The sequence below is a fragment of the Barbatula barbatula genome (genome assembly GCF_947034865.1).
Source record: "Barbatula barbatula genome assembly, chromosome: 20".
NCBI lineage: Eukaryota > Metazoa > Chordata > Actinopteri > Cypriniformes > Nemacheilidae > Barbatula > Barbatula barbatula.
Window position 1 is genome coordinate 8118817 of NC_136783.1, and position 122035 is coordinate 8240851.

Sequence of the window (122035 nt, forward strand, 5' to 3'; positions counted from 1 at the left end):
CGTGAAATGCAGAATGCAGAACTTCAATCACACACCAAATATTTACATGAATGTTTGGTTTCAAATGACCCCTTTAAGCTTCATCCATGAGCCAAGAAAAATAATATTTTGAGATCTGCAGAGGAGCAATTCTTTGGATCATCAGGGCATCGTGAAGGAACACTCAACCGATAAAATGTTTACCTTTGATGCAATGTAGGCCGCTTTGGATAAACGCATCTGCCAACTGCACAAAATTATGCATAAATGTAAAAAGTCCAAGAATACTGTAACAGTTGTGTCAAGAGGGTTTTCAAAGAAAGGTGGTGGGTTAGTAGCATCTTGCACCCGTGTGGGTGCGGAAGGGGGGTTTGTATGTAGGGTTAGTGTGCATGCTGGTGGCATTGTGTGAGTGTGTCACACTGGTTGGTTGAGTCATCGTGGAGACCACAGCTATGGAGATGAGTATACAAGCTGAACATTGCATTGTTTTTACACCGTTACTGTACACATACAGCCTGCCCACTGACGCCCACTGTTCACGCTCACACACATCTGCCCACAAGCCCTCTGTCCATACCTCTCACCCTCACTCGCTTTAATTCTCTTGTTGAATGACCTGTCCTGCAGGTTTGGTGTAGATCAGTACTACACAGAATAAACCATTACCCTTGCATTAAACAAGAATACTTACATTTTTATATTTTCCCATGAAAAACCCACTGGCACAAACCAAAAGATCTTACATCAAATTGTTTTTATAATTTGGTCACTTGATATGTCTTTTTCCCCAAAGTTTAATGTAAGTGTATTTTATTTATCTGTTTATCATCTAAATATATGCATTTCACCTTTCAAATGAACATGAGCTCGTTGAAACATTATACGTTCGCTTTAGTTTGTATAAATCTTTGTAAACGTATACAGTAATAAAGCTCTAAGCCTAAACCAACAGTTCTCCTCCACAGGTCAGTCAGTTCAGAGGGTCACTCGATTATCTCTCCCACCCCATCAGACGTTTATTTGACCGTCATTAGTGGACCTCTCGACCTCTTGCCCCCTGCAGGTCATTCAGCTGCAGAAGTGTGAAGTGTCTTCTCCCACGGTGCAGGACTCCACATACCAGCACTACTGAAAATATACCCTCCCATAAGAAAACTGTTCCAGGTTCAGATCCAAAATCCATTATCAAATCATTTTGAAAATATTATTTACACAGATCCGGAGCCATCAGCAGTAATTGACTTCACAGACAACTATAGTTTAAATATTTCATATTTAGACTAGAATAGTGGAACAACAAAACAATTGATAGCTACCAAAATCCGTTTGAATTTAAAGGGCTGACATGGCTCACCCTTACAGAAGAGTCTTTCCTTACAAAAAAATCAAACATAAAAATGGAAGGAAATTTACTATTAGCGACTTGTTAATAAAGGTGATTGAAACATTGAATATACATTTAACAGGACACACTTCAGAGCTTCAGTCTGATGAGACCAGGTGAGACTTCAATAAAATAAATCAAGGGTTTGCTGTGAATGATCTCACCTCGGACACCCCTGAAGGACGGCCGTATCTGTCACCTCTCACATGTTATTAAATTAGAAGACGGGCTCAGATGGTGTATGTTTCAACACAGCCACACACGGACTGTGGCATTTGACACTTCTAACCATTAAATTTCGCCTTAAGTTATAAGGGATAAAATATTGCTCCTGGATTCCTGCTGTCAGGCTGTGTTACCTGAGAGTCTGAATGAGGATAGTTCACCCAAAAATGGATTGCACATAGTCAGAAACAAATGTACAGTACAATGCAATGTAAGTCGCTTTGGATAAAAGCGTTTACCAAATGCATAAACATAATATGTAAATGTTATTATTTTGTACATGAAATGACAGAAAGCTAATAGTCCAAGTGCTTGTATAACATGAGAAGCAGCATGTGTAGGTCCTTTATCTTTCTCCACAGGGATTTTCATCACTGAAGAGAAGCTTCTACTCATTACAGTGTTCACACCTCGACAAACGCGTCTTGTCGCTCTTAGCACCAGCCTGGGCTCAGATGAAGTGTATTGGTGAGAGATTAAGGTGGCGGTGGGCGTGTGCGGAGGGGTGTTAGATCTATCAGTCTGTCTGAGGGGGAAGAAGCTGACTCAGTATGGATCCAGACCCCCGGGGTTCTGACACCTCCACTGCAGGTCATGAGAGAGTCTCTGGGCTGCAGGAGAGATTTATGGAAATCTGCACGAAGACCTTGGTTACTGTGAGAATTGTAATTATATTACTTTAAAATTAAATAGATTTAACATAGAGACACTGAAAAAGTTGGAATGCAGGCAACATCTGCTACACTATTTATTATTTTTTTTATACGATTTTAATTTCAATTTCATACAACAATACCGCACTACTCATTTCTGAATATTCTATGCAATATTATGCAAAACCATCATATAGTTACAAGTGAAACAATAACACAGACAGAGGTGAGGGCGAGAGGTGACAGGTTCAGTGAGATGTGCGGGAATGTTTGTCCTCACTGAAGTCGGGAATAAACTGGCCACCTGAGAACAGACACAGCTGAGAGACGCTGAGTTTATGAGCCGTTTCTGCTGTATATGATGATCAAACCAGAGCCATTGACCCGAACACTCCACATGAGCTCTCTCACATGAGGAAGAGACACTGAACGAGGCTGCGGGAACTGGTTCTGTTTGGATTTACATCTGATTTACATGACTGCTGGTGATAACGGAGGGAGGAAGATTCTGCCCGTCGTGAGACATCTCATAGTTACCCACTGACCCAGAGTCATTTAATGCAAAACTTTTGCATTACACTGCATTACAACTTTTGCTAAACTTTTATTTTATTTCGTTTTGTGGCAACTGGAAGAATATTGAGACTACTGAACATTCTTTTATTAAGGGTTGAGAATTCCTTATAAGTCAGTTGTGGGAATCAACAAGATAGTTTCAATAAGTAATGAGGGAATTTAATGAACTATATGTTCAATGTTAAAGAATAATAACACGACAGCATCTCTCCACACATTTGTAGTCTATTAAACACAGAGTTACATAAAATGTTTTAGCAAAACTTGCTACATTTCTTATTTTTTTCTCATATTTTATTTTGCTTAGGGCAGCAGGCGAGCCAGGACCGGCAGGGTGGTCCCTCAAACACATACTGTAGATGACGCCAAAGGATATGCATATCCAGTAGGAATACACGTCATGCTTCAGGCCTTCTCTTTAATTCTGGACCAGCTTCATTGTGTTAAGCTGCAGAAACGTGTTTCAATTCACATACAAATTATATATCCTGGTTTCTGCTTGTGTCATCATTCCAGGGAAGCAGCATTTGCACGAGAAACAGGAAGGACCGGAAGGCGGAGGATCAGATCCAAACCCAGCCTTTTCTAGTCAGAGTACTGTACGCATGGATACACACACACTAACATGAAAGCAGATGTGGGCTGATCCCACCCAGCGAGCGCGTGGTTATACTCAGACTGAACCAGACATGATGACAGTGTAATAGGTTTAACAGACAAAGTGTCCCGGTATTGTTCACGTTTTGTCTGTTCATCAGATTTGTTAATTCCCAAAATGTGTCTTCAAAACATTCCAGACTGAAGTCTCCTAAAGTGTCTCTCCAAACCTAATCGTGTAAATTTCCAAACTGTATTTGTTAAATTTCCACCATTGGCTCCGTGTGGCTCTGCCACACACCACATTCCATACATTCCTTCCATGAATATTCTTCTGCTTTACCAGAATCACATTTTTTCAGGGGGAGGAGAACATTCTATTAGTCTACATTTCCAGAATTAACAATAACCGGCGTGTGCAACAGGAGGCGGTTAGAGCAGTGCGTTCCATAGTTTTAATCTTGGGAGGGTTACCAAGCAGCTAGAGAGGATTGTTCTGTAACCGTCACATACCTGTATTGTGAAGAGGAATTTCAGAAATGTTCCTGTAGCTTCCTCAGGCTTTGTTTTACATACGCATCTCTGCATGCACAAGACGACCTGCCATTTGAAGAATGCAAAGTTCAACGCGTCGATACAAAAATGGAAAAGTAGCTGATTTTAGATCTGTTAACTGGCTCTGAAAATAACAGTAAACAGGAATCATCAATCGTTGGCACAAACTGAGAAGAAGCTTTGTTACTTTCAGTTATCTGACTGCTGAAAAGTAATAAAATTGACAAAAAATATGTTGATTTACATTAAAGGTCCAGTGTATGAAAAGTAATGGCATCTAGCGGTGATGTTGCGAATTGCAATCAATGGCTCACTCCACCCCTCCCTCCTCCCTTTCAAAGCACGACGGAGGCCGACACGGGGCTAAGAAGTTGTCACTTTTTCACTTATTTGCCAAAGAAGATAACATATTTACGAAACACACTCTGTGCAGGTCGTCCATTCAGGGCTACTGTAGAAACAACACAGACAATTGCATGCAAATGGACCCGCGGTGTTTGATAGAAATAGCTCATTCTAAGGTAATAAAAACATAACGCTTCATTATGTACGGCTTTTAAAAACCTCTGAACACGGTTATGCATATCATATTGCATTTCTCTCAATAGATGCAAATTGTCCATAGATGTGCAGTTTTGGACCATTAGATGCAAAGCCAATTGCTTCATACTTAAAATAAAATGTTATTTTAAATGCCATTTCTATTCTCTGTATATATGCTTCGGGATTACAATTTGTATTCTTATTCTAGAAATGATAATATGACACTTTCCTGTGCAAAGGATTTTTGCAAAGGCCTCTTCAGATGAGTAGAGTTTCTGAGTTTTATTTGAAGTTTAAATGATAAAAGCTTGTCCAACTCCAGAGTAATTTATCAAAATGATGACTTGCGCGCTGCCAACAATAAAAGGTCAAACGAGTAATCCCTCTTTCTTCTCTCGTCGAAAGAGACCTCGCTAAAGGTTAGTCCACAAACATCAGTCTCTCTCTCACACACACACACACACACACGTGGGTTGAGAGTGTGGGAGGGGGAGCACATGTGTGCGAGATACTGTGATGTAGACGTGAAAGTGTGAGAACAGATCACTCCACCCTCACATGAGAAGAGAGATGTCAAGAAAACCATGCAGCTAAATCAAAGGCAGCACTTGAAGTTAAAGATCCAGTGTGTAATGTTTTGGAGGATCTATTGACAGAAATGCAATACAATATACATAAGTAATGGCACAAAATTACCAGTACATTTTCCTTTATTTTATGGACATTTCTGTTAATGCTAAAATGTAATTTAATGCAGTGCAAAAAGTAAAATACAGGTAAAACAACTGTAAAAATGTATACAGGAAATTCCTTTTTCTTCAGTGGTGTATAAAGACCTTACATAAGGAAGCATTAGGTTTTTATTACCTTAGAATGAACTATTTCTATCCACTTGCAGGGAATAAGTAGTTTCTACTGTAGCCCTAACGGACAAAAGGCTCTTTAGAGCATAAATACATTATCTCCTTCTGCAAAGAAGCAAAAATATGACGCCATGTTTGTCTTGTGTCAGCCACCGTAGTGCTTTGGAAGGGAGTGGTGAAGTGAGCCAATGGTTGCAATTCACAAACTCACCACTAGATGCCACTAAAGTTTAACACTGGATCTTTAACATCAACCCCATTCATGTTTCCAAAAAAGTTTTTGGTGTATTGTGCACAATCCATCAGTGCATTATATTCCAAACATATGCTTTTTTCTGCCTGAATCTATTTGTTTGAGACCAAATTAACAGCTACTGGCCCACCGTTCAATATGGTTGGAACACACCTTTTACAAAAGAGCCCAAAAGTGGGTGCTGTTGTTTTCAAGAAAGCAAATTCTCCACTCCTGCAATCCCGAATCTTTTCAGTTATGGAACATCCACTGTCAAAAATTGGCACAAACAGTCTACTTTTTTGCATTGACTGTCTTGTTTCACTCAGAATCATGTTATTAAAGTGGGCTTTATGAGTTATGTTTTTGGGGTAGTTGAAGTCTGTGAACTGAAGAAGCACCAATATTGTTTCAAATATTGTTCACTTGACAACAACATTTATATATGTATTTTAAGCATGTTTTACGCATTCAACTTTGAATCAATTTGAACAATGTTTCCTCCTGTTTGCTAAATAAAAAGCTGGAGGTCTAGAGTTTAAAAAACATGTGCAGTTCACACTGAAATCACATGGTGTTTATAGTGGTCTAAGGTCTCTGCTCTGACTGAAGCAGGTGACAGGTGTCCGAACAGCACAGCACCAGATGAAGCAACCCGTCTGCAATCCCCCTCATATTTACAAACAAACATCTCCTTACCAAACATCACCGGCATTTCTCCAAAATAATAGTCCCCCTGTACGCCCCCCACCCACCCGCCCACCGGCCGCTGCCAAACAAATTGTTTTTGAGTGGTCCACACGTGATCTGATGGGAGGGGGTCTCTGGACGAGTGTTGAAAACAGGAACAGCTTTCCAGCTCCAGTGCAACTCAAACAAAACAAGTTCAGCTCATCAAAACATGATCTAATTTTGCTCAAACTTTCTGAGAAATGATGTGGGGGAGCAGTGGTGCGAAGTGGTTGTTTTTTTAGAGCATGTTTTTGACCTTGTGTTTTTGGCTGCGAGGCTGTTTCTGAACACGAGCTGGAATAAGGTGTGCGTTGCATATGCAGGATAAAAGGAAAAGAGAAACGCTGAGTCACTCGCAGTATCAGGAGAAACAATGACTAAGCGATCGCTCTCTCTGTCTTCCAGCGTGGAAGTAAAAAGCTGGAACATTTAAGCCGGGCGCTCCTATAGCGAACAGGAAGGAAGTCAACGTGATGATATTTTAGTATCTATAAAACAATGTTTGTCCATATTGAATATTACAGTTATTGCATCACACACAGCATCACACAGAAAAGTCACATGAACTTAACATGTGCAATGTGGTTTCAAATCATTTGTGTGAATCCCATCTATATTTACTTGAAAACACTTGTTTTTGTAAATTATTTTTAATATATGCATCAATAATTATTTTGTCACACCATAAACTCCACCTGTAGATTCATTGCAACTTTTCGATTCAGTAAAAGTTTCCTTCAGATACAGCCACATGTGGACCAAAACCTAAAAAACACATCCACCATTAGACCACCAGACATTCTGAAAGTTGCTAGACATAAAACCCACATAATTTGTATTTGTTTGACTGATATAAAAATAGCAGACCAGTAGAAAGGCATGTTTTATCTGTTTGGGGGGAAGCCATACACATCAGTATGCAGACAATCTAGACAGAAGCCAGCCGTCTGGCCAGTCAAGCCCGCCGGTTTCCTGCAGAGGCTCCTGGACGAGACCCTGAAAGTGTCAGACCACTTTGATGACTCAAAGTCTATGTGGAGACCTGATGCAATGCCAGAGGAATTTACCTCAGCCAGCAGCTGGCCGCCTGCCCTGCACAAAAGACTAAACAATAGAGAGAACGGTGACAAAACTGGTCCTGCAGGGTCTCCTGCTGCTGTATAGTGGAATTGCACTGATAAATGGGATGAGAGATGCATGCAGGATTTAGGAATGAGGTTGTGCTGAATTTTACTGTAAAAGAAACACAACAACAGACATTTGAATGTAATGTCAGAAACTGGGTTGAAGATACAACTTGTGGTGCTAAAACAATATCTGTAAGAATAATTTCTTATTCCTATCATTTCTCAAGTAAAACAGTCAAAGTTATATGCACATTTAATACACTTTTTAGGTCAAGTCAAATTCCGGAGCAAATTTTTAGACCTGTGAATATTATGTGTGTTAAAACCCTTAAACGGATAGGTCACCTAAAAATAAAACTTCTCTCATCAGTTACTCACCCTGGGGTCATTTCAAAACTGTGACTTTGTTTCTTCTGCAGAACACAAAAGAAGATATTTTGAAGAATGTTAGTAACCAAACATCATTGACTCCCATTGATTTGGAGACCACAGAAACATTTATCTTCCTCTGCATCTCACAGAAGAAAAAGTTTTGAACTACATGAAGGTAAATAAATGATGACAGAATGTCTATTTTTAGTTGAACCGTCACTTGGTTTACATTACATTTCTCTATGCTGAGCCAAGTGAAGGGACTACTTTTTTAGGCAGATGAACATTTTGTGTGGTCCCAGTGATGACATACTTCCTACATGGATTTTGCTTTGCAATGGTCCTTTTCTGATATTCTTATACATATTGATAAAAGTTAATGTGTTTCCTGTCTAAACAGAGTTAAGACAACACTAGAAAGAAAATGATTGTGAGGTCATTTATCCATGTGCATGTTGTGTCTCATAGACTTCCTTTGTAAGTGCATCAAACATCGTGATTTTGTAAAAGAAAAGAGAGTTGCAGTAAATGCAATATACAAGTACTGCAAGGAGGATTGTGGAGGAAATTGCATGAATCAAACCCCTGCAGAGAGAGAGCTCAGTGTGTCAGGAAGAAAATGGCCAAAAATGTTTCACAGAAATAATGTCTTTGGTGTCGTGGAAAGGTGGACCACCGTTCTGGAATTCTCCTAAGCAGCAAACAGGACAGACCATAAGCGGAGCTCTTCGTCTAAGCCAATCAGACGGCAAAGCACACAGCCAATCATAGAGCTGCTTTAATCCACGAGGAGAAAACAGGACAGAAGGGATGTAAACACAGTTGTACAAAGTGTCCCGTTTGTGTACGCATGCAACATTTGATCGATATTGAGTGTGGGTGAGTGTGTGTTTGTGTCTTTTAAAGCGTGCAGTGAGAGAAATGTCCCTCTTAGCCAAGTTTGACAGTGTGTTGACCTATTTCCATCTCCAATGAGAGTTTGTTTACGTTTGCTTGGGCCACTTTGTGGAGCCATTAACTCATGTGTGAAAGGAATATTTAATTTTAGACGAGTCACAATGCAATGATTTATCAAACTGCGCTAAATGTAATGTGGATTTTTAAACAATGGTGTGCTCACCAAAATGTGAAAATTAAAACAAAGAGTTAGCCTATTACTCCTGAAATGTACCAATTCACAACATACAAACTACATTTAACAACAAGACTGTTCAAAAGAAAATGGTTTTCTTTGATATTTTGGTTTCACAAAGATTACTTGGGTAGCTCCAGCAATGCTTTTGTTGAATTGGTATTTATCTTTTATTGTCCAAAAGGAATTAAATGTAACCTGTGTGTTCAAATAGTCCCATGTGATGTTTACCATTAATGTTAGTTCCTATTACCTTTTCCATGAAACCCATTGTTAACAATGTCAGACATTCATTTTTATCATAAGACAATCATGTTTAGTGGTGGCTGTTCCGAGGAATTCTTTGACTGTAGTAGCGCCAGTTTTCAGGTGGGGCTGAATGGGTTTTCACTGGCCATCGCATCTGACAATGTTTTACCCCTAAACGCTGCATGTGTGACACGAGGAAGGCACACAGCAGACATAAACGAGTTTCCTTCATGCAGACAAGGTTATTGTTGTGTGGAAAAGAATGAAAGTTCCAGACAGGGTGGGCCTTTCCAGAGTTTGGAGCACATTGTCCGTTGGATACTGACAGGTTTTTCCTATCTGGCCTTACAGGGTAAAACAATTGTGATTTTTGTAGCTCAAGGTCACAATTGTTAACAGAAACTTAAAAAAAGCTATGATGATTGGTTAAAAATGTGGGTGCCTGTGGTTTAAACATATATATATGAGTTCCCTCTCTGTCGGTCTCTCGACGTTGTGTCGAGACGGACAGAATGGGGTTTGACTTTAGAACCTATCGTCTCCGATTATACTTTGAAAAGGCTTATGAACGTGGCGAATGGGACGGCACGCCAGACTGTCCCATAGCGAAACTGTGCAGGGGATGACATTTCGGTTGCAACATCGGGTGGCGACTTTCTGAGATCAGATGGTGAGGACTCACTGCAGATGTCAGCCATGCTTGCCCGGGCCGCCGTGAGCATCGGGTGGCAGTGCAGTGCCATCATGGAACCGAGGTTACATCCGTAACCGAGAAGTTAATGTTCATCCAAAACATGTGTTTACAGTAAACTTTACTTGAAAAACATATAAACATCAAACACTTCACATACTTAAAGTGTGGGTGTTTTTGCTGACAATAAACATGCACATGTGCTTGATAATACAGGGATGGACTGCTTGTATGCCATTTCAATTTTCTAAAGGCTGTGAGATGGCTTTCAGTGTCTGTCTGTACATCCTGATGCATTTACTTCACATGTGACCACAAAACTACTGTATCACTGCACATAGCAAGTGAGGTCAAGGTCTATCTAGCCCTCCTCTGACGTCCACATGCATCTCATGGGAGAAGAAAAAAAGCCTTCACGTAACCAACGGTCAATGACACTACCCTCTGCACAACAAATAGTGACATAAGTAGTACGGTAATGGCACAGGAGATGGATGGATCTGTGTTTGTGTTCAGGAGCGCATTTGCAAACACTTGTATTTATGAGTTTGTCTCTGAGCTCAGGGATAAAGTTCACAGAAAGAGGCAAGTCGTTTCTTCATAATCACATGACCGCTGACGTCCTATCCAATGAGAAGTAGGCCAGAGGACTGCAGTACAAGCGCTTCTGGACAGCACAAACGGTCTATTCAGTCAGTCCAACAGGCATGTTTACACACACATACGGACATTAGGTGGTACACATCAAAGAATTATGCAGAGGTTACAATCAAGCTTTTACACTATGGAAGAACAACGTTATTTCAAAGCATTATTAACATAATTATGGCGCACAAGTGTTCCTAGAATAGATATTATCTTTGTATGTCGGGTTAGGGTCTTTTTTGCAAAGACTTTATACCATTTGTAAAAGAAAAATAACTATTAAAATGTTCATTTAATATTTTCTTGAATAAAGCCTTTTACCATTTGGCTGTCACCGAATTTAATGAATCTTCATCCACAACCCACAATGAATTTAATGTTTTGCAATATAGACCCAAAGCCGGTCAAGTTTGTTCCTGGCAAATTGTTACAGACCAAAATAAATCTTAAAATTGTATTATAAGTTATTCAAGACTATTTACTTTTTTCTACATAATTTATACTAATCAATATATATATATATATATATATATATATATATATATATATATATATATATATTTAATATCATAAACTGGTCAAATGAATATTGTAGAGGCTTAGACCTTTCCAGTGATATTTTAATTGTGATTTTAATTTGAAATAAACTTTAGGTTAAAAATCATACATGTCTCGTCTTTTAATGTTCTTCTTACACAATCGTGTCCTGCAGTTTCTTTATGACTTCCTTTTGTTTTACTTGTATTTTATTTGTATAACTTTTTTCTGCGTTTTTGTCTGAAGCAATACCCGAAACTCAAAACTCCAAAATGGAAATACGGGAATGTTCACATGCCTTGAATTGTACTGGAATGGTAGCAATATGCATGACAAACTTGTTTAAAGGCCAATGTGAAATGTTTTTATTTAACATGTAAGACGTTCTGCCCGGCCTTGCTCTGAGGATGTCATCTCTGCATGTATGGTCAGCATGTACTATAAGAACAAGCTGCTGCTCGCAAAGCTCACGGTTTATCAATGGCGAACATCTGGACCATTTCTTTTCCAGATGCTTCTCACAACAAAAACTTCCAAGCCAATCATGAAACACTTAATGTTGGAACTTAATGTGCAGCCTTTAAAAGCGAACAGAGCTGGACCTTGTAAACCAGCAGAAAAGTACACATGTTAGGGAAAATGGAGGATGATGGCACAAGTTGAACAATGTTCTCATGGGAAACCTTGAGTCATGGCATTCACGTGCATGTTACCGTGTACCACCTACCTAAAGATTACTCCAGACCATGCTTCTTCAGGATCTGCTGCTAAAGATTTGGTGTCAGATACTGCAGGCATGTTCAGAGGTTTTGTATCAACACTTTCAGGAATAGACCTAAGGCTGACCTATAATTGCCATTACACATACAACTGTCAAAGGAGAAAGTTCAACATAAATCTGTGTACACGCACTTCACCGTTTAACAGAGAAGTGTTCTCCTTTACCATAAAGAGCTATTGTATATCACGTGCTTTAGTCTGAGTCATCAAGGCCTGTTACATAAAGCTCATGTCCGTACTGAACACAGATCTGCTGCACAGAAAGCGTGGTACAGTGGGAGGCTTTTATCACAGATCCTCGCATCATCGAGACTTTCACAGGAAACAGGATGATGAGGGTGCGCATGACTCTTACAGTCAGATTATGCACTCATTTTATCACACACAATACGGACAATATTCGTGCAGTCAATGGATTGCTTAGAAATATACAGCTGCAAGAAAAGAACATCCAGATGTGCTGAATGCCGATTGACATGACTAGTGACTATCCTGAGATGAGATCATTCAGGCAATTTCTATATAGAAAACATCTCTTACAACCTGCTCAAGGATTCAGTGCTCACATCAGCACCAAACTAGTACTTACCTCGACTAGCCTGGAGCCATATGGAAATTTACGCTGATATTTTTTCAGCAGGATAGCGTTCTCGCTTTGGGCTCTGGGTGAACCAGAGATTAAATCCTTTTACAAGCTCTGCTGTGTCATGCTGACATGAAGTGTGTGTACGGGGAATTGAACACACACGTAAACAAAGGTTTGAAGTGCTCCAGAATTTATTTCCAGGTAGTAATCTACATAAATTTGCAAGGGCTTTTGTCAGAGGTGGTACTGACCTCTGGTTATTATGAACCCTATATTCAGGTACACGTCATGTTTAGAATGTTCCAATCATAAATGTGATTAAAAACACCCCTGTTCTCTGTTATAACAAAAGCAACGTGATATTTGTAACACTTTGTTGCTGTGCTCATGACTACGTAAGCAGCACGATGAGATGTTGACACTGTTTTACGTCATCGGCAGTGCGTGTTTATTTAAGCAGAAAGTGCGCCATCTTGTGGTGACTCTGTAAAAATGTGACTTTTTATTTGACTGTAATAACGTTTATTAAGATGGCTTTCAGTTACAGTTTTTTGCAATTTCTATGACCCTTTTTTTAATTCTACTGACAAGTTTCCTAAACTCTTGACACAGTTATCCCAACATCTGGCTGTGTAGGCTCAACAAACACATTTCTTGTTGCTTTGACACAAAATCTATACATTTACCTCACATTTAAAATGCTTTGACTTCTTTAGAGCAGAAGGTCAACCATAACCAAAACAAGGTATTTTACTGCCAAATTTACAAATGCTTTCACGCTGTATGTTGGAACAGATAACATCACTCTCTAAGCATAACTTATAGGCTAAAGTCAACGTGAACAGCTGTTCATATCGTGAATTACAACACAAATCTATCACCTTTATTTTATTCCATTGCTATTGAGAAACAGCGAATTGAAGTTATGCAAATATATAAATCACAGCCGTAGTCCTATGTTTACGCCTTCTGTCGTAAACATGTAAAGTCAGGGACAGCGCATTACTGTAAGATAAACTTTCCGTGAGTACATATCCATCTATAAATTTTTATGTGTAAAGAAACATAATTTATGTTAGATAAACAGTGAATGTGATATTACAGCATAAAGAGAACGCATTGTTTCCAATCGTACAAATAGTTACACGTGTTGAAGGTAGGCCTATTTGACCCTGAAGAGACATTTTCAATTCAAATGCATTCGTACTGTAACAAGGCAACATTCAATAGAAATATACAAATATGAAACATTCTGGAAACTATGCATACAGCAAAAAAAGCACATAAACACTTACGTTACCTTCTGGAGGCCCCTGGAGGTCCCCGGACCCCAGTTTGAAAACCCCTGTCATAAACCAGACAGAGAGGTGGGTGATGGATACAGACAAATCTCATCTGTGGCATTTATTGTCCATTATCCAGCTAGGATATTGTAAGGGCAGACCTGACAAATAATAATGCAATTTCTTTAATTACATCTAATTTAAGTGTTTTCATGACTAAAATATTAATATAATATAAAAATAAGATTGACTAAAAGATCCTGTTGGTAGAGAACACGTGTAAGTGTTTTACAGTGCTAGTGTATTTATTGAATTGATGTTTAATTTACAATGTGTGATTTTGAGCATGAAACTCACAGTTTTGCCAATTGTATGTTTCAGGTGTGTTGCTGTGTAAAGAGTTTATGAATATGGTCAGGAGAATTGTGACAAATTGTCATTGCAATGGTAATAAACTGCAAAGTAGTGTTCGACATTGTAGTTTGAATAATACAAAATATCAGTTACAGTAAATCATAGTGGCAAAAGCTCTCAAAATATGAATTTGAGTTTTGCTTTATTGACAAAGCATTTGCTGCGTACAAAAATATTATGAAGCCAATAATGTTCATGAAAAATAAAAAGTAAGAAATCAAAACAGGCATAAAAATGTAAATACTTTACAAGTCTATATATATATATATATATCTGTATATGAGGTCAGTTCAGGGCGTGTGTGTGTGTGTGTGTGTGTGTGCGTTCATGTGTGCGTGTGCGAATTTAATAGTATAGATGTCTAGTCCTCAAATTACTTAAAACTCTAACCTACGCAAATAACGATATTAACATTCATGATATGATCATATGAAAGTGTGTTGATTTATTTATAACGTCACAGAAGGTTTATACCATCCTAGTGCAAACAATAATGGAACAATTGGGCTTTCATTTATCCTTTCATGTGGCAGAAACCACACCTACTTTTACACGTCAACATCCTGTTCCTCAGGATACGCTTCGCCTCTGGTACTTTGCAGTGGTGGACTCCATTTATATGTTGCTGTTTGTGTCTCAAGGCAAAACTAAAATGATGTTGTGTGTAGTATTTGTCTTACTAATTTCTGTGCCGGAAGGTAAGAGAACGTGCTTGTGAAATTCACATTGCTGTTTATTTATCTTTTAATTCAACTCAAAGTGCAGAGATAAAAATGTAATCAATATTTATAAATACATTTTTAAATAGCAATACAGCCTGCAATGGTTTTTATTAAACTTCAAAGTCTTGGTGATTATATGATTCATTCATTAACTCTGTTTGTATACTGTATGCGGAACTTACAAAACAATATCAGTAATCTTACAGTACTGTACTCAAGCGTGAGGTCAAACAACTACTAGTTAACACAAAAGACACAATGACTGAATTTAATTCTTAAATGCTTGATTTTGTTGGAAAATGTATTAATATATACAAAAGGTTTAAATGGATACTGAAGTAAGCACGGGCTATCTCGGTTTTACTAGCATCACAAAATGCACCTGTTGAAAAAATGATCAAAATGTGCTGTTGTGATTGGATATTGTTGGATACAATTATGGGATTATTTATGTGAGCTATGCTACACTGTGACATCAAGGTGCTACAAGATGTTTTTTTTAAGGTTTGCTATAGAAGAACACTTTTTTAAAGTCCAAAGAACAATTTTTTAGCTTAAGAGGAAACAGAGGCTGTTCGGGAGGTGGAACCATTCCGTTAAAATGGTTCTTTCCTCACATCAAAAAGGCAAATTTTTTTTCATTTTTGTATATATTTTTAGTTCTTCTAAGTAATTTCCGAATGGACAAATTAGAAATACTATTGAATAAAAAAATACTAATAAAAGAAACGTAAAGTTTCCTGAAAGAGAAACCTCTAAACCATAACATTTGTCTCTACAGGTTGTCTTCAATCCTCACCTACGGATGTAACGTCAACTACACTGAGCACTTTTAGACCAACTTCACATAACCTGAGCGATCTTACAGCTCGATCAAATACTGATACACTAACAACTACATCAACCGATGACAGTTCAGCCACCCGATCGACTACAGACCTTTCAACAGCTCATTCAATAGATGACATATCAACCACTCACACGGCAGGCTCTGAATCCACTTCTCAATCACAGACAACACACCTGGATTTCAACAGCAGCACTACTGAACAAACAACACAGATGGATGTTACAAAGAGAAATCAAACCACTTCACAATTGGACTGGATGTCACAAAAGTCTACTGTTCTGAAAACACATGAATCTACGAATGAAACAGTATTTCCAACAGGACAAAACAACACAACCTCCACCACAGGTACATGATTCAGCACATGTAATGATTTGATTATAATGATTATAAATATTTGCACTTTTTAACCTATAGATGTTTCTTTCTATGCGCTTTTATAGCTCTGGAGAATAAAGGGGGGCAAGATGTGGCCGGAAATCCCGGGCTCATTGCAGTGCTGTGTATTTTCTTCATTACGTTGGCTGTTCTTCTTGTAATTGTGATAGTGAAAGCGATTCGAGACAGGAGACCACAGTTTCAAAGGCTTGATGATTTCCCAATGGTGGGTCATATATGGTTTCAAGTCAAAAGCCTAATTCATATTAAATATTTCCTCCAAGCTATCATCAGGTCATGGGTATATGTCATATTTGTCTGAAATTTTAATTGTTATTTTTCCTTGAACAGGGCAAGATAAGTGAGGATGCCCCATTTGCACGCTACCCTCCAAAATAAAGAAGAGACACGCATTTTATTAGTGTGTAATTTTTAAACAGAAATGCAAAAATAAAATTCAAAAAGTTTTCAGATGATTTGCTTGGCTGCGCCCCAAAACTATAGACACTATATGCCTTGCTGCCCCAGAAGAGAATGTTATTCTGCACATCTCAAGGGATTTAATGGAGCTCTCGGTTGTGTATGAAATTGATTTCAGATGTTTTTCAAAATTGCTTAGAATGAATAATATACAAATGAGACAACTGTTAAAACACATTACGAGTACGGAGGTGTAAAATGAAAGTGGATTGTGCTGGTACAATGATCCAGATTTAGTCAAATTTGATGAGAAATGTTTGATTTCACTTTTTGGCCAATTAAAAGCACTTTTTATAAATAGTTATGTTGTGCAATACTCCAAGTATTTAGTTGACATATGGTCACTCTTTTTGCTCCTAAAATGCCACAACCAAGAAGTCAACAAGTCACTTTTGATCAGATCATTTGCTGAAATTTAAATAAAATGTACAAAATTGGCTCAATATCCTGCACTTTCAACATTCAATAGGAGCGTGACGTTTCCAGTTTAGCCTCTAGATGGCGATCAAATCGTTCATTAGACATTGAATGTTGAGCTTCTGTATAATATAAGCCAGCTCTTTTAAAGTGATTTGATAAATTGTAAATGGAAAAAGATTGTGTTGATAAATGCTTACAAATTATGCAATAAACTGAAACCATTGAAAGCATTATTATCTCACATACCTGACAACGTATAGATATCCATATTGCTGTAATCTATGCAAAAGATAATGTATGTGTGTCTGCTTTGAAGAAGCTGAAAAACAATGTTGCAAAACTTTCATTACAAATCTTCTGACTGACAGATTATATGGAAATGAAAGTATAAATAATTTAAGTGAATATTAATATAATATTCATTGTGAAAATGAATTCTTAAAGAGAATATGTTCCACAGAGTAAATTGCAGAGGATTCTTAAAGTGTTATTTAAAGTCATTTTTAGATGACATATCACATTACCCTTGAACTGTGTGAGACACCATGCACTCATTGTTTACATTAAGACATTCCCTAGCATGTGACTGCATAGGCGTCATTTGCTACGAGATCAGTGTGTGGTTCAGAGTTTGAAGTCTAAAAATCTTCCACCTCAAATCTGTGTTAACTCATCTACAGAACAGTCACACCTGCCCGACACTCCCCTTCTGCTGCACAGCAATTCACACGTAAGGCCCTTTTCATACTGGTGAGTTTATATGGACATTTTATTCCCAGATATGTACTTAGCATTATTACCAGGTATATGATTTTGTATCATTTTAAACTTGTTAATAAAAATGAACTGGTTTAGTAAAAGTTTAATTAAAAGTGCTTGACTACAAAGACAAAACGGGTTACTTGTAAAAGATTTTAGTACAAAGATATGAGTTATGTGACGTTTTATAAGACTGTTTTACTCTTTTTATAATCTTCACTTGTCCTACAGTCCTTGCATAACATTTTGAAATATCAGTTGATTGTTTATATTTGTTTTTAAGAAATTTAGGTAAAGTCATGTAGGAAAAACTCGTAGGGGCATGTTTCCCGGAGAGGGTTTAAGTTAGAGGTGTCCTGATTGAAAACAATGTACATACTGCATCTTTAGACATACTGTATCAGTGCCGTTATTTTGTCTAACGCTGCACACCAGTAATGTATTTTGTACACTGTAAAAAACAAATAAAGTAATGGCATAGTACATTTTATTTTACGGACATTTCCATTAATGCTTAAATGTAAAATACAGGTAAAACAACTGTAAACTATTTTTTAGGGTGTAAAATATGTTTTTAAATACGACTTAAATATCTTAATTTAACTAAGGCCTAGTCCTGGTTTAAACTAATCCCTGTCCGGGAAACCGCCCCCTAAAGTTTGTCAGTTAAGTGATCTCAGTCCCATAAACCTCTTATATCCAAACAATGAAATTCTATTGAAGGAAATATTTAAGGTGACCGATGTTTGCTAACATTTCATTCCAGAAGAAAAAAACAATGGCTGTTTTTATTATAGGCTTTTAGTGAATACTATACACTAAACTGCATAGTGCCTATAAATAGTAAGTAAAACAGGTTGGCCTTTTTTCACAATAAACATTTCAAAATTGTGACATTGGTTTAGTACAGCATGTGGGAAGTTTTGTATTTAGTATTTTGATTTTGGGAAATGTTTTAGGTCTTTCGGTATAGCAACAGGTGAATAGAATATAAACTTCATGTATGTTACATATTTAATCATTTACGGTTGTATATGCGTTATTATAAATGAAGTCACTATCTGGTGTTTATGTGATCAAATGAAGGTGATCACAATGAAATAAAAGTTGTTTTAGTTATTATTACCAAAATGTAATTCGCAGGAAAGTTTAACCTTCAGATTTTAGAGAATTAGTCAGAGGGTGGGGGGGGGTGTCTCCAGTAAATTCTTCATGCAGGAGTTATGACATCATAACAACACAGAACAATTTGACCTCATATTCCCTCATGTAATAAACAGGCACAAAGTGCAGAAAAAAATGAGTCATAAACATTGAGATACTGACAATTAGAAGTGTATTCTAATAATGAGATGGGTTAATACGAGTAGAAAGACATGCAGAAAACATTTGATTTTATTCTTAAACTCTGTTAGTGCCGGCCAATCACCCGAGCTGTAAATGTCATGTGACTAATCACACTGAATGCACAGGAGAATTACATTATGTAAATTCTCAAGCTTGACATTTCACAAGCCTAAAAATATGCAGGTAAAATATGTCTATATGTATAAACACATTATGGGTGATGAACGGAAGCTTTTACATTGAGAAAGATGCATTCTGCAGCCAGATGGTGTAGTTTCACAAGTTACTGTACTGTTAAGACATGCTAACCCGCCAAACCGTATTGGTGTATCGCTCACTGCAAAATCAAGATTGGTAGAGCAATATAAATCACTATGATTCGATTGAACTGATGCCCATCTGAAGGATTATTTTAAAGTGTTTTGAAGGATGAATATGTCATTCAAAGTGTTTAGTGTGTCAGCATGGTTGCTGATCGATGGTTTTAGTGTTGCTGGGTAAGGTGGTCCAAAGGTCACTATGAGCAGTGAAACTGGGCAAGCAGGTGTAATATTGTAATTGTGTTTAGGTTAAACGTCATTTGACAGAAATGGCGCTCAGATCGAATGGTTCAAACACTCAGAGATTGCCACATGAATCCACCCATGGTACACATGCAGTTGTTGATGAAAGAGTCTTGGCGTCACAGATATAAGACGTAAATCATCAGTCAAGCTTTACAGGTATTTTATTGCCTTTATGTTTGTTCACACGTGTTTCTCTCTATTAATTGCTCACAAAGGGTAAAACGTATCTCAGTGCGGCCTGAGTATCAGTTAGTTGTTATTATTAAGAAGCATTACAACACCTTTATACCTAACCTTTAACAATGCTTAATAACATTACAATGGCAAAAGTGTTTTAAACCTATGACAAATTGTTGATGTCATTCATATGCTTTGTGAACTCCTACATTTGGCTAAACTTAAAAGTTGGATTTTGATATATATTTAGCAGAAATGCACATTCATTGTATTCATTCTCTTTCTTACAGAATAACGGATCAAAATGTTTGCACCCCTTTATTTTGACAGAAGTAAGAATGCCTTCCCCCGATAATACCTATCACAGACTGGGAATATGATTTAGCTATAGCTGGTTCAACAGGGATTTGGTCATTTGGAGATTGATTCCTTGTTTTTCTCTGTGTTGGAGTGAAATCCTTCACTTTCTGCCGTGCAATGTCATGGCTGATGATTTGCCTGTGGCAAACACTTTCGTCAAAAAGACCAAGTTGCTGCCATCAAAAGCATCCCTGGGTTTGGAGGTATGCTGCAACCGAGCAAGACTATTATTAAAGAAATAGTTCAAGTAAAAATGCAAATTCTGTCCCCTCTAGTCGTTCCAAAACAAGTGTTTTGTAAAACACACTTTAAGACATACTGCACAAAATATTGGAGAGTGCTCTGTTCCTTAATGGAGACTGGGGCTGTCAAGCTCCATTTCAAACAATCACACTCAAACAAAGCAAAAATGAAAAACATGTATAATAGAAATAGTTTATAAGACTTGTGCACTGTTCCAATTCTTCTAAATTCATGTAATGGCTTTCTGTGAGGAACAGACACAACGTCCTTTAATTTAAATAAGACAGTCCCATTTTGCATTATGGATTAGAGCACTCTTGATATAACTCATTTGTATGTCCTGCCCCTTTAAATGTTAGTTGACATTCCATCAAAGTGATTTCTTGAAAATGATCCTTCACAGAGATTAAGCATTACGCATAAAGGATGTTTTTTTTCCAAATAGAAATTCTGAGCTCAGATGTGAGCTGTGACACAGCAGATATGTTTGTCATCAGCCATATTTCGGTGACCGCTTCACTTGAGGCAATTTGCCTGTTGAACGTCTCTCATGTGTTTGTGCTGAAAAGCCACCTGCCGTGTTTGAGATTCATCTCCCATTGCATTCAGCCCATTCAGACATCATGTTCAGTTCTCGAGTACCAAAACATCAAAATAAAACAAAACAGATATGATCTGTACTTTATCTGTGCTGTGAATCTGACGTGTCATTCTGACACATTCTTTATCACTTAGGTCATTCAGTAGTCTGCGTCACTCCACATCAAAGAATGACGTATTCCTGTTTTTATAGCACTTAAGACACAATAAGACAGTCTTGAGAGAATGAAGTTAGAGAACTATGGTTTAATGATTAAACGATTGTAGAATTGGGGGTTTTCCTTAGAATAAAGCACAGTGTAGATTGTAGACCAACCCAACATGACTGAGCTCACGGTTAAAAATCATTAATAAAACATTCAACTCATTCGTCAGGGTGTTTGTGTCACATTCCAATCCCTCCCCTTCTCTTGGAACTACTTTCGGGTCTTCACAGACTTTATGCACATAAAAGGCACCTTCCCACAAAAAATTTAATACTTGACCAAAACTTTTAATATCATCATAATACCTCAAGCCATTTTATAGCTATGATGGATTTTTTGTATTGTTTGCTCATCTGCAATACATCTCTGAATAATTTCCTGTAAGATGTCATACAGACATTTGGATGAAGTCTGTAAGATGTTTATGGTTTATAATGTACAAAACATGTAAAGACATTTTCTGGTAGCTGGGGTGCCAATTTTCACTGTCAAATGACATGGTTTTCTTGTAAATTTGCAGTCTAGTTCTGTAATTTGACAGTTTTGGAGCGTATTTCAAAATATGTGAAGAATCTGGTAATGAAACAAGTCCGTAAAATAAAGTTTTACAGTTTATGTAAAACTGTGTTTATTAGATGTTTTTATGCAACAGATGTTTCCAGATCTTTAGCAGACATCTTACAGATGTACCTGTGCTATCTGGGTGTATGACAGCTGTATAGCATTTTGGGACATTTCATCCTAAAGTGGACGTAAACTAGCAAACAATTTCTATATAAAGATTACATTTATCTTCCCCAGAAATATTCGTGAGCTTATCGTCGACAGCACTTCGTTTACATTATACATTAATGTTCACTTCTGAGAAATAGAAATAACAAAAATGCAATTTTGTGTATTTGTTTGCAAATGCAGTGTTTACCCAGAACCTCTCCAAGTCATGCACATTGCCCTCTACAAATTATACAGAGTGAGATATTTTAGTCAGTTTGACAACACATACTGTATACACTTACTCCCACAAACCTCATAATAATACTACAGTCGTAATTCTGTTTCCTATAAGTGTGGGTGAACTGTAAAAACAGTGAGCACATGCATACTGAATACACTAAATTAACACTTAAAGAGCACACTATTTATGGAGGTGTAAAAAAGAGGATCTGTTGCTGAATAATCACAGAGTTGAGAACCACATCTGAATAAAAGAAAGAAATGTAAGAGAAACAGGTTTTGTTTATTTTTTGGTAGGTTATGTAAAATATATTACAGTATAGTCCATTAACCATCATATATTGATGAATAGCACTTTAAACATCAGAACACCAGTGTTCATTATAAAAACATTTTTTTTTCTTTTTCATATTAGATCATTTAGTCCCATGATATCTCACCCCTAAAGGCATTATTTATTTTTAAAGCACTCCTTTAGCTTAAAGACATTTAACAGCTATTAACAGCAGAAAATAATATTGGCACTTTATGCAAAATATGGTTTGTAAACACCATAAGCTGCCAAGCTGTCAAGCCATGCGTGAAAATACGATATGTAATGTTGAATAGATGCAGCTGACAGTTTGAAAGCATCTTGCATTCTCAATTCCTTCTCAGCTGACAACACTATAATGTTAATTCAATTTAAATGGCAATGTATTATTATTATTAATAATAATATTTGATACAACACTGATAGGCTACTACACTTTATAAAACTGTGCTCATTATTTTTGTGTCTGGGAGCGTTAACACATTGAGAAAATGGAAGAAGCAGTAAAATACAAACACTTTCGGGTTATGTAACCTGTTTTTTTTTACTGCGTAAGCAATTCCAAATTACATCAGAATCAAGTCCACTTCCATGATATTTTCGTATATCTTGATGTGCGAACAATCGCTAAAAAAAATCTACTTCAAATACTGTATAGTCAACAAACAAAAAATTAACATATTGTTTGCGGTTGACACCAAAATAAAAATAATTATTAAATACTCATGTCAATCCAAGCATGCACGCTGTACCTTATGTGGAACACTAAACAGAAATATATTTATTTCTTTATTAATTTCTCAAAGTTTGGAACATAAAACATAGCAGGTGACATATTTCCTGCTGCAATTTAATAGATGAGGTCATTTGAGCATCTTATTAAAATGAAGCATCGCGACTTTTTTGTGAAATTTTCTTCTTTAGTGTCTTACGTAAAAAATAAGAGCATTCGAAATGCCAATCACGTGCGGTGCGTCATTTTATGTGTGTGGGGAGGATGTGGGGGTATGAATGATTCCTTCAATTAAGGATTTGATTCTGTGTGCATTAATATTTTATGCAGCCCTATTAGTGATTGAACTCCACTGTTTGGGCGTATTATCTTCATGATGTGATTCATACTGTCATGGTAGAGGCTGTAGCTTCGCTGCTGGCATTTAACGAATTGAAATCCTGCTGGTGGCCTCAAGGTGAGACACACATATCAAGCATGCTTAAAAAACAAGACCTGAAACAATCTCAGGTCTCCCACGCAAGGCATTACAGTAGTTTTGCAGATTTAAACAGGTGAAAGCGTATCCCTGCTATATTTCTTGTGTATCTGTTGTGTATTTTATGGCAGATGGGCAACAGTAGTTGGTCGTATTTGTATGCTGGGGGACAGGCTGCTTTGAGGACAACACAAGCCTTCAATATAAAAAAAACCTTTGACAAACATTTACTCAAGTGGAAATCAAGAGCCATTCATCACAATATGTCAATAATATCAGGGTCTTGTTTCAAGAGTTGTCCTGTAGTTCTGAGACTGACTCATAGCCCCAACAGATTCACAGCTTACATGAAGCAATTAGCACAACAACCCTACAGTTTTTCTAACGAAATCCTACGGTGTCCCTCTCTTCACATTAGTCACCGCTGTGGCTTCTTACGGTTTGTCAAAAGTGTGACAGATTCACAGAAAAAATTAAATACTGATTCAAGAAGCGGACAGCTCAGCCGGAGTGTCAGTGAAGAGACTATTGAATTGTTTGTACTCTTGGTGCTAAACTGGCTTATCGATGGGTTCTTGATCTTTTAAAGAGGACAGCCCTGCTGTCCCCCAAGAGAAACTCTTGTACGTTGTGTTGTTTACTTGTCAGAGGTGAGGTGAGCTGAATGATCATGTGATTTTCACACTTTTGTAATAGTATCACACCTCACAGGCTAACGGTGAACCAAACACAGATATGAATGTTTATTTTTTAATGGGTTTTTGGTCAATCGCCCGAAATAATGTCTGTGGTAAACAAAACCTCCAAATATTTATTCTATTACATAAAACACACCAATTATAAGTCTCATTGTGTCTTAAAAACGTCGGTAGTTGCTAAAAGCGAGTACTTCCTTTCAGCATAAAGGTCTGGCAATGCGAGACTATCTCTGAGGTCCTGGATAGGGATGTATTTCTGATTGGCTCGGGACGCGTTTGAATGAGCCAACTAGCGATTAGTTTGGAATTTCATGGCTGAACTTTATATTAAGTGTTCACTGATAACTCGTCACAATGTATTAAACATGTTATTTCACATCAGGGATTTGAACAAACCCCATGTATTACATTTCGGTGTGTGATTAATCCTAAACCATTTGTGCTACAGACTGATGTATGATACCTCGGATTGTGTGAGAGAAGTATGCTATTGCTGTTCAAAGGAAATGAACAAAGCAATTCAGTGATTTTTACCATATTGACAATAAAACTGGTGAGATAATCTTACAGGGATCATATATTGAAGTAGGGACCGAAGATAGATACAGGAATGAGAAAATTTTAAAGATTTGCAATGGGGACCATACAAACAACCAGTTTTCTGATTTCCATTTATTTTATGTTTGGTGTACAATACGTTCTCTATAGAGATGATCTTCTACATTGTAAAAAGTTTGTGATCAATAAACGGGAACTCAAAAACTGTAGCCTACTGTATTTTAACTTAAAATGTTGCCCTACATTATTATAATTTTATCATATTATATAAAGAAAATCAACCTAGACCTTAATTTTATAAGTTATACAAAATGCAACTAGATTCAATATTATATAACTAACATTCAATGGACTTGTAATGCCAGTTTAATTTAACTTTTTAAAAGTCTAGTTTTATATATTTATAATCTACATGAAAAAATATTTGAGCAAAAAATGTATTTTTGTTTCTGTGGCAGTCTCTTGCTGGATATTTAAAAGCATCAAGATGTGGTTCTGAAGTGATCAGCTATAGTGATGGAAAACGAGGTATGTTTATTTTTGTTCTCCAACTCTTAGTATTGACAGTGAAGTATATTTTGAGACCTATAGGCCACTTCGTAAAACATAAACAACGCAGGTTCAATGCTGGTCCAGAAGAATATCTTTAACACTGAACGGTGGATCAAAATTTAATTATAGTATAAGTATACATTAACTGTACAATTCTATCAAAATGTATTGCAAAGTGGTCTTATCCAGTTTCACAGAACAACTGTAAGACTTCGGTAAGAAGATTTCCTGAACATTGTAAACACAAGCTCTGTGGTGCTATTAAAACTGGGCTGTGGTTGTCTCACCAAACCTCAACCAATCCCATGAGTCTGGGGCGAGGCTCTCTGTTTGCCTGTCCAAAAAGAGATTGAATATGAATGAAGATATTTTTTTCGCACAAAAAAACATAAATATTATTGGTTTTGGTGAAATTGAATCAAGGCGCACAAATTACAAAGTACTACACCATAATTCTATATACCATCATAATTGTTCATTAAGAAGTGTTACTTTAATATTTAAATCCTGAATTGGTAAATAACTTTTTTATAGAACAGCTGTTACTCTGCACTTCAACGGTTTTTGCCTGGTTAACTCATAACTTGAATTCTTCATTCAGAGAAGAAGGTTGTCCCTTACCACCAACGCACCGGACCCTCGCCCCAGCTATGCCATTCGCCGCAGGTTCTCCGGGTCAGTCATGCTTCCACCTTTGGCCCGCAGACACTCATTGCTGGACGGCAGGAAGTTACAGAACCTTGAAGCTCTGTTTAAATCAGCCCTGGCCGGTGTTGAGACCCAGAAGGAGATAAAGTGAGTACTGCTGCACAGAACATTCCCTGACAAGTAGATGTAGTGCTTTGATAAAAATACACGGCATCAGAAGTGATGTGTTCAGATCTGATTCTTCACCAGACGTCTGTTGATTAAAGTACAGCCAGCATCACATCTTTCCAGTCTCAGAAATCAGAAACAGATTGCTTCTATCTCTTGTGGATGGGTTTGCACTGAATGTGCCGTTACAGACTCACTGAGTGAAATATGAGTCTGATGATTTGATGAATGTATGAACCAAAGAAGGTGAAAGTGTGTTTTTGTCATCTCAAGATGTAAGATTCTGAATCCAGTGAACCCTGGAAAGTAAATGATGGAAAGATCATGGAGATTTGAGCAGATGGGTGGGGAATTCCCCCCAGATGCTAAGCTTTCAATGCACTGTGTTTACTGAGCCGGTAAAAGGGCACAACGATTCAGAATGTTATCTTATGAATTACATTCTGTAATCTCATTTGCACTTAATGTATCCTCGTTACGAAATTAGGTTGTTAAAGTACTTCTGTGCTCAAAGGATAGTAAAATACAATAAAATCACAACAAACAGACACCAGCGCGCAGTTTTTAAAGAAGATTAAATAAGTACACAAGGCTTAATGTGTCGCGTACCAAACTTTACAAAAGGCAACAATATTTCTTCAGGTTTATTTATTTTCTTATAAAGTTTCTAGCTTCAGATTCTAACTGGCTGCCCAAAACCCATTTGCTTCAATTTTCATCCTCCTCGGTTTGAACTGTTTACGGTGGGGGTGTGAAGCACCTGGTGATGTAATGCAAACGTCGCTCGGCTGGATCTATATATCCGCCTCAGAGCGCACGTTCCCACTTCAGTCGGGTACGAGCTGCAGATATGTAACTGCGCTCGCTGCTTCTCCTTTTTGTTGTCGGTCAGACCTCAATATCTCTCAGACGGTGTTTGAAACCACCCTGTCTCTTTCTGCACCGGACAAACAGCTTTGATTCTGCGAACGCGCAGTTAACTTGAGCTCATCAGGCGAGTTTTCAGCACCGGTGACAGGTGGACAGCTCCACGGACCGGAAGGATTTATACGAGATGACAACAAAATCCATTTATATAAACTCTTGAATTTGGTCAGAAAGTCAGAGCTCAACTTTTGTGACGATGGAGTGCTCGGCGTTGAGCAGGGAAGGCGCTGGTTTGGCCAAACCGCCCATGCATTTGTGGAGGCAACCCCGAACTCACATCCGAATCAAGCAGCGGTACCACTCCGACACCGAGAAGTACCTGTGCTGTAATAAAACCGCGGAGACATGCCGCCCGGGTCTCAAAAAACCACGAATGTCCTGGCCGTCGTCTTTTCATAAACGGTAATTTGTTTCAATTCTCCCCTTTGTCACTACGAACTCAAGTACAACAAACTAACATAAGCATGTGAGTTACAAAAGCCAGTATAACCTTAACATTAGGATACATTAAGACATTTTATACCATGATTTATTTATTTAGCAATTTACTATTCGTGTTGTTGTTGATGTCCCCCAAGGAATTGAAACATGTTTTAGTCAAGACCCTTTTCTGATCTTAAAGCATTGCCACACACATACAGTAGAAACAGTGCATTGATTCACCAGTCACCCACACAGTGCTGTCTTAAAATGAAAGCTCAAGTTGTGCACAATGTGGCCATGAAATGTTGTATTATAAATAGCTTATGTTAAGGCAGCCTATGGCCCATGAGCACTGATTGTTTGGCATCCAGCTTTGAATAGAGCTGAATCACAGATAGTCAGATGTAGGTGTACTAAGGTGACTCATAACTCTTATTTGACTTTGACTTGTTTATTTATTTAAACTCTCTTACTCTCTTATCAAGTTTTAGAATCATCTTTTTTTCCATAGTATTACATTAACCTGAACACGTATGGGTTTGAGTATTGAAAATGGAAAACCGATTTCCCAACTGAAATAGCAACTTCTTTTACTCTTGGCCGATTTTTTAAAGAACTGGAAATCAAAAACATCACATGGCTATACATCACAGTGTTTTGATTTAATAAAAGGCAATACGCAGGAGAATTGAATTACAAGATCTTTTGACCTCTTATCTAGTGTCCTCTGGGATTTTTAAGTCAATTTACTTCCATGTGTTATCTTTAGGTTGAACAAGCAAAGACGGTGTCATTTTTCTTTTTCTGTAATTGCATCGACAATCAACATTTGGTTCTGCGCAAGTTTCTAAAGCTTTTTACAATAGTTCAGCCAAGCAGATCAATGACACATTGTGAAGACGAGCAGATATGTCACTGCACCCCCGGCGATGAATTCATGAAAAGCAGTTCAAATGCTATGAATATATTTACAGCTTTATAAAGCTTGGCCCTGCATTCGGGATTATGTGTTTTTTGTGAGTAGTTTGGCAAGGAAATGTAGAAAGTTTTGGCAGTGTGTTTTTTCTGGTGAACAGTGTTGTGTTGCCGGAATTGATCTGAAAGCATTCAGGGAAGATTCTACACATTTATAAAGTTTGCTTAGTTTACAAAAGCTCTGGAAGTTTTGAGATACCTTGGTTCTGGTCTGCTTTAGAAAACGAATACAACAGATGCAAGTGTATCATAATTTACTGAACACTTCGCTGAATGATTTAGCATGCAGTGGCATATGGCAACGATCGTGAAATGAGACCCGATTAATGTTCATAAAATCAAAATGTCAGTGATATAATCATATAATAAGTGATAGATCATTATAATCATGTTTGTCAAAAACTGTAAATTCTGTCTTAGTGTCAAACGGTTTTAAGAGGATTCATTATTAGTGTATTTTAGCTTTAAGAATATATTAAGATGTTAAATGAAGTGACCCAATTTTAAATAGCCCTGCGGGTTATTAGAGTCTCTTCCATCTGTTAAACCACTGACTGAGCTTCACCCTGCAGTGCAGATGTGTTATCTAAAGATTGCACAACCGTTCGTTCAGACATCTGAGGAAACAGAAGTCATTTACACATTTAAATTACATTGAGGTGGTGTCAGCTGATTAATGCTTTTGTTGTGTAATTATTTCTGAGGCACAGGTAGTCTAGCTGTGATGTGATTAAAAAATACGTGATGAATGCAAAACATTGTAAGGTGTAATAAGCATCAAGATGTGAAGGCTGTTTGAAAGGAATCAAACGTTATACATGTATTTGTCAAAGGCAATCCCAGAATGCACAGATAAAATGAATTTCATCCAATACCAAAGGGCAGTGTTGAGACAGGTCAGTTTAAATAGAATATTTTATCCTAAATTTGTGTGTTTGTGGGTAGATAGCTGATAACTGAAATCGTAATTCAGACTTTATGAATCTAATACCTTAAAATGAAAGATGAATATGTTGCACACAATTGAGGACAGACATTGAAACAATTGCTATTTAGTCAAAATGCGAACTATTTTTCTAATCATTATTCTGTTTCTTTTATGTTATTAAGAAAAATGTTTTTCTCCTGCGAGACTGTTGCTTCATTTCTCTTTCCAGACAGAAATGACTGATGCAGATTATATTTTAATGTCATTTAATCAAATGATATGAGGCATACAGAACTTAATCTCTTTTCACTTATATTGCCCTCAACCTCACTGAATTAATTTTAATAAAGCAATGTGTCCTCAAGCTCGGCCAAAATGAGGAAAAAATACTATATACCATCTAGCTTTTAAGCCCCTTCATTTTGTTGTCAAGATGGCAGGATGTGGTTTTACCCTCTGGGGACACGGTACAGAATGGGTCAGAGAAAAAGAGAATTATATCCCCTCATCCCAGACCGGGACGTACTTTAACAAGCCACCGCTGGAACACAAAATAACTCTCTAACCTTCTCGCAATCTTTACATTTTGACTTCAGAAATAACTATATAAATGTAGAGTAGACATGTGCGACATAGAAAGCCTTTCTGAACAGAGAATGCCGCTTTCGTCTGCCCAATTGAAAGAGGGCCGTTTTGTTCCTTAACCAGAGATTTTCAGTGAGGACACGTTGTTCTTTTGAGAGGTGATTGTATCATTGAGCATCTTTTCAAGGATAGTTATCTCAGAGAAATTGTTATGAAACTTAATATTGAAATCACTAGAATGTCATTTGGAAGCTCAAAAATGCTAAGGAATACACTTTATTATCACCTACATTGTCTGCTTAGCTTGCGGTGTAAGTGCAGAAATGTTTTTTTTTTCTGTCAGCGACTGAATATCTGTCATTATCTGTCTGACGGCAGTGGATTGGCAAGGCCCAGTAAGACCCGACTTAGCTGAGTTTCTTCTTTCGGTGGCTTTCTGTCAGAAACAAACGTGTTTTAGCTTATTATTTGCAAGTTGGTACAGATAAACGCCTAAATATTAGACACCATTTAACATGATATATTGATGCATTTTGTTATTCAACACTCACATCAATCCTGTGTTACTGTACAAAATGCGGAATTGAATCAGGATCATTACCTTGTGTCTCATATTGTTTGTTATTAGATCTGTATGAATGTTTTATGTAACCAGCTCTGCCTATCCACATTTCGGAGAGCTCAGTTTTGCACTTTTATTTTTGAGAATTTAGACGGATTCAAAGACGTCGACCATGCAATATGACCCTTACACGCTCAAGCACCTGAACACTCCTGCTGTCATATTCATCAGACTTGACTAAATAAATCACGTAGATCTAATTTGCAAGAGGTGAAGTGTTTTTTGAATGGCTATAAATGATTGCCTGGTCGGATAATTCCATTGGGGAATCACACACACACAAATCCAAATTGTGGCTATGAATTGTATTTAAATGTAATACAAATTGGTAACAAATGTTTCCAGAGACGCAAACACAGTTTTTGCCAGAACCCAAACTCAGCTTATGCCCTCTGATCTCGCTCTCTGCCAGCCACATGGTGCCAAATCTGTGGAATGAAACTCATTTCTCATTTCGGGGGGTTAGGTCGGGCAATTGTTGCCACAAGTCTGTCTCTACAGGCCGCGAGGAAGGTGATGACACAAGCACCGTCTGGTCACTGAGGCCATGCACCTGACCCCACAACACTGTGACATTATTACATAATTAATTCTTGTCCGGATTTCTTCCAATATGTCAGTAGCAATCTCTCCTAGTGTCCACCTGAACATTCCCTGTACCCTGTGAATTTCTTTAGAGCTTTGATTTATCACTGTGCACCAGATCTTTACAATGTCTGGAGCTCTACTGCCTACTCTTTCAGATGAGACGTTAAACCGAGTGTCTGACTCTCTGTGCTCATTAAAAATCCCAAATTCGCCCATTCGCCTCTATACATCATCATGGCCCCTAATCATCCCATATGTTCCAATTGGCTCCGTACTAAAGCGCCTCTCCACCAATAAGCTGGTGTGTGGTGGTCGTTCTGGCGCAATATGGCTGCCGTCGCATCATCCAGGTGGATGCTGCACATTAGTGGCTGTTGAGGAGATTCCCCTCCTTCCATGAAAAGCGCTTTGAGTAAATGTATTAATGTAAAGAATTAAAATGATAAGGAATTGCTCGACATGTGTCTCTATTTTAATGTCCCATAATTGCATGGTGGTGATCGAACTGCTATTTTGCAGCTCTCAGACTCTCCAAACAGGAGCACCTGCCGTGGCAGTACTTTTATAAGAGATCACGTAACGCTTCTGAATGCAGCTGTGTGCTGAAGTTGTCCTGCAGAAGATCATGTAGTGTAAGCACAGGGCTTGTTTTCATTAATAACAATTATCTATCAGACCTGGGTAAAAGGTGCAGAGCTAGTTCTAAGTACATTTTAAAGCAAACATAACAATGTTTAAAAAACTATCATGGCAGATGCTGGAGCTATATTTCCTAGAACTGGTGCTTGCTGAGACACATATTACAAATATTACTGTCCACATTTAAAAATCACCATTATTCACATCATTAAAGCGATAATTTAGACAAACATAAAGTCAATGGGGTTCGGTGTTGTTCGGTTATCAATATTCTTCAAAATATTTTATTTTGTGTTCTGCAGAAGATAGAAAGTCACACAGGTTTAAAATGACATGAGAGCTAGAAAATGGGAAACAAAATGTTTTTTTATGCATTTAAATTAAAATGGGACCTGAACTATAACAGCAGCATAATTCTCACAAAACCCATCAAACATCAAAAAAAAAATGTTGTTAATGTGAAAAAGAGAAATGAAACATATTATATGACATTAAAATCTAAATGTTCTCATTGTTTGTATGACAATTACATTTTTGCAACTTGAGAGTGATGTCTGAGACGGTATAAATCAAGTTTTAAAGGAACAGTTCACCCTAAAATGAAAATTTTCCCTCAGGTTGTTCCAAATCTGTATAAATGTCTTGTTCTGTTAAACACAAAAGAAGATATTTTGAAGAATGTAGGAAAGCAAACAGTTCTGGGGCACCATTGACTGCCATTGTCAATTGTCCTACTATTGTAGACCAAGAACTGTTTGGTTACAAGCATTCTTCCAAATATCTTTCTCTGTGTTCATCAGAACAAAGAAATGTATACACATTTGGAACAACTCGAGGGCGAGTAAAATTTTTTTTTTTAGCAAACTGTTCCTTTAAATATACCTTTCTCATAAACCGCAATGTAAATGATCAATTACTGAAACAGCCCTTCAACAGAGACCAGGATTTACCGAAACCTTCGTCGTTCTTAAGAATAAATCGCTCCCACCTAACTTAAGAATGACGTAGCGTTAAGAGGGTTTCGGGAAACCCAACCCAAGGCTTTGTGCTGATTAGCTCAGTGGCGTCTGAATAACAAACCGATCAATACAATGATCTGGGTCACCCATAAACACTACGTATCCTGAGCCATTATCAGATGATGCCATGGTGGTATTATCCTGTGGAGAACACTTTATAATAACTTTTTATTTAAGTGTATTTTATTTATTTAATAATGATCAATTTATCATTTATAAATTATAAAAACAAATACAAACCAGTTATTTAGGAGTCGTCTGTGATCAATAAATGATGGATTCATTATTTAAATACAATTATAATTCTTATGATGTAGTAAGATAGTTATCGTCACTCTTTTATCCAAAGCGACTTACATGTCCTATTGTTATCCTATATGTAGGTATCTGCAATCCCCTGGGATCGAACCCACAACCTTGCGTCGTTAACACAATGCTCTTACCACTGAGCTACAGCTACAGCTAGCCCTGGCATCCGTCAGCATGGCCGATTTCCAGCCGATCTCTCTGTGAGCCCTGCCTGTCTTGAATTTGGGCCTGACGACTCTAGGGTGGTCCTCAAACCGAGACATGGCTATGTACCAAAGGTGCTCTCTACCTCGTATAGGGCACAGGTAATGACGCTTTCTGCCCTCCCCTCCTCCGAGCAGGACCCGGAGTTAAACCTGCTCTCCCCATCAAAGCACTGAAGGTTTAAACCTACCCCTTCAGCTCTCGGAACAGCTCTTTGTTTGCTTCGATGACCGCACCAAGGGGTCCCCGGTCAGGAAGCAGAGACTTTCTAAATGGCTAGTTGAGGCTATCACGCAAGCATATTCTTCCTTGGGCCTTTGATGCCCCACGGGAGTTAGAGTTAGCCTCGTTCTGGGCTTGGTCTAGCGTTAAGTCTATATCAGCGATTTGTGCGGCGGCCTGTTGGGCTTCACGGTCCACATTTACCACATTCTATAACCTGGATGTCCCGGCCTTATGGGCATAAATAATCTTATTTGACAACTCCCAAATTACTGTTCTATATTAGTGTTTGTATTGTTTATATTTGTAAGATGATAAACTGATCATTAATAAATAATGAAAATACAATTATTTAACACTTTATAGACATGCTTATGAATCAAGAATAAAGCTGATGTATGTTAATGTAGGGACAATGCTTTATAAATGATGAATAAACTGTTTACTAATGCATAAATAATGATTAATAGTATGCAGTTATTTTAAACCAAATTGGTTTAAAAAATCTGAATTACATACGTTTTATAAATAAAAGAATAATTTGCTCATCTGCTAAGAAATACCATGTATTTTTGCTCACTGTGCGAGGATGTTAGCAGAGAGACATTGAGGTATTTTTTCTCCCAATTATAATATGTGCTCATGCGGCCTGTCTAATGAGTAGAAACTCATCATGTTTCAGTTCAAATTGCCATCTGCTGTGTATATCTCAGACACGCAGAAAGCCTGTTAACAGAGATTTTCAACAACATTCTTCTGGTTTATACAAACACACAGATGCATCTTTAAGCAGAGCTCAGGTGTGTGGGTAAAGCTGGTCATTATTTTCCAAAGTCAAGAACGGCTCGCAGATTTATGATTCATTGCAAACACTGTACAATACAAAATATAATTGAACTGATTTTGTAATGTTTTCCAAAAAGAAATAATTCACCCAAAAATGCTGTAATTACTTTTCTGTGTAATACAGAAGAATGTTTGACATAATTGGCATCAAATATAATGGTGATATAATTGTGCATGAGTAAACAAATTACCATCAAACCAAATTTGTATAACACAAGGTAAACTGTTATTCAATATAAATACAATTGTCCTTGAAATACTTTTGACATTGGGGTTTGGCTTTCATCTGGAAAAATGACATTATTTTTCGACATTGTTGTCGTCTCTCTCTCTAAAAACTATAATTGTGGTATATAGCACTAAAAGTTGTTCTTGAGTGCATAGGGGAACCACTTTTAGTGCTATATATTTTGGTGCCTCAGTGGTTCTTCAGCGGTTCTTTGGGATGACTGAGGTGTTATATAGAACCGCTGAAGAACCATACAGGGGCTAAACAGGTTCTTTCCATGGAAACGGTGCTACAGTATATAAAGTAGCACCTCAGTTACCCCATAGAACCTCTGAAGAACCACTGCAGCACCAAGATATGGTGCTATATAGCACTTAAAGTGGTTCCCCTGAGCCACATTTTCTTTATAGTGTTTTGAAAACTTGTTTGTCCAAATTCAGGGTTCTTTACTAATAAAAATGAACTAATAAAAATGAAAATCATGAAGTATGGAGATACAAGGTTTCAGAAGGACAGCAGTGACATGCAGTTTAGGAGTTTAGTCATAACTTGAAAAGCCACCATTGCAGAAATATTTTTATGTAATACTGTACATGCATTATTTTCTTACATCAGCGGAGGACAGTGTTTTTACAAACTCTTCTTGAATATGCTTCCATTAGTGAGTAAATTATAATGGGACAATCTTTTGATTTCATTACCATCACCCATCATTAAGGCTGATGTGATTTCGGTCTGTAACCTCCTGTGTCGGGTCAGAGGGGCTTTGCAATATGGCAGATGATGAATATAGGAAAAGTAATGTTCCTGTACATTGGTGTGGAGATAGCAAATGTGCTTCATCTTCTTTTATCTGGTTGCTAATTGAAATGATGTTAAAAGCGTTCAAGGCATTTGCTTGGTTAGGGTCAATATTTCATCTGTAACACGCTGGGACCAAATCCAGATTTATCAGAGGGGGATGGCACAAATGCAGCGTGGCTCACGGCAAAAGCAGATGGCTTGTCGGTACTAAACAAATGGGCCAGCCTCAGTTCTCTTATGACAGCATCAGCGTCCACCTGTTCTCCAAAGCACAAATTATCACTTTTTCCCCATCAGAAAAAACATTAAGAGTAGAGTGAGAAAATGGCTAAATAATTTTATATAACAGGTCTCTTTAGAATAGGTGAGGTGCGTGTTCATTGTTAGTCTGTTGGTCAGGGAAAACTGTTTCTATTGCGAAGGCTTTAAGATGAACGTTGTCAGGTGAAGTATGACCAGGACTCTTGTTTTTTTCTAGCAGGACTGGTTGCTTACAGTTTTCATGTCATAGAATAAACGATTACATTAACATTTACATGTAGTCACTAAGCAGACGCTTTTATTCAAAGCGACTTACAAAGAGTTCATGGAGCAGTAAGCGATATGTTATACAGGAGCAATTATACAATAGGTGCTAAGATGTATGATAAAGCAAACTTATACAAATAAAGTTATATACATTTTAAATGAATTATATCATATATCATATCCTTTTAAAATGCAAATAGTGGACAAGATGAAAATTATGAGGTACCATACGAACATTTAGACCGGGGTGGTGGTCCCTCTTTTTAAGAAGGGGGACCGGAGGGTGTGTTCCAACTATAGGGGGATCACACTTCTCAGCCTTCCCGGAAAAGTCTATGCCAGGGTACTGGAAAGGAGAATACGGCCGATAGTAGAACCTCGGATTCAGGAGGAACAGTGTGGTTTTCGTCCGGGCCGTGGAACGCTGGACCAGCTCTATACCCTCTACAGAGTGCTGGAGGGTTCATGGGAGTTTGCCCAACCAATCCACATGTCTTTTGTGGATTTGGAGAAGGCATTCGACTGTGTCCCTCGCGGCATCCTGTGGAGGGTGCTTCGGGAGTATGGGGTCTGTGGTCCTTTGCTAAGGGCTGTCAGGTCCCTGTACGACCGAAGCAGGAGCTTGGTTCGCATTGCCGGCAGTAAGTCGGGCTTGTTCCCAGTGCATGTCGGACTCCGGCAGGGCTGCCCTTTGCCCGTAATTTTTATGGACAGAATTTCTAGGCGCGGCCAGGGGCCGGAGGGTGTCAGGTTTGGGGACCACACGATCTCGTCTCTGCTATTTGCGGATGATGTTGTCGTGTTGGCCCCTTCAAACCAGGACCTTCAGCATGCACTGGGACGGTTTACAGCCGAGTGTGAAGCGGCTGGAATGAAAATCAGTACTTCCAAATCCGAGGCCATGGTCCTCTGTCGGAAAAGGGTGGCTTGCCCACTTCAGGTTGGTGGAGAGTTCCTGCCTCAAGTGGAGGAGTTTAAGTATCTTGGGGTCTTGTTCACGAGTGAGGGAAGGATGGAACGGGAGATTGACAGACGGATCGGTGCAGCTTCTGCAGTAATGCGGTCGATGTACTGGTCTGTCATGGTGAAGAAAGAGCTAAGCTGCAAGGCGGAGCTCTCAATTTACCGGTCAATCTACGTTCCTACTCTCACCTATGGCCATGAGCTTTGGGTCCCGGATACAGGCGGCCCGGATACAGGCGGCCGAAATGAGCTTCCTCCGCAGGGTGGCTGGGCGATCCCTTAGAGCAGGGATTCCCAAAGTGTGGTGCGCGCACCCCCAGGGGTACGCGAGCTGCCACCAGGGGGTGCGCGAGAGGAAAAATGTAATGGCGATCTGTTTTTTTAAGTGGGATTTTTCCATACAATAAAAAAACATGAACAGTAAACATTTCCTTTGTAATCGCTTTTATTTTAAATAAAAAACTATAATTTATTAGTTTTTGATAGAAACGTAGAAGAAGACCGCAGCTGTCTTCTTCTACGTTTCTACACTGCTCTTATTGTCGCACTTGAAAAGTTTCAGATTGATCCTCGTTTTTATTTAGCCTAGGCCTATTTTATCTATTTCGGAGCCTATTCTCTTTAATGTTGTGGATCGTTTGTAACTTCATTGCAATGTAATTCAAGGTACCGTCATTCTAATTTCCATAACAGTTGTGTTATGATGATGATGATGCTAGCTCCACGGTCATTTAATAGGCCTGGCCTATTGCTGCAATGTTTCTTTTACGCGGCTGAAAATAACCGTGTTTTCTGTTACTGAGCCTGTGTCTGTCACTCGTCCTCTTAAAAGTGGAAGCTTGTGCGTAGCTTTGTTGTATTATATTGAAATTTTGTTGATGTTATTGTCATGCGTGTTTTGTTTTTTTGCGCATGATTAAACATGAGTCTTTATATGGCGATAAAACAAATCTTTGTTGCGTTTTTTTTAAGTGGGGATTGGGGGTGCGCCAACCCTGTTGGGACATAGAAGGGGGTGCGCAGGAAAAAAAGTTTGGGAACCGCTGCCTTAGAGATAGGGTGAGAAGCTCGGTCACCCGGGAGGAGCTCGGAGTAGAGCCACTGCTCCTCCAAATCGAGAGGGTCAGTTGAGGTGGCTTGGGCATCTGTTCCGGATGCCTACCGGACGCCTTCCCCGGAAGGTATTCCAGGCCCGTCCGACCGGGAGGAGACCCCGGGGAAGACCTAGGACACGCTGGTGGGACTATGTCTCCCGGCTGGCCTGGGAACGCCTCGGTGTCCCCCCGGAAGAGCTAGAGGAAGTGTCTAGGGTGAGGGATGTCTGGGCATCTCTGCTTAGACTGCTGCCCCCGCGACCCGGCCCCGGATAAGCGGAAGAAAATGGATGGATGGCATACGAACATTTTAAGTAAACAATGACTTTGTGGTGTATTCAAGCACAACTTTTTTGGGGCCAACCCATGCAACGCCACAGTCAGCTTTCGTCACCAGTTCTTTGTCCCAGCCTGAATATATGACAAAACTTACTTCTGTTATTCAATTCTAGTCTGGATCACTGTGGAGAGTGTTTGGCTTTATTAAAGCACATGACCTTTCCTCTGTTTGGATCCATATCATGCACCTCTGCACATCACGCGGAGTCCTCCAGACTGAAAGACTCTGCTATGATCTGTGGGTTAAGCAAGGTTTAAACTATAATATACACCAAAACACGCAGTCTTGGAGGAGGCGGACACATGAAGGTTATGAAAGGAAGCTTTTGTTGGAATCAGGTTTAGATGTCAGATGAGCCCCAGGTGATGTGTCTCATTGTTTGTTAATATGCTCAGCGTATCCTTGAGACTATCTTCTTTTTAAGGCATAACATTCTCAATCTTTTAGGATTTGTTTGATGTCTTTAGACTGTTGTCCCTTGTGATATGTTATGGCGACATCCCAAATTGAGAAAACAAACTGTTAATAATATATATTTTTATATTATTTATATAATTATTATAAAATTATTTATTATACTAAACATTTTTGCTGTTACACCATAGGCCACATGCACGGTTTATGTCAACTACTCGCTTGCTTTTAGATTTAATGAGAACTGTTAAAGTTAACAGTATTTGGAGATCTTCAATAATATTGACTTTTGACTTGGCAAATCTAAAGTCCGTTTGTGACATTATTGACATCTCTTTCTTTTTAGAAACATCAGAGATTCATGTTAAAAGGTTAAGGTATTTCCACTTGATATCATGGCCGTCCAGGAGAAACATATGAGAGATTCTTATGAGAGCTTTCATGTGGGTGGGTGCTTTGGCTTTTTTTCAGACCAGAACCATCTGACAGTCTTTCTCAACCTCTGGTTTATATCCACAAACACACAGTGATACATGTAGGAACACGACTCTCAAACATGTGTCATCTAACAGGCAGGTCCAAAGTTGTCTGCTTCTCTTATCTGAAATGGTTAAATTCCTAAAGAGATTTCTTACAGAGACTGGAATGTACATACTGCTCCCCGTGGTAATAAAATAAAATATGAACTGGAAAAGACATAAACTTTGGACTACTTTTTATCATGTTATTTATGATATATTTTATTTTACTCTCACATCTTCACTTCTAAGTGATGATACTCATCATACTCACAGCACAAATCATTCTCAAAATTCTGAGCAGCCATTATGCATCTGACAAGTCAATGTTCTCCTTGCTGGTCTTCCTGCAAGGGCTATCAAACCACTCCAGGTGGTTCAGAATGCAGCAGCACGCCTCGTCTTCCAAAAGTCTAAGAGGGCTCATGTGACAACCCTCTCTCTCTCTCTCTTTCTCTATCTGTCCATCTATCATCCATCCATCTATCATCCATCTCTCTCTCTCTCTCTCTCTCTCTCTCTCTCACACTCTCTCACTCTCACACTCTCTCACTCTCTCACTCTCACACTCTCCGGCACCCTCTCTCTCTCTCTCTCTCTCTCACTCTCGCTCTCCCACTCTCACTCTCTGTCTCTCTCTCCCTATATCTCACCATGGAGAGAGCATTTAAGTGTTGATTCTGATGTTAAACCATGTTGGGGCTCTTGTTACAAACCACCGTTGACCAAAAATGTGGGTGATCTTCAATGGAGAATTTTACATGGAATTGTTGCTACAAATGCGTTTATTTCATTGTTAAATCCGAATGTGCAAGATAATTGTCCCTTTTGTGGTGAAAGAGAAACCATATTTCATTGTTTTATGCACTGTGAGAGATTAAGACCTTTATTTGATTTATTGGAGGTTTTATTTACAAATGCTAATGAAATGTTTACAAAGATTGTGTTTATTTTTGGTTTTAAATATTTTAAAGGAGAAACGAAGAAAGGACGGTTGTTAAACTTTATCCTAGGTCAAGCTAAAATGGCAGTTTATATTAGTAGGAAATATGAAATCGCTGGCAGTAGTAAAAATGTTGAATTGTTGTTTAAGGAGCTTATAAAAGCAAGGATAAAACATGATTTTATTTTTTACTCTCATATGAGAAAATTAGAGGTATTTGAAGAGGTCTGGAGTGTACAACGAATGTTGTGCTGGATTGAAAATGGCACTCTGTACTTTGTTGGAGAATTTGAGTAGGCCTTAATTTATGTGATTCTATGTGAATTAAGTGTTTTTAATTTGTTGGTTGGATGTTAATAAAGGTGTGTTAAAAATCAAAAAAAAAATCTATCTCTCTTTCTCTCTCTCTCTCTCTCACTCTCTCTCTGTCTCTCTGTCTCTCTCTCTCTCTCTCTCTCTCTCTCTCTCTCTCTCTCTCTCTCTCTCTCTCTCTCTCTCTCTCTCTTTCAATCTGACTCCAGATGGTTCAGCCTCGTCTTCCAACAGCTTGAAAAACGCTTTTCATCTCTCGCCACTGACTACCGGTTGAAGCCTGTATCAGATTCTAGTCACTTATGTTTGCCTACAGGATTATCACTGGATCTGCGCCGGCATACTTTTACACCCTCCTACACTCCTAGAACCTTGCATTCAGCGAAAATGTGGCATATTGTAGTGTCTTTTCATAAGAGTAGTAAATCGCTTTCTCGCTCATTCACATCTCCATCCTGGTGGAACATTTTTCCTAACTCGGTCCGGTCAACCATCTCTAACAACCTTCAAAAACCCATCTCTGCTGTGAATACTTGACAGACAAAACAAAAAACAAAAAAATAACTCTGAAACTAGTAACTTTGTATTAATACTTATTGTATTATTGCTCCTGTATGACATGTCCGTTATTGTTCTCTGAACTCTCTGTAAGTCGCGTTGAATAAAAGCGTCTGCTAAATGACTAGATGTAATGTAAACGTCTCTCTGAGGAAATAACATGCTCTGAATTTTGCGAGCCTGCATTACATCTTCATGAGAGGAAGCGAACACAGATGTTCATAATCTTAAAGGAGGTTTTACACATATCTTTAGGCGGTCATGACCCGAGTGGAAAATGTTTGACGTCAGAGACCAGGAAGAATGAGTGAACTCTTTTCAGTGCTTTGGGCAATAGAAATGTTTACATGACAGTACGATTGACTAACAAGTTCACAGCACCCCACATTTCAACACTATTTGCAGGATGATGACTGGAGAAGCACATTACTGATAACGGTGATATTTACGTTTACAATTACACATTTGGCAGACACTTTTATCCAAAGCGATTTATTTCTGACTATGTGCAATCCTCTGGGATCGAAACAGAGAAAATAGGAGAACGTATGTAGACTCGCAGGAAATCTAAAACATCCAGATACGAAAAGCAGACAGCTTTATTTCTGTCTGGTTTGAGTTCAAGCAATGCAGTCATGCATGTTCCAACAGGTAGGACTGGTTGTTTGAGTTAAATGACACATTTGGTGATATCAAAACTGATTGTTGGGGGCGGTTTGGATTTCGAAATTTCTTCCGATTTTTAACCAGGCACAGACGTTCTGAAGAAGTCTAAATCAAGTCAATCTTTCTCTGTGGGCAACAGAAGTGCCGCGATCGAGCATGCAGACGACAACATATGCATGTCAGTCTCATGCTGTGTGCTTTCATGTGCTGTTCTGATGCCGTTGGCAGACAGCCACCCACCCAACTAAGGCTATCCATAACACACACACACACACACACACACTGATTACTGTGGCGTGTGACCGCACACCACCCTCCAGGCTCAATGAGTTGTACATCCTTTCTTTTTCGCTTTCTTCTCCTTCCCGCCCATCCAACATTCATCCAACAAAACTAATATGGAAACTAAACAGGACCTCATACCCCTAAATAGCTTCTCCAGGGAGCCCAATAATGTGCTCCTTTTTTTACTACTCAAAGGAGAAAAGCAGTTTTTAGAACTTTCTGGTGAGTCTTATTTGATAAGTTAATGAATCTGTGGTAGACGATCTACAGTTGAGAATGGGAACTGTAAATGGAACCAAGACGTTTGGGACAGAGGCGACAGACTTTGTTTCAGACCCATGAGGTCTTCACCGAGCTCTTACCTGTTTTGGGAGACCGATACTCAATAGAGACGTTCTTTCACAATGTAACTTTCAACACTGGCAAAAGGTTGAAGATTTGTTTCCGCAACTTTTCGAAATGACTCACAAGGACTCTCGTAACCTCCGGAGGAGTTCGCTCTTTAACATCGGCTCGAATCTGAGACGCCACTCTTGTATCGGGTATGTGTGTTTTTTCAAACCGTTGTTTGTTTGCTACGAATTAATTGTGAAATGAGCTCCACGGGGTCTGATGTATGAGGCTTTTTGGATTGGATTGCTCAGTTCAGATCAGTTAAGATTGTTGGTCTGTTGGCTATATTGTTGTATGTTCGGATATTTGTTAGGACTGAGGTGGTCTAAGATCAACTTTGTTATTGGTTATGTTTACGGATTTAAAAAAACAGTGATATGAAACTATGTCTGTTGTTTCATGCAGTGCAAAACAAATGCACATTGATGTGGTCTAATGTAAACAAAAGCCACAGTTTTATAACATTCCCTCTCCCCTTAACCTAGACGGCATATGTTTGATACATAAAAAAAGCGCAGTGAGATATGAAAACATTACAAGCTATTGGAAGTCAATATCATGTGACTTTGGCCAGTTATTGCTGAAGCCCAGCAGACTGCTGCTCTATTATTAGGAATGCTGTGACGCTAAACTCCTCTGAGAAATCTCTTCCAGATGTACCGATCACAGTCTCGCACGTGAGCATGCCAGCATTTGAGGAAACTTCTCAGACAGTTACGATTACGTTGAAACATTTCATCAGCCCTTAAACATCACAGCTGTGTTTAATGAATGGACACAATAAGTATTGAGAATCAGAAAGAAGGCAAAACTAAGATACATCATTGTTGATATTGATATACATTCAGCCAATGCTCGAACTGAATCAGGTCCCCACCAAGAGATGTTTTATGGGGGGAAACAAAAAATGACATAGATCAATGATCATTAGAATAATATTTTAAACTAGTTTTAATAGAAACTTTTGCAAGACAATACCAAATATATTAAAAATGAGTTTGAAACGTTATGTTTTCGAGTGGATTAGCATAATTTTGTATTGCTTTATCAAAGAGGTGCCTAACAACATGACATGTCACCTATAAACAAACCTATAAATTATTGTAAATAATTATTATATATATTGACTTTATATTGTATGCACAGATTTCAGAATTGTCAATAAAAAAATTCTCAAATGTATCTTTTATTTATTTATTATCTTTTATTTTATCTGAGGGATCGCCTTTTACTTCTTATAGGGGGTCCCTAATGGCGTATGCGGATCAATATAGTGCATACATGCGCAATACATACATTTAACTGTTACCATTTCTGTTTACTTTGACATTTTCTTCTTTAATCTTTAAATGAAGTAAAACATATTTTCACAAAAAAACACCTAGCTGCAGTATTTGCTCATGCTTTAGGCTTTCTTTGAATGCAACAAAAGCGTGTGCACAGATTTAGAAAAACTGAAAGCAAAAACAAGTGCAAAATGTAATGGGAACACATAACTTCAACTATAACTGGTTTCTTATGACTAGTTGTCATATGATATTTCAACACGAGAAGTAAAAAGTATCAAGATCTATCACAATGTATAAAAATTAACACTGCTTCGTCAATTATGTTAAATGATAAGATACAACTATAAATATAGAAACATGCTTCACATTAAAACAAATTCCACATTGAAGGGTTCACTTATAGATGGCAACAATAAAAGTTAATTATTGGTCACATATTTGGTGCAGTATTTCATAATCTATTTTTAATGCTTCTGCTGTTCTTTCCACCTTTTACTCTCCTCGAGTACACTTGTGCTCCATCATTAAGAAACTAGTTTCATTCCATGGTTAAATGAATCTCATAGCAGTTACCTGTGTGTGGCTGCCCTCATCTGGATAAAGAGTGAACTGTTTGTTTTGGGTTTTTGTAATATGAAACTCCTTTGAGATATAATAATAACTTTATGCAAAGATGTTATATCACAATAGAGAATGGGTTGCATTAGTCCATAAATAATATGTAAATACTGTACCTTCTTCCTCTGGCTCTATTTTCTTGCAAAAGAGAAAATGGGACTCTAAGGAATGTATTGCATATGGAAAGAGACACTTTTGTGTGTGTGTGTGTGTGTGTGTGTGTGTGTGTGCGTGCGTGCGTGCATGTTTGTAATATACAATATGTACATTGTTTGGCTTAAATTGGAATAGTTTATTATCTATTGGAAATTCAAGTTTCTGCCTGTTTCATCACACAATAATTCTCTGATTATTAATCATGCGGACCTTAATATCAAGCTAAATATCATTGATTTGGTTCAAACCCTGTGTAGGCAGATGATGTGTCTGCAGGTATGTGTTTATTTATGTATATTAGACAGGGCAAAAGCCCATTAACTCATAGAAGTGAATGGGAAAACTGATCTTTTTCTGCATTAAAAGCACGTTCACATTTCTTAACACATTTCAATGGTTTACGATATACGTAGAGTACAAATGTATCATGTCCCTAGGTACTTTTGTCTATAGTTATACTTAAAAATTAATCGTTGACATAAGGAATTGTCAAATGTAGCCTGCATCAGGAGTCTTCAACATTTTTCGGGGGAACGACCCCTTAGATGAGAGATGCATGGAGCAGGGAGCCCCTTATACTAAATGTGAAAATAGAGCTATTTAAATAGACACAACCCTTATTGTCACAGCTATTAGCACTATTATGCATGTTATTGTTGCACATACATATTTTTCTGTGTATTATTTTTATAGTTAATACAGATAAAACAATAACAGCAGTAAAACATGTATGCGAGCTAGTAAAAAAATAACACTGTCGTGCATAATAAATAGTATGAAATATGGTAATAAGACCAAAGATTAATAAATAACCGGGTTTTCCAAGATTTTAAAGTGAATGAGCTGTGTTTTGATCATATGCATTTTCATATCAATATATCACATTAGCAATGTGTACACAGTTATTAAGCCTAAACTAATGCTTGACAAGCATTTGTTTTAGCAGTTCCGTTTGACAATAAGAATTTGTTCAAGTCTAACCATCTTTAACTGGAGCAATAATGTTTCTGTATTCCGCGTATAAATAATAAAGTATTGGCATTAGTTGATAAATTAAACCGCTATTGTGTCTATATGCAGAAAACTGCAGATCCACCATTCATTTGTATGTGTTTATAGTAGTTTTTTGCCCTGACCAATATGGCGGCGCAGTTGACATACGATCCAGCGGACAATGGCCCATCTAGGTATTTTATATGTCTATGGTTGACCCACCCACTGATACCCCTACAACACCACATACTGAGCAAATATTTATCGGTCCCTGATATGAGCAGATTCAGCCCTGAGGGAGCACAAATCAGACCAGGATGACCCTTAAATCACCACAGATTATTTGACTAGAGATTACATTTTTATGAAGTACAAAGACTATATAACACTTAAATATTTGAATCTCATTGAATATATAAAGCAAATTGTGTTTAAAGCACGCAAAATTTCAAGCTAAATACTTGATGCAAGTTTGTTCGGTTTGAGGTTGTGTCAGGCTTTAGTTTCTTAAAATATACTTTTCTAAATGAAGACAACACTGATTTGGTCACCTTAGTCATACTTAAATGTCTGAATACCATTGCCTTATGTAACACCACATCCTAGCACGTGGCATCTGCAAACAATGATGTTAGACCTGTTCTCAGAACTAACTGCACATTTCTGAGGCATTTTTGTATTTACTTTCAACAGCTGTCAGTGTGATTCATCGGCTGATTTAACGCAAACTTTAAAAGACTTGTATAATATTGATTTTGGACTTTATGGCAGATGTAAGACAATATTTGTTAGCAAGGTCTAGTAACACCATGTCTTGGTCAGTTTAAATACATGACCTTATATTACATTGAGATCTTTAGGCAGGCTTTTATAACATTTTGATTTCTCTTTTTGCTTAGACTATACTGGCCTTTAGTGTTGAATGTTTTACTGACTTTGCATTGTTGCATGAAAGGTCTCAAAAACATTTACATTTCTGAATAATAGTGCTATAGAATCGTTTGTGCATCAGTGATTTGTTGTGTTGCGAGCTGGGCTTGGTGGGCCGCTCCTGCCGATGAAGTGAAGGGCCACTTTTTACTCCCAGTGCGCCCCTGTAACAGACCTTTACGAAACAGAAAAACTGTATATTTGGGACTGAAAAATATAATAAAATATATTACATAATACATTTCTGTATATTGAAACAAAGTGCTTATATGTTTCAATATAAATTTGAATAAGCATAAATTCCTTATGAATTATTCAATATATTTTGAAGTAATATTTTCTAAATAATTGAATATAGTGACAGTTAATACATAAGAACATAGGAATGCAGATCAGACATGTTCAAAAGATTTGTCATCCTGAAAGTCTCCCAACTAAATTCTGTTAATGTATTACTTTCATGTATGATGCATTGACCCTCATATATTGTTAAATTTAACAGTAAAGTTGCTTAAATGGTTCATCAATTCATCATTTATTCACTATCATGTCACTTCAAACCTGTATGACTTCCTTTCTTCTGCAGAACACAAAATAAGACATAACCACAGAGACATGAACAGGTTTTGAATAACATGAGCGTGAATAAATGATGACATAATTTCTTTTTAGGTGAACTATCCCATAAACTTTTATAGAGACAAATTATAGTGATAAAATGTATATGTACTGTATAATGATCTATTCTTAGGGAACCCTGCAGTAAAGAGTTAATGCTGAAAACAGTCATTGGCTTGCTCCGCCCCCTCTATGGGCTGTGACATCACTGTTCAGCTGCCAGTCCCTCAAATGCACATAAACACATATGCACACAGACACGCACATACACCAGCACACACACATGTTGCAGTGAAGTCCTGTATATCGGTTCAGCTGTCATAGCTGCTGGAGGAACGAGGGAGTGAGAGAGAGAGAGAGAGAGAGAGAGAGAGAGAGACAGAGAGAGACAGAGAGAGAGAGAGAGACTTATTTGGTTACATTGAAAGAGTCTTGCTTTCACACATGCACTTTACAGCAGTTTTCCACTACAGCTTTACGGGTTCACTTCAGAAAAGTTAAAAGCTGAAGGATGACTGCTGTACGAATGCGAGACCTTCAGCTCAAAGCTATCTGGAAAACTTCAATCATGTCAGCATGACTCGATGTGTTCAATGCTCTTCTGTGACCGCAAGCCAGCGTTTGGAGGCATGTGTCTCAGAGAGGGCTGATTTCGGAGCACATGGAAAATATGAGTTTGCCAAGTGGCTGTGTCTTTCTTCCATCGACCGACCGCACTTTCAAAGTTCGGAATGGGAACCTCTGCGGCTCGCCATTTGCTGTCAACTGTCCCATTGACATCGTGCAGAAACGCAGGCGGTAATTGAATTGAGTTTTCTTATCCTTCCGTTGTGTCTTTTGTCAGTGAAACTGTCAAACTTTTTTGTACAGTTTAATGTACAGAGACAACTAAGATGTTCTTTGATTTACTAAAAAGTGTAAAACTGTGGCTTCGTGGAGCTGTCAAAACATGAACAAGCTTTGTTTGTTTGAGTGCTCTGACATGTCAACTTTTTGCTCAACCAATGGTGTGAGTTAAGAGCGCGGTTACCACTTTAAATAACAAATGAATGGGTGAGTGCTTTGGAAAACCTGTCAATATTTTTTGCAATTCTCTTTGGTGCCGTTACTGGAAAAGAAGTTACACACTTTGTCTGGATGGTGTGATTCACAGAAATTAAAGCTGCCAGCTGCCAACTTTTTTGGTTGAAAGTAAGCTAAACTTATACGTAAAATTTCACGGAATTTGATGTCAAAAGACACATAGATACGTAAACCTTATGCAGTTTTATGTTTCAAACAGAGATGGCGATATAGAGACAAAGTTACATTGTTTTGATAGATGTTAGATGTTGTCATTTGTGATTTTCTTTCTTCTGCAAAACACAAAAGAAGATTTAGAAAAATGTTGGCAACCAAAAACTCTTGGTCCACGTTGACTTCTATTGAATGAACCCAAACCCAATGCAAGTCAATCAAACCCACGGTTTTCTGTTATCAACAATTAATCTAAATATCTTCTGACAAGATGGCGTGTAAATAATCACAGAATTTTCATTTTGAAGGTAAACTATTCCTTTAAGTTATGGTAGGTTTACAATAGCTGGAAAGGATGTGGTGTGCCGCTACGTCTCTATATTGATACTGCCATCCACACAGGTCCAACCTAAAATTTTCAGTACCCTTGAAGACCATGTCGTATGCTCCATATGGCAATGATTAAGTACAGTTTACTTTTTGGGTATATATAAAACGTATTCTTTAATGAAAAGGTAAAGCCAACACTAATTTCAAAGCCATCACTGACTCACCAATGTCCCACAGTATTGTCATACAGATAATCATACAGACTTCCATGTACTGAGGAATCCGAGAAGTCTAGACATGAACTCACAAAATATCACCGATTGCTAACATCATTATGCTTTCGTTTTATTTCACACACATCAGCCATCACTGTCCTCTATCTCAGAGCAAATTTGCATCACATTCAGCGTGATGCAGCCTGTTAGTGAAGTGGAAGAGTTGTGTGTGCGCAGGAGGATTCTCTGTGACAACACAATATTTTATCTACCTTGTTTATTTTCTATACATTTTTCAACGATAATTTTCTTCATAAAAGAATGGGCTAGTTGCACAAGATGGCGCCGGTGAGCTTTTGCAACGCCAGAGTTGGCAGACTAATTTCCGGTCGTATAACACTATCGAGTTGTGTTGGCTTATGTAGAGAGGATCTTTCATATCACTGATATGTTACGTTCTCATTTTTTATCTAATAAGACCCATATTTGCCAGCTTATGTGTTATAGGCTACGACCGGAAATTAGTCCTCCGACTCTGACGTCGCAAAAGCTCACCAGCGCCATCTTATGAAACTAGCGAACCCTAACCACTGACCTCTCAGAACTCGAAAACTTACTACATCATTACAAACTTTTATTTTGAGAAATCATGTCATTACAATGACTGTACTTTACTAGATGAATAACAAACAATGTGAATCAAATAGTTGAACTTACTCTGTAAGTATTGTAAACATTTGTAACAATCATTCTGGGGCACTATTGTCTATAATGTTTTTTCTTCCTACTATGGAAGTCAATGGTGCCCCCTGTTTGTTACACACATTCTTCCAAATATCTTTCTGTGTGTTTAGCACAACAAGAACATTTATACAGGTTTGGAACAACTTCTAGGAGTAAATGGTGACAGAATGTTTATTTTTGGGTGAACTGTTCCTTTAAGTTGATTGCTGAAATTCAACCTTATATTTTTGTTACAGTGGACTCTGGATAATGTAATTCACATGGAATTCGACAATTCCGTCTGACTCAATCCATTCGATCAAAAATGAATCTACAATTCATTGAGATTGTGGCGTCTACAGAAGCAAATGCCTTTTAATTTAGGATAAGTTTGTATTTGCAGTAAATGTATCTGCTGCGGCCTATTGAGGGTATTTTTAGCATTATACTTAAAAACAGTTCAAACTAATCAGAACTAACATTATTTGCTTACTGTCATGTACTTCTCAGAACAATATTTATAACACAAGTATACAAATGCTGACAGAATCTAGGTATATAAGTATATATGATTAGTTATAGTTTTAAGTATATCTAGATCAAATTATTCTAAGTATACTTGACATGTAGTTGTGTTTACTACTCTAATTAAGTATCCTACTAAGAGAACACTTCAAAGTGTACTTTCATAAAGTAAAAATGTGCATGTACAACTATACTAAACTATCAATAAATATGTTCACCTGTAGTTACAGCACAAACAAAAAAACATAGCTGTAAACTATGTACTATAGTTGTGTACTCAAAATTGACTAGTGTGCAGTATATTTATTAGTGGGCTAATTTAGTCCTAAGTAGCTAAAAATAGTACACTTACAAGTATACTACTAGCATTGTGATATTACTATATACGGTACTTACTATATTAAGTACACTCAAAAATATACTTGAATTTTACTTAAGTATACATAATAAAATTCACTTGAAGTACACAAATGTTTGTAAGGGTATACAGAACATATGACAGTTAAACACACTTCAGACACTAGAGTACTTTTGATTCTTTGTGACACTCGGGTAGTTTAGTCCCTGGAAAAGAATAAAGAACCAAACAAAGGAGAAAAAAGTCATATGGGTTATGCACAAATGACTTTAACTTACTATGTGGATCTGCTAAGGCAAACCGGGAACTGCTTTTTTCCTGAACCTCAGTAATATGGTCCTCCTTAATTCATTATTGGCTAATTTAAGCAGGAAGTGGCAGCGGCCATGCTCGAATGATTCATTTATTGAAATGTTTTGATGTAGGGCACATCTGCACCTTTAATCAGAGTCCATCTCTCTAAAGCTGCTCTCTCCTTTAGCCTTCCCTCCCATCATGCATTGAGTCTTTATGACTGGCCACTGTGCACTTTAATTGCTTCTGCTCAGTAACTGATGTGTCCTGTCTGTCACGATCGAAGCAATGTTCCAAAAAAAGATGGATTGTTAATCGGCTCCAGCAGAGGCTCTTAAGTCTGAGCTCTGGACTACAGTTGCTGATCTGATAGAGTATCGCCCAAGTGCTTTGGGGGAGAAGAACTGTCCCCTATTACGGCAGACCTCTCATCGCGCCCTTCACACCATTAGAATATCGATCCCAGCATGCTTGTTCATGAGCACATAACATGAGCACCCGGTGGGATTGTTCGTGTCTTTTCTGAGTTCACCGCCATGAACTCACCGCCATGTTAGCCAATTCTGAGCACAATGATCTCAACCCTTGACTGTGAACCGGCATTACAAGAGAGCAAAACAAGACCAGAATGCAGGTTCAGAAGCATTGGGATAGGTCCTACTGTAGCACATCTGTTGTGTATTTCAACGTCATGTCAATAATAATGTGGTTTCATTTCAACATGTCTTGCTTTCAAAGGTCAATAGGGTTATTTCAGTCAAGAGTCAACAAAATGGTAAGAGTAGACATTTTTATTTGAATGGGCCACAGGATGTTGAGTTTTAACGTGAAACAGAGAAGAATGCACGACTTACGTTTCACTGTCATAATTCAGATTTGTTATTATTAGTCCGAAACAAGTTTTGCAATAAAAAAAATTCTTTAAATTCTAACTTAATTAAAACTTTTTAATTTAAATGCACCACTTCATTTGGAATTAAGAGGAAATTCTCGATTCAGTTTAAACTGCACACAGCCCTCAATCTAGTTAACTGTACATGTTTCTCAACCAGATTAACATTCAGAACCGATGACGACAATATAACGTCTGTTGAAACGCAAACATCTCCGGTTCAATGGATTAACTCGATAGTGTACGATGACCTGATAACTGAGACTCCTCGGGCATATTGCTTCATTTCACTTACACATACGGTATTTGTACAAGCAGTTTGTTTTATGACTCGAGTAAATAATGTGCGTAAAACATTTACCCTCACTACGCTCATCCATTGCTTCACTCAAATCATACATGAAATCAGATGGTAATGTTTTGTCATACCATCACTGTACCATACCACCACAGAATATTTTGTGGGAGTTTTAAAATGCAAAGGCAGTGACAGCGTTTATAAAAACTTGTTATTAAATAAATGCAAACATGAAGTAAAAAGTATATAAATATATTGAAAATTGTGCTACACTTAAAGTGACCTATATATATATATATATATATATATATATATAAACAAAATATAAAATACTTTCCCACTATTTTGCATTGTAATCATAATTAAACTAAACATATTATTTGTATGTCAAAGTACATTTTTATACACATTGATATACGGTATATATTGACAGTAGGCTATATAAATACTTATTTTTGTCTAAAGCAGCGAGTCTGCTCTTGTAATAGTCTGACGTGCTTTGGTATTTTTTAAATCTGTCACATTGCTTGACGTGCATGTTGGGACTTGTGCATTGGCAAAGAGCCCAAGCCCCAGAATGTGTGTGTGTGGAATACAGAGAGAGGAATAGAGATAGTTTACGAATGTTGGTCTCTGGATTTGTCCAACAAAATTTAAGGTTTTTAAATGAAACACATTTAAAAATAACATTACATCATCATGATTAAGACAATTTTAAAATAGTAAGGTTGGCCGTGGATGTGTCTTCAAGGTTTTTTATTGAAGGTCTGGAGAATGGCAGGCTACCCACGAGCAACACAGATATTTGACCAAAGGCACGCTTGGTGGTGAGTCCACTGTTGCCACATCATACATGTTTAGTCAATCTGCTCTTCAGAAGTTATGATGTGTACTTTGCTCTTCAACGCTCCATGCTTTAACTCCATGCTTATGTGCTACACAGAACCACGGGTTATGAGAGAAAGAATCTGTTTATTAACAATATTGTGTTCTGAAATTAACTGAACTTTATTACTTTAGGGTTACTTATTTGGTGGACAGCTTGCTTTCATTGTATGGAAATTATAATAATTCCCTTCAATTCTTTTTTGTGTGTGCCAGAGATGAGATAATCATTCAGGTTTGGAGTAAATACTTTTTGCGTGCACTCTCTTTTAGATGGGTTGTTGTCAAATGTTCTTTAGTTTTATTGGTCTTCTGTAGGGTTGTCTGTGTGAGTGCCAACCTATATGTAGTCAGTCATTTATGCCAAATGTCTGCCTGGTCTTGTCTTGCGTCTTGTTTTTTCCTGTGGTACATTCTTCTGGTCCCCTGTCTCTGAAAAGCCAAGGCCAAGCTACAGGAGCCTACACTAGGAAAAATATAACCTGTTTGTTTTACACTTTTTAATGATAACATCTGTGCAGGAAATGTGCAGAAGAAACCGGTTCACACCAAGAACAAAACAAAAAAAATATTGCCCCATTGCATGAAATAACCCATCTGACAATGCAGGTTCATCCGCTTTGATGTCAACATGACATTAAAATCCACCATGTTTACTTTTTGAACACACATTCCTGGAATTCTTGTGAATGTTTCATTGGTGCATGCTATTCCAAATAAAATAAATGTTTGTCTTTCTAGTTTTACTTCAAATGTAAGGATGTTGTCAATTAAATTTGATTGACATGAAAGAAAATATATTTTTAGCAATTCATATTGTTAACATTTGCTTTTACTGAAAATAACAGGGACGGATAATTAATAAAATATAAAAATACATATTTTTTTATCTAATTAAATTATTTAAGTAAACAATCCTAAAAGATAAATATTAATTTATAATAGAATAAATATTTTTATGTTTTCTGAAATAATTAATGGTGCACAAGTCACCACCATGATGCTATACATTTGTCTGTGATTGACAGGGTGTTGATATATGGTTGCTAAGGTGTTCTGAGTTATTTTACATATGCTTTAAAGATATTCTTGTCAACTTCTAGATTCAGATCTTATCGATTCAGGTCAAAAGAATCCATACTCAATTCTCAATGATATTCTGGTCTGTTATGACTTTGGTCCCTCTCTTATTGGTAGTCTAAGGGTTCCTCCACTACATGTGAATGTGGTGGAGAGAAACAACATTTTACCTGAGACTAAAAATAGCCCCTTAGCCAAGGCAGTGAACCTTCACCACAGATATAAATAAACCAGAACCAGTGCTGGCAACTTTCACTTCACAGCAAAACAGAGTCATTGAATTCCGTACAGTCATTCCAGAAGAGCCCTGTTAACTTCTCTATAGCATACATAATTTACAATATGTGGTTCATTCACTAAAATAATTTAAAGTTTTCAAATAAGAACTTTTTAATATTACAGTTCTCACAGTTTTCACTTAAATAACAAAATGTTTCCGTACAACAAAATAATGGGTGTTTATTTATTTTACATGTTATTTAGGCATTTAGCAGATGCTTTTTATGGAAGGTGAATCCTGCCAAATTTAAATAAATAAATTAAATGATGAAAATGAAAACCAGATTAACAATTTCATAATACACAACTGCACAATATGTACCGGAATGAAAAATGAAATGAAAAGAATTTATTTTCATTTTTCATTTTTACACAGACAACAGCTTTCAATCTGTGAATTGTGTCAGTATTATTGCGTGAGCATCAATAACAACCTTTGTAAAAATGGTTTTTGCAATTTCTTTTTTACATTTGCCTTGTATTTTCATATTGGCTGTCTTGCCTGGAGAATTTTGTGAAAATGAAATGTCAAATCACAAATTCCATTTGCTTTTTTCAATTTGACAGGGACAACGCATAGTCTGTGTAAAAATGAAAATAAATCTTTTCATTTTATTTTTCATTTTGGCACATATTGTGCACGCAGTTGTGTATAATGAAATTGTTAATCTGGATTTCTTTTTTTATCGTTTCATTTATTTATTTAAATTTGGCAGGATTCGCCTTCCATAGCTTTTATCCTTTGAATTTGTCAATATGTTTTGTCAGAGACCTAATGTCCCCTAACCTGTCTTTCTGTTGCAGTTTTGATGTGGAAAATGGGTTGTCAATCGGGCGAAGTCCTCTGGACCCTACCATCAGTCCGAGCTCCGGACTGGTCCTCCAGACAAACAGCCAGCGCCGCGAGTCTTTCCTCTATCGATCCGACTCAGATTTTGACATCTCGCCCAAGACGATGTCCAGAAACTCATCGACGGCCAGTGAGCTGTGAGCTATCATTACATACTAAAGAAAAAAACATTATGTTATAGTAATTCTGTGATTGCATTAGCCTTTTGCATTTGCATTTAATTTGAGCTGAGTGATTTATGGCTAAATTATTGATCTACCTGTTGCTCTTGAGAGTCTTTATGATTGAGAGTCTTAATACCAGTGTGTGTAATAATAATGTGATTATGATTGTTTGATTTTTCTCTTGCAGTCATGGGGAGGACATGATTGTAACGCCATTTGCTCAGGTCAGTTGGCTGTATGAAGATGTATGAAGAACAAAAATAAGTTTAAACATCTTAAAAGTGTTCAGGCCCAAAAAGTGCAAACTGTTAAAATTACATTATGAGATGACTATGAAATATTAGGACTATAAATATTTAGACCCATTATGGTGGAAGATTTAGTTACTGCATAAAGGTGGCTTTGTTTTTTCTGATTCTTTCATTCTTGTAGCATTTTTGAGGAAGCACCACGCTCCATAAAATAATGAAAATAAATATTTTAAGCATGTGTATGTGTGTACTATAGGTTCTTGCCAGTCTACGTACAGTGAGAGGGAATGTTGCCGTTTTGACTCATGGGCAGGATAGAGGAAACAAGTAAGTCCATAGCTGAACATTAGCAGACAGCCACTGAATAAATGGAAATATTTTAATCTTTATGGATATCATTTTCTGTATGTTAGGAGACAACCTAGCACTAACCCTCAGTCTGCCTGCAAGACAAACCTATCAGGTGAGGAAAAATGCATGTCGCTATCATAGATATCTATCAAATAAACCAAAAAACTTGGGTAAAAAAATCCCTTATTTTTGTTGGTCCAGTAGAAATACTGACGGATCACAAATCTGAATTACTGGCCTAACTACTAGAAAACATCATTGTTGTTGAGTGCTATTTTTCTGAGATCTATAGTTTTGTGGTGGCAGATGAGGCGTATCAGAAACTTGCAGTGGAGACTCTGGAGGAATTGGACTGGTGTCTGGACCAGCTGGAGACCCTGCAAACACGCCACTCAGTCAGCGAAATGGCGTCCAATAAGGTGAGAGGGTAACGGCGGTTAATTTTGCGAATGCATGACTAAATAACCCCAAATTCAGTCTAAATGAGAAGACTAGTTTCTTTACAGGGTTTTTATGGCTACCATAGTAAACGAGCAACACTGTTACGATGTCGTATATTGTGGTATTGTACTCTGAGGACTGATCATTGGTAGAGTTGTAACATTAGTTCTGCTTCTAGATCATGTACGATTTGCTATTATTAAACTGTAGTCTGTATGTAATAAACTGTAATGTAATTACTATAAGATGCTTCTGACTGTTATTTAATGTTCGTGTTTTATCGTTTGCAGTTTAAAAGAATGCTCAACAGAGAGCTTACGCAGCTGTCCGAGACAAGCCGCTCAGGAAACCAGGTGTCGGAGTTCATAGCAAACACGTTTTTACGTGAGTGATTTGATGATTTGTAATGACGATTTTGCAGAAATGTGAGGTCTGTAAAACAATATAAAAATACAGATGCATTAAAAATAAATTTAAATAAAATGACAATTCCCTTTAGTCTGAATAGTGCAGCTCACATTCATATCGCTCTACTGTATGTTTGTGTTTCAGAGAAACAGCAGGATGTGGAGATTGTGTCAGCAGCATGTAAAGAGGAGAAGAAACGCAGGCCGATGTCTCAAATAAGCGGGGTGAGGAAACTGAGCCCCAGTCTGAGTCTCCCCCCAACAAGCATCCCACGATTTGGTGTCACCACCCAGCACGAGAACCTCCTGGCCAAGGTTCCCCTCCACCATTATGAACACACTATTATAAAAATAAATCACAGCTGTTTGACTATTTCATGGTTTTACAACAGCTTATTTGATCAATCAAATTCATACTTTGGTCTATGTTATTTTTATTAGTAGGAGAGGTACTCAAATTTCTACCATATTTGTAATTCCAGGAGATTGAAAACATAGATCAATGGGGTATAGATATCTTTAAGATCGCAGAGTACTCTGGAAATCGGCCGTTGACAGTCGTGATGTACAACATTTTCCAGGTAATATTTTTAGATTCAAATTACACTGCTTTACTATTGGAATACTAAATTAGCCACCAATGATAAATGAGCCACAAATACGCTTTATTTCAATGCTTAAACAGTGCTTCAATATTTAAAGTTTCACTAGATTATGTTTTTACACTCTTTTACTCTCATTCTCAGGAGCGAGATTTGCTCAAGTGCTTCAAAATCCCACCAGACACCTTCTTAACCTTTCTTATTACTTTGGAAGACCACTATCGTGCAGATGTAGCTTACCATAACAATATCCACGCAGCAGATGTTGTGCAGTCCACACATGTTCTTCTCTCGACACCTGCTCTAGAGGTCTGCATGGATACTTCTGACACATCCATAGTGAGCATGGGAATGAACTTTTAGACAAACTTTTGTTAAAAGCGGGGTTTATCTTTGTTTGTTTTTCAGGATGTGTTCACAGATCTTGAGATCATGGCTGCTCTATTTGCTAGTGCAGTTCATGACGTAGACCATCCAGGACTGTCCAACCAGTTCCTCATTAACACAAGTATTGGCTTCTGGGATTTTTGTCTTCTCCCAAATACAAACTCATGAAAGTCAAACAAATTTCAACACCCGTCAGGACCACAGTGTGTTGTTTGCTTTCTTTTTAGACTCTGAACTGGCTCTGATGTATAATGATGCCTCTGTGTTGGAGAATCATCACCTGGCTGTAGGCTTCAAGCTTCTACAGCAAGAAAACTGTGACATCTTCTGTAACCTTAGCAAGAAACAACGCCAGTCTCTGCGGCAGATGGCTATAGACATGGTGAGTCGCAGCCTTAGACTTTTCATTGTTATTGAAACAAATATATGCATCTAACATGCATCTTATTTACTTTTCATCAATTCCTCAGGTATTAGCCACTGACATGTCCAAACACATGAATTACCTAGCTGACCTCAAGACAATGGTAGAAACAAAAAAAGTGACCAGTTTAGGAGTCTTGCTGCTAGACAACTACTCAGACCGAATTCAGGTACTGCACATCTCTCTACTGTTATTTATATGTTTATTAGAATGCACAGCGATTTGAATATTGCCATCACAGAAGAAACTGTTATGATTTTGGCTGCATAATGTTGCAAGCCTGTTCTCCGAAAAACTATGCATGGTTTGTGCAAGCAGCTTATTATGACTTACAACACATTCTCACTCCCAACTCGTCACATATTGACGTCAGCGCATCACTTTTTAACACGCAGGGTCCTATGTAGACTGATCAGTCTCAAAAATAATATATTTATAAAACACAATTCATAAATTCACAGGACAATTCACATTCACAAAATCTGATTTGTAAATTCAAAACACAATTCATAAATTCACAAACATTTTCCCCAAATGCTCACACAAATATATCTTGCAGAAAAAAATTCAGAATGTTTTCACAAATATGTATATCATGTTCTTGAATTACTTTCCAATTAACATTTGTGAATGTTGTAACATGTATTTATGGATTGGTGAATCTGCATTTGTAAATTGTCACACGTGTGTGGATTGCTTTGAATTTCTGTGTGGTATTTTTGAGACTGTCCTGCCACACTGAGATTCAAGCGTATCTTTTTTATAAGGATGACCTTTTCAGGCAATCGCGTTGAGCTTTTGATCCACCAATCAAAACGCTCCTTACTGAACAGATTCAAGAAGTTCAACGCTGCGCTTGTACTGTGCATTGTTCAGTGGGTCATTTATGTTAAGACCGGTTAATGGACAAATGCCAAAGCTATGACGTCCTAAAGTTACCCTCGCGATCAGCCAGCGAGGGATGCCACAGATTAGTTTAAACAAACAACAAATAATCTGTGTCCAGAGGGTGTCTCTCTAATGTAGCACACGGTCTTGAAGTCGCTGGAGAACAATGCTTCAGCAACTCCTAAGGAGTTAAGAAAATATGTTAAACATATCAGATGAGTGTGCAAATGCACAAATTAAAAATTACTCGATCATTCATAATCAAACTTGTTATTTTGGTTGTTTTAACGTATTGGTTATTTATCGCATCATTCATCCTCTGATTACTAACAAACACCAGTTTTAATATAAGACAGCTAGCGTTGACTAGTTACAAGCAGTCACAATGTTGTTAAAAAAACAGATATTCCAAGGGTACCAACGCGAAACGATCGATTTGTACTCGGAACAGTTGCAAAAGCGATCACCTTCCGCCTGAAACTTCAGATCCGGTGAATAAACGTTCAAAAATTGCCGCCAGAAGAAGAATTACGTCAGCTTCGATACCATTGGCTCTGTCGTGTCTCGTGAAAGATCACGTCATTTCGTTGGCTTTGAACGTGAAACGGTATTGTACGTGAGCCGACTGCATACATTCACGGACGTGAGCCAACTGCATACATTCACGGACACGGCATCTTCATATAAAGTATCATACGGCTTCGGTGCGAAAAGGTCTGCGAAAAGAGTGGTTTGAAATACTCTTACACTGCTTTTGGTCAGTTTGTGCAATAAATACCTGTGACAGTACTTTTATTTGCGTGTTGTGTTTTATATGGCTGGGAAATGGTTAGGTTTAGAGTCAGGGTGGGGTTAGGTGCTACAAAATATTAAAACCATATATTATTATGAAATTATGAACTCTAGCTGTCGCCTTGTGTTGCATGTGACATCATAAAATTACATTTGACCGCTGCAACCAATCAAAATCTGTATTCATTTTTACAAAATGTGTGAACTTTATAGATAGTCCCTTACTCACCGTTTTAACAGTATTACATTTGCAAAACATGCTTTACATTGATGTATTATTCAGAAACTTTGAATAAACACAATTGTGTGTTCCCTGGGACTTCTTTTTGCGCTGCTACCACAAGGCTGAGCTACGGAAACTAGCATGAATAGCATGCACATTAAACCCAACAAAAAACTACGGTGAACATTTGTATGACCTATCTTGCGCTAAATAGATAGAGGCGCTAATTTTAAAAACCTTCTATGGGTCGCATGTAAGAAACCTATATGGTTGTATGTGTGGAGGATTTTACGTAAACATAACTTTTAACATGACTTGATACTTACTTCAATATTGGTTAGCAGTGATCAGATATAAAATCGTTTTTCTAATCCTTTGTCTAAAGGTCCTCCAGAACATGGTGCACTGCGCTGACCTCAGCAACCCCACCAAACCCCTGGAGCTCTACCGACAGTGGACAGATCGAATCATGGTGGAGCTTTTCAGTCAGGGTGACTGCGAACGTGACAAGGGCATTGAAATCAGCCCCATGTGTGACAAGCACACAGCCTCTGTAGAAAAAACTCAGGTGTGCTGTGATTAAAAAAGTGTTAGTATGCGTCCTTAAAGATTGCTGTTTTAACTGTTGTCTCTGTAAATCCGAAGGTGGGATTCATCGACTACATTGTCCATCCTCTGTGGGAGACGTGGGCCGATCTGGTCCATCCCGATGCTCAGGACATTCTAGATACGTTAGAAGACAATCGTGAATGGTACCAGAGCATGATTCCACGCAGCCCTTCGCCCACCCCCGATGAGCAGGACTTGCGGGCCATAGTGGGCGTTGGGGGATCGGGAGAAAAGTTCCAGTTTGACCTGACTCTTGAGGAAGAGGATGGAGAGCTGGAGGGTGATGAAGAGAACATGAACACAGAACGAGGACATAGATTAAGGACTATGAACGCCAAGCATTCAGCAGTGTCCCAGAGCCTCACAGTTGGAGTCACTCCCATTTTAGATGGTGGCGAAAGAGAACTGGACCAAGAAATGACCAGTGTGTCTGTCCTGCAGTTGGAAACTTAACATGGAAGATCTGCTTTAGTTGTGTTGCTCAGTCACACTCATGAAGTGTGAGGTTTCGTGGTGAACCGTCCACTACCAGTTTTCTCATATTAACTCCGACTTGTCCTTTTGAAATAACTGGACATAAGGTTTATCCAACCGAATAAGCCCATGTTTTAAAAAACACAGATTTTGCAAAGGATTGAGGAGGAACATGTATGAATGTTTATGTGGTCTCATTTGAGAGTCATGTGGAGAAACATGGTGTCTTCCCTTGTCCATGCCAGCTGCAGAGGAAAGCTGATGAACTCATTATGTGAACTTTTTATCACTACACTTTAGGGTATTTATTATCTTCAAGCTTTTTCATTTTGGATAACTTAATGATTTAGCTTTTTTATGCTTTTGCCACTGAGAATTGAACAGAGATGGAAACTGAGAAATAACCGTTTCCAATATGGAACTGGAACGGCCGTTACAAAACTATTTAATGCATTAGTGATAAGATTGTGACGCTAACAACCTCAGGATAAGAATGATTTAATGTAGCAAAACTCCAAAGGGCAGTCACTAAACTCTCTGTTTATAATCTTGTTTGAGACTAAATCAAAACACAAAAATTGTCTTGTCAAACACTGTCCAATTTAAGACCGTCGTATGGAGAATCCCTTTACATTTCTTTGTACTGAAATACCTCTTGACACGTTAGCACTATGTAGACATGTACTATGTACTGATTATTTAAATATAAACAGGGTTGATTTAGCTTTAATGCTGAATTATGAATGAACACATTGCTTTTGTTTGCAAATCTAAACTCCCCCACACTTGCACTTACGAATGAATCAGTATTTGATGCTGATTCTCACTGACATACACAGGTCTGATAATGTAAATTGAAGATAACCTCTTCTGGCTGCCTCCACCATGTGCAATGAAAAGCTGAAGTGAATCTGATGCTTCATTACAATCCATACAGAGGTGGATTTTTACATGAACCCAGGACAGCACAGACAACCATTATTCTGAGCTAGACAACGGGACTCAACTCATAGATGTGTTAGATTCTGCACTAATGTTGCCATCATTCTCTAATATTTCACAAAATATTTCAAAAATTATGTTTTATAGATTTGGATATATGCAGTCAGAGGCAGCACAGAAATGCAATGAAAAGACAAAGAAGCCTTAAAGGTGAAGTGTGTATACTTTTTAATGTTTCTATTATCCTGGTTTGTGTGCAGAGACTATAAATACAGATTGTAATAAAAATAGGGATGTAACAATATTAGCGATATTGTGTTATCACAATATCAAAATGATCTCAATACTATCTTGGTCACATGACAGTATGAAACCATAGGTCTTCCAGGCCTAACATAGAGAATGTTAGAAAAAATTATAGATGTTACCTTTGACAAGGTCCATCTGGTGCAGTTATTTTATTTTATAATATAAAAGGGATTTTTAGGTCATTTGACCCATCTCATACTATAACGCATACATTGAAGTAAAAGTTATGATTAGAGGATAATGAAAAGAGGATGCTTATGGCACGTTTCCAAGTCATCATTTGTCATGTTAAATATATACCGTACCGTGGATGTATACCAAGGCATTACCGTACAGTGAGATTTTGATATTGTTACATGTCTATTAATAAGCCTTATAACCACAGAGACTCTAGTGTTTCAGAAGTGCTGTGCTTGTTTGGGATGAGACTAAATGTGCCAGATTCGATCACAGACACTCAAATGTCACGTGAGCCTTAAATGTAATGTGCCAGTGATGACAGGCTGGTGACATCACAAGAATATTTACAGTTCCCTTAAATTGAAAGAGTCATTAGGAAAAAAAGAACTACAATTTAAAGAGATATTTACAATGAATATGTTACTTAGACAGAATACATTCCCTTTTAAATAGAAATAAATGGATAAATATTTGAAAGTGGGTATGAGGCATGTCTACCTCTCTATTTGACAAATGGCAGACAGGGAAAGTTCTTGGGAAACATTTACACGCTTCACCTTTAATTATTTTATGTTAAGAATATAAAAAATGATCCATAAAGTACTTCAATACATTCCCTTACAAAAAGCAGAAGTCATCCGCACTGAGAAGTCAGAGTTTACTTTTGCTTCAGCTTTGATACTTAATGCTTAAATTGCCACGTAACTCATGTAGTCTTGTCCGCATTCATCTCATGAGAATTCAGCCTTAAAAACATCCCTTTAGTTCCAGTGCTCTTACAATGGAGACTGTGAAACATTTCTAGTGTCTAAAACTAAATCTGTTGTAAAATAATAACGGAACTGTATCATTTTGTTTGTAATAATGTGCTAAATTCTCTGTATGTTAATATTACTGACAATGTCAAAAGTGTTTGTTCGGTTTGTTTACAGGTTAAGGCCACATATGCTTCAGCTAAACATGTTTTATTCGTTCTTTACTGTTAGAGCCAAAACATACTCAATTATCAATTCAGGTTGTTCTGAACTGCCAATAAATAAAGATATTGTTGTGTTGTTTGGATCTGTGTTGATCTAAATGTGAAGTAGGAAAATAGGTGTCAAGAACTGGTCAAAATAAACTGCTGTTGCAGGTGCAACAAACACGCGCGCTTATTCAAATCTAGATTTGTCAATGTATGTCAACTTTTATTAAATTGACAAAGTACAACGTATATTATTTAACTCAGAAATAAATCAATAATAGGTCTGCATAAATATCGAAAATAATTCAAAAGCATCTCATGGAAAGAAATGAAGCTGAATAAGCTTGTACATAAAATGCCAAAAGTACAAATTCTAGACAATTTGTGACTATACTTAAGAAGCTAAAATAACGTTCCAGGATGTGACAAATGCAGTCAAAACCTGAAATATCAATTTGAAATATAAGTAGATTGTATGAATTACCAACATATTGAACATCAGCTTATTGTTTTTTCCTTTGTTTTCTATTTAAAATGAGGGAAATATATACTGTACCTAATATACAAAACGACAAAATAAACTTTTTTAGGGTATCTGTAAATTAAAATGCACAAACCACAAGCAATAATAACCCAAAATGGAGAAGGGCTAGCTTTTATAGAAAATAAAATAATTATATTTCATGACATATTTGAACGGGGACATACTTGACTATGGAAAAAAGGTTTGAGAGACATCACATTGTTATTTAAAAAATAAAGGTACTTAAAAGGTTCTTCACAGCCATGCCATAGAGAACCATTTTTAGTTATCCTACACAAAGAACTATTTAGTCAAGGTTTCTTTAAAGAACCACCTCCTCTTACCTTAAAGGTTCTTTATGAAACCCTTTAGACAAAAAACTATTCTTCTATGGCATCCTGGAGCACCTTCATTTTTAAGAGTGTATGGGGACATAATTCCCTTAGTCCAACAGTGTCATTCCGTAGCTTTTTTTATGTCCTTTAATGAGGAAAAGCAAGTGACCCTAAACTTCAGTTGTGTAAATAACCTTAGCTCAAAGCTATACACCACTCGTGGTTTTTCGCGCCACCCAGTGTTCAAATTCGTGTATACTTGACAAATGTTTCAATCGTTTTGGTTTGGCTTGTTATTGCTCGGATTGCGTATTATTTTAGTCAGTAGTTATTTTCATCTGCAACTAGTTCCGGCTTCACAGAAACTATTGAGTTTATAATTGTACCGTCAAAACGTTTATATGTAAATATCAGAAGCTGTGGTAAAGGGACGAGCGTTGGTTACATATCAGTGTGTTGAAAAGGCCACTGACCTGCATTCTCCATGTAAACAAATGTTTGTGCCAGCTGGTCATTCTTTACAACCGTTTTAATTGATTAATTATGGAGAGACTGAAGACCCGACTGCTCAATAATGAATGATGTCGGTTTTAAAGCTTCTTGAATATTTTACGTCCTGCGGGAGGGATCGCGACCGTATTCGTTCTCCAAGGCGTCAATCAAAGTGCCTCTGGTCCCGCCCCGTCTTTGCGTCACACGTCTTTCAAGTGACGTCAAGTTTGTCTGCAGGTGTTGAAAGAGGCGCAGTATTGGCGTAAGTGACGCTTAAAACGGATTTTACGGTAAGACCGCAGTAAAATGCGTTTGAAATTATTTGCGATGAATACATCGGAATACATGCTAGCTGTGCGTGTGTTTACTGTAAAAGAGCTAAAGATTAAAAGCTGACGGCAGAAGGAATAACCTTCATTTGACATGGACATCGCGCATATTTCTGTTTTTACTCGCAATGAAAGGCACATCTGCCATATTACATTTAACACATTGACACTGCATCGCACGTATTTTCTTTTTATTTGTATGCGTTTATATACATCAGTAAGAATAATGAAATCGCGATCGTTTTCTTTTGCATCATCTCAGAAGATGGTGAATCAGGTGAAAATATCTTCCGCAGCAGTGTTGCGTGTACATGTGCTGTTTCCTATTATGTAAGGATGCCTTGATCTCTTGCTGGTTTATGCATTTTCTCTAAATGATGCTGTGCACTATATTGTATAATATATTTGCATATATTGATGAAATTCGTTGAATTATGTCTCGTTAAACCCTTCAAGCGTAATCCCAATTATGGCTTTATGTCCTATGAGATTTTCCCTATTTCTTTTAACAAAATTGCTGATATTAATCGTGTCCTTGTTTCGAACCATCTTTCTGGACAGCCACAAAAACATGGCTCTGTATGCTCTCTTTTGCTTCTCGTTTTATTTCTGTGGGAAATCAACATGCTATCTGAAATGACATTTAAAATGAAGATTTCTTAACAATTCAGTATGACAGTTCTTGGATAACGCAGCACAAACAACAAGGTCCCCAATGCTGTCAGTGTTGATTTCCCAGACCTTTGCATTATGGAGGATTGGAGTGTCAAGGAAGTGAAAAGCACTCTCCAGAGCAGAGCCTTATCTTTCTTATTGCTGAAACATCTTTACTTCAACAGTATGGCCACAAAGATGCGCTCAGTTCCACCGGAGGCGGTCCGGCATCTCTGTTTTTGTTGGGCCTGGAAAAGCAGCCGGTCTAAAAGTTTGCTTCTATTTTTAGTCAACTCCAGCCCTGTGTTATCAGGAGAGACTTATTTCAGGATGCTTTGGTGTTCTGCGAATGTTTCAGACACACCAGACGTGTGCTGAGTTGCAGATCGGTTTCCAGAGTCTCCTCAGGAGAAGTGTTTCTTTCTACTTTTGGACTGGGTTTTGAAGGCTTTTAATTGAGATGTGCAATTGTGCAAACTATCCAAAGCTTTCTCGTCCGGCATCATACAAATGTATCTGATTTTCAGGTGTCCTAGAAATTGAATAGGATGCTTATTTGACACATCACCATTCCCTCTTTTGGACCTTTTTGTCCCAGTATTGAGAGTATCTGATAAAGACAATTCTATAAATAAATAGAAAAATCTTTATCTGTATGTGTGCGTGCAAAGGAGAGAGATATTGTTGTAAATGAAATACAGGCTTACTTAAAGTCGACATGAAATGTGGTGTTTTCTTTCCTTTTGTGACGTTGGTATGTGAAATGGCTTCTGGAATGAGGAATAAATGTAGGGCTTGACAAGATTTCATTCTTTAGGAATTGCAAATGGAATTGGAAGGTACTCATTGCATTGTAGGAAACGGTACTCAGTTCATTGAGCTCTGTTGTCGATTATTTTTGCAAAAACAGTTATCTGGGTATTCCATGTATATAGAAACATTGCACAGTGTGCATACTATATACTGCAGAAATAGTAACGGTTTCTTTGTGTGCGCAGTACCTTATTAAAGGTACTACACTCTTAAAATGGATGTGTTCATTCTAACGCATTGTTTGTGTTATCCTATTTAACACATTGTGTTGTTTTTAACACAACTGTATTTAGAGTGTTCCATAGAAGAAAGAATTATTACATTATTGTTTTTTTTTGTTCTGTTAAAAAGATAATATTTTGAAGAATTTAGGAAAACAAACAGTTCTGGCGCACATTTGACAACCATTTTAAGGGTAGTCAATGGTGTCACAGAAATCTCTGTCGCTAACGTTCTTCCAAATATCTTTCTTTGTTTTCAACAGGACAAATACATTTATACAGAATTGGAACAACTTGAGGTTCAGTCATTCATGACAGAAATTTCATTTTTGAGTGAAAACCTTTTAACCTAATTTATAGTACCTAACATTACAGAGAGATGGTTCACTCGTGAAATGAAGATTCTTGTCTTTCTCTACATAAAAGTTAATGGTGATCATAGATGTGTTGTTTTTGTGTGCAAAGATAACAGTTTTGACAAACTGCAAAAATATCTAATTTTGTGCTTTTAGAAAGAGAGAAAATAATTTTCATTGTGGGCCTTTTTGAAACCCTTGCACTCCCTTTATTTAAACATGTAAAAGAAATGTGAGGCTTAAAGTAAATGTGAGGCTGTAATGGCCACTCTGGGATCATCGAACTAAACCAACCTTCCCTCAAACTGCTCGAGACAGCCTGATTAGAATCAAACAACTGCCCATGTCAAAGCGAAACAGTGTTTCAGCCCTTCTTTAATAGAGAAATGAGAGCATTTGACATAAATAAGATCTGATTGTTGCCGTTGTTCTGTTTCTCTGTGCTTTGCCAAGTCATCGTGGTCTGTATAGCATGTGAGCTCATGTTACAGTTGTCCTGCAGACCAAACTTCCTTCCCAGCTCACCTTTAAAATCCTGTTCGGTTAATTGCGTTCTAAAAAAGAAGACTCTTAAGTTACAGATCATTTCGGCAATGGCTTCAGCAGATCGTGTGAACCTCTTGTGAACAGCAATGCTTTGCTATTTGGCAGAGTTAGATGGAGCTGAACAAATACGTGTTATATATTCAAAGACTCCTGTACCAATTATCGTTCTGACACCAAAAGAAAATGTCAGATAAGGCCAAGAGCTGGCAGTGCTTCAAATTCCTTTTGTCGTGCCTCAGTTCAGTTTTCCCCCCACCGTGGGTGTATTATTTGTAATTTTTATTTTATTAAAGTCTTTGTTTAACCTCATCGTCGCTGCCTGCAATTGGGTTCTTCCACCCCAACACACCAGTGACAAGGTGCTGACCCTAACTCTGTTGTTTGGTCACAGGAAAAATGAGTCACTCATTTATATATTTTTGATAGGATAGTAAATGGGTAAATGTTAATTTAGTGTTAGTGCTTTTTTTAACTATGTAGCATAAGTTTAAATGCACCACTCAATGTATAAACATGGTCATGTGAAGTCATGTGATAGCTTTGTGATGAACAGACCAATATTCGAGGCACAACAAATCTTGACATTCTTATTAGCTTGAGCGAAGTAGTTATGTCTAATTTGTGATCCGATAATTCTTTTCAATGAACCGGTTAATCCAGTCCCATCAGAATAAATCATTTACAAATCAGACTGATGGTCTGTCTAGAGCCTCGCTGACACAGTTATCAGTAAAAACAAAGGTGTTTCCTGGCTTCAGAAGTCTTCAGAAGAATATCAAGCACGGATCCATTTTTTTTAATTTATTTATGTTTTTTAACATCCTTTCTAAGGCTTTAACTCTGCAGTACCCATTCATTGTTTTGCACAGAAAAAGCAGGCAGTAAATTTAATATGTATAAATTTGGAAATGAGTAATGCGGCTTGAAAGACTACCAAGAAAACAACCAACACAATCTTGCAAAAACATAACGCTCATTCATATGTTTTTGTATGATTTCCTATTGCGCCAGTGATGTTAGGGGTGGGGGTTCTTTATCGGCATTTTTCTAGTTATGGTACGTTTTTGTACGATTTACAACGTACAAAATCATACGAATAACTAAATTGTTAGGTTTCTTTAAAGTGCACCTGTAAATTTAAAATTCTATTTACTTTGTTAGTGCACATTGGGTCTCATTCACAATAATGTAGATTTTATGTATTTATACGCACGTATTTTAACTTCTATTGGAAACTTCCGCCTGATTCACAACATGTGTGTACGCACATACATTTGTTTTTAACCTCGTCCTCATGTTAGTGAATTTGGACTATTTTAAATGAGTGGCCGCGTGCAGAAGTTAAGTCATTTGCATAAAACACACCCAGTCCATCTCCATATCAGGGCTTTGCGCTAACTTTCCTTTATCAACTGTCGTCAATAGGTCAAAAATACTCCAGGCCTGTCTACATACGCGCTCTCGCAAGAAATCCCAAGTGCGCAGTCCTCAAAATCTTAAATCTTTACAAAACGGTCAGTTCTGGTCCTTGATTCTGATTAGCTGAATTTCGTTTTTGTCTTTGTAATCTTTTATGAAAATATGATATTGTACTTCTGCTCTGGAATGGCGTATCCTTTTCTGTTTTTGTAAGTTTGATACATCCGTTATTGAATTACATTCTTTTCTATATCCAATCAGTTTTCAGTGGGAAAAAATTTATATTTCGATATTCAGTTTCACTCTGCAAAAACATTTCAATACAGAAGTGAAGTTTGTTGCAACTTTGGTTCACGCAGACACGTCAAGCAAGCCTGGTTATCAGCTAATGCTTGTGTCACAGAATGCTAACTCTTCCTAACATCTATGTTAAACTAAACATATTATTAGGAATCTTGAATAACCTCACTTTCTCTGTACCCTCTAGATGGCTTCAGCTACAGATAACCGTTATGGACAAAAGGAGTCTTCCGATCAAAACTTTGATTACATGTTCAAAATCCTGATCATCGGGAACAGCAGTGTCGGGAAGACGAGTTTTCTGTTTCGTTACGCAGACGACTCTTTCACACCAGCGTTTGTGAGCACAGTGGGCATTGACTTCAAGGTGAAGACCATCTACAGGAATGACAAGAGGATAAAACTGCAGATCTGGGTGAGAAATAATTACCCATCAGTATTGGGCTTTTGAGTTTAGTGAAATGTTTGCTTGTTACATATGTGCCAGTTTATGGGTTTGTTCTGGTCATCTGAAGCAAGGGGTAAAAAAAGGCCAAGCGTATAGATTTATAGATTTGTTTTTAAATAAAGAACTGGAGCAGGAAGAAGTTTCTATTAAATTTGAGCTGTTTCCTTATTTGAAAGTTCTTTACAGTTCAGTCTAAGCTCTATAGTTAACAATCAATTGCGTTTATACCGCTGTCTAAATATACTCTTTATTGATATTGATCCTTACATCTCAGAGTAATAAATCCCATCTCAGGAATAGAGGTTAAAGCAATGGTACTAGTTATGCTTTAAGACCCAAATTTTATTGGTATCCTACACAGTTCCAAAATCGTACAAAACGGCATTTCTATTGGTTTATTAAAAGTTTTTAAATACCTCTTGAATTGTAATGCGTTAATGCTTGTGGCAGCCAACTGCTCATTGTGTGAAACAACTGGACATGCCTTATTTAATTTCCAAAATTACATAAGATCTTTCTTGCAGCAAGGTTAGATGTATAGCAATGTACATAGAGACCAAGTCAAAAAAATAAATACATAAAGCAACTCTGTAGAAACACAGAATTACATGAGATTACAAATAACAAAGAGCTGAATATATTAAATTAGCCATTGGAGTCAATGAAGCTGGTGTATTTGAATAAAGATCTGCGGTGGTCTTTAGAGAGAGTCAGTAGCAAGCCTGTATGATTGTGTAGGTTTTCTCATGCATTGGAGGAGTAGCCAATCCGAAAAGCCTATGATGTGTCAGGACCCCTCCCCCCAATGCCTCAAATTTCCCTCTGGTGAAAAATGACCCTCCCCCCATTTCACAGATCAGCACACGCCAGAGAAAAGCTTTCGGTTTATTTCTGTGGCAAATAAGGTTCAGAAAGAAATATCAGATCACTACTTCATCAATATTCTGTTAAATATACTTTAACAATAATGAGCAAATCAGCCTATCATGTCCTGGTCTCTTCCCTCATGCACATTGACAGCAACAATGGGAACTATGTAAGGCTGCCATTCATTGACTACAGCTCAGGTTTCAATACTATGGTTCCCAGTAAGCTAACTTTCAAACTCCTGAATCTCCAAGATTTTCTCACTGACAGACCTTAGGTAGTGAAAGTAGGTCATTTCACCTCCAACTCCATCACCCTGGGTGTAGGAGCGCCACAGGGCTGTGTCCTTAGTCCCCTACTCTACCCTCTCTACACACATGACTGCGTGTCTTCTCACAGCTCCACTACTATTATCAAATTTGCTGATGATACGGTGGTTCTGGGCCTTATTTTCAACAATAACGAGACCGCATACTTGGATGAGGTAGAGAATTTTACATCTTGGTGCCAGGACAACGGTCTCTCTCTCTCTGTATGTGACCAAAACCAAAGAGTTGATTGTGGACTTCAGGAAGAGGCAGCAGCGGAGCTATACTCCTCTTATGATCAAAGGGACCCCTGTGGAGAGGGTGAGCAGCTACAAGAACCTCGGTGTAAACATCTCGTGAGGACCTGACGTGGCCTTCACACATTCAGACACATGTGAATAAAGCCAGGCAAAGACTGCACCATCTGCGACAGCTGAGGAAATTCAGGATTTCACCAACAATCCTGGTTTAACTCATTGCATCTCAGAAGCTCTAGTCAAGATTGCAAAGCCCTGCAGGTTGTTGTGCGCTTCTACCATCCCTGCAAAGGCAGAGCTGCAAAAATCATAAAAGACTTCAACCACCCTGGTAACTGTCTTTTTACGCTGCTGCCATCTTGTAAGCGCTTCCGTAGTCTTATGGCCAAAACTGAGAGCCTCAGGAGAATATTTTTTGCTCAGGCCATCAGGTTCCTAAACTGTTTCTCTGAACATTATTTGACCTCACTCATCGTACTCTTAAGAACATTCGACATCCAATTTAGTTACATTGCTACTTGCACACAGCACTGACTGCTCTTTTTTTGTTGTCTGTTTGCATATTCCTGCTCATTCCTTCTTTATATTATTTATATTTTCCTTTTGGGTTTATATTTTTAAAATATTTGCACTGTCTTTAGAGCTGACCTGACCTACATTTCACGGCTGGTTGTATATTCTCTATATAACTGTGTATGTGACAAAATCTTGACAATCTTGAATCAAATGCCTTACAATGTCACATGACCTCCCGTAGTAACAATAGTCACATGACACATCACATTATTCAGCAAATGCCGTTCGGGTTATCAGCTCTGAAAGGAATTTTGTGTGTGGCAGGTCAATAAAATAATACATATTACATTTTATGTTTATATAACATGTAGTTCATTCTTTACACTGGAAATGGAAAGTCAATTGCATTGCATTGTATTAACTCCATCTGTAGTACACATTTTGTCATATGCATATAGAAAACAATCTAATTCTTAACATACAGTAGATGTATATTCTGTATACCTTTTATATTGTTTTTTATGGTTCAGAAACAGTGTAATAGAAAATAGAAACACTGCAGCATATTGCTGAAAAGATGCTGATGTATTTTTGTGGTTTCAGACTCCAGAGCCAAAAATAGACTTCCAGTCTCCATTCCAGATCCTGGGTCTGTCGGTAGTTGCAGTGGTAGGAACACAATATGATCTCATAAATTCTCCAATGGAATGAAACTAAGTGCCAAAGAGAAATTTGGTCTATTGATTTGTCAGGTTACTTTGATATAATCTGCAGTGACGCATGATCCATCTGGATCCTTGCATACAAGTTCATTGTCTTACCACCTCTCAGAAAATCAGATTGAGTTATATTTGACATTTCTTAAATATTACTGGAGATAAGATTGTGGCGGTTAATGCCACTATACACAGAAAAAAATTGTTTAAGATGGAAGAAACCTTATGAATAAATAATACCTTAAATTGTATTGTCAGGGTCCTGTCTGCCTCCAGTGTTTACCTGTGCCTGTTTCTCCTGTGATCCCCCTTGACTACATCACCCATTAACTTCCACGTTCCCTCACCAGTCTATCATCAGCAATCACTGCACCTGTCAGCGATCACCCCCATCAATAAGACTCGGCCTGTTTTTATGTTCTTTGGCCATTTCTCAATATGTGTTCTCTAGCGGTCTTGTGTCCTTTTATTCTAGTTCTACGTCATCATTAACTATCAAAGTCTGTTCTAATACTCAAGAACAGAGAACACATAAAAAGTAGCTGGATGTGTACCTTGCATGCATACGGAACCCACTTGATGTCCCAGAAGTCACTGCGGCGCATCCATCCCAATTCCTTATTCTGAGGCTGCCCCTCAAGTCCGGTCTCCACAAGTTCCATTACAGAAGATGAGAACCCATTAATATGGAATATATTGGCTTCAACTTTCCAGAATCTCCTGGAGAGCTGCGTGGAGGACCTGTTGGACATTTGCTATCGGGTGATGGGGTGAGCTCTCCCGGACCAGCAACCCGTGGCTCTTATGGACTGGCACGCAGTAACACGTCTAAACTGAATGTTCGCCGCCAACCCCTCGACGCTCCAACGAGTCTGTTTCACCGTGGAGTTTGACCCCTTCGATTTTAAAGGGGAGCCTTCCAAGTCTTTAGAGCCTGTCAAGCTTTCCAAGTCTTTAGAGCCTGTCATGCCTTCCAAGTCTTCAGAGCCCGAACTCCAAGATCCCCATCTTGGCCCCCTGATTCCCCATGCTGGGCGCACCTTCCTGGAGACTTCCTGTACCTGCCCACCCCCTCCCCTCCATGGTTGTTCCGAGGACGTGCCTCCCGTAATATTTCTCTTAAACAAACACATCCATTCGCTTAAGAAGACCTTTGTTAAGACCAGAGCCGTGTCGAGCCGGGTAAGTAAAACATGGGGACATTTTGATTCAAGCCTGAAGTATTCCTTAAAGACCTGGTGAGGATCATTTATTTTTATTCTAATGCGTAAACCATAAAAGGGTGTAGTTTATTTTTCACAAAACTGGTCACAATAATATATTTCCCTTCAGTCGTATATCACTTTTACCTTTTTTTTAAAGCCATTTAGGTGTAAAACCAGCATCTGAAACACAGAAAAATTACTTATCATCATTCACTTTTTAATGCGATGTTACATTGTTACACAAAACAACACGCCATGCAGCGACAGTCTTACCCAAACAGTACTGTGAGGTGTCTTGTCTAAAACCCAGCGGTAGCTTCAGCAGGGAATATGGATATATTTAACTGTCTGCAGTAAAAGTAATATTGAGTGTGGAGTATTCCGTTTTGATGCTAAACTTGCATGCTGTGTCTGTTAATTTCTGCAATTAACCCCAAATTGGCCACATTGATTCTAAATACCAGCCATTAAAAAAACATATTGAATATGCAAAACTGTATTACGGGTCCAGCGTATAATATTAGGCGCCATCTAGCGTTGAGGTTGCGAATCGCAACCAAAGGCTCCCCCCTCCTTTTCAAAGCACTACGGTGGCTGACACGGAACTAAGATGTCGTCATGTTTTCGGTTCTTTGCTGAAGGAGAGAAGGAGCCGCAGTCTCTAGGCGCCATTTGAAACAACGCACTTAGAGACTTAGAGATTCTTTTAGAGACATTTTCTTCTCGGATAGCCGCAGGGGAAGCGCTTGGGTGCGTAGTTTCCGCTGCAGGGCTGGTTTCTACGGAGAGTGAGGCTTCTTCTTCGAAGCAGCGAGATGATCCCGCTGAATGAGAAAATAGTCCTAATGGCATTCAGCCCGGACTTATATAGGCGAGTGGTGCCGCCCAAAATAGCTGGTCCAAAAGCCAATGGTCTGTGATTTTCGCAGACGTTAACCATGGCTTCAGTATCGAATAAAACAGGAATTTTCCAATAGCATTTATCAAAAGGGAACCTACAGTTCACATACTATATCATTACTATTTGCATAACTGTACGGAGTTCTATTTATTTCCCCAAATAAAGGATTAAGTGTATATATGATACGTTTCGGTCATGACTGTTTTGGTAGTGACAATTTTTTTATACTTTTGAGCCAAGCGCAAAGATGCTAATCAACACATGGTTAGCAAGCACAGTTTTGAACAGACACAATTTTATGAAATAACGCCCAAAGAAGTTTGCTTGATTGCAGAGAAAGATGTTTGGTAGTGACGTTGCTGAAAGTAACACACAGGTTTTCAGACTTTTGAACACATTTACTTCAAAAACATTAGACCGATCTACTCACCATGTAGCTATTGGAGAAAGGGACACAGTAATGAGTCTTGTTAAAAATTATAGGGGTGTGGCTAACCCCTATAAATACTGTTTCAGTAGTGACATGAAAATCCAGGACACTTTTTTTACATTTAGATTACTTTAAATCATAAAGATTTACAAATAAAATATCAAATGAATCTTTTTTGAACTTCACTTTTTTTAAAACATCAGAAAGATAATTTAGTTGGTTGTTTGGTCTGTATGCATAATGGTTTAACTGAGAGTGTTCATAGTTAACAGGCTCATATCTCTGGTGCAGTGATGCAGAGATCAGTTCTTTACCTATTAAACCATTAACATTCTGAATGCCTATATTCTTACGTTCGTGGACTATTGGATTTCGTCACAGGTGGAGCCAAAAATTAAACCATAGCTTAATTCTGTTTTCCTTGTTTGTCTGAAAAACAGCAGTGTCATTGAATACTTTATTTAACTACTTGTTAACCCTAAACAGCACATTTCTGTATACTCTCTTTGCAACACTACCAGTTTATGTTTCTAATGACCTACATGTCCTGAAAACATTTTTATCTAAAAACTTAAACATGTTAAAATATTATTTTGGTGATATGTTTTATTTGAATGTGTCTACTTTCATTTTGCTAGTCAGTTTTGATGAAATTGAAGTCCTTGAAATTTCTCAAATCATGATATCATGCAAAAGTAAAATAATTGGCTAATACCAGTAAATAAATGTACATTTTAACTCAAGTTTTGGTCATTTCGGTTGATTTATGTTGTTCGGTTCATGTTATGATTTGCTGGCTCTTCCTCAACAGGACACAGCAGGACAGGAGCGCTACAGGACCATCACCACTGCCTACTACCGTGGAGCCATGGGCTTCATCCTGATGTACGACATCACCAACGAGGAGTCATTCGCTGCAGTGCAGGACTGGTGAGACCAATACATCCAGCTAAAAAGAACTTAAAAAAGAGAATAGGAAACCCTGCTTTGCCAGCAAACATATATTTATTGCGTTCTAATCTTCTACAGGTCCACACAGATTAAGACGTACTCGTGGGATAATGCCCAGGTGCTTCTGGTGGGCAACAAATGTGATATGGAAGATGAGAGGGTCGTGGCTTCTGAGAGGGGCCGACAGCTTTCCGAGCACCTCGGTAATGTTTCTCCTGTAGTGGTGAACATATCTCTACTTTCCCTGGATCATGCGTCATACATAGTATCTTGCTTCTGACACAATATAAATATTGCATATTTAACCATTTTTGTTGATAAATTTGGCTATTAAATATGTAAAAAGTATGCATATCAAAATATTCCTAACAATAATTGACATCTTGGAGGTTTTTTATATATTAAGCTCATAAAAATACATTAAGGGATCAACTCCTATAAAGGATACATCTTGTGTCAAGAGTATTTTCAATGATCTTCTATGTAGCTTACCGGTTTTTGTGACAGAGACTTTTGGTCTTTATTTAGGTTTTGAGTATTTTGAGGCCAGTGCCAAGGACAACATCAACGTCAAACAAACCTTTGAGCGGCTGGTGGACATAATCTGTGAGAAGATGTCTGAGAGTCTGGATGCAGCTGATCCTGCAGTGACGGGAGCCAAACAGGGACCCCAGCTCACAGAGCAGCCCGCCGCTCCGCACCAGGACTGCGCTTGCTGAAATCAAACCCAGCTCCATCTGCACTGCCTTGCACCAACACGAGCAACACATTTAGGTATTTCAAAAAGAACAAAAAACATAAAACCCTCAATTTCCCTTAATGTCTGCTATGGCCACACCCTTAGCTCCTCCTAGGACTTAGCTCCTCCCCCTCATCTCTGAACTGTAGGAATTTTAACATTGTAAGCTTTGAAATAATTTTATTTCACCCGCAAGTCATTATAAAAAAGCCATATTACCCTTTAAGTGTTTGGAATAGGCTTGAAATTTTAAAGGGTTTGCTAATATTTGAACAATTTGATTAGGCCTAACTTTAAATGTTAGAGGAATGTGATGTTAAATTAGTTTAGGACGAGAAAAGATTGGGCTTAAGTTCATAGCACTTTTTTTGTTTGTTTTAACAAATGTGTCAATGCACACAGAATCACTGTTATAGGCTTCATTTCACTTCATGTTTCAAGGTTCTTTTTTTCTTATACTCCCTGTCCTTAAATGATTTATGAACAAATATAAAAGAAGACTAGGATAAAGATTTCTGTATATTTATTCAGATTGTGTACATAATACAGTACAGTATTTAAATAATACAGTTAGAGATGCATATCTAAAATGTTTTGTTATTGATATCATTTTTTGACCAATTTACAAAAATATAAAGAAAGTTAGAGAAGTCAGTTAATGCTGTTTTCATGGTAACTTTGCAGTGCTTGTCACAAACCTTTCTTGCTTATTTGTATCTGTGACGTATCAATTGTTCACTGCCTTGCCTCATGTTATTTCAGTCCAGAGACTGAAACCCAAATATCATACAGAAACATTCCTTAATGTAAATTGCATGGAAGGAAATGAAGCCATTTAGGCACATAGTGGTAGGATTCCTTTCTAACTGCTGCGTTAGGTCTAGTAAGTGTATTTTTAGTCAGAATCTGAGTTTATTTTCTGCCCATGCTCTTGCTTCCATCATTGTAGGCGGGGCCATTATCTTATACCGGCTAATATCAACAATACTCTTATTAAATACTCTCTCTCAACATTTAGCTAAAGTTACTCAGATTTGACTAGTATTTCCCATAATGACTCTCTAGATTAGGTGTCCTGTGAAAGATTTTATGTGGCTCTGTTTAATGCCAGGCCTGCAGCTATAATGCAAAAATTTGCAAAAAAGTTTTAATGTTTACATGTGCAAGATCCTCCCAAATTAACCCTGCATCTTTCCTTTGCTATTCTGTCTTCCTTTTGTGGAAACTAACTGTAAATACATTTGAGTCTTTGGTTTTATGTGTGAACTGTGTTGTATAAATCCTGGGCTTTAAAAAAAACTTAGAGATATGAAGAAGATAAAAGGATGTTCTTTACCTGCTGTTGTGTATGCCTGCTTGTGAATGAATGTGTCACTTTATTACAGAGCAATATTGAAGAAAATACCCGATCATGTGTTATGATTATTCATCACACTAATAACATTTTTTTTATGTAGGATGTGAAAGAAATGGGATTGCCTATGTAAAGTGGTTTAAATACTGGTTGAGATACATTTGGACTGAATACCATCGAATGTGGAGAAGGTTTACTGAAACTCAAAAGCCTGACTAAACTTTTTTAATACCAATCAAATTTGTTGAAAATCACATACAGTTTTTCACTGATATAGAGTGATTTTACAGATGTGTGAAAGACATGGGCTTGAGTCTTTATCATCACGGTTCGCCCTGTAATGTAGACTCTCCACTATCATCACTATCGTCATCACTACGATCCAGCGCTTGTTCTCCATTTCCTACATTTGTTTTATGTATTTTTATTTTCCTGTGCTGATCATGCTTTCCATTGTTTTTATTAAGTTTTTCTGGTATCAAAGTGTAACGTACAAGGAAAAAACACTAATATGCAGTAGTAAATGTACTGTATTTACAAAGGGGTTTGGTGTCAAAGTGTCCAGTGGTGAAATTTTCCAAATCAACTGTCTATGTTGTGAAAATGACTGAACTTAATAAAAATAAAGGTTTGTGCTGTTTACTCGAGTCTGTAGTTATGTGTCATTGGGAAATATAGCTTGCATCCATTGGTCAGCATTGTCCCCAACATCTAATATAGGCTACTGTAAATAGGTTACAGCGGCCTGCGTCAAACAACAAACGCTAGAGGGAACTTAAGGTAAAAACTTTTTCTACGGTGAGCTAAAAAAGAAACACTCCCACTGGGACATAATGCGTTCAGCCCCGACAAAACGTTTTTAAAACGGAAACGGTGGTGCGTTGAACATCCAGGAAACATGTTGTACTGGTTTGAGCTTGAACATGCCCCAGGATGGATGGAGGCTGATTCATCTGTTGCCATGGCAACACCTGACGGACACAAGAGAAGACCCACTGATTGGCTGAGATGAGATAAAGCTGGAGGTTAGATTAGAGGCAGGTGTTTAGCGTGAAGGCCTATGGGCAATTCCAACGTTACGGACGTGACGTAAAAACCGTTGGTTAAAACGAAATTATTTAATGGCAAGATTGACATTTTCACGGAATTGCCCATATATTACATTTACCATGAATTACAATTTATTATTGATAATTAAAACAATTCTAAATGTATAATGTGTATCATTCTTTCAGCATTTTGACGTATAAAACCAATTACAATAGATTTGTTTACAACCATAGAAAAAGTATATTCTATATGGTACTTTCAACATAATTTCTTTAAATCTCCTTTAATCCTGTTACATCTCAAAAACCAAAATATTATAAAAGGCATAATTTTGTATAGAACAGTAACACATTCAACATATTTCTAAAACACTATAATAGTACAAAAACACAACTTTTTGCTGCAAATGAGTCATTTTACACACGCAAAACCAAAAGTACAGAAAATAATAAGTGTCTTAATCTTTATTTGTGTTAAATACAACAAACATAGTACAGCTGTTGCTTTACGATTTCATTGCTGAAAATGTCTTTCCTATCAATTGTCTCTGCAAATGCTGCTCTCTGAATGCTGAAGCTGCATGCATCACAGGGACACAAAGCACATGTTGCCAGCTTGCTCCTAATTGTAATATGTAAGATAAGTATTATATCAATAAGTATTATATTAGCCATAAAATACCACTTCCCGAACGCTTCTGTGTGGTATCAGTTCATTAATGATTCCAACAATATCATGTCTCATATCTGTATTGGTATAGTTGTGATGTTATGATTGGTCAGATCACCTGTCAATCAAACTACTTCCGTCAATTGCAATATTTAACAAAAATCTTTTATTCACAAGTGCATTATACACAAGTCAAGTTACACCATAGTTGCACTGTAAAGCACAAAAAATTAAAACAGAGCAAATGTGAAAACGTAAAGCAAACGTGAGCTAACAGAAAATAAAAACGGTTCAGAATTAATGGAAGTGCACCTTTCCATTACGATTTGTCTAAATTAAAATCTTCACCGAGATCCTTTTAAATCAAACTCTCTCTCTTGGGTTGATTATCAAACTGAGAAAGCAGACGACACAAAACATCCGTTTTAATTTTTAAGGAATTTTGTAAAACTTAACATGACCAAGGCTATGTTTTGTATTATCCAAGGTCTTACAAATCAACTTTGTGCAAAAAAGGGTTTATGACAACAATAATGTGTCAGTTTGATGCATTGACTGAACATTTTAAATAAGGCTCTAACAGAAAAAAAGATGTAAATGTGTGAATGTCAAGAGATCCAAAGAGGTGTTCTGTGGATGAAAGTAGTAAAACTCTAACACATCAGGCCCTGCATTAAAGCTAGTGTTGGTTTTGGACACCTTGTGGTTTTCCAGACTTTTTGTCTTGTTGCAGTCCACGTCCAGTTCCAGGAATACCTCTACCACGGCCTCCAAACACACCTAAAAGGACAGAAGAGATATTATGTGACAACTTCAAAAATGGTGTTAACACAATATGATATTCCGGATTTTCAGTAAACAGATCTCAGAGTGCAGTGATCTCTAAAGCGGCAAAGCAGAATGAGAATTTGAAATAAAAATGACCTCTCCCTGTTGCACCTCCTCTCCCAGGTCCGCCTCCCCTGCCCTTTCCTTGTGGTTTGTTCTGCTGCATTCCACCTCGGCCGCGTCCCTTTGACACTACTTCCTCTTTCACCATATCTATGATCTCATCAGGGATTCTTAAGTATTTAATGGTGCTTCCTCTAATGTAACATTCCGGCATCCTCCAAAACTTATCTCCATCCTGTAAAACATCACACAGATGACATCACTTACATTTCAACTTAAAGTTGTGTGACCTCTCAAACACAACAATGTTTAAAATACTCTTAAGAACCCTTCAAGGTGTCTTGAGCGCTTCTCTAGAGACTGTGTTTTATTTACCCGTGAGGTGCAAATAACTTCTCTCAAATTGATGTTCATCCAGTTGTCACAGCTGACCAGATGACCGTTGTATGTCTCACCATTCTTCAACTCCACCAGCTGGAAACAAAAGCAGGATGAAATACAACCTAAGAAATTGACAACTCCTTTAGCTGGTTTTACTTTAATCTAACAAAAAATATTGTGGAGGTAAACTGATTGCATCATTTGAGAATTGTTTCTACCATCAACAACGTTGACTGCTACTGTTGGGTCCATTAATATTTGAAGAGAGGCAACATTTTTGTATATTTTAGCTGTGTACCAAAATGAATTCAAGTAACTGTTTTGTAACGGATATTGAGCACATTCTCAGCTTTATTTAGAGTGTATTCACATCCAGATTAGCTGAAGGGTTTAGTACAGCTCTTTAATATGTAGCTTCCAACTTTTTCAAGGGACCAAACGTAATTGTACAATTGAATCAAAAGCTGTTTTATGGACAGGTATGGGCTTTTTGTCGAATAATTTTTCTTCATAAAAGAAGCTTGTTAAAAGTCTGGAGTTGATTCTAAGTGTGGTGTTTGCATTTGGAAGCAGTTGCTGTGAACCAACATCGTTGGGTTCAGGGAGATCAATTGAGCCGACGCACCAATTTAACAATGTCTTTAGTACTTTTCTGGACCTTGACGACAACCATAATGTCTATGAGGATGTCACCTAAAATATCTTTATTTGTGTTCCGAAGACGCCGGGAGGTCTTAAAACATATTGAACGTCATGTGGGTGAGTAAAAAATAACTAAATTTTGAGGTGAACTTTTCCATTAACGTATATAGATGTCCAGGTTTATTTTTGTGCCGTACTTTTTTTCCTCAGAATGTACCAAATTGTTGACTTAGCTGCTCTTTAAGTTCCTGGCATCTTTCTGATGGGTTTGCTGTGTTTTTTTATCAAACTACTATGGTCTGTTTCACTTGTATGGAGATCTTCCTGAACCCCAAGATTAGGGTTCACAGCAACATCTTCCAAATGCAAACACCACACGCAGAATCAACTCCAGACCTTTAACATGTAATCATATGAGAAAAGTATTAAAGGAAAAGCCCATACTTGTCTATAAAACAGCTTTTGATTCAACTGCCCAATTACTTTTGGTCCCTAGAAAAAGGGGTAAGCTATATATTGAAGAGCTGTAAAAAACTGTCATAAACCCTTCAGCTAATCTGGGTGTGAATACACTGGAATAAAGCTGAGAGTTTGCTCCTTAGGCCAATATCCATTATAAAACTGTAACTCGAATACATTTTGGTACATAGCTAAAATAAAAAGTGTGCCTCAGTTAAAATATTTATGGACCGAACTGTATATGGATTTTTGGCAGTTTATTTTATACCAGAAACCTTGCAATTAAACATTGTTTGATTAACGACTTAACAAGCAGCTTTATATAGCTTCGCCAAAATAAACCTTCACAAACCAACATAAATTACTATGATAGTCTGTGAAGGAAATAAATGAGAAGCGTTGCATTCTTTACCATGATGCTAAATTAATATTGTTGCTCTATTAGGGCTCAACGTAAAGAGTTTCTAAACAGAACAAGCGGCACATGTGGGGCTTCGTACTCACCATCGGGTGGTTCTGCGCTGTTTTTAGTAAAGATAACGGGAGCTGGAAAACAATAGAAGTCAAATAACGTTAAACCAGCTCATCACCTCGGACATAGTTAGAATAATAATCAAATAGAAAGATTTTAAATGGAAAAAAGCACATTGAAACTCTCAAGTTGTGTGATCTAGCGGTGTATGTTTCTCTGTGTTTGCATGAGTGTGTATTAGCGTTCACAGAACTGTATTGTTTACATCAACAAGTGCAGATTTAATGAATCAAGATAGTTTCAAAAATCTGAATCTCTGTTACAGAGCAAGAAAGTGAGCGCCAATCCACAACGCTCCATCATAATTTACAGATACCTCAAGACTAATAAGCAGTATTATGTGTATGCTTACCATTTCAGCCAAACGACTTGTTAATCTTATGTAACTGTGGATTGAATAGAGTAACTGAAATCACAAAGGTTTGTTCAAAATCGAACGTACAACCTAGAGCGGTCGAAATGACTGCGTTCAAAGATTTACTTCCGGGTGAAAGCGGAAGTTGTCAAAATAAAAGTCTATGGCAAACGTCACTGCTGTTTGCGAATCAATATATTTACATCAATTTTCGTGCAACTTGTTTTATTTAAGAACAGAGTAAACGTCTCAATAAAATGCTGTTTATTTCAAAATAGTGTGGTATTTGTATACATTGAATTTTGGTAAATTAATGATGAAAAACAATATGTACAATATGTACAATATCAAATATGCCGCTTCAAGAGTCCACTTCTGTCACGTTACAATTTTTGTTGTTGTTGCTTTTTCTTCAGATGCTTTTCTTGAGTTTTTCCTTTTATCTTTTCCTTTCGCTTGATTTTGTCAAGTTCATGTTTCCTTTTTTCTTCCAAATCTGGATCCTATGATGTCAAAATAAAATAGGTCAAATATAAAGCTGAATCAAACACAATGTAAAATTGAATTTTTTTACATATCTTTCCTTTACAGAAAGTTTACATGAAGAGCTTTATTTTCTGACAGTGTGAAAACAAACTAACTTTTCCATCTAGAATCATCTGTTTCCTTTTGTTGATGTTCTTTTTCTCATCAAAATCAGTTGCCTCCAGTTTCTACAACAGAATAAAATATTATACAATAAAATGGATGTTCTGTGTGAAACAAAAAAATGACCACTCATAAAATGGAGTCTCACAATTTCACATTGTCGTCTGGTTACATTGACCTGCGTGAGGATCTTTAACACCTCTTTTTCTTCAACTGGAAACTCCTTCAATTTTGCCTCTAAAAATACAAACAATACAGTAAATCAATACATCAAGTGTAGACTACCATTGAATGTGATTTCATAATAGCAATACTTTAGAGCCTGGGATGACTTTTAAAAATTAAGTGCCAGTTATAAATGTATCTGTAAAATTGGTTCATTAGGCCCGGCTGACTTAAAACTTTCTGGGTGAACTTACGGATCAGTTCCTCAATGGCATTGACAAGGTGGATGTCGTATTGTGTGACTAGTGTAATGGATACACCCTTTCGTCCTGGACCACAGAAAAAGGACAATGTAAGCTAAAAGCACAAAGGTTAACTAATGTTAAGAGCACTAATAGGTCAGCACTAAACTCACCAGCTCGAGCAGTTCGCCCCACTCTGTGGATGTAAGTTTTAGGCAAACCTGGCGTGTTATGGTTGATGATAACCTGTACGGTGGGAATATCCAAACCCCTTCAGATAAAAACAAACAAAAAATACATTAGAGGCAAATAAATATTCAAACTGAAATACGTTTGTTTTATCCTTGAAAAAAACCTGCATTAATTTGGCTTGTTCATCTCTTAGATGTAAACAACACATTTTTGAGAGTGTACAAAGCATATCAATATTTAAAGACTGTTGATAATTGGTTGCTTGTTGCTGACAACTCTAAAGCTGTTTCACAACACTACACAAATTTGACTTACAGAGGTTAGAAACCATTATGAGAATGATGAAAAATGCTTCATACCTAGAAGCAACATCCGTTGCTACGAGAATTTTGAAGACGTTTGACTTGAACTTTGCCAGGTTGGCAAAACGCTGTCTCTGGAAAATAACACACAAAAACTTAAGCCAGAAATTAGGCAAAAAGTACAAATCTGTTTTATCTAGGTAACACGTCCTTTACCTGCTTCATCATTGAGTGCAGAGAGATGGTTGGGAATTTGAATTCACGCAGCATCATTGCGAGTATCTGACAGTTCCTGTAATATTTATAAACTTTACATCACATCATCATCTTAAGCTAAACATTCTTTTGCACCGAAACTGAGGACTTACTTGCATGTGTTTGTGAATATTATGACAGACCATTCAGCATGTTCATCCTGGAACTTCTGAATGAGATGGACCAGGTAAGCATCCTTGACCTTCTCAGGAGTGAGGATGTATCTCTGATCCAACTCTTCTACTGTTTGCACACTGAAAGAGAGAAGAACACTTTCTTAATATTTATCAACATAATATGTCTACTACCTGATCTGTGTCTAAACAGCTTTATGGTTTATTAGCATCAACACAACAACCTCACTCATGACTTTGGGTCTACACACACACACACACACAAACAAACTGTGACTCACTCAGATTTGTGCTCCCAGAAGAAAGGTTTGTTCATGGCGATGCTCTGTAGCTGCTGCAGTGTGTCTGTAAGTGTGGCACTGAACAGCAGTGTCTGGCGTTTTGCGGGCACAACTCTAAGAATGACCTCTAGGTCTTTAGTGAAATCCGTGCAGCCCTGCTCCAAAAGACGGTCAGCTTCATCCAGGATCTGCCAAAAAACACAGAATAATTGTTTTAAAAAGACATGCTCCGAAATTTTGAAGACAATACAATGCAAAATATTTAATTGGAATGTTTGAAAGTTCAGCATCATTACTAGAAACTGGATTTTCTTCAAGCTGATGGTGTCAGAGCTTCTGATGTGATCAGCAAGTCGTCCTGGTGTAGCAACAACAACATGAGGCTTTCTCGACAGCTCTAAACCCTGGGTGACCATGTCTTGAAAGAAAAACCAACATACTAAATAAAGCGTTTGCATATACAAGACATTAAATATTTTGCAATCACAGTTATTTGTGTGACAAGGTCAGGATACTCTGAATACCGTCTTACCCATTCCACCCACAATGATACAGTCCTTCAAGCCCAGTGGCTTTCCTAATGCTCGGAACTGTTCTGCTATCTGGTAAGCAAGCTCTCTGGACAGACAGGAAGAGATAATGATGTCACAGCTGACAAAACATTCATAAGAAAAATGTAGGTAAAAAAGTAACGAAGTAAACCTAGTAGGGGTTAAGACCAAGCAGAAAACACCATAAGGGTCGTCAGACAACTTTTGCAGCACTGGGAGGACAAAAGCAGCCGTTTTCCCACTTCCAGTCTTTGCACAGCCCATGCAGTCCCGACCTGAGTGAAAAACACAAATCGGGTGACAAAATGATCACTGCTTTTTGCTTATTACAAGTTCAACCACCCAAAACACACGAAAGTACAACCAATACTTGATTGTGATTTATTGCACCACACAATTATGCTTTTATAACCGATTGATTACTGTGATCTTGAGATTACTATCGCGTTTAAGGCTGTTATGACATACAGGTTTACATCTTTACCTTCCAGTATGGGTGGGATACATTTCTCCTGTACTGGCGTTGGACGATTTATGCCCATCTGCTTACACTGCTGGATCAACCAATGGCACAGCCCGAGAGACTCAAACGTAGCCATTTTACCAACATCAACAAATAAACCAAAACCAAATGTTTTCTTCAATAAAGACCTCTTTGTGAGGATCGATCGCAATGATCCTCGTGTGTGACTAGACTGGACGCGTAAATTACACGTAATGTGATGACGCGATGACCACGCCCCTTAAGGTCAGCAGCAGCAATTATCAAATTAAAGTATAAACGTGGTTTACGCAGGCATAATGTGTGCTTACTTCTGTTTACTCTACTATAGCCATGCAGAAAAATACACATTTCCATATTTCAGATACAAATATTTGTAAACAAACGCCTTTAGCATAAATCTTTAAGTGGAAAAACACTTTCCGGACTGGAGCAGAGGTTAAACGGGCTTCTGAACTCCACCGGAGGTGCTGCAGAGAAAATTGATGCTAGAGGCAACTCAAGGCTCCCAAAAACCTACCTACTGGTGGCAAAAAAGAAACTGCAAATAGGGCTGTATACTAGAATACTGTATTCTGTTGTGTGTATACAATGAAAATAAATTGAAAATTTGGCCAAAAACATGACTGAACATAACATACTTTCTTATTATCAATTTAAAAGTTCCAGTCCCTGTTCATATAACTATACACTATATTCCAAATGTAGGCTAAATCAACGAGCACTAATAATAAAATATGTTCACAAGAAAGAGGGCCATCAAAAAGATGATTCAAATTGTCTGCAAGAGAAATATAATGAATAGTGAGTCTATTTGAACGGCGTTTGCTTTTGTACTGTGTATGTATAATGTAGTTAATACAGACAGTAATGCAGTGTCTGAGATAGTACACTGTTAACGATTTGCTTGTATTTTTACAGTAAGTTACTGGCAGCACGGTTGCTCTGGCCACTCGTTCAAAAACTCAAATCTGTCATGAAGAATGCCCATTCATTTGTGCCAAACTCTAGAAACATTGGTGTGAGAAACATTGAACCTGAAAGCCAAAGCCTTAAGAGGAAGGTTTAGTCTCAACTTCTTTAAAACTGAAATTAGCTGTTGAAATTTGGAATGCACAGACAAATGACCACAGGCTCACACCTGTAAAACCTGCATTAACACCAAGAAGTTGGGCGATCCGGTGTTAAACTTTGTCATTTCTTCATTCTTCTTGAAAGAGTCTTGGCTATATGTGTCTAGTACTTTAGTCCAAATGTCATGCAGCTGTGTTATGATTTGCTTAAGAACATCTTCAATCCTCTCAATGCCATCCATGGTTAGGTCTGTCTGACATATCCTGCATCTGCATAAAATGTGACAGTGGGCAAAGGGGTCACTATTTGAAATGACTCAGCTAATTGCTGTCCATGTCTTCTAAGCAGTTAACATTCTTTAAACATTTTAAGTAATGTTGTCCAGTTTATTTTCAGGAAGATATTTCGATATCATAGATATAGATTATAAATATATATTTACAGAGGACCTGAAATGATTGATTATTAATTACGACCATCAAATAATTCTTTGATTATTAATAAATCAAATAATGGAATAACGTTCATTAAAAACGTTTCCACAACGCAGATAAACACACTTGCATCGTCTCCGCGCTATGTTGCATTAGATAAACTCAATCAACCAGCGTGCAGCGCGCTGCAGCTAAAATCACCGGTGACTCATCTACACTTTCTGATTGGCCAGTACGTTCGTGCCCGTTTCTGACTGGTTGGAACTCTTGACGCTACGAATAAAACGGAAAAGAAATCGCCGACATCAGATAATGAACGTAATGCGGTAGTCAAGCATAACGAGCGGATGGTTACTGGATGTAAATGACACAACAACATATATAAGTTCTGCAACAAAAAGACTGGAAGACTGAATGTTTAGGCTCCTGCGGAACCTACGTTTAGACCTTCATTGAATTGCTGCTGCTACTGGGAATCTTTTTCGAGAGGATGTATCGGGATTGCTCTGAACCGCTGAATCGCATAGAAACTAATAAAAACAAACGGCACACGTAGTTTATGTTGTTTAACGGCGTCATATTGAATAGATGTAAGGCGAAGGCGTGCAGGAGTGGCGCTGTGTTCGTGAGCGCGCAGCGGTTGCGGGGTCGCGCTGGTCGGAGGGTGCGCGCGTGCAGGTGCGCTGAACTCGTAGCACCTGGATTTTGTCCTTCAGTGCAGGCCGTGCAGTATTATTGGGGGTGAAACAAAACATTACTCTCTTCAATCTGATTATTAAAATAAATGCATTTTATTCCAGACAATCAATATCCGAGGTTTCGTTTACTGGGTATTATCGTAATGTGTTTTGTTTTCTATTTTAGTCATACTGAGCATGGCTAGCGGTGATTTGAGTTTGTCCACATGATGACCTTCATCCTGGCTGAGCATGGCGGAGTCGGACGGTGTGGATTTGAATCGAGTTCAAAGCAGGTAGACATGCATGCTGCAGCACCATCTGTTGCATGTTTGAGAGGCTTTTCATAAAGCTACAGACCTAAGCCACTATAATGTATGGAGAGAACTGATTGAATAACGGTTGTTTACATTCTGTGACCGTACGAAAATGTTTATTTTTACTTGCCAGTGTTCATTTCGGTCACTGTGTTGTTCTGCCGTTGTTATTGGATCTGGTCCTATCAAACATAAACAATGTTTATGTATATTGCGCGGATCCCATTTCTAAAAAGTACAGATGCCTACTTTATGGCAAATTATTCGTAATATCTGCCAAATGAGATTTGAGTCTAAGAAAGTCTACCCAGTAAAATAAAGTCTCTTTAAAGGAACGCGCTGTGTTCACAAACACCGCTTGAGTTTAAGGATTTTGGTCACAACAACTGTTTGGTGTTTGGCATTCGTGAGTCTAATGGGTTGCATTTCCATTTGATGAATAATTGAAAACGAAGCAGCATTACAGAGATCATGTTGATGCAAGAGTTTAGAAACTGAGAGCTGGTGCTGGAGTGTCTGGATACAGCAGATGCATTAAGCTAAGTTCTATTCACTGTTAGTGAATTCATAATAAGCGGAGAGTGGTGAAGGATAAGGTTGTTTCTCTCTCTTTCCAGCATGGCTAACAACAAGAATAGCGTGCTTCGTTGTACTTTCTCGGCCCCCAGCCACAGTAATACTCTCCTGAGGGGGTTGTCTGCATTGCGAGCTCAAGGTCAGTTGCTGGATGTGGTTCTTGCCATTGACAACGAGCGTTTTGAAGTTCACAAAGCTGTTTTGGCCTCCTGCAGTGACTACTTCAGGTGAGACATTACACGTGTGGTATAGAGTGACATTATTTAATCAAAGGGATACTTCAGCCAGGAAACAAAATGTCACCATGTTTTACTCCACATTGTTTGTTTGCTTTGGCTTTAAATGGCGAGCACAGTGATTCTGTGTTGTTGTTTTTGTGTTGAAAAGTGGAGTGCTGGATTTCTGAGGAGCTTTTGAATAAATCAATGGCAGTGAAATCAAACTTTTCCCCAGTGTTGTGAAAACCGTGTGCATACGTATATGAACTGCTTTTCTCTATCCTTGGAAATACTGTTACAACTTTTTTCAGACTTATTTTTAACAGCATTTAGATAGGATGTATTATTATTTTACTGGTGTGACCTTGGACTTCTGCTTAACCCTGGGAAAAATAAAGTTTGAAAAGCAAGGCATCAGCCTAAAATGCCTATAGACGTTTAAACTGAAAAGTTTTGAATCCCGCTTGTGTAGTGTTTGTTTGTGGCAATTTTTTGCAATGGTTACCACACAAATGTGTGTGATAACATTTTTTTTTTAACCTAAGGCATATTTATTCAAGACAACTGAATTTCTTTTGCATATTTTGCACACATCTTTATAGTAATTATTTTACTTCACAAAGAATTGAATTGCAATGTTTTTCATAACCTTGAGTTATCCTGTTAAACTCTGCGGTCCCCTTGAAGGATCCAAATTCCTATCATTAACATGTGTGTCAAAAGTGTCCATAGTTGACAAATAATTTGTGACAAATAAAATAAGTTCAAGTTTCAGGTATATGACAAAAATTAACCATATAGACTGTTTCAGCGGCAGCAACATACTGTAAACAAACGTTATGTGTCCCAAACTTCCAGTAGACCTCTGCAAAGAATCAAACAAATGATCAACTGTTGACTAGTTTTAATTACATTTAATCCAATTAATATACAGTACAATAAAAGAATGATGTAAATCAATATTAACATAAATCAAATACAAAATAAATCCTTATATTATAGACGAACACGGACAATTTAACTTCGGGCCAGACGCATGCACCTGATGAAACCGTGTTTGGATAACATCCAAAGTGTTAGCATACATTTTTATGGCTGTATTGACTTGAAAACAGAAAACTAAACTGTCGAACATTTTTCCCAAGCTGTCACTGGAGCTTTACATATTAGGACCTTTAAAAGGGTACAGTCCCAATGACAGTTTGGGACCATTTTTACTGTGGGTCCAGTAACAAAAATATTAACACCATACAAATGTTAAACCAACACAAATGTTTGGAATAACATGAGGTTGAGTAAAAAATAACCCTTTAGCTGAACTGTTCCTTGGAGTAAAAAGGTCTTCTGTGTAATATTCTTTCTGATCCACACAGAGCCATGTTCACTGGAGGAATGAAGGAGTCAAACCAGGACACCATCGAGCTAAAAGGTCTATCAGCCAGAGGACTGAAGCACATCATTGATTTTGCTTACAGTTCTGAGGTGACTTTGGACCTTGACTGCATTCAGGATGTTCTTGGAGCGGCTGTGTTTTTGCAGATGGTACCTGTGGTGGAGCTTTGCGAGGAGTTCCTAAAATCAGCCATGAGTGTGGAGACTTGTCTGAACATCGGCCAGATGGCCACCACATTTAGCCTGTCCTCCCTCAAAAAGTCTGTGGATTTGTTTACATTCCGTCACTTCCTTCAAATCTCTCAGGAAGAAGACTTCCTACACATTCCTATGGAGCGGCTGGTGTTCTTCCTCCAGAGCAACAAGTTGAAGAACTGTAGCGAGATCGACTTGTTCCAAGCTGCGATCCGCTGGCTGCAGCAGGATGAGTCCAGGCGAGCCGCAGCCAGCGAAGTTCTCTGCCACGTGCGATTCCCATTAATGCGGTCGTCTGAACTAGTAGACAGCGTCCAGACGGTCAGCATCATGGTGGAGGACGTTGTGTGTCGACAGTTTCTTCTGGAAGCCTTCAATTATCAGATCCTTCCGTTCCGACAGCACGAAATGCAGTCTGCCCGAACTTCCATCCGATCCGACGTCACGTCGCTAATCACGTTTGGCGGCACGCCTTACACCGACAACGACCGTTCCGTTAGCGCCAAAGTTTATTATCTTCCTGACACCACGGCACGACAGTTCAAAGAGCTTACGGAAATGGAGATGGGGTGCAGCCATGCATGTGTGTCTGTTCTGGACAATTTTGTGTATGTGGTGGGCGGGCAGCATTTGCAGTACCGCAGCGGAGAGGGTGCGGTCGACTTATGCTTCCGCTATGACCCCCATCTGAACCAGTGGCTGCGGATCCATCCCATGCAGGAGAGTCGAATTCAGTTTCAGCTCAACGTGCTGCATGGGAAACTTTACGCCACAGGGGGGCGCAACCGATCTGGCAGCATGTCTTCTGTCGAGTGCTACTGCCCTAGGACAAACGAATGGACATATGTGGATTCCCTAAAGAGGAGAATCTGGGGTCACGCTGGGGCCACCTGCGGGGACAAACTTTACGTCTCCGGTGGGTACGGTGTGTCTGTTGAGGATAAGAAGACGCTGCATTGTTATGATCCAGCATCTGATCAGTGGGACTTCAAGTGCCCCATGAATGAGCCGCGAGTCCTGCATGCCATGATCAGCGTGAATAACCGCATTTATGCCCTCGGGGGCAGAATGGACCATGTCGACCGCTGCTTTGACGTTCTAGCTGTAGAGTATTACATTCCAGAGACTGATCAATGGACAACGGTCAGCCCGATGCGTGCCGGTCAGTCAGAGGCTGGCTGCTGCTTGCTGGATAAAAAGATTTATATTGTTGGCGGATACAACTGGCATCTCAATAACGTCACCAGTATTGTGCAGGTTTATAACACCGAGATGGATGAGTGGGAGAGGGATCTGCATTTTCCAGAATCTTTTGCAGGAATAGCTTGTACGCCAATCATACTGCCGCAAACCACCACCCAACGCTAAGAGTTCAATCAACCCAAAGCACAAATTCTTTTCTATGTGTCATATAACCTTATAACACGGATAGAATTGATTTGAAAGATTTTCTCTTATGATTGAAAGGGGTCATTATTGTATGTCTTATGTGCTTTTAAACATGCAAATGATTTAAGCCCTGTTCATTTTGGTGCAATTAAATGATGCAGAATCATAAACATTCATGAGGAACTTGTTGAGAACCTGACCATAGTTTGGGGCATTTTTGTAGTTTGACCTTGTGTTTTGTTCAATTCATATTCAGTGGGTACATGTCGGAACCCCTCATTAGGCCAAATAGGAAAAATGCCATGTCTTTATTTCGAAAATCCAACACAATGTCATGACGGTTTGAAACTATTTTAATATGTGGCTAATTTCTATATGAAGTTGTACTTTTTCGTACATTTATAGGGATAGTTCGCCCAAAAATGAAATTTCTGTCATAATTTACTCGCCCTCGTATCATTTCAAACCTGTTCGACTTGTTCTTCCACAGAAAATGTAAAAAGATATTTTGAAGGAAGTTTGTAACCAAACAGTACCCATTCACTTCTATTGTATGAACACAAAACCAATGCAAGTGAATGGGTGCAGGTTAACAACATTCTTCAAAATATCTTCTTTTGTGTTCTGCGGAAGAAAAAAAGTCATACAGGTTTGAAATGACAAGAGTGCGAGTAAATGATGACCGAATTAGAATTATCGTGTGCAGTTAGGTTTCATAAAAATGTATGCAAAACTGCCAGTTTGTAAAATAGTTATGTTTTCCTGTGAGATCATGTTGGAATATCTTGGTGATGGAAGTTGTTTACGTGGATGTTACCAGAGACATTGAAAAACAGAGTTAAGACACTCGCATATACGTCTTTTGGAAGAATGGAATGCAGAAGTAACTCGTGTCATGGAGTGACCAATAGTTCCAAACACTGCACTGAAGCCCATTCATGTCTCCCAAACTCATTTGCTGTGAAGTTGGTGAAATAACATGATGGAGTGTCATAATACTGTTTTTCAACGGGTCTGGATGTTACTAACTGACATGAAAGCATAAACCAATTGCATGCATAAACTCATATACTGAATCTCATGTAACTTTTCATTATATTTAAAAACAAATTTGATTATCTATTAATTGTTTAGCACCTAAACGACTATAAATGATCTAGGAAGCCAAATAGCAGAGGGCCTAAGTCAACGTGACACAATGACGCAAACTTGATCCTGGTGAACTTCTAAAACATAAACATGCTTCTTGAGAAGTTGGGTCTGATGTCAGTGTGTACAAGTCAACAGCTGTAGGGTAAGGTTGATGTTATGTCTTTGTTCTGTTGTTTTTCTTTAAAATGTGTTTAATAGACCTTACACACAAAATGTAAGCAGGTTTTGTGTGAATCCGTCTCCGACATAAATGTAACAGTCTTGTGTTACGGACAATTTGACTACACATTCCTTGAGCTCATGGTTTGTGGATAAAGCAAAGTGTCTCCTGAAATGAGGTTTTTATTGAAAACACAAATAGGTTTGTTATTAACTCATATGCTGCACTTCAAATGTATGCATATTTATCATAACCTGTTAAAACATAAAAATAAAAAAAAGTGGCAGCGAATGTTAACATGATCATACAATCGTATATCATAAAGTATTAATCATTTATTATATTACCGACCGAGAGTTCTCCGTTATCATAAGCAAAATTTGGTTGACTTTTGATCTGTTGTCAGTTTTGTGTTTTTTTTAGTAAGACACTGTATCAGTTTGAACTATTTAAGTGTCACAAGCAGGATGAAAACCGATGGCATTTTTTTTCTATTGAAACCTTTTATTTCTTCATTTTTAATATTTTGGGGAGCATTTGTAATAATTGTAGCCTTTGTCTAACAATTGCTTTTTCCACCAACTGAGCAAGCACATTTCAGAATGCACTTTAATCAATAACGTAATGACTGAAATATTAAAAAGGCGTTTTTGTATCAATTGGTCATTTCCACAGTATATATGCAGAGATTGGTTATGGAGCAGTGGGAGAAGCTTGTGGTCTTATTTTGATACTAGAACTATTACTTCCAGTCTTTTCTCTTAAATTTTTGTTGCCAGACTTTTCTTCCAATATATGAATGTGAAAAGAAACTACCTAATCGATTAGTTCACTCAAAAATGAAAGATTTCTGTTAATTTATGCACCCCAGGCCATCCAAGATGTTGATGATGGTTTATCCAGTACAACACTTAAGGAACCGTATTTTGCCTAAGCTGTGGTTCTTGGTCATTCAAAGTCCTCCGATGCCAGTACTTTCTTTAGGAGTGAAAATAGCAGATACAGGCAACAAAAAGTACTTTGAGTTCACCCAAAAATTTTAATTCTGTCTTCATTTACTCACCCTTAACTTAAGTCTGTATACATTTACAGATATTTGGCAGAATGCTTTTAACCAAAACAGTTCTTGGACCATATTGACTTACTTTATAAATGTCTTTCTTCTGTTGAACATAAAAGAAGATATTTTGAAGAATGTAGGAAAGTAAACAGTTCTGGGGCACTTTTGACTACCATTGACATGTTCCTATAGGAGTCAATGGTGGCCAAGAACTGTTGGGTTACAAGCATTCTTCCAAAGATCTTTCTCCATGTTAAACAGAACAAATACATTTATACAGATCTGGAACAACTCAAGTTTGAGTAAATGTACAGAACATTTTATTTTTGAATGAACTGTTCTTTTAATGTGGCTTCTGATGATATGATGAGGTTTTATGAAGCAAATAGTTTGGCCTGTGCAAGAAAAACATTTTTATGTACGTTACATTACTAGCCATCTGTAGCCTCTGCCAGTCATCCTTACCCCATCTGAAACTTCAGGTGAATCAATTTGGTATCCCTGTGGCGAGATGGGCAATTGTATCTCACAATGTAGGTGTTTGGAACACTGGCGAAATGAGTAGTAAAAATGTCCCTTTCTCTTTATCTGAGACAACCCTTTGTGTGGTGTCTTCTTCCTTCAGTGCCTTTTAAGAACACAAAACCTGAACATGCCTTTTCTGACTGGATTCATATAGATTACTGTTAATGTTGTAAATGTTTGAATGTTTTTTTCACTGACCAATTGTTATGCTTCCTAAGGCTTCAATATATCGTTGTATAATAGATTATGAAGGACCACAGTTTTGGATCAAAATAATCATCACTTTCGTATGTTTGTGAACTATAATGTAGCGTTCTGAGATGTTTTCCTTTATTGTGTGCAGATTAAGAACAAGATGACTTATTACATTCATGTTCTGCTCTTGTAGATTTGTCAAATTTCATTTAATGGGCATTTGTGGCATAATGTTGATTACCACAGAGACAAATTGTGTATTTTAACCTCACTGATAAATGAGTCTCACTACAATAAACAGACCGATTTGGATGTCAATGGTATCCCATTAATGCAGTTTGTAGTGAATCTGAAATATTCCTTTGTGGCGTTTCCAACAAAGAAATTACATTTTGTGTATATATAATATTGTACATAATGACAGCAGTGAATGACAGTCACAGTCAACTCAGGGAAACCTTGAAATTGAATAGTGGGCAACATCTGGAAAAGATTGTCGTCTTAGCTGCGGGTCACATTCAAATGGCCTTTATTTTTTCTTACTAAACTGCTCAAACATGTCATCCTTAATAAACCCGTTGCATTCTGATGCTTTTTATTCTAACATGCTGGGAATGATAAAAGCCCGGTCTTTTACCTTGTCATTTCAAATCAGTTTTTTACAAAAAATCTTCATATACACTTGAGATATATTAAATACTGTTCTGAATTATGAACTTTGTGGTATTATACATTTAAAAAATGTGAATGTATTCTTGGCACTTTTTGGCATTTACATGCTTGCTTTTTTGTTATTTCTATGATTTTTGTCTTCCATGCATAAATGCTTCTGTGTTTTGTGTCTTTATATTGTCTAAATAAACAAACTAAAAGTTGATGGTTTGGTGTCTGTCTGCACTTGATGTGGTGTATTGTTTATCTTTCATTTAAGAAATACAGAATTCTTTTAATTTGGGCTACATTTTTAGATGTATAGTAAGCTTTCTTAGTTAGAAAATAGTATCTAAATCTAATGAACGTTTTAAAAGCATGCAAAAGCTAATTTTAACAAAATCATAAAGAAAACATTTATCTATTTAAACACCTAAAACACTTAACACAACAATATTCATACTATAATTATCAAGTATGTATGTGTGCGTATATGACATGTTTCATTATTAAATATAAAACGTTATCTAGCTATCTTTTTTTCTTGTTTTCATATTAAAAATAAAGATCCTGGATGATTGTGGTGGGTGGGTGTGTTTGTTTGTTTTCCCAATGACATGCTTCGGCAATGGACTGTCACTGGACTCCAATGCCCAGAACTCTGCCCGCGATGACGCGCCGCCGCAGCGCGCAACGCGTCTCACGCATCGCTCAGTGTTTTGGAGAAGAACGGAAGATGGCGACCTCAAACAATCCGCGCAAATTCAGCGAGAAAATCGCCCTGCACAACCAGAAGCAGGCGGAGGAGACCGCGGCGTTCGAGGAGGTCATGAAGGACCTGAGCATCACACGGGCTGCACGGGTACGTGTCACGCCAACGCGCACTGGCCAGCTAAGGCACGGGTGTTATGTAGATTACAGCCTGAAATGTGATTGATTCACTTTTGTCGACCGAGAGGCGCGATAAAGCTGTAAAGGGCGATAATGATGTTCCCTTGGTTAAGCGTAAGGGGACACGGATGAGATGAAAGGGACGCTGAGGAAGCGCTGCTGTAAGGATGCTCGGCTAGTCGCCGTACAGATGTCGTGCACATCTGCACATGGACTGCGAGTCTGTTCTGGCCTAGGATAGCATTTCGGTCTTTTATTTCTTGTCTTGTTGATGTTATAGCCTGTATCAGAAAGCGTTTTAAATGTCACGCTCGGGCTAGTTGTCTATATGTCCAGTTACACAAATACATGTTTCTAACAGAAGTGCTTTTCAATATTGGTTTCAACCACTTCTTAAAATTCTTGTGTGAATTTTATCTACCATACAAAAATTCTGTCCCATCACATTTTTGTTGGATAAACAACAATTGCAAGTTCTGTTGACATTGCACTGCATTGCTTTCAGTATTTTAAATGTTGCTTTTCCCACTTTAATTTTTTTATCTGAAGATTGGCGATTATTGAAAAATATGGACTTTTCTTTTGTAGATAAGAATTGACTTCCAAAATTAACTCAAGAAGAATTTACTAAATGTTGTGACAATTTGCCCCGGTCTTCCTATCAACATCCCAGTAGATAAAATAATCCAGACTTTCCCCAACTCTCTTTATATTGAACTCTAAAGTTTAAAAGAAATGACAGGCTCATGTTGATGCCCATGCTCTGCTATTTTTTCTTATCTTTCACCAGTGGCTTCTCTCATAACTCACCCAATGAAGTGTTCAGTATGTGCTTTAGGTTTCGTTCATGGGTTCATTAATTCATTCACTGCTGCTTTTCACACACTGTTATTTTGCACAGCTGCAGTTGCAGAAGATGCAGTATTTGCAACTAGGCCAGAATCGAGCTCAGTGCTATGGAGGGTCACTGCCCAATGTCAATCAGATTGGAAATAGCAACACTGACCTCCCTTTTCAGGTGAGACCATAGAACTTCATAAATTTGACAATAATCTCTTCTGTCACTTTATGGATGATCTTCCCTAATCTAGTCATGATTCATAAACAACAGAACTGAACAACACAAATGTAGCGTGTAGAATGTGGATGCATAGTTTGTTATTCAGTGGATGCATAGTTTGGTATTTAGAGCAAAATGTATATACCAAAGTTGCAGAAATAGCCTTGAATCAAGCTGGGGCACTTAAATGTTGGAAAATGAAAAAAAATTTGTATCTAATAAAGAGATAATGACAAGGTGCCCTAGAATGTTGAATTTATTTTGATTTATATTCATATTCTTAACTTTTGTCTGTTAAAGGAATATAAGATGAAACTTTCAAGGTGGAAAGTTGGAATGAGAAAAATGTGCAAATACAAAAATTGAAAAGAAATTGGTTCAACTGGAAAATAACAACTGAACAAACATCAAAAACATTTCTTGCTAAATTGATAGTCTTCTTTAAGTTACAAAGATGGCAAGTAGCAAAAAAATATCAAACATATGTTCACCAACATTCTAAAAAATGCTGGGTTATTTGTAACCTATTGTTGGGTCAAATAAAAAACATTTTCTAGCTATTTTCTGATCAAACTATTATTTTCATCCATAGAAATTGTGAGTTTAAAACTGTATTCTATGTATTCTATTTATCAAGACATACGATATCCAACTGGAAATGGTCGATATTCACTGGGGGGACAGTGACTTGTCTAGTTGGGGAATTTTTTTTATATTTTTAAACCATATGTGCAGAAAATGACACTCTTGTGTATGTATGATGTATTTATAGCGTTTCATGGTTAAACGATAGAAAACTCCTCCTTCTTCCGGCCCTGAGGATATGTACCAAAAAAATTATGAATAAGAAGAATGAATAGTAAGAATGTAAAAAAATATTAACCCAAAAAAATCCAGATTACTTTCAAATAATGTGCCCTGTATCCAGGAAAATGTGATCATCAAGTGTTCATTAAAGACAAGTGTCATTTCTTCTGCTATCATTGCTCTTCATTTATGACACATTAACTTGATGAAGTTCGGGGTTGTTTCTCATTGCTTTTCAAAGCTTTCATGCTGCCAGTCTATCTTCTGCGTGAAGCTGTATTCTGCTTTTATTTGCCCAGCAATGCTGTAACAGTTTTGAGAGCTGAGAGTTCTCTTAAACAAACCAGAATCTTTTACAGACAACAGTTTTGGACACCAGTCGGACAACACGACATCACGGCCTGGTGGACCGTGTTTATCGAGACAGAAATCGTGTCGCTTCTCCGCATCGCAGACCTCTCTCTGTGGACAAGCACGGACGTCAGATATCCTTTTCCACAAGTTTTACTTTGCAATGTTTTTTTGAACTGTGCATGGACTTTTTTCTTAACTCTTAATTACATTGACAGCTGTCCATACGGCTCAGTGTATCTGTCACCACCCCCCGACACAAGCTGGAGGAGGTAAAACAAATGTTCTTATAAACAAATAAACAAAACGTTTTCAAAGGTCCTACATTATTATCTTTTAAATGTTGGCTTCACTTCTACTGGTTCTGCCGCAGGACTAACTCTGACTCAGCTCTACACCAGAGTGCTGTGACTCCAACTCCACAGGACACTTTTGTCTGTGGATCTCAGGAACTGCAGTCAAAAGGAGTTCAAACATGTAAGAATTTAGGAGGTTATTTGCTATTTTACAGAACTTGGAACATCTATGTGAAAATGTAACACATTTATTTGTTACAATTAGTAAATGCAGCAATGAACTATATGAAACTTTGTGTACTGTATGTATACATAATCTTAAAAAATGAAGAGACCATTACAGATTTTAATTTAAAAGTGTCCATTCCAGTCCAGTGTCTGTTGAATTCTAACAAAATCAAACCTCTGGACATAAAGTCATTCAACGGCACCGACAGCAAACAAGACACCTGTGATAAAAATCAGGGTTATCACTAAGAAATATATAAGTACATTGATGCTAATACATGTAGAAATATTACTGTTGGATTGCTTAAAAGTGAATCTGAACTTGTTTTCTTTGCAGTATTTGAGAACTGAAGGAATACTGAGCATCTTTTCTGTTATTTTGACATTTTTCTCCAGTTTTCATTTTCTGCAAATGAATACAAATAGAAACAAAATATTTTTTAATTTGAGTATTAATTTTTGACTTGCCCTACAGTATTCATCTCTCTTTTTATATGTTTGTCATTCAGTGCTGTTGCTCACCCCTCCAGACACAGAGGACACAGAAACAGAGATGGAGAAAGATGAACCAAAAGCATCTCTTCACTCAGAGTCACATGATGTGCCAGGAATTAAGTGAGTTTATTATGAACGATCTTATGTTCCCCTGCACTTGTGATTGATAAACATGCAACACTTTAATAACCATTGAGCATCTGCAGCTTACCATACTCTGACTGCTGTTCATATTAAAAAAAACTATGAATTAAAATCATTCCAAAAAGGACCCTTTTTAATGTACAATATTATGTCTTCTCATGTTTGGGTGATATGTGAAATGCTTTAGGGCGAATAACCCATTTATTACCGAATAATTGACGATGGGCCGTTCAATTATTTGAAAGTTAATGCACATCCCGAGGTGATAATGCGGAAGCGGAGTGGCCGTTACACCTCGGGGTGTGCATTAACTATTGAATCATTGAACGGACTAGTATCAGCTTTTTACCACGGTTACCACACAACACGACATTTTTCACATTTTTAATATCAACGTTTGTCATGTTATCGTCTTTACAGCAGAGGTAACATGCTATTTCATGCATTCTGATTTATTTACACCGTTAAACGTGCTAGCTTCTCAAGCTTAACATGGTCAACTTGACAAAAACGGAGTTGAACGTATAACGTAGTATTTCTGTGCTCGATCACTCTGCCAGGGGTTCGTACAGGTAAGTTTGTCTCAAACATTGATTCCCTTTTTGTAACACGGGTTCTTAGTCACTTATTGGACAATTCTCCCGGAAAAAGACGCCCACGCATCATCCAGTTAGCGAAAGAGCACGCCCACGTGCTAGAGAAATAGCACGCCCATCAATGCCACTTTACTCGGCTGACGGAAGTTAAGCTGTGTTTGTTTGCTCCCTGCATTTCAGTGATGAATATTATATAAACGGTGTATATAAAGCTGGATTTGGAGATCGTTTGAAGCTGATAGATGGCGGGGCCCCAGTGCTAAAAGATGCCAGACATGAACCGCACGCTGTAGTCAAAATAAGTCATATGGCCGTGTTTTGTTGTCAATTGGCAGGTACTCGCGTAATGTAACTTTAAAAATTCAACTTATAGTAAATCAATGTGATGATGCTTTATGTGGTCGTGCTTTGGTTCTGCCACCCTGCACCTCCAGGTGTTTGTCTTTTTTCTGAAATAATCGTACAGCTGTATCTGTCTTTTCTAAATTTTATCAAACGAAATACTCTTCGAAGATACGAAGTATATGCAATACTACTGTATATATAATATGAGATTGGCAGAAACTGCATGCGTTACCTCAGCTTTAAAATGCTCTTGATGGTAGGACTGCATTCTTGCACATCTCATTTCAAGTGCTTGTTAGAGCGAATAGACTCGGAGGCTTGAGCCACTGCTATGATGTGTGTGTGTGAGAGAGAGAGAGCAAGAGATCGAAAGTTAATTCATACCCATAGAACGTTGGTCAACCAATCATATTGAAGCATTCAACAGCCCCCTGGCATAATAGTGCTTTTATCTAACTTTTTATTTATGCCATTTGTCACTTATGTTATCTTTCCAGCATATTTCCGTCTCCCGATCAAGAAATGAACACCGCTATGATGCCAGCGGCTCACAACACGGGCGGCTCTTTACCCGATCTTACAAACATCCAGTTTCCGCCTCCTCTTCCCACCCCGCTGGATCCAGATGACCCAATCACCTTCCCCACATCCAGCCCCAGCAGTGCCAGTAACCTGACAACCAACCTAACGCACCTTGGCATCAGTGCCGCCAGTCACATTCCTCCCACCCCTCCCGCCCAACACAGTGGCCCCGCCTCCTCCCCCGATATCAACCCGCAGCAGCCCGCCCCCATCATATCACCTGTGGTTTCATCTCAAATACCTATCACACAGGTAACCTCACCTTCATTAATTGTTTTGCAAAATATTACATTCATATGAATAAACGATATACAATATTACATTTTGCTAGATTAAATTGAAATATTGTAAGAAAACTAACTTTTAATTCATATTTAAGATGCTTAATTTACTCAACATGATTACTTTTATTATTATTATTAATCAACATTGTTTTCTTTATTCATTTATTTATTCATCATAAATATTATTTTCTAAATAATAATTTATATGCTAATTTTGTATTTATTATATACAGTATTTAGGCTTTTTATAACTGATTTCTCAATTGATTTATCAGTTTTTATTTTTAACGTTCACATCGGTATCTTCTTGTCATAGGAGATCACGGTGGACAGCCTGACTCTGGAGCAGCAGTTATCTCAATACTCACTGCTGAGTTTACTGAATGATCTGCAGAAACAGCCACACATGCTCCCTCAGAACATCCGTCTCATTCGACTCCCGCCTCTCACTGTAAACTCCACCCCCAGCACCGTCCAAACCTCTCTACCCAGCCAATCACAGACGGTAACCAGGGGAACCACCAACTCGGTATGCGATACAACAAATGCAGTACAATTTCAAACAATTACCAGAATAAATGCATAGATGTTCTAACAGAACCCCATAGTGTTTGTGGCACAGACCTGCTTAAATGCTGAAATCAGACAATGTTGGAGATTGACCTTTAATCCGATCTGTCACATAACACTGTTGGTCGTTTTTCTCTCATCAGTACCGCAATCAGACCGGCTCTTCAGCCAATCAGTCACCAACATCTCCAGTGTCCAATCAGGGCTTCTCACCTGGAGGCTCACCACAAGTAAAACTACATTTTTTACGGTTTCTTTTGATATTGCGTGTGTTTTTTTTTGTCATATTAGTTTTTGTTAGTGTTTTATTTGTACTCTGGTGTTGTTTTATTCAAATTGATATATGCTTCAATCAGCTTCAAAATAAAGTTATGTTTATTCAATAACATTGCGAGTCTCAATAACTAATGCTGATTTCGTAATAACAATTGTTATCTTTTGCTAATACTGTTCTTCTTAAATAATTTTATTTTACAATTATTATTAAATGCATTCATTTAATGTCACACATTTTTTTTAAATGTTGATGTTGTATGGTTGTTTTTATGAAATGGTCTAATCTGTTTTTAATTACCTTTAGCCTTTTTCAGAAATGCAATTTAGTTTTTTATCTTTTGTACTCTGCTCGTGGGTGTTTTGAGGTTAATTGTCCACACACTGTGAATGACTTTGTAAATGCTCTTATTTTGCTCATCATTGATCTTGTGTCCTCACAGCACATTCCGGTGGTTGGCAGCATCTTTGGAGACTCGTTCTATGAACAGCAGCTTTCATCCCGACAGACCACTGCCCTCTCTGACCAGGTACATGCGTTTTAAAGATTTTCAATAAATAGCTTTATTTTCAATAGTTTCAAAATTATTTATAGTTTTTCTAAACCTTCTATTTATATGTATGTGTTTAGGTAAAATGATCATTTTTGTTTAATAATGTGAACGATTAAAAATATTTATCCCAAATTTCAAATAAAAATATTGTTTCTATTTGTATTTATTTGCAGAAAAATTAGAACTGGAGAAACAGGTCAAAATAACAGAAAATATTCTCTATATTTTTCAGACCTCAAATACTGCAAAGAAAACAAGTTCATATTCACCTTTAAGCAATAGAACAGTGTTTGTACATGTATTTAGAGAAAGTTATGAACTGATCACCTGAATTCTTTTCATAGTTTTTATCACACTTTATGTCACTCCTTAGGTTTGGACTGGAATGACCACAATGCATACTGTATAGAAATTAAATGCTGATTAAACATACATTTAAATTAAATGTGTCCATATCTGTGAAATCCAAAATGTATGATTGTAGTCAATATGAAAGATAAAGGTTATTTTTACAAGAATGTTTTTGAAGGTAAAACGTTACAATGTTGAGAAAAAAATTACTTTAGCTGGGTTTTCAGAGATACATGTTTAACATTTGGAATGTTGTTGTTTCAGTTGGAGCAGTTCAATATGAATATGTTGGAGAATCCCGGCAGCTCCAGTCACTGTTCAACGCTGAACTACACGCAGGCAGCCATGATGGGTTTGACTGGGAGCCACAACAGCCAGCCGGACTCACAGCAGCTGAGCTACAGTAACCATGGCAACATTCCCAACATCATTCTTACAGGTATTGTGCATTTCTCTTCGACAAGAACTTTTCAAGAGAGGTTGCCGACCTAACTTTATGTCTGATTGGCTGGCCTTATATAACATCATGATACATGGTTTTAATATGTAAGCAGAAACAAATCATTTACTTTATGTATGGAGGTCAAACTATTAATCGTGATAAACCGCATCCAGAATAAACATTTGTGTTTACATAATATTTACTGTGCATATTAATTTTGTATTTGTTCAAATATACACATACATGCATATATTTAAGAAAAACATAAAAATGAATACATTTAATATACAATTTTCACCATTGGTAAATATAAATAAATTAGGGCTGTCGCGGAGCTTAGGTGGAGGCAGAAAGATCCCCTGACAGCATTACCTAATGCTAACGTTCTGTTTGCTTGCTTTTTGAAAATGACTAGAAAAACATCTTAACTTTAATGCAGGAAATATTTAGATGTAATTATTTATATTTATTTAATAATTAAAATCATACATAAAGGTTTATTAATTTTTGTATTTTTCTTAAATGTATACATGTGAATGTGTTTATAAATACAAAATAAATATGCCCAGTACAAAGACATACTGTATATTATGTAATCACAAACTTTTATTCTGGATGCGATTAATTGTTGTGACGATCGTTTGACAGCCCGACTTTAAACCATTAAATGTTAATTTCTTGCTTTAACTTACAGTTTCTCAATGGATGTTCACTCAGTGTCTTTGCCCTTGCTGTATTTACTAACTTGCCTAAATTGATTTCACATAAGTGACGGGAGAATCTCCGCCAAGCCTCTCCAAGGACCTCACCAGCACATTGGCCAGCGTTGGTGATGTCAGCTTTGACGCAGACTCTCAGTTCCCACTGGACGAGTTGAAGATCGACCCCCTGACACTGGACGGACTTCATATGCTCAACGACCCGGACATGGTTCTTGCCGACCCGGCCACCGAGGATACGTTCCGCATGGATCGACTGTGAATCTGTGAATGCAATTTTAAGCGAGACGTTCAGTTGCATGGCCTCTCTGTTCACCATCTGGTCAGTGGCCGTCCCCCCAACCACCCACATAACAGCATGCTGCCGAAACGCTTGTGACCGGAGGCTTGTGATGGGGGATCGGGGGGATGAGTGGAGGTGGAATTGCTGTATCCACACTGGATAGTTTCCAATGGGCAATACTGTCCACCATCCACTCTCATGTTTTCATTGTGTTGTCGCCAACCTGCAGTTTCTGTTTGACAGTTTTTTGTTTGTTTGTTGTTTTCTCTGGTTTGTCCTGATCCTGGAAGCACGTCTACTGTTGTTTTGTTTACTATAATCATTTTCGTTATCGGTTCATTTTTTCCGTGAATTGCCAAATTTAGTTTCTACCGGATACCTGTTTTTTTAACGGTTACATGATTATGTCCTTAAATGACTGTGTATGTCATTGTGTTCATTTAATACTTATTTATTTATGGTCTGTATTTATTATATTTATTTTCATCACATGTTTTATTTATTCATGTTTATGTAATGTTAAGGAGCACTACTCCCCCAGTGGTTTAAGGATTTAAGGGAGGTTGCTCAATATAAAGTGGAAGGCAAAAAATCTGCTTGAACAAAAATGGCTTCCATAAAGCTTAATTTTATAACCTCCAAACATCTCAAGTGACAAATCAAACAAATCTTGTGTTGTTTTGATATCGTTCGTGTTCTTCTATCTTTCAATATTCGCCAATGATCCGTGACGTTTCCTTACAGAAGGATGGCAAGTTTTGCGGACACTTGGAGATTCTGTTTGCATACGTTACAGAAGATTTGTTCGCTGTCTTCGCTGTATTGTTCGCTTCACAGGTGGTCAGTAAATGTGACTCAAGAGCTGCTGCAGTAACCTGCTAAACACTTCACTGTGAGAGGACCTGATTTTGCCTTATATAAACGAAATGCTGTTTTTAACAGTCAGTGTGTTTTTCTAACCGTCTCGGAAACATTTTATCTCTCGTGTCTGGTTCTAGTTCAGCTGCGGTATTCTTGTTTCGACTATGCTGTTCAGTATTAAATCCTGTATAGTTTGTATATGTACTGCCAAACAAGTCGAGGTTATGTTGTGAAGATGTCAATCTTTTGGCTTTGGGAGAGTAATGCTCCTTATTCTCTGTGCTGTTTATGGGAGTTTGTGTTTGTCATTTTCAAGTGTAAGTTGATCAAGTGATGTTTTTTATCCAAAAGGTGTTAAAGAATCACTTATTTGCGACTCAAAGATGCAGTTATGATTTCTATGTACAGTCCGGTGCAAACGTCTGAGACCACGTTGAAAATGAATGACATGATAACTCCTTAGTGCAAAAGGTCAGATTTCCTTGCTTCCAGTGAAGCACACGAGATGCTCTTTGGTACGGTCTTAAGTCATGCTGGGATAACATGAATCATCAGGTTTTGCACAAACTTATGGAGTGCTGTCATTAAAGCTAAAGCGGGACATACCAAATGTCCATTTTTTAAAACCTGTCATTCAAATTTGTATAATGATATAAATTGTAATGGAAAAAAGTATTGAAATGAATGTGAAGTGGTCATGGATTTTGGACTCGACTCTCAAAAAAAAAAATATATATACTATATACATATATATATATTGAAAATGTATGCCATTGGAGGGCCGACGTTTAGCCCTTTCTGCAATGTATCATGATGTTTGTTGATCAAATACGAGTCATTTTGACAAGGTTGTAATTGGATAGGTTCAGGAAACTTAATCTAGATTATTGAGCAGAATATCAAGAAAAATATGTAATAATAGATACTTGCAGAACTGCAAATCCAATTTGTGATTCCTATGCAAACTAAAGGCATCAATTAACCAACAATCTGAAAGATTTCTAGTTCAATTTGATTTGTGTACACTCTTAAAAATAAAAGTGCTAAAAGGTTCTTTAAGCCAATATTTTTGCTTCCACAAAGAACCATTCAGTCAAAGGTTCTTTAAAGAACCATGTTTTTCTTACCTTCTTGTGATCTGAAGAACCTTTTTCGCCACTAAGAACGTTTTGTGAAAGAGAAAGGTTCTTCAGATGTTAAAGGTTCTTTATGAAAACAAATGGTTCTTCTATGGGATATAGTATTACCCTTTGAAGCACTTTTTTTAAGAGTGTACTTGGGGCCAAGACATAGCAAAGATTTTTATTTAATGTTGAATAAATGTCAAATTGGTCATTTTTTACATCGATTAAATCTATTATTTTTTACAGATTGTGGATATACAGTAGACGTAACAAGACAAACTGCAATACTCACTTTAGTCCTAATTCTTCAAAGCGTTTCTGTTTCACGTTTACCATCAACATGTTTCTCAAACATCCATCCTGAATATAGTGTACATAAAGCTTATCACAGGAATATGACGAATGCATGTCAAAATGAGAAAAAAACTTTGGAACGAGGTCTTTGTTAGCTTTTTGGTATGAGGTCTGCAATAGCTTGGCTGATTCCAGTAAAGATTCAATGCACATAAAACAATATAGACCCCCCAAGACACGGTGCATGTATTATTTAATGCTAATAGTGTCATTTTACTGGTTTATCACTGATCATGTTTAGAAACAGAATGTATTTATGGGGCTCCGTGTTATGATGAGTGCATTACACCAAATGAACTGCTTGCTTGACCAAAGCACTACTGTTTTATTTCTCTGATCTGATTTGTCGCTGTTTTCTGGTCACGGTAGCATTTTTCTGTTTTTCACGATTGTAGCATGTTTGATATCTTCAGTTGGCTCATTTTACCGGCCTCTTGCATCTTGAGTTTCTGTTTGAAATCCTGTCAGAAATCTCAGAGATATGGCAGCTTTCATACTGATATATGTGCATTTCGAAAGCGTTCAGGCCGCTGCTCCACGCTCATGAAACTCGGGACTGTTTTATCTTCTGAGAATGGCGACTGTTCAACGGCGTAAATGCATTTTCCCCATTGTTTCGTGAAGGAATCCTTTGTGAACTGTTCTCTGCATTGCACTGAAAATCCGGAGGGAAAACTTATTAGGAAGTGTGTTTGTGACTTCCCAATGCAAACTGAAAAAAGGGCTCAGTCCGTTTGTCGCTTTAAAACGTTCAAAACATTGGGAGATGTGGACAAACCGCATGTGTTTATTGGTCGAATCTATTATGGAGTCTTAGCATCTTGCTAACACATGCAGCATGCAGCCAAACTGTTTTACTGGACCGAATTCAGCTAACAGTACAGCACTTACGTGTATGTTGGAATTGTTCATTCATGTCCTGAATTTTTGTGTGAAAGCAAACCCCTTTAGAGTAACTTTCCCTTTAAGCCTTAATAGAACTGCTGAGCAGTTAGTTACCATGGTTACCATGTCCTCATCCCCTCACCATTAATACTAATAAGGACGTAGTTGTCTAAATGGGATGTGTTTCTAATTATAGTGACCCATAGGGTGTAGCTGATAAATATATCAACCCTTCCCCGTAATGTATAGTGTAAGCATAAACTAAGTGCCATCGACATTGAATACAAATGTTTTTATTTTGTCGACCGTCATTTCACTTAACGCAGGTTTAATAAGACGATGTTAAAATGAACGTTTTGTGAACTTTATGTTGCAAGCGCACGCTCGCTCTTTATTGGAAATAATGGTATATTAGGACATACTGTATCATTTGTGGTTTTCTAGAGCTTTCATTGGGTCGGTTCTATAAAGATGCCCCGTTTTGTAGTCGCTGTGCTGGTGTGCTCATCTCTTTCTGTGTCTCCTATTTGTGGTACTGTATTGTAGAAGGAGCTGATTTCGTCCTTGTCGTTTTGCTGGTCCTTTTCCTTTATCAGAAAAATATGCTAATATGGATGTGCATGATGTCTCAGCTGCATATATCAGAGCCTTCTTGTTATATCATTTATATTTTGTAACCTGTATTTCTGTACGTGTTTTTAAAATACATATATATATTTAATTACGGTGTTTGTGATTTCAGTGCTGATTCAATGTTTCTTTGGGGTAGCATGTAACAACACTTCGCTAAACAAGAAGTTGATGAATGAACTTGGACCAGTGTGTAATTTTTTGAAGAATCTATTGACAGAAATGCAATATGATATACATGTGTTCAGAGGTGTATAAAGGCCTTACATAATGAAGCGTTATGTTATGATGTTAGAATGAGCTATATTTACATTTACACATTTGGCAGACGCTTTTATCCAATGAGACTTACATTGCATTATTTGTTTCTGACTATGTGCCATCCCCTGGGATCGAACCCATGACCTTGGCTTTGCTCTAACTACTGAGCCACAGGAGCCACAGCTTGCATCAGCCGATCAGATCAGGTGCAGCTAATCAACGTTAACCAATAGTCACACAACACACACTAGACTGCATCGTGTTTAAGTCGCCTTTCTTTGGTCCTTATCAACTGCATAATCAAACTCAAAACCCACCTCCATCTTCATCTCCTCCATATCTGTCGGATCATTTAATCGAACCTTGTTAAGGATCATGAACTGTTCTGGTTCCCCAGGTGGGGAAACGTGTGTTGCTACGAGTTTGCCGAAAAGTTTCATTCCGCCTTAAATATATGCTTTCGGTTTAAATATTTGATGACAGTGATCCTGACAGAATTCTATATACATACACCACGGTTCCCTTTACTTGGAATTCACCATGATGCCACTACATTTCCACACCGGACCTTTAATACTATATTTTGCCAGTTAGTTTTGATATGATCATTTAAATTTGATCAGAGAAGCTCTGGTCCAAGAATCATTGAGAAAATACGGCAAACAGTCCCTTACAGAAAAGAAATGTACATGTTTTTCACATGTGTACAACATGTGTTTTACATGTGCAAAAACACACGTTAGATGTGTATTTCGGAACAATTTTGTCTGAATCCCATGTAAATTCCCATGGTGAAACCCTGGGGATCACATGTAAAAACATGTTGCACATGTCATCCCATGGGTGTTTACATGGGAATTTCTTGCGTCTTTTCTGTAAGGGGTGAAATGTTTCAATGCTGTTATACTAAAGACTGTATCAACCGTCTTGGAATGATGCTCCAGTCAGATTGCTGAACTATAACTGCTATGAAAAATATATAAAAATGTAATGACACACAGGACAGATATTTACAACTTAAAACACACATCTTTGTTACTCTGGTAAAAAAAAAAGAATTTATTGGGCGTTTTGTCACTGTATAAATGTTGAGTATGGGTTTAAAAAAGCTGGATTTGCTGCGTTCTGAATGCCTCAAAGTCCTCAGGAATGGTATCTGTGGAACAAAAGGAAATATACAGCAGATTCAGTAACTCACACGTACCTTACATCCAAATGTGACTTTGCATGTTAGAAATACATTGTATATATCATATAGTCAGCAGTAAAAAGAGCAGTTTTTATTCCTGCAACATTAGTTTAATATCAATATGAATTCATTATTTCTAATGTCCATATGAAATTCACTTTTGAAATCTTTTGGTAATTATGAGCAAAAGAAAAATAAGAATTTTAAAGAAAAAAAAATAATAGGACACGTGGACCATTTTGCAGGATGTAAACAACATAAGAGCACTTCCTGTTTTAGTTTTTTTATCATTACACCAACTTTTGTAAATACGTAAAAAACGTAAAAAAATTATGAAAGATATATATTTAAGGTTTATTTATATGTGTAATAAAAAATCTTAAACAGAAAATGCTTCCGGTGGTTTACGTTTTTTCTGACTACTCTATGACTGTTCTTGTTAACATTAGTAAATGCATTAACTAACATGAACTAACAATGAACAACACTTCAACAGCATTTATTCATGTTTTTTTACATGACTTCAGCATTTACTTATACATGTTTGTTTAATTCAAAGTTATATCTGTTAATAGCAGTGTACTGTGAACTAACATGAACAATTGTTTTGACATTAAATAACATTAACAAAGATTAATATATGCTGAAACACTATATTGCTCATTGTTAGTTCATGTAAGCAAATGAATTTGTTAAATTCATGTGAATAAATACATCCTTATTTTCAAAATGGTCTATAGCAGGTCTCAACCTTTTCGACTCCAAGGCCCCCCACTAATTTCTACCCGATCAAATATTTCCGTGCTTGATATTAACTGGAAAATAGTTCATTCTATATTAAACTTGACAAATAATAAGAAATGCAAATTCTGTCTCATTTTAAATTATTAGTGATGCAAACTGGCCCCCTTGAAAGTCAAGCGGGTGCCCCCTTTGTGGGCCACAGCCCCCTGTTGCGAAACCACTGGCCTATATTAGTAGTTTTAAATGATATTTTATCACCAGAACTAACCGTTGCATCGGTAGCGCAGGTTGGCCCAGATGATGTTCTCTTGAGAGAAACAGAAAACTCCCAGTCTGCCTCCTCTCATAGTTGTGTCAATGATAATTCCCGTGTCTGCCACCATCTGTGTGCCTTCATAGAACCGAACCCTGTATCCATGATACACAGAGCACTTGCAGGGCAATACTTCTAATGAATGAAAAGATGATTTGTTGATGCAACACTGTTATTTTTGTCATACCTGATATATCCTTCTTGAGGTCTGTGCTGGAGGAACCAACGGTAGGAGGTCTTGTCTTTCCAGCCAACGTTTCTGGCATCTTTCCACAAGAGTTTCACCTGGTTGGATGAGTGACCTGTGTGCCAGAGTGAGTTGCGGAGGTTCTCTCCAGGACCAGTGTCTGACTTCACTGCCTAATGACAAAATACAGAAACAGATGCCATGTTTAGAACCATAAATTGGATTGATCTGAAGCTGTCATTCAGAAATTTAAGAAACCAGACCATACTTTAAGTTGGATACCAGGCTGGGCAACAGCTCGGAAAGGATTGGCTTGCCAATAGATCTGCTCAACCTGTTTCCACATCACTACGTAGAAACTGGAGCTGTCCTGATAGCCGAAGATGAAGCCTGCGTAGTCATCATCCGTCTCAGTATTCACGTGAAACGTCCCTTCAAAGTCCACGCCATTGAATGCGGTGTAGCCTATGAGAGGAATCAGAATGCAATGAGCTTTGATAGCGTATCCACTATGTTGTTTTCCTTTGTCATAGCATCTTACCCACAGCCAGTCCAGGATCACTGTTCATGGTCTGAACAATCTCTCTTCCCTGTTGAAAGAATAAGGATTTCTTAGAAAAAGTTCAAACAGCAAATTAAACCAAACACACTGAACACATGCAGACTGACCTGATTGAGCACCACCCAGTTTGGATCAATCTGTGCATCACCTTCTGGATCCAGAACAACAGTCTGATAGGTTCTAAAGTCGGTGAGAGTGACCTCAGCATTCTCAGGACAAACATCAACAACATCGCTAAATGTGTCATTGTCGAAGTCGTTCTCGCAAACGTTACCAATTCCATCACCTGCAAACAAACAGTCAAGAAAATGTCAACATGCAGTGAAGATCCAGGTTTGTTAGTAACTGTTGAACAGAAAAATATCTATGCTGGGTAAGATTGGTTAGTGCTGGTTAAGTGGCATAAGCCTAATAATCTTATGTCGGAGATCATTCAGAGATAGAGATAGAAAATCCTGTCATCAAAGCCTGTATGTGACTCTTTCTACACAAAAGTAGAAATTATGAGAAATGTTTCAGTGGTTTTGTGTCCATACAATGGAAGTCAATGAGGGCCAATGTTGGTTACCAAAATTCTTCAAAATATCTTCTTTTCTACAGAAGAAAGAAAGTCATATAGGTGTGGAATGACATAATAAGGACATGAATACGAAGGACAGAATTTTCCTTTTGGAGTGAACATCCCTTAAATTATGTTTGTAAGCTTAAACTCCTAACCATCAAAATCCTCCTGCAGTGGATTTGGCACCAGACGGCAGTTGTCTGGACCAGGTGGAAGGAGATCGGGAATGCCATCGTTGTCGTCATCATCATCACATTCATCTCCAATGCCGTCCTTGTCTGTGTCCAGCTGGGAGCTGTTGATAACTGCAGGACAGTTGTCTCGGGAATCCTGATGACCATCTCCATCACTGAGGACCAGAAGCCAATGGGAAAATTGACATTCAGATCATAAATATAACCAATGGCAATCAAATACTGATTGTTATGTTAAACAGCACCTGTCTTTGTTGGTGTCACAAGGATCGCCAATTAAATCATTGTCCACATCCGTCTGCCATAGAAAGAAGAATTATGAACTATGATGTTGCACCAAACATGTAACCTGAACACCAACCGAATAAACCAAACTCTTGCTTCAAACGAAAATGTACACAAAGATTTTTGTAAAAGTACCATTAGAGGAGAAAACTTGATTTGGAGAGCTGAGAACTTGTTATTCTGACCTGATCAGGGTTGCGGACGTAAGGACAACTGTCGCAAGCATCACCAACATTATCACCATCTCTGTCCTTCTGATCCCGGTTTGGTACCTTTTTGCAGTTATCCTGCTTGTTTTTGATCCCTGGTTAGCAAAATCCCGGTCTCAGTAGAATCACACATTATACTGCAATGGAGGATGGATTTTAAAGTCTTACCATCTCCATCTATGTCGTCATCACATTCATCACCGTCCCCATCGCCATCTGTGTCCTTCTGGTCATTGTTTTTGATCAGACGACAGTTATCGCAAGCATCTCCATAATCATCCTGGTCAATATTCTTCTGATTCACATTGGGGACGAGGACACAGTTGTCCTGTCAGAGAAGACAGCAAGTATGACTTCATGTGAATGAGTATTCAATATTTTCGTTGTCATTGTTCACCAATATTAAGAAGCAGTTTTAATAAATGCATAGATTGTGCTGACTTCTGTGTTTAAGATGCCATCTCCATCTGCATCATCGTCACATGCATCACCAATGTTGTCTTTGTCTGCATCCTCTTGGCCAGAGTTTGGAACGGTGAGACAGTTGTCCTACAACATTATTTTGAGACATTTACTTCGACTGAAGTTTGTTACAAGAACTTTTTGAGGATTTTTATTCTTGTTTACCTTTGCACAGTTTCTCTCATCACAATTCAACTTTTCATCAGGAAAGCCATCGATATCAGTGTCTGCTCCACACAAGTATCCGTTCCCAGCCCATCCAACTCCACACTGAAACAGAGCAGCTCATCAGTACCAGTCAAACCCATATCGCAGTCTGAATAAAATCCTAATTCTTATGGACTCACCACACATTCGATCTGTCCATCACGGTGAACGATACATTCTGCACTGGCGTGGCAAGGGTTCGGCTGCCCGTTGCCACAAGCACGCTCTGGTTTACAGCCTTTAACCTGATCCCCATTATAACCAGGCTTACAGCTGCCACAGCGAAAAGAACCCTATATAGAAACACACAGTGAATCACAGAAACATTTTCCAACTTATTTTTTAATCACAATAAACATTTAAAATCATACAGTATGTGCACGAGAAAGGCAAACCATAAAGCAGACAGACCATAATGCATTGGTTCATAACTGTTTTTAAATAATGACTCAAATGATGACTGCGCATTAAGGTTATTTAAGTGTACTAAAATCAAAACTTTGAAAGTGTTTTTTTTTATTTATTGAAATCGATTTAAAATATTGGCCTGAAAATTATTGTAAAAAACAAACTAAAATAATTTCAGAAATCAACTGCAATAAGTATAATAATAAACAAATGTTCTACTAGAATGAATGAATATAACATAAAAAATAAATGAATAAATATAAAATGTCAAAACATAGGCTATAACAAAGTTACTAAATATTTAACTAAAATTAAGATGAAAACAAACATATCTAAAAATAAAGTAACAAAATGTTTAAAAAAACAATATAAAACTAAAATCAAAACAATAATAACTCTACTGCACAAAAAATGTGAATGTCTCTAAAACCAAACTTCAAAGTTTATATTAAGATTATATTGCATACAATTACATTTACATTGAAATAACCATTATTGGTTTGTGCTTATTATTGTTTATGGGAATTTATACATTAATAATTGTATAATTAAGTAATTCAATGTACATTTTACTTGAATACGTTGTAATCTTTTTTAATAAATATTAATATATTGATTAATATTACTACAAGTTTGTCTTCATAATTTAAGTGTAAATATGTCTCGAATTTCAACACGGTTCTATACTTTCAGCAGCCTGTTCATCACATAAAACATTGTAGTTGGCATAGACTCAGTTGACTCAGTTTATCCTTTTTTGCAATTGAGTTAGAATTTCAAATAAATCTTAGTCATATTCTTTGTTACTTTGCCACAAAGTTTTGCTAATGGTTTTCTCAGATAAAGGTACAGTATATCATGTAACCTGATGTCACTGCTACTTTCCTGGGTCATGGCCCATATATTTAGAAACACTGATGTAGACCATATGTGCATGACGGGGTCTGAGGGGTCTTGACACACCATAATGTATCACTCACCGGTGTGTTGACGCAGTTGGAGTTCTCCAAACAGCCTCCATTTGAGTTCTCACATTCATTAATGTCTGTGCAGACCTGCATATATGAGTTTTAATTTCAGACATTCTATCCAATGGCTGTGTGCATTGAAAGATTATCATACAGAAAGGAGACCTGCATACCTGCTTGTTGGCAGATGCGTATGCAAGTCCTACCCCCTGCACCTGAGGACCCGTGTAACCAGAAGGACAAGGGCCGCAGCGGAAACCAGGTGATGTATTTATGCATCTCAATCCCATGTGACACGGCATTACAGAACACTAAACACAATAATTCAGTCAAAGAAACATGAACTGTCATTTCATGTGATGTAAAAATCAAAAGTCAATCCTTGAATATTCATTGCGAATGGTACCCAATCCCAGAGTGCCAATATAACTGTCACCTCATCAACATCCATACAATGAGTTCCATTGCCAGTCAAACCATCTGGGCACGGGCCGCACCTGAACCCACCGGGTGTTAAAATGCATTCAACACCAGAGTGGCAGGGGTTGGGATCACATGCGTTCTGCGGTTCTACTGCTCGCATGCCTGCAAAGGAATGAGCAAAATAATTCACGAATGAAGTGATACTCTTTCATTGACAAATACGATTTGACAATAAGCTTAAAACTCCTCACCGCAGGCTTCACACTCCATAACCGTGTTCTTCAGAAAAACGATTTCCTGTATCTATTAAGATGAGATGAGTTTTATAGCTTTAAAGAATGTTAATTTTAAAACTTTAGATCTTTAGGTGTAAGCCATTTATATCACTCAAAACAAATGATCATAGTTTCTGGACACTGTAAATTTTTTTGATAAAATGTTCTGGACATGCAGAACGGTGAGAATAACCAATTTAACATTGATACAACATTAGAACATTTGTCTTTTAAAATCTGTGTAATAATTATGCTTTCCAAGACCTCGCTGTCCTCCTTCTCAAATGTTCCAGTCCTCCAGAAACCATTTAATACACGAAAATAAGACTGGACAAAATATAGTGTTGTTTACCTGTTGTTTTAACAATTCTTTGATTTCCGCAAGCTCTTGGTTTGTGCCTTTAATCTGCTTGATAATCTCTCCATCTGTAGTAAAGAATGTGGATTTTAGAGGAGTTTACAACATGGTTTACGTTTAAGAAAAAGTTCAAAAAGAAAAGAGAAAAAGTTTAAGAAACAGTTACTTATGAATAGAAATTCTGTAATCATTGACTCACCTTTTATATCAAATAGGGAACTTTAGCAGATCTCCCATATGTGCTTTTTCTGTTCAATGGTTGAGGTCAAGCCCCATTCACTTTCATTGTATGTAAAATATCAAATTTGAGATCTTGCTAAGCCTCTTTGATGACTTCTTTTATAAAAAGAATCAACATGAACACGAGTAAGCCATGACAGATGTTTCATTTTTAGGTGAACGATCTCTTGCAAATAACTGAAGCAAGAACAACACGACAGCATGATTAATGTGTTTAAAGCATAATAATGTGTTTTCCAGCAGGTTCTCAGGATGATATTCACCATGCGATATTTGTAATCTATTTTACAGCCATTCAGCAGGCACCTCGAGCCTATATACGTAGCTGATTATGGGGCGATTCACATATCGAGACGCGTCTAAAACCGCGCCGCTTTCTCTAGCCAAATGGCCCGCGGCACTGTGAAAAGTTGAACTATTTCCATCTATTTCCGCGAATTGTGTAAAATGTATTTTTACTGCATAAGTGCTAACGGTGTGTTTCCTGTTTTTAAACATGAAAACATGTCCAAATAAAAAGCTTCATTTGGATTCTTCACGCACTTACTTTTGTGACAGAACATGTGTAAAGTGTGATTTATGAGGTTTAGTTATACGTTTTGAGACCACTGTATCGGTGGTTCAAAATGATCACCATTTATTTCCTTTTGTATTAATATTGGGTTAGGTTTGGCTATTTTCTGTTGCTGATTCTAGTACATTTGAGTAAAAGAAGGAGGCAGAAAATAAAGTTAATGCGGGGGCTTCTGTCAGAGGTCTCCCTCCCCAGAGGGCAGTTTGAATAAACAGAAAGGAAATGTGCTCTTTCCATTGGCGATATCAATGTTTTCCATATGTATTGCAGGCATAAACTCAACATATCAGTTAATCATCTTGTCTGGTGGGCCACTACAAATGTTGATCTTTCCTGCAACTGTGCAGAACTTACAAGTTCTAAAAAGGTTGTTTTATATAATTAATAATATAATTTAGTATTAGGTTTATCATTTAAGAGGAACAAAACACGAATACATGATGTAAAATCCAAATAAAATAATGTAATAATTATTATTATGTCAATATAAATATATAGACTAATTGTATACCTTTTGGAATAATATTTCTGTAATTATTTTACATTTGTGATTTCTAAAGAAGAAAAGCATTAATCTTGATGAAATCAAATACAAAGACTTTTCTTGTTAATTATCATTCATTATAAAATAATTTGGATCATAAAACATAGAAATGTTCAGTTCTTAAAGAGTTAAACACCTTGAGATTATTTGTATAGTGCCAAAGTTATAGAAAAGTAAGCTTGTGTAAACTCGGCACATATGAAAGTGAATGCAAACACATTGACTCACCTCTGGACATTCCTTGAGCAGAAAGCAGAACGGTGTGCAAGCAGAAGCAACAGCCGAACAAGAGCGTCCAATGCATGGTCAGTGTGTCTGAGGATCTGAATGTGTCTGTGTGCTTCTTGTCTCTGCTGCCTTTATACCGCGCCTCTGATGTCATGTGCAGTCTGGATCTTCACACATCACGCCTTTCACAGCATTCCAAACTTCACATGTACAGTGAGGAACAGCCTCAAACTAAAAAAGTTATGTGGTGTTTGCCATCGCTTGAAAACAAAAATGCATTCATGCATTACTCCTACTTTTATTTGTTTACTACTTTTAATTTGTAAGTGTAGTTTGGGAGGGAGTTTTAGATATACATTATACCACAAATAAAAGACATTATGTAAAGTTTTGCTGTAGTTTGGTTTGCCAGTTCCTTACTCTAGATTTAATTCACAATTCTGTTTTAAACATAAACATAAACTTACCTTAGTCTTATATTTTCATATCTCAGGTCACTTTTCTTGTGAAATAAATGTATCATAATTTTAGATCCTTTCAATATTTTTATTAGAAATCAAAACAAAAATGCTTAAGACGCTGTTGCTGTGCTAATGCTTCTTGCTCATTTTCAATCTCAAAAGTCAAAGTGTTTTCATTTTGAGTAAAGTTTAACTCAAATGAAAATATTTAGTTATCAAATATACAGTAAGTTATTGTCAAACCTGCTGCAAAATCACGGCAAATGTGTGCAGTAGTGCAGATTTGAGAAGATTGATAAATAAATAAACAAACAAATAGCAGAAAAACTTTTCCAGGTTGGTGTGCAATATGCATCAGACTGTTGGCAAACTGATGTGGGCGGCCCGTGGGCGATCTGAGGTTGAAACTATGTAGTCACCAACAATAAAGCTTCTTTAAATTAGCCATCCTTTGTCTACATCTCTGCACATTTAAGGCATTCCCAACAAACTTCATGTACATCCCTCTATCACTTTCTTTTGGAGTAGGTCAACAACCATAACATTATATATGACCATTTGTCTTTTAAGTCGTATAAAGCAAAGCTTCTTACATCACTCAGGTTGTCTGCACAGTTGAGGGCTTTATTATACTAAGTCTTGTTTGCAGATAATTGCATCCACAGATGTAATTTGAATTCCAGCTTGAAGAACCCTGGGGTACATGTGGTGCACCTTCAGCTTTGTACTTCACTGCATTCTGCTAAACTCTCCCTCTCTCTCACTTACTGAGCTCTTCTGGAAAAACAAACACAGACGCAACCGGCTGGCGGTTGCTGTTTTCAGCAGTTTTTCAAATGACACAGGAAAGAGAACTAAACAACTTTTCTCAAAATGCTTCTTGATTTTTGAGTCATTCAGTTTATGGGATTAATGTACTTTATGTTCCAAAAAATAAAAACTTGACTCTTCTGACTTTTTATCGCACAACAAGTAGGCCACGTTTTGAGATTTACACAGCCACATTTTCATCAAAGAAGGGGTCAGATAATGCTGACAGCTGAGAATGTCACTGTCAGATAAGATTCACCAATGTTCAGCAAGAGAAAAAGTGGGATGGGCTGGATTTACAATCCATGAACTAAGAGTATACTAAACATCCGGTCACTGCCTTATTTTCTGGCGGGCACAGGAATTTGTATCCTTCTACTGTTTAATTCGTACATGACTGGAATACGTCCTAATGCCTAATACATCCTAATCATTTCCCTATCAGACGCTGTTACCCATGTGCTTCCTATGACAGAAAGTTCTTATGCGTGTCAAATTTACAGCAAGTGTGTTTTGAGATTTTTAGCCTGACATTGTTCAATTTAAATTTTAAAACTAAATGTGTAAATAAGTTGTGTTCATATATGTCAAGTTTATGTAGTTTATCTATAGAGTAAGCGAATGATTGTTACAAATCCTTTGTTAAAACCTAAGGAAAGTTATGCAAAACACAACATACAGCACAAGAAATGCCTGGTTTAGTTACCTTAAGGTTTATGTTTTTCAAATGTTTCTTACCTCTCTTTACCACAAGAGGGCGGTGCCATAACATTAAAACACGCCACAACAAACTGGGTGATGAATGGAAAGAGTCAACACGAATAGTGAGATGTGGGCCATTTCACAGCTGCATTGTGTTCTTATATGTTTACACCTTCTGATCAAATACCGCATACGTAACTGTAATTACAGCAGTTTTTGTGGTAAAAAAGAGTAGGTCTATTTGCATTTGGAAGCTACAAATATGTTGAAACAGAGTGTTCGGGAGACGGCAACAACATAAAAGTTAGTCTGTCTTGTGGCCCTAACTTAACTCTGCAAAGAATCAATAACTTCGGAGTAATTTGAATTTATTTTTATGCAATGATTATATTAAATAAAATATGAATATAAATGAATAATAATATAAATTAAACAAACACAAACCGGAAATTAACTTCGGGCCAGGCGCGCCTGTCCCACGAAACCGTCCTGTTCCTGGCACATTCAGGTTATGTTATTCTACAAAGGTTATGCTTTATGTTTTGTGTTCTGTTTTTTGTTTATGGTGCACTCAATAATATGATATCATAAGTTAATAAAATATTTATTAGAATATTGTTTTACTGTTCCCATACTTTTATATTATATAGTTAACTGTAAATTTAAATCTTAAGAATGATTCCTTGATTCTTTGTGGTAGTTTTAGTTTAATGGAATGTCTTGTAAAGACATATCATGTACTGTAACCACGTTTGTTGTTAGACTTGACTGATTCGATCTTAATCTTGCTGTTAGATTAAAATAAAACCATGATTTATCTGGAAACCAGTCAAATGTCCTCATTAATTGGTGGGGGTCATGATATAACGCTATGTCAAGGAGGACATTTGGCCCTCACAAGCCTATCCAAAACCTGTATTCACACACCTGTTAATGAATGCGTCTTCCCTTTGAATCTTTAGATGTATACCAGCATACAGCACAAGCAGATGTTCCAGCAGATGTCCTGTCCTGTCTATATCTCCAGCAACATTCGCCATATAAATGACCAGCATTTTCCATCATGATGAGGACCACAGTATAAGAAGAACCTTTACTACATACTGTATATCATTTGAT

At 37.6% G+C, this 122035-nt stretch overlaps 7 protein-coding genes across 20 annotated transcripts; 4 read left to right on the top strand and 3 right to left on the bottom strand.

Annotated features, from left to right (window-relative positions):
• The first annotated feature begins 17670 nt into the window (after nucleotides 1–17670).
• On the top strand, nucleotides 17671–63776 carry pde4cb (phosphodiesterase 4C, cAMP-specific b). Of its 6 annotated transcripts, none has more exons than XM_079483880.1 (17): nucleotides 17671–17758; nucleotides 25459–25528; nucleotides 26154–26347; nucleotides 55226–55408; nucleotides 55623–55659; nucleotides 55943–56013; nucleotides 56100–56149; nucleotides 56344–56456; nucleotides 56769–56862; nucleotides 57031–57200; nucleotides 57368–57466; nucleotides 57632–57796; nucleotides 57896–57995; nucleotides 58102–58256; nucleotides 58345–58467; nucleotides 60587–60769; nucleotides 60847–63776. In XM_079483880.1, the coding sequence occupies exons 2-17, from the start codon at nucleotides 25517–25519 to the stop codon at nucleotides 61261–61263; spliced, it is 2166 nt and encodes a 721-aa protein (XP_079340006.1). In that variant the 5' UTR covers nucleotides 17671–17758; nucleotides 25459–25516; the 3' UTR covers nucleotides 61264–63776. The 6 variants fall into 6 exon arrangements, with proteins under 6 accessions (XP_079340006.1, XP_079340008.1, XP_079340009.1 ...); XM_079483882.1 differs by having other exon boundaries at nucleotides 17702–17758; nucleotides 26159–26347; XM_079483883.1 differs by lacking the exons at nucleotides 17671–17758; nucleotides 25459–25528; nucleotides 26154–26347 and adding an exon at nucleotides 42642–42851.
• Nucleotides 63777–65163: 1387 nt separating this feature from the next.
• rab3ab (RAB3A, member RAS oncogene family, b) lies at nucleotides 65164–79005 on the top strand. Of its 3 annotated transcripts, none has more exons than XR_013788060.1 (6): nucleotides 65164–65319; nucleotides 69855–70082; nucleotides 76127–76245; nucleotides 76345–76469; nucleotides 76795–77040; nucleotides 78463–79005. XR_013788060.1 is itself a non-coding variant. In XM_079482518.1 (6 exons), exons 3-6 carry the CDS (start codon nucleotides 73617–73619, stop codon nucleotides 76983–76985), a joined length of 780 nt encoding a protein of 259 aa, XP_079338644.1. In that variant the 5' UTR covers nucleotides 65298–65319; nucleotides 69855–70082; nucleotides 72667–73616; the 3' UTR covers nucleotides 76986–79004. The 3 variants fall into 3 exon arrangements, 2 of the variants coding, with proteins under 2 accessions (XP_079338645.1, XP_079338644.1); XM_079482518.1 differs by adding an exon at nucleotides 72667–73961 and having other exon boundaries at nucleotides 65298–65319; nucleotides 76795–79004; XM_079482519.1 differs by having other exon boundaries at nucleotides 65227–65319; nucleotides 76795–79004.
• A 1220-nt stretch (nucleotides 79006–80225) lies between these two features.
• On the bottom strand, nucleotides 80226–83503 carry lsm4 (LSM4 homolog, U6 small nuclear RNA and mRNA degradation associated). The gene is made up of 5 exons (XM_079483096.1): nucleotides 83336–83503; nucleotides 82956–82997; nucleotides 81345–81443; nucleotides 81003–81204; nucleotides 80226–80858 (listed from the first exon to the last, which is right to left on the bottom strand). The coding sequence occupies exons 1-5, from the start codon at nucleotides 83336–83338 to the stop codon at nucleotides 80758–80760; spliced, it is 447 nt and encodes a 148-aa protein (XP_079339222.1). The 5' UTR covers nucleotides 83339–83503; the 3' UTR covers nucleotides 80226–80757.
• Nucleotides 83395–86847, bottom strand: ddx49 (DEAD (Asp-Glu-Ala-Asp) box polypeptide 49). Of its 4 annotated transcripts, XM_079483095.1 has the most exons (13): nucleotides 86593–86847; nucleotides 86260–86383; nucleotides 86090–86175; nucleotides 85854–85975; nucleotides 85558–85745; nucleotides 85256–85396; nucleotides 85104–85179; nucleotides 84945–85021; nucleotides 84567–84664; nucleotides 84406–84480; nucleotides 84135–84223; nucleotides 83980–84051; nucleotides 83395–83841 (listed from the first exon to the last, which is right to left on the bottom strand). In XM_079483095.1, exons 1-13 carry the CDS (start codon nucleotides 86705–86707, stop codon nucleotides 83722–83724), a joined length of 1383 nt encoding a protein of 460 aa, XP_079339221.1. In that variant the 5' UTR covers nucleotides 86708–86847; the 3' UTR covers nucleotides 83395–83721. The 4 variants fall into 4 exon arrangements, with proteins under 4 accessions (XP_079339221.1, XP_079339219.1, XP_079339220.1 ...); XM_079483093.1 differs by having other exon boundaries at nucleotides 83550–83841; nucleotides 85558–85975; nucleotides 86593–86823; XM_079483094.1 differs by having other exon boundaries at nucleotides 83550–83841; nucleotides 86090–86383; nucleotides 86593–86821.
• A 1453-nt stretch (nucleotides 86848–88300) lies between these two features.
• On the top strand, nucleotides 88301–96823 carry klhl26 (kelch-like family member 26). Of its 4 annotated transcripts, none has more exons than XM_079483222.1 (4): nucleotides 88301–88859; nucleotides 88983–89091; nucleotides 89730–89915; nucleotides 91280–96823. In XM_079483222.1, the coding sequence occupies exons 2-4, from the start codon at nucleotides 89048–89050 to the stop codon at nucleotides 92859–92861; spliced, it is 1812 nt and encodes a 603-aa protein (XP_079339348.1). In that variant the 5' UTR covers nucleotides 88301–88859; nucleotides 88983–89047; the 3' UTR covers nucleotides 92862–96823. The 4 variants fall into 4 exon arrangements, with proteins under 4 accessions (XP_079339348.1, XP_079339350.1, XP_079339349.1 ...); XM_079483224.1 differs by having other exon boundaries at nucleotides 88379–88859; nucleotides 89571–89915; XM_079483223.1 differs by having other exon boundaries at nucleotides 88417–88859; nucleotides 89568–89915.
• Nucleotides 96824–97333: 510 nt separating this feature from the next.
• Nucleotides 97334–107476, top strand: crtc1b (CREB regulated transcription coactivator 1b). The gene is made up of 12 exons (XM_079483783.1): nucleotides 97334–97487; nucleotides 98418–98534; nucleotides 99743–99863; nucleotides 99946–100006; nucleotides 100108–100211; nucleotides 100768–100873; nucleotides 102336–102672; nucleotides 103021–103233; nucleotides 103418–103504; nucleotides 103991–104077; nucleotides 104717–104891; nucleotides 105664–107476. The coding sequence occupies exons 1-12, from the start codon at nucleotides 97362–97364 to the stop codon at nucleotides 105873–105875; spliced, it is 1746 nt and encodes a 581-aa protein (XP_079339909.1). The 5' UTR covers nucleotides 97334–97361; the 3' UTR covers nucleotides 105876–107476.
• A 3573-nt stretch (nucleotides 107477–111049) lies between these two features.
• comp (cartilage oligomeric matrix protein) lies at nucleotides 111050–119019 on the bottom strand (the record flags this gene model as incomplete). Its single annotated transcript, XM_079482511.1, has 19 exons — nucleotides 111050–111167; nucleotides 112213–112352; nucleotides 112445–112617; nucleotides 112713–112909; nucleotides 112986–113034; nucleotides 113114–113292; nucleotides 113724–113917; nucleotides 114008–114060; nucleotides 114233–114351; nucleotides 114425–114584; nucleotides 114698–114805; nucleotides 114884–114988; nucleotides 115066–115218; nucleotides 116314–116388; nucleotides 116475–116612; nucleotides 116738–116886; nucleotides 116976–117027; nucleotides 117352–117425; nucleotides 118944–119019. 19 exons carry the CDS (start codon nucleotides 119017–119019, stop codon nucleotides 111112–111114), a joined length of 2250 nt encoding a protein of 749 aa, XP_079338637.1. The 3' UTR covers nucleotides 111050–111111.
• Between the last annotated feature and the right edge of the window lie 3016 nt (nucleotides 119020–122035).

Bases quoted from the DNA above. Each gene is read 5' to 3' on its own strand.
- pde4cb (XM_079483880.1), top strand. The intron at 55,409-55,622 runs GTGAGCTATCAT...TTTCTCTTGCAG, and splicing joins TCATCGACGGCCAGTGAGCT to TCATGGGGAGGACATGATTG. The intron at 57,201-57,367 runs GTTCCCCTCCAC...TTGTAATTCCAG, and splicing joins ACGAGAACCTCCTGGCCAAG to GAGATTGAAAACATAGATCA.
- rab3ab (XM_079482518.1), top strand. From the start codon at position 73,617: ATGTTCGCCGCCAACCCCTCGACGCTCCAACGAGTCTGTTTCACCGTG. The intron at 73,962-76,126 runs GTAAGTAAAACA...CTTCCTCAACAG, and splicing joins CCAGAGCCGTGTCGAGCCGG to GACACAGCAGGACAGGAGCG. The intron at 76,470-76,794 runs GTAATGTTTCTC...GTCTTTATTTAG, and splicing joins ACAGCTTTCCGAGCACCTCG to GTTTTGAGTATTTTGAGGCC.
- lsm4 (XM_079483096.1), bottom strand. The intron at 81,444-82,955 runs GTGAGTACGAAG...TTTTGTTTCCAG, and splicing joins CAGCGCAGAACCACCCGATG to CTGGTGGAGTTGAAGAATGG. The intron at 81,205-81,344 runs GTAAATAAAACA...GATGTTTTACAG, and splicing joins AAGTTATTTGCACCTCACGG to GATGGAGATAAGTTTTGGAG.
- ddx49 (XM_079483092.1), bottom strand. From the start codon at position 86,707: ATGGCTACGTTTGAGTCTCTCGGGCTGTGCCATTGGTTGATCCAGCAG. The intron at 85,180-85,255 runs GTAAGTCCTCAG...TAAATATTACAG, and splicing joins ATATTCACAAACACATGCAA to GAACTGTCAGATACTCGCAA. The intron at 84,224-84,405 runs GTAAGTTCACCC...TTGTATTTTTAG, and splicing joins TGCCATTGAGGAACTGATCC to AGGCAAAATTGAAGGAGTTT.
- klhl26 (XM_079483222.1), top strand. From the start codon at position 89,048: ATGGCGGAGTCGGACGGTGTGGATTTGAATCGAGTTCAAAGCAG. The intron at 89,092-89,729 runs GTAGACATGCAT...CTCTCTTTCCAG, and splicing joins TTGAATCGAGTTCAAAGCAG to CATGGCTAACAACAAGAATA. The intron at 89,916-91,279 runs GTGAGACATTAC...TGATCCACACAG, and splicing joins TCCTGCAGTGACTACTTCAG to AGCCATGTTCACTGGAGGAA.
- crtc1b (XM_079483783.1), top strand. From the start codon at position 97,362: ATGGCGACCTCAAACAATCCGCGCAAATTCAGCGAGAAAATCGCCCTG. The intron at 98,535-99,742 runs GTGAGACCATAG...AATCTTTTACAG, and splicing joins ACACTGACCTCCCTTTTCAG to ACAACAGTTTTGGACACCAG. The intron at 104,078-104,716 runs GTACATGCGTTT...TTGTTGTTTCAG, and splicing joins CCACTGCCCTCTCTGACCAG to TTGGAGCAGTTCAATATGAA.